This window comes from Glycine max, chromosome 17, assembly GCF_000004515.6.
Source record: "Glycine max cultivar Williams 82 chromosome 17, Glycine_max_v4.0, whole genome shotgun sequence".
Taxonomy (NCBI): Eukaryota; Viridiplantae; Streptophyta; class Magnoliopsida; order Fabales; family Fabaceae; genus Glycine; species Glycine max.
The window spans coordinates 24,971,034-25,115,212 of NC_038253.2; the positions used below are offsets into that span (position 1 = coordinate 24,971,034).

At 40.3% G+C, this 144,179-nt stretch overlaps 1 protein-coding gene, 1 non-coding gene and 3 pseudogenes across 2 annotated transcripts; 2 read left to right on the forward strand and 3 right to left on the reverse strand.

Annotated features, from left to right (window-relative positions):
* Nucleotides 1-46,493: 46,493 nt before the first annotated feature.
* LOC121173876 (uncharacterized) lies at nucleotides 46,494-47,648 on the forward strand. The gene is made up of 3 exons (XM_041011409.1): nucleotides 46,494-46,848; nucleotides 46,957-47,051; nucleotides 47,148-47,648. Exons 1-3 carry the CDS (start codon nucleotides 46,494-46,496, stop codon nucleotides 47,646-47,648), a joined length of 951 nt encoding a protein of 316 aa, XP_040867343.1.
* Nucleotides 47,649-48,097: 449 nt separating this feature from the next.
* Nucleotides 48,098-62,286, forward strand: LOC121173793 (pre-mRNA-splicing factor SLU7-A-like; annotated as a pseudogene).
* A 7,017-nt stretch (nucleotides 62,287-69,303) lies between these two features.
* LOC100778614 (probable WRKY transcription factor 33) lies at nucleotides 69,304-101,613 on the reverse strand (annotated as a pseudogene).
* Nucleotides 72,005-72,111, reverse strand: LOC112999994 (small nucleolar RNA R71). The gene has a single exon (XR_003265267.1). It is a non-coding gene; the product is annotated as a small nucleolar RNA R71 (small nucleolar RNA).
* Nucleotides 101,614-111,445: 9,832 nt separating the features above from the next.
* On the reverse strand, nucleotides 111,446-113,187 carry LOC100779150 (putative pectinesterase/pectinesterase inhibitor 24; annotated as a pseudogene).
* Between the last annotated feature and the right edge of the window lie 30,992 nt (nucleotides 113,188-144,179).

Below are 144,179 nucleotides of genomic sequence, written 5' to 3' on the forward strand. Positions count from 1 at the left end.
GAAAAGTTCAATATCTCAGTTTTTCTTACCAAGTAAATGGATCATTTTTAAGGTCCAACGCCTTAAAATGACCACCTACTAAGTAAAAAGAGTCGCTCGATTCACCCTTAAAAAAGAACTACGTAGGTCTGATTTCCTCTTCGATGGAGTGTACGTAGGAGCAAGAGCCCCGCTTTGTCGACCTCAAAAATAAAAAAGGAAATAAAAGTTAAGATAACACAATTTCACAATTCTAAAAAATAGGTTGTTGTCCTTTGAGACAAACGTGAGAGGTGCTAATACCTTCCTCAAACGTAAATACAACTCCCGAACTTAGAATTTTCGTTTTGACCGGTTTCCTTCGGTTTTTCCGACGTTTTCCACAAATAAACGTTGGTGGTGACTCCGCGCATCTTTCCTCCTTTGGAAAGCGCACCCGTGAGCCTCGCCTTGCTCGCCCACAAAAGGGCATGTTGCGACAGTTGGCGACTCCACTGGGGACTATTTTTAGTGAGTTAGGCCTATTTTAAGGAATTGTGGAATTGTGAAACTTTGTGTGTGCATTTATTGAACTGTGTAAAATGTAATAATTGTTGTCTATTTCGCCTTGTTTACATTGCATTCTAAGCACCCACGGGTTTGAGTAAAAAAGGGACCCTATACCCGGGTTGATGGGAATCTAAGGAGTGGAGGTGAATCTATGATCATGCTAGGTCTCCGACTTGCTTGATAATAGTGAAACCTCGTCTAGAGCTTTCTCTCTTTATAATATGTTGTCGCTGGTATTCCATACCGCCACAATATTATTATCTTGAGTGATGATACCTCTAGAAAACGGCCATGTGAGTTATGAATTGTTGGGAGTAGTTATTAGAGACCCCTAAATATTGTCCTATAGGTTCCCAAATAGGGGCATAGAGCAAACACGCTCCGTGCAATTTGTTCTCATGCATTTTTTTTTTGCGAATAGCACGTAAATTATAGTTTTGCTAGTGATATTTTGTTTCTTTAGAGTAATACATCACTTTTTAATACTTACGTTGAGGCGCCATAATGCCTAAAAACGTAGTATTAAAAAGATGGATCTCTTTGGTCTTGTATATGTAAATTACCCCTTTGTTTTGTTTTCTTTCCGTTTCATGCATATGCATTGCATCATTCATATCGGAGTCTTGGTCCACCCCTTTTTTAGGTAAATGATGGGGACAAATCAAAACGGAAAAAGATTTTATCAAGTCAAGATTAAGGGTCTAGATGTCACCAGCCTCAAGGAGTTGGGACGATTGATGGGACCTTTCCAAAGGCAAGCCTTCCGCAAAGTGTATGGAAAGATTTTAGATTTGACCGCAGCGGAGGTATTTACGGAAGCTGTTGTATCCCTCGCCCAATACTATGACCAGCCGTTGAGATGCTTCACGTTTGGGGACTTCCAAATGGTACCGACTGTCAAAGAGTTTGAGGAGATATTAGGATGCCCTCTTGGGGGAAGAAAACCGTATCTTTTCTCCGGGTTTCTTCCCTCCTTGAGTAAGATTGCAGTTGTGGTCGGAGATTTGGCAAAAGAGTTGGATCGCATGAAGCAAACTCGGAACGGCGTAGTGGGCCTGCCACGGAAATACTTGGAAGGCAAGGCAAGGGATATGGCAAGCCAAGAGAAGTGGGTCCCGTTTATGGATGTACTAGCTTTGCTGATCTTTGGGGTTGTCCTCTTTCTGAACGTGGATGGTTTGGTGGACCTAGCCGCAATTGATGCTTTCCTTGCATATCACCATAGCAAGAAGAGTCCAGTGGTGGCTATCTTAGCGGACTTATTTGATACCTTTGACCGAAGGTGCGAGAAGAACAGTGCACGGATTGTCTGTTGCTTACCCGCTCTCTGTGTGTGGTTGGTTTCGCACCTATTCCAACAAGACATAAGACACCCGTGTCCGCTTCAAAGTTATCGCTCGTGCGTCGAAAAAAGAAGAGTCGATTGGGACCAACACTTGGCTGGGATAGGAGGCAGCACATTTAATTGGTTTCCTCGATGGAAGGAAGGAAAGGAGGGAGTTCTCTTCTCATGTGGGGACTACCCTAATGTTCCGTTGATAGGGACGAGGGGTTGTATTAACTATAATCCCGCACTTTCCATAAGACAGCTAGGGTACCCCATGAGGGGAGCGCCAGTGGAAGAGAGCCTCTCGTCTTTCCTTGTGAGAGATTTCGGCGCGCAAAGTCTCAAGGTTGTACAAAGAGTCCACAAGGTGTGGAGAAGTCCGTTGAGGAAAGATAAAGAACTTAGGGGCATCCGTAATGGCATCATCGGTGGCTATCACGAATGGCTAAGAGTTCACACGCGAGGATTAGATTGGCTCTCCAAGTTGAAAGTTGTCAATGAAGAGAATTTTGAAGCTCCGGAAGAGGATGAAGAAATCCAAGCTCTAAAATTAGAGCTAGGGAAGGCAAGACTCGCCAAAGAAAAATTCAAGTCAGCCGCTACAAACATCCGGAAAGAGTGCACCGAGTTACGAGAAGAAAACGCGGCCACTGCAAGAGCCCTTGAACAAGAAACCAAGAGGGCCCGCAAGGAAGAACATGGTCGAGATAAATTCCGAGGAGCTTTGTGGGGTAGCAACAATGAGCTCAAGCTCCAGAGAGAGGAAAGAGACCAGTCACGGGTACATGGCATGATCTTAAAGGAAGAATTAGTTGCTTGTGCAAGATCCAAGAGGAGTTTGGCTCAACACTTGGAAGCCACGGAGCAAAGCATGCTAGCTATCATAGGGCAGTACAAGGAAGAGTTAAACCAGTCTGTGACCTATGAACAAAAGCTAGTAGAGGATTTCACACAAGTGTACGCCGAAAAGGAAGCAAGAGGGAGGGTGATTGATGCATTGCATCAAGAAGCGACTATGTGGATGGATAGGTTCGCCTTGACCTTGAATGGAAGTCAAGACCTCCCACGACTACTAGCCAAAGCAAAGGCCATCGCTGAAGTGTGTACAGCCCCTGAGGAAATTCACGGGCTAATCAATTACTGTCAACACATGATAGATTTGATGGCCCATATAATTAGAAACCGTTAGGTTCTGTTGTAACACTTTTGTATGATCTTTGCTAGATAAAAGCTTTGTTCTTTTTTATAAAACGAGAAGTTCTGAACTCATCACGTTATCTAAAAAACCTTGAGGTGGATCCAAGTGCTCCGATCATTCATTTGCATATTCATGTGTTGGTGGCATACTCACCGTTGTTTGTTTCTTTAGGGAACTCACCATAACTAAGAAAGCGCAAAGGCACCCCTATAACACTCGATCCAGAAAAATGGATAATGAAGAGGGCGTGCAAGAACAGATGAAGGCCGACCTATCGACCTTAAAAGATCAAATGGCTTCTATCATGGAGGCCATGCAAAAACTTCAGAAAACTATAGAAGATAATGCCACGGCGGCCGCCTCCAATACAGCAAGGGAAGCGGAACCGGTGCTACAGCCCGCAATAAACTTGGGCCGAGACAGAAACACGACGGTGTTAGGTCGGAGGTATAGTCCTCAAGCCTACCCTTATGGTTTGCCTCCGGACTTCACTCCCCGTACCGCTCCAGATGATTTGAGCCAAGCCCCTACCTTCGAGGGGCAATTCCCTCCTTATGCCGACTATCCCCTGCAAGAAGATGATGAAGGAGATGCCCATCTAGGCCCTCTGCTTCCCCTCAAAGATCCGGCCCCTCATGAATTGCCCCAACCAAACAGTCCGCCATGTCCTGTCTTCACCCACACCCGTAAAAGAATCCGTTCCCTTTGCAAAAGATAAGGGAAAGATTGATTCACTTGAAGAGAGGCTAAGAGCGGTAGAGGGCCTCGGCAACTACCCGTTCTCAGATTTAGCGGATCTGTGTCTAGTACCTGACATCGTCATCCCTCCCAAGTTCAAAGTACCAGATTTTGATAAATACAAAGGGACGACATGTCCAAAAGGGCATCTTCGGATGTATTGCCGAAAGATTGGGGCGTATTCTGCGGACGGAAAGCTGTTGGTGCATTTCTTTCAAGACAGCTTAGCCGGAGTAGTAGTGGCATGGCATACCAATCTGGAAGCTTCTCAGATCCGGTCATGGAAAGACTTGGCGACTGTCTTCATTAGGCAGTACCAATATAATATGGATATGGCTCCCGATCGGAACCAGCTTCATAGTATGACCAAGTGAGAACATGAGTCCATTAAAGAATGTGCCCAAAGGTGGAGAGATCTCGCAGCCCAAGTCATCCCGCCCATGACGGAAAGGGAGATGATCACAATTATGGTAGATACGTTGCCTACGTTCTACTATGAAAAGCTGATAGGATACATGCCAGCTAACTTTGCGGATCTCGTCTTCACCGGAGAAAGAATTGAGTCCGGACTGAGAAAAGGCAAGTTTGAATATGCCTCCAATGTGGCCCCCAACAACAACAGAAGAGCCCCAGTGGTGGGCGCGAGGAAAAAGGAAGGAGATACCCACGCGGTCACCACCGCCCCAACATGGATGAAAGCGCCCCAAAATATCCAAAGCTCATACCAGCCCAACCCCCCGAACTTTTCAATCCGAGCCGGGAGCTCCCTCCCAACTCAAGTGAAAGGACCACTCGCAGCAGAAAGAACGCCTGCCCAACACACAGCTCCAACCACTCCCCGGCCAGTCAATAATACAACTCCTGGCGCGAGCTATAATAATGCACGGCGCATACCCCCGAAAGATGATTTCTCTCCTATTCCCATGGCATACTCCGAGTTGTGGCCTTCATTATTGGAAAATCATTTGGTGGTGGCCATACCCGGGAAGGTCTTCCAGCCACCATACCCCAAGTGGTACAACTCGGATGCCAAGTGTGCATACCATAGTGGAGCTCCCGGACACAACATTGACTCCTGCCTGCCGTTCAAGTATAAGGTGCAGCACCTAATTAATGCCGGCTGGCTATCATTCCAAGAGGAGGGCCCCAATGTTAAAACCAACCCACTAGCCAGTCATGGAGGGGCTAGCGTAAACGCCATTGAAGAGCATCGGCCGTCGGGGGCAAAGAGATTAGAAGATGTGGCTACATCTAGACGCTTCATCTACCAGTCGCTGCAAGCGGCATGCATGGTCTCCCGTGGCGGAGATGAAAGGGACGAATGTTTGTTTCAACTCGGGGAGTCACACGACATGGAAACCTGTCCCACGGTGGAAGAATTGCTTCAGAGGCTCATGGACTGGGGGCAGCTTGAAGTGTCCAAATGAGGGAGGGAAGAACCACAGATTTGCATGCAGTCGGAAGAAAAGAAGGTTCCCCCAACCCCCAAAGCCCTAGTAATATGTTTCACTAGAAAAGGGACCGGCTACACGCCCATATACCCCCAGACAGCACCCAAGCCGACGCTGTTTCCATATCAAAGCAATAAGGCCGTTCCGTGGAAGTATACCATTCCCGCTTTTGGAGAAAGAGTTGCAACCGAAGTTGACTCCCAGTCAGCCAAGGTGACCAACATCACTGGCCTCAGTGGCGTAACCCGCAATGGCCGGGTGTTCGCTCCCCCTCACTCGGTAGAATTTCCCTCCATGGGGAAAGCACCCATGGTCCAAGAGCCCACAGACGTAGCCACCCCCTCAAAAGAAGTGGATCCTCCGGTGGTAAAAGGGGCTGAAAAGAAAGAAGGTCTTCAAGGAAAAACGGTGACTTTGGAAGAGGCTCATGAGTTCCTTTGCCTCATCCAACAAAGCGAGTTTAAGGTAGTTGAGCAACTGAATAAAACTCCAACAAGGATCTCTTTGCTTGAACTGCTCATAAACTCCGAGCCTCATCGTGCGCTGTTGATAAAGGTCCTCAACGATGCCCACGTAGCACATGATATCTCAGTTGAGGGTTTTGAAGGCATCGTTACTCATATAACCACCAATAACTATATCGCGTTTGCGGAAGAAGAGATTCCCGTTGAGGGGAGAGGACACAACAAGGCTCTACATGTGTCTGTGAGATGTATGGACCATGTCGTCGCAAAGGTACTTATCAACAATGGTTCAAGTTTAAATGTGATGCCGAAGACCACCTTGGAAAAGCTTCCTTTTAGTGCGTCACGTTTAAAACCAAGTTCGATGGTGGTACGAGCCTTTGATGGTACTCAGTGGGAAGTGATGGGAGAAATCGACATCCCCATTCAGATAGGCCCCCACACTTGCAATGTGGTGTTTCAAGTGATGGACATAAATCCCGCCTACAGCTGCCTCTTGGGGAGACCTTGGATTCATGCGCTGGGAGTGGTCCCTTCGACGCTTCACCAGAAATTGAAGTTCGCGGTGGGTGGACTTTTAGTGATAGTGTCAGGCGAAGAGGATATGTTGGTGAGCTGCCCCTCCTCCGCACCATATGTAGAAGCGGCGGAAGAATCATTGGAAACAGCTTTCCAATCCTTCGAGGTGGTGAGTTGTGCCTCTGTGGAAACAAGTTTGTTGCTACCTTCTCTCTCCAATGCGGCCATAATGGTAGCACGGGTTATGCTCAAGCACGGTTATGAGCCCGGAATGGGTCTAGGCAAGGACGACCTTGGGAATGCCGACGTGGTCGATATTAGGGGAAACCCATACAAATATGGGTTGGGGTATGAACCCGGGATGCCGGGAAGGAGGAATGCGCCGTCAAGATTCTGGGCGGATAGGGCATGGCCCGGCCATGTTAGCCAGTGTTTCACCAGTGCTGGAATAATGTTTGAGGAAGAGGTGGCAGCAATAGGAGAGGAGTTCCCTCAAGACCCGCCAAATTTCGTGCGGCCATGCCATCCCGATTCCCAAGTGGGGAACTGGCGCGTGATAAGCCAGTCAGAGGTCTATACTGCTGATTCAATGTAATTAGAGGCTATAGTTTCCTTTCTCTCTTGTTTTGTGAAACCTACCTTATTAAATAAATAAAGAGATCTTGTTTCAACTGTTCTTGCAGTCCCACCTTTTCTCATATCATTTTGCATGTTTTTGTTTCTTTTGTCTTGATTGGTATAGATATGAGGGTCGATTCTTTAAGGATCCTAACGACGAGGGTTTGACAATCGATTTTGACCGAGATGTAAGCCAAACGATGAACGAAGAAGAGGAAGAGGACGTCCTTTCACCAGAGTTGGAGGGGTTGATCACTCTGGAAGAACGCAAAATGAAGCCTCACCAAGAAGAAACCGAACTAGTGAACTTAGGGACCGAAGAGGGAAAGAAAGAAGTAAAAGTAGGAACCGGTATTACCACACCTATCCGCCAAGGCTTGATAACCCTTCTTGAAGAATATCAAGACGTCTTTGCTGGTCATACCAAGACATGCCCGGTCTGGACTCCGACATTGTGCAGCATAAGTTTCTATTGAATCCTGGGTCTTCCTCAGTTAAGCAAAAGCTACGAAGGATGAGACCCGAGATGTCTTTAAAAATCAAAGAAGAAGTAAGAAAGCAGTTCAATGCGGGTTTCTTAGCTGTAGCTCAATACCCGGAGTGGGTGGCCAACATTGTCCCGGTCCCGAAAAAGGACGGCAAGGTGCGAATGTGTGTAGACTACCGGGACTTAAATCAAGCCAGTCCTTAGGACAATTTTCCCCTACCACACATTGATATACTGGTAGATAATACAACCAAGTTCGCCCTTTTCTCGTTTATGGATGGTTTCTCGGGGTATAATCAGATAAAGATGGCACCCAAAGATGTGGAGAAGACTACTTTCATCACCTTATGGGGAATGTTCTGCTACAAAGTGATGGCCTTCGGGCTGAAAAATGCTGGGGCAACCTATCAGCGTGCCATTGTAGCGTTGTTCCATGACATGATGCATAAGGAGATAGAGGTCTACGTTGATGACATGATTGCCAAGTCTCGAACTGAGGACGAACACCTCGTCAATCTGCGTAAGCTGTTTGGAAGGTTGCGGAAATACCAGCTGAAACTAAACCCCGCCAAGTGCACCTTCGGGGTAAAGTCGGGGAAGTTGCTGGGATTCATTGTAAGTCAGAAAGGGATAGAGATAGATCCCAAGAAAGTGAAGGCCATTCTTGAAATGCCAGAACCACGCACGGAGAAGCAGGTTCGAGGTTTCTTGGGCAGGTTGAATTACATCGTGAGATTTATCTCGCAACTCACCCCTACATGTGAGCCCATTTTCAAGCTATTACATAAGAACCAGACGGTCCTATGGAACAGCGACTACGAAGAGGCCTTCGAGAAGATCAAACAGAGCCTCGCAAACCCCCAGGTGCTCATGCCACCTGTAACAGGAAGACCTCTTTTCCTGTACATGACTGTGTTAGACGAGTCTATGGGGTGCGTGTTGGGTCAGCACGATCACTCTGGGAAAAAGGAACAAGCCATTTACTACCTAAGCAAGAAGTTTACCGCATGCGAGATGAATTACTCAATGCTGGAAAGGACGTGCTGCGCCCTGGTATGGGCGTCACATCGGCTTAGGCAGTACATGCTCAGTCATACCACGTGGCTTATTTCCAAAATGGATCCCATGAAATACATCTTCGAGAAACCGACCCTCACGGGACGAATCGCTAGGTGGCAGGTACTACTATCTGAATTCAATATTGTGTACGTCACCCAAAAGGCGGTAAAGGGAAGCGCCTTGGCAGATTATTTGGCCCAGCAACCCCTCCAGGATTATCGGCCGATGCACCCTGAGTTCCCGGATGAAGACATCATGACCCTGTTCGAAGAGAAGCGGATGCACGAGGACATAGACAAATGGATTGTCTGCTTCGATGGGGCATCTAATGCTTTGGGCCATGGAGTAGGGGCAGTCCTTGTATCCCCGGATGATCAGTGTATTCCTTTCACGCCCAGGCTAGGTTTCGATTGTACCAACAATATGGTCGAATATGAAGCGTGCGCCCTTGGGATTCAAGCGGCCATTGATTTTGATGTAAAGCTACTCAAAGTGTATGGAGACTCGGCCTTGGTAATACGCCAGTTGAGAGGAGAATGGGAAACTAGGGATCCGAAGTTGATACTCTATCAAACTCACATCTTGAAGTTAGCCGAATTCTTTGACGACATTTCTTTCCACCACATACCTCGGGAAAAGAACCAAATGGCCGATGCATTGGCCATCCTGGCATCCATGTGTCAACTTTCCCCACACGGGGATCTGCCGTACATCAAATTCAGATCTCAGGGCAAGCCAGCACATTGTTGTACGATAGAGGAGGAGCGAGATGGGAAACCGTGGTACTTCAACATCAAACAATATGTTGAGAACAAGGAGTATCCACCAGGGATTTCTGACAATGACAAGAGAACGTTAAGGAGATTGGCTACTGGTTTCTTTGTGAGTGGTACCATCCTGTACAAACGAAACCACGACATGACCCTCCTACGATGTGTAGATGCCAAAGAGGCGAACTTCATGATTGAGGAAATCCACGAGGGTTCATTTGGGACACATGCCAATGGGCATGCTATGGCCAGGAAGATCCTTAGGGCCGGTTATTACTAGCTCACTTTGGAGAGCGATTGCTGCACCTATGTAAGGAAGTGTCATAAATGTCAAGCATACGCAGACAATGTTAATGTTTCGCCACATCCTCTGAATGTTATGTTCGCCCCTTGGCCTTTTTCCATGTGGGGGATAGATGTCATTGGGGCCATCGAACCCAAAGCTTCGAATGGTCACCGCTTCATTCTTGTGGCGATAGATTACTTCACCAAATGGGTCGAAGCGGCTTCTTATACTAATGTCACGAGAAGTGTGGTGGTCAGATTCATAAAGAGGGAGCTGATTTGTCAATACGGACTCCCTAGGAAGATCATTACTGACAATGGCACCAATCTGAACAACAAAATGATGCAGGAAATGTGCGAGGATTTCAAGATCCAACATCATAACTCCACCCCTTATCGGCCAAAGATGAATGGGGCTGTAGAGGCTGCAAATAAAAATATTAAGAAAATTGTTTAGAAGATGACGGTGTCATACAAAGACTGGCATGAGATGTTGCCTTTCGCCCTGCACGGATATAGAACCTCGGTACGAACTTCTACTGGGGCAACGCCGTATTCCTTGGTTTATGGGATGGAAGCGGTACTCCCATTTGAGGTAGAGGTCCCTTCCCAGAAGATAATAGCGGAATCAGGCCTAGAAGAGTCAGAATGGGCTCAAGCACGCTACGACCAGCTCAACCTTATTGAAGGTAAGCGTTTGACAACCATGAGCCATGGGCGCCTATATCAACAAAGGATAAAGAACGCGTTCGACAAGAAGGTACGCCCGCGCAAGTTCAACGAGGGGGACGTTGTGCTGAAAAAGATATCCCACGCCGTTAAGGATAACTGAGGGAAGTGGGCCCCGAATTACAAAGGACCTTTCGTTGTGAAAAGGGCTTTTTCTGGGGGTGCTCTGATACTCACCAACATGGATGGCGAGGAGCTACCCTCGCCCGTGAACTCCGATGTCGTTAAGCGATATTACGCTTGAAGTCTGGGGCAATTGAGAGGATCGTTGCATGTTCTTTTATTTCTTAGTTTTTTGTTCTTCTTGGTTTCCTCCAGGGATTCCCATTCGCTGTAATTGTCTCGTTTCTTTAAAAGAAAAGAAGATGGGTTGAGGCTTCAGTCCTCACTTTGGTTTTAAACCTTGTGTTAGTTTGTAATCACCTGACCCATTTTCACTTAGTTCATGGGGTGCCCCAAACGCTTAATTAAAACTGAACCTAACCAGCTTTCAATAAGAAGATCATTGCATTGAAAACATTCATGCATGCACATACACATGCATATTTTGTGATAATAGGGGCAGAATTGTTTTAGGCCACGGTCAGAAGTCGAGACAAGTTGACGGCAGAAATCAACCAAGGTAAGACGACGACCCGATCACGATTTGCCACGCATTGTTTGTTTCCTACTTTCAGGTACTTAGGGACAGATGCAAATGGAGGATAGGGTCACGACCGACAGATCGTCGTCCCTTCCCGGCGCTGGACAAGCAGAAAACGTTGCTGCAAGGCAGCCCAGTATCCTTTGAATTCACAGTAATTATTATTATTGTTTGTTTAAAATAAGTAATGGATGCCTGATCTAACTTAAGTTGGTTCGAGTAGGCGAACGCTAACCTGTAGGGGGGCCATGGTTATGTTTCCCCTAAAAAAAATGGCAGGTTAGCTCGCCTGGGCGAGCAACCCCTGCACCAGATTATAAAAAATGAGGGAGGGGGACGTTTTCTGCACCCAAAAACTCCCCCCCCCCCCCCTCATTCAAAAGAGAGACCTCACGAAGCTTGCGGTTTTTGCTCCCCCAAGCCACTTTTGGTCGCATTTTTCTTTCATTTTGGTATTCCTACTCACTCCAGCAAGTAAGTATTCAATCCTTGAGTTTTTAGCTTTCCATTGGTGCCTTTTGTTCATCTTTTGGTGCTCTAAATTGTGAGAATGTGCTCATATTTGTGGGGCAGTTTTGGGGCTTTTTATGCTTGATTTGTTAGAATTGAGGGATTGTAGGGGATGGCCTTAGGCCTATGTTGTATTCTGAAGCAATGGGGCATGCCACATTGCCCCCATTCTCTTGCAATTTATGCCTAAACATGCGCCCACCAAGTGCTCGGTGAAATGCCCCAATGACATATGAATATGATTTTGTAAGATTGGGATTGTGGCACTGTTTTATATACATAGGGACAACATAGAGGATTCGAAATAGGTGCCCAAATGCAATTCTAAGCTTAGAAACCCAAGCTCTTGGCTTCAATGGGAAACATACTTATGGCTAAGAATCTAAATTTCGTTTTTGAAAGTGGAAAGGCATGAAAATTAGGACATGCTTGTGAGGGTTTTTACTCGAATTTGGCTGCCCCATGAGGGGTACTTTGCACCTAGGTAGCATGAAAAATACCTTTCAATGGTATGTATATATGTGTGTGAATATAGGTAGCATGGAAAACACCTTTCAATGGTGTGTATATATGTGAATATATGGCATAAAATTTCTTGCAAAGTGTGAATGAGTAGCTTCCTAAATGAATATATGATGGCATGAAATTTCCCTTTCAAATGCAAGGATGTGCATGACGTAATTAGCTTTCCAATGTGCATATGAATAGGTGCGAGTGAAATAACAAAGATTTGTATGTTAAGTACTTCAAATATGTGTAGGTAGTTTGTGATAACAAATATTTAGGATGTGAATAGGTGTAATTTTTGACACAATGCCTTGAGCACGAAAATGTGTATTCTTTTCAAAGATGTATATATGTGTGGTAACTAGAATGTGTTGAATGTCCTTGTATGTTGACATAAATAGTAGGATATTTTACACATACGCATGTTCATAAATGTGCTACATTAATGTGTGCATGAGTTCGTTCTAAATCGGGAAGATTTGCATATCATTTTTGTGTTAAAATAAGCATTATCCTATAGACTAACTTTCCAAATGTTTGTATTCGCAGGAAATGGCTCCGAGAAAGCTTCCTGCAAAGAGATCCAGGAAGGACAAAGCAGCTGAAGGGACCAGTGCCGCTCCTGAGTATGACAGCCATCGCTTCCGTAGTGTTGAGCACCAGCAGCGTTTCGAGGCCATCAAAGGATGGTCATTCCACCGAGAGAGACGCGTCCAGCTTAGGGACGATGAGTACACCGACTTCCAGGAAGAGATAGTTCGCCGGCAGTGGACATCGCTGGTTACCCCCATGGCCAAGTTCGACCCAGACATAGTCCTGGAATTTTATGCCAATGCTTGGCCTACCTCAGCCAGTTCCTGGGATACCCTTTAGTGCTGGAGGAGGGCCAGGAGTGCGAGTATGGCCAGAGGAGGAACCGGGCCGATGGGTTTGATGAGGAGGCCATCGCCCAGTTGCTGTGTATACCGGGACAGGATTTTGCCCGGACCGCTGCCGGGAGACAGGTGCGGATCATGCGCACCAACATGACTACCCTGACTCCGACATGGATGACATTGCTGCTTAGCAACATCCTGCCCAACGATCATAATTCCGACCTCCCTCTGCCGAAGTGTCAACTGGTGTATGCCATCCTGACACGGATGAGCGTTCATGTGGCTCAGTTGATCGCTGATGCCATTTATCTATTTGCAGGTATGCCACCTACCAGGCACCCTCTAGAACCAGATAAGTCTAACAGGGCCCTGGGTTTTCCGGCATTGATCACGGGTCTCTGCCAGTCGTTCGGGGTTCCTGTCACACCTAGTAAGATGATTCGATCGCCGATCACCCGGGCTTTCATAGAGAAGTACTGCACAACTAGACAGGCACAGGGTGGCGACCCGCAGGCCCCAGACGCACCGTCGCCACCTCCTCAGGCTGACCCAGCTGGGTCATTTGACACGGAGCGGTATTTACGGCATTTGGTTCGCCAGCAGGCGGCCAACCACAGGGCACACGTGCAGACCCATGACTGCCTCTACCAGCTCAGCCTTAGCCTGCAGAGCCAGGGTTTCCCTCTGTTTCCATGCCCTACTCCGGATCAGTTCAGGGCAAAGGTCGCATGACCCGGGGATTGGCCTGAGGCCCAGGCAGGGGAGGCACCCGCAAAGGCAACCGCAGAGGCTCCTGACGATGCAGATGAGGCCCGCATGGACGAGGAGATGACCGATTTGCTTGATTTCTTGGGAGGGAGCGGAGCCACATGATTGGGAGATCCCTAGATCCATATTCTCTTTTAATGTTTCCTCTTTTATCTGTTACGTATCATTTAATTTTTGTTTAACTGAGGGACTAACGTTTGTTTCGTTTTGATTGACTTTTGTTTTGTGCATACATGTCGTTTGAACTGTTACGTTAGTACTTACTTCGTTGTTGTCAATAGTGTTTGTTGAAATTCCGGAATCGTGTAGAGTTTTTCATTTAGGAACGTCGTCCTAAAAATAAAAATAAAATGAACCAAAATCATGATAAAAAGAAAGAAGTGTTGTGAATAAAATGTCTACGTATATAAAGAAAAGAAAAAGGTTTTTATATATGTATGTAAAAGGAAAATGTGTATAGAAGGATTTTTGTGTGTGTAAATAATGTGTGAAAAGAAATTCTTGTGTGTGTGAGCGACGAGTGTATATAAAGAAACTTTTGTATAAACCACAGGTGTGTGCTGGGAAAAACGAAAAAAAGAAATCTTTGAACATGAGTAGGGTTTGTATATGGACCGTGTTGACGTAAAGAGAAAGAGTTCTAATGCGTATACAGAAAAAGTTCGTCATGTATATGAATGTAGGTGTACAAAGAAAAGTTTCTGGTAAATGGCAATGTATGTATAGTTTTTGTGAACATAAAAATGAAACAAAAAGGAAAAAGAAAGAAAGACCTCGAAGGTCGGCATGTTATGGTTAGGAAGCATAAATCATTCGTAGAGAGCAAACATATCTTCTAGAAACAAGGGACTGACGCTAAGAGTTTATTTTCCTGAATAACCGAGATAAGAATGGATGAATTCATTAAACTAATGAAAGAACATAATTTGGAAATGTTGGGTCTGTTTGTGTAAATTCCCAACCGTAGTATCACAATGCCATAAACGGGATGCTTGAGTGCCCACCTGGCTGTGGCCATGACTAATTTTGCACGTTGTTTCCAAATCATCATTGTTACGCGTGCCTCGTGGAATAATATGGAAGTTCAGCCCGAGACCGACTCCTTGACCCACGAATTTGTTTTGCCCCAGATACCAAGATCGGCCTCCCACGATAAAAGACCCCGTTGAAACGCAACCTTAGACTACTTTGAACCTTGGCCTATAAAAAGAATCCTCATCCTTTCCTTCGAAGCAAAGGACGGCGGAATCTACTCAAGGGAGAGCAAATGACGAATGCTGAAACCTGATTTCCCAAAGAAAGAAATGGAGAGGGAGAAGGAAAAGGAAGAAATGAAAAGAAAGAAAAGAACAATGAAAAAGAAAGAAAAAGAAGGATTCTCGATCAAAGATTGGAGGAAAGTAAAAAGGAAAAGATCGGAGGAAAAAGAATAATTCCCGATCAATGAAAGAAAGAGGACAGGAGGTCTTCAGACCAGATAAATTTTCGGCAAGGTAAATGATTGTCGGCAAAGGAAAACCCATTTTTGGTGGTTCTTCCTTTGGGATTGTCATTCAAAGTCATTCTCGACTGGCGATATCCCGTCCCACTTAAACAAAGAGGAAAAGACCGAAACACCCAGTTTCCCCTCCAAAAAACACTACCCTCGAGAAAATCCTATTGATCCGTGATCGTACGTGTGATCTTTGATTCAATATGAAATCGTGTGCAAAATAAAGTCATGGTGCAGTTATGGTTTGGGATTAGGGTAAAACACTTGCCTATGTCAATTTTTATACACTATGAGTGATTTATTCCCAGTTTTAGCTTAACCCGATATTTCCCCTGAATGTTCATTTAGAAGCTAAATGTTGACATCCTGCCCTTCATTTTCGGTTACAAGGAAGATTACCCTTGGCATGAGTATATTGTTTCTCTAAGATATGGTGCTCTCGCGTGTCGCAACGTGCCCTTCGCGGGCGAGCGAGGGCGAGGCTCACGGGTGCACTTTCCAAAGGAGGAAAGATGCACGGAGTCGCCACCAACGTTTATTTGTGGAAAACGTCGGAAAAACCGAAGGAAACTGGTCAAAATGAAAATTCTAAGTTCGGGAGTTATATTTACGCTTGAGGAAGGTATTAGCACCTTTCACGTTTGTCTCGAAGGACAACAGCCTATTTTTTAGAATTCTGGAATTGTGTTATCTTAACTTTTATTTCTTTTTATTTTTTTGAGGTCGACAAAAGCGGGGCTTTTGCTCCTACGTACCCTCCATCGAAGAGGAAATCAAACCTACGTAGTTCTTCCTTATGCGTGAATCAAGTGATTCTTTTTACTTGAAAGGTGATTATTTTAAGGCGTTGGACCTTAAAAATGATCCATTTTACTTGGTAAGAAACTGAAATGATAAACTTTCGAAACCCTATTTTTGTGGACGAGCTTGACTAGGCGAGTTGATTTTAGCCTTAGTTTCACTTTAGTTATTAGTCAATTCAATTAAGAATGAGAAATCCCAAAGAGAAAACGTCCGATTTATTTTATTTTTAGATTAGGCGCGAAATGAATTAAATAAATGACTGAAACACGTCAAAAGGGGGTACGGAAAGTAAATGAAACGAGAATAAAAGTACACAAAACAAATGGGGACCACCACGGGTACATAGAATGAATTGAAAAGCTCGATTTGGAAACTTACCCGTTGAAGAACGAAGAACGGATGAAGAACGGTGAATAACGGAGGAAAACTTTCACGGATTTGCTTACGGAAACCTCTCGGAAGCGTTACGGAAGCACCTCGGCTTAAATTTTCTTCACGGAAACAATTTTTTTTCACCCAAAACAGCTGAAATACCCTACTAGGGGCATCCGGGATCCTTAGAACAACCCCCTTCAGACTATTTATAGGAAAAAAGGGGAGGAGGTTGCCGCCCAGGGTTGCTTCCTCTAGAAGCAATCCAGCTTCAAAAAACATTCTGGAAGCATATAGGACTTGATTTCTATTTGCACCCCCAATTTTGTTAAGTTCACCCCCCTTCTTTTGTAATTTACGAAAAAGTTACGGAAGCATATAAGACTTGATTTTCTTCTTTTTTTCTCTTTCGTCTCACCCGTATTAAGTTAATTATGCTTATTTAGGGTTATGGGAATTTTACGGAAGCATTACGGGTGTCCCGGAAGCCTCGGAATCCCATTTTTCAACAAAACGGGGGGTGTGGTGGCCTCCTAGCTCGCCCAGGCGAGCTAGGTTGCTTCAACCTTAAGCAAGAAATTGCCCAGAAACCTCTAGAAGGGCCCAGATTCGAAAATTACTGTTTGCACCCCCTATTTTACTAAATACACCCCCTTTACCTTTTTTTGGTAATTCTTTTTCCGTAACGTTACGAAACTTTACGAATTTTGTAACGATACTTATTTTCCTTCCGCAAGGTTACGAATCCTTACGGATTATGTATTTACTCTTTTTTTAGCTTTCGAAGAAGTTACGGAAACTCACGGATTACGCAAAAACACTTCTTTTCGATTTCCGCCACATTACGGAATTTCACGGATCGCGTAAGCCTGCTTCCTTTTGATTTCTGACACGTCTCGGGACTTCATTTTTTATGCAACAAAGGACGCCAAGTAATCTTAAAGCGGCTAACCAAAGGTTGCATGTCATCAAGTAATAATCCCCGGACGAAATTAGGGTATGACATCGCGAATGATTTATTTTTCTTTGCAAAAAGCATGTTTGCCCTTTTTAGGTGGAAAAAACCCGGTGGACCATTCGGTCCTGCCAACAAATCTTGTTCGGAGACCCATGAATTGATTACCTAGCACTGTTCATGTGTCCTCCACCAACGAGTCTGGAGCCCCGCGAATTGATTGCCTAGCGTTGTTCGCCAATTCTCCATTCTCCACTTTTATTCGGAGCCCCGTGAATTGATTGTCGTTCATGCATCCTCCACCAACGAGTCTGGAGCCCCGCGAATTGACTGCCTAGCGCTGTTCGCCAATTCTCCATTCTCCACTTTTATTCGGAGCCCCATGAATTGATTGTCGTTCATGCATCCTCCACCAACGAGTCTGGAGCCCTGCGAATTGACTGCCTAGCGCTGTTCGCCAATTCTCCATTCTCCACTTTTATTCGGAGCCCCATGAATTGATTGTCGTTCATGCATCCTCCACCAACGAGTCTGGAGCCCCGCGAATTGATTACCTAGCGCTGTTCGCCAATTCTCCATTCTCCACTTTTATTAGGAGCCCCATGAATTGATTGTCGTTCATGCATCCTCCACCAACGAGTTTGGAGCCCCACGAATTGATTGCCTAGTGCTGTTCGCCAATTCTCCATTCTCCACTTTTATTCAGAGCCCCATGAATTGATTGTCATTCATGCATCCTCCACCAACGAGTCTGGAGCCCCGTGAATTGATTGCCTAGCGCTGTTCGCCAATTCTCCATTCTCCACTTTTATTCGGAGCCCCATGAATTGATTGTCATTCATGCATCCTCCACCAACGAGTCTAAAGCCCCGCGAATTGATTGCCTAGCGATGTTCGCCAATTCTCCATTCTCCACTTTTATTCGGAGCCCCATGAATTGATTGTCATTCATGCACCCTCCACCAATGAGTCTGGAGCCTCGCGAATTGATTGCCTAGCACTGTTCGCTTATCCTCCACCCTCGAAATCATGTTCGGAGACCCATGAATTGATTGCCTAGCGCTGTTCATGCGTCCTCCACCATCAGGTGCGGAGCCTCCGGTGACTGGGAAATGTGGTTTTTGTTATTTTCCCGATCGGTTCCTTCGCCAAACATGTGTATATATGTATATTATGTTATTGGTGTTTTTGTTTGTGTTTTGTTTTGTGTTGTGCAGAAAAAAGAAGAAGGAGAGACGGGAGTCATCATAGACTAATCACGGAAATGGCAAAGACGAATGAAATTAGTGTTTTATCTTTGCTTTCCTCTTATCTCCGATAAAAGGTAAGTAAAGAGGGGCAATTGTCATAGCCTAATTTCGTCCGGGGACTATTGCTTGATGGCATGCAACCTTTGATTGACCGCTTCGAAGTACTTGGCACCCTTTGTTGCACAATATGTGAAGTCCCGAGACGTGCCGGAAATCAAAAGGAAGCGTGGTTACACCATCCGTGAAATTCCATAATGTGATGGAAACCAAAAGGAAGTATTGTTACGCAATCCGTGAGTTTCCGTAACCTTTTCGAAAGCTAAAAAAGAGTAAATACATGATTCGTAAGGTTCCGTAACCTTACGGAAAGAAAATAAGTGTCGTTACGAAATTCGTAAAGTTTCGTAACGTTACAGAAAAAGAATCACCAAAAAAAGTAAAGGGGTGTATTTAGTAAAAAGAGGGTGTAAATAGCAACCAGGCCCACTTAGGCCTTCTAGATTCTTCCTCCAGAAGGCAGTTGCTTCTGGAGGAAGCAACCTGGCTCGCCTGGGCGAGCTGGGTGGCAAGCTCCTCCCCTATTTTGCTATAAATAGGGGGAGGAATGAAGAAGGAAGGGGTGCAGCCTTCTTGGCACTTCGTATTCTCTTGAAATTGCTGAGGAAAATTGTTTCCGTGAAGAAAATCCAAGCCGAGGCGCTTCCGTAACGTTTCCGTGGGTAATTACGCGAAGATTTTCAACCGTTCTTCGACATTCATCGTTCGTTCTTCGTTTTTCTTCGGTCTTCAACCAGTAAGTACCCCAAATCGAGCTTTTCAATTCATTCTATGTACCCGTGGTGGTCCCCATTTTTTTCGTGTACTTTTATTCTCGTTTTCATTTACTTTCCGTACCCCCTTTTGATGTGCTTCAGTCATTTGTTTAAGTTATTTCTCGCTTAATCAAAAAATAAAATAAATTTCCACCGATCATTTGATTTGTAATATCCGTTAATTTATGTTAAAATGAATTTCGACTGTTCGGTCGTGCCGTAACTACGTTGGAAATCAAAAGAGAGGTAAAATAATAATATAATAATCAAAAAATACCTTTTAGTAAAATAAAGCAGAAAAATCAATCGGACGTTTCTCTTTGGGATTTCTCGTTCTTAATTGAATTGACTAATAATTAAAGTGAAATTAAGGCTAAAATCAACCCACAAAGTCAAGCTCATCCACAAAAAAGTCACTAAAAAAGGATTTGAAAAGTTCAATATCTCAGTTTTTCTTACCAAGTAAATGGATCATTTTTAAGGTCCAACGCCTTAAAATGACCACCTTCTAAGTAAAAAGAGTCGCTCGATTCATCCTTAAAAAAGAACTACGTAGGTATAATTTCCTCTTCGATGGAGGGTACGTAGGAGCAAGAGCCCCGCTTTTGTCGACCTCAAAAATAAAAAAGGAAATAAAAGTTAAGATAACACAATTTCACAATTCTAAAAAATAGGTTGTTGTCCTTTGAGACAAACGTGAGAGGTGCTAATACCTTCCTCAAACGTAAATACAACTCCCGAACTTAGAATTTTCGTTTTGATCGGTTTCCTTCGGTTTTTCTGACGTTTTCCACAAATAAACATTGGTGGCGACTCCGCGCATCTTTCCTCCTTTGGAAAGCGCACCCGTGAGCCGAGCCGAGCCTCGCTCGCCCGCAAAAGGACATGTTGCGACACACTCTCTCAAAGATATTTGCAATAATATGGCTGTTAGTGCTTAGCTTTACTGAGTTTTAAAAGATTGGCTAAAATTTGGTTAAAACATAAGCACTTAGACAATGAAGGAAAGCTGGAGTTGCTGCACATGATGTCCAACGTTATGTCAAGGAATCAGATTGGGCTGCACAATGCACAAGGCAAGATAAAATGTCAAATGAAGAATTGAAGCTGCAGGATCCACGATGTCGGATACGATGTCCAGGACATCCTGCCCGAAAATACTGGACACATAAATCTGTTATATCTTTAACAGATTAATGTGCAGTTAGCAACAGATTTGGCGATCTATCTTTAGGAACGAATTAAAAGATAATTAAAGTTCGAATTACAAACTTGAATAGTTCGTTCAGGGATTAAAGATTAAAGATAAAAACTAAAAGATCAAACTTTATCTTTTAGATCTTTAAGTGCAGATTTTCAGGAGAATGATAGATCTTATCCAGCGCAAGTTGTTGCAGCCCAGATACGCACACTGCTATATAAACATGAAGGCTGCACGAGTTTTCTACCAAGTCCGAGATTGAAGAGTTATTTTGTGAGTTTTGGGACTTGAGTGTTTTGTGAGCCACCTTGATGTTACCCTAACATCAAGTGTTGGACCTGAGTGTGTAGAGTTGATCTCTATTGTTCAGAGAGCAATCTCTGGTTTGTCTTTGATTTATTTGTAAACACGGGAGAGTGATTGAGAGGGAGTGAGAGGGGTTCTCATATCTAAGAGTGGCTCTTAGGTAGAGGTTGCATGGGTAGTGGTTAGGTGAGAAGGTTGTAAACAGTGGCTGTTAGATCTTCGAACTAACACTATTTTAGTGGATTTCCTCCCTGGCTTGGTAGCCCCAAGATGTAGGTGACGTTGCACCGAACTGGGTTAACAATTCTCTTGTGTTATTTACTTGTTTAATCTGTTCATACTGTCAAATATAATCTGCATGTTCTGAAGTGTGATGTCGTGACATCCGGTACGACATCTGTCATCGGTATCAGAATTTCAATTGGTATCAGAGCGGGCACTCTAAATCACTGAGTGAGATCTAGGGAGATAAATTCTGATGAACATGGAGAAAGAAGGAGGACCAGTGAACAGACCACCAATTCTGGATGGAACCAACTATGAATACTGGAAAGCAAGGATGGTGGCCTTCCTCAAATCACTGGATAGCAGAACCTGGAAAGCTGTCATCAAAGGCTGGGAACATCCCAAGATGCTGGACACAGAAGGAAAGCCCACTAATGAATTGAAGCCAGAAGAAGACTGGACAAAAGAAGAAGACGAATTGGCACTTGGAAACTCCAAAGCCTTGAATGCCCTATTCAATGGAGTTGACAAGAATATCTTCAGACTGATCAACACATGCACAGTGGCCAAGGATGCATGGGAGATCCTGAAAACCACTCATGAAGGAACCTCCAAAGTGAAGATGTCCAGATTGCAACTATTGGCTACAAAATTCGAAAATCTGAAGATGAAGGAGGAAGAGTGTATTCATGACTTCCACATGAACATTCTTGAAATTGCCAATGCTTGCACTGCCTTGGGAGAAAGGATGACAGATGAAAAGCTGGTGAGAAAGATCCTCAGATCTTTGCCTAAGAGATTTGACATGAAAGTCACTGCAATAGAGGAGGCCCAAGACATTTGCAACATGAGAGTAGATGAACTCATTGGTTCCCTTCAAACCTTTGAGCTAGGACTCTCAGATAGGACTGAAAAGAAGAGCAAGAACCTGGCGTTTGTATCCAATGATGAAGGAGAAGAAGATGAGTATGACCTGGATACTGATGAAGGTCTGACTAACGTAGTTGTGCTTCTTGGAAAACAGTTCAACAAAGTGCTGAACAGAATGGACAGGAGGCAGAAACCACATGTCCGGAACATCCCTTTCGACATCAGGAAAGGTAGTGAACACCACAAAAAGTCAGATGAAAAGCCCAGCCACAGCAAAGAAATTCAATGCCATGGGTGTGAAGGCTATGGGCACATCAAAGCTGAATGTCCCACCCATCTCAAGAAGCAGAGGAAAGGACTTTCTGTATGTCGGTCTGATGATACAGAGAGTGAACAAGAAAGTGATTCTGACAGAGATGTGAATGCACTCACTGGGAGATTTGAATCTGATGAAGATTCAAGTGATATTGAAATCACTTTTGATGAGCTTGCTATATCCTATAGAAAACTATGCATCAAAAGTGAGAAGATTCTTCAGCAAGAAGCACAACTGAAGAAGGTCATTGCAAATCTGGAGGCTGAGAAGGAGGCACATGAAGAGGAGATCTCTGAGCTTAAAGGAGAAGTTGGTTTTCTGAACTCTAAACTGGAAAACATGACAAAATCAATAAAGATGCTGAATAAAGGCTCAGATATGCTTGATGAGGTGCTACAGCTTGGGAAGAATGTTGGAAACCAGAGAGGACTTGGGTTTAATCATAAATCTGCTGGCAGAATAACCATGACAGAATTTGTTCCTGCCAAAAACAGCACTGGAGCCACGATGTCACAACATCGGTCTCGACATCATGGAACGCAGCAGAAAAAGAGTTAAAGAAAGAAGTGGAGGTGTCACTACTGTGGCAAGTATGGTCACATAAAGCCCTTTTGCTATCATCTACATGGCCATCCACATCATGGAACTCAAAGTAGCAGCAGCAGAAGGAAGATGATGTGGGTTCCAAAACACAAGATTGTCAGTCTTGTTGTTCATACTTCACTTAGAGCATCAGCTAAGGAAGATTGGTACCTAGATAGCGGCTGTTCCAGACACATGACAGGAGTTAAAGAATTCCTGGTGAACATTGAACCCTGCTCCACTAGCTATGTGACATTTGGAGATGGCTCTAAAGGAAAGATCACTGGAATGGGAAAGCTAGTCCATGATGGACTTCCTAGTCTGAACAAAGTACTGCTGGTGAAGGGACTGACTGCAAACTTGATCAGCATCAGTCAGTTGTGTGATGAAGGATTCAATGTAAACTTCACAAAGTCAGAATGCTTGGTGACAAATGAGAAGAGTGAAGTTCTAATGAAGGGCAGCAGATCAAAGGACAACTGTTACCTATGGACACCTCAAGAAACCAGTTACTCCTCCACATGTCTATCCTCCAAAGAAGATGAAGTCAAAATATGGCATCAAAGATTTGGACATCTGCACTTAAGAGGCATGAAGAAAATCATTGACAAAGGTGTTGTTAGAGGCATTCCCAATCTGAAAATAGAAGAAGGCAGAATCTGTGGTGAATGTCAGATTGGAAAGCAAGTCAAGATGTCCCACCAGAAGCTTCAACATCAGACCACTTCCAGGGTGCTGGAACTACTTCACATGGACTTGATGGGGCCCATGCAAGTTGAAAGCCTTGGAGGAAAGAGGTATGCCTATGTTGTTGTGGATGATTTCTCCAGATTTACCTGGGTCAACTTTATCAGAGAGAAATCAGACACCTTTGAAGTATTCAAAGAGTTGAGTCTAAGACTTCAAAGAGAAAAAGACTGTGTCATCAAGAGAATTAGGAGTGACCATGGCAGAGAGTTTGAAAACAGCAAGTTTACTGAATTCTGCACATCTGAAGGCATCACTCATGAGTTCTCTGCAGCCATTACACCACAACAAAATGGCATAGTTGAAAGGAAAAACAGGACTTTGCAGGAAGCTGCTAGGGTCATGCTTCATGCCAAAGAACTTCCCTATAATCTCTGGGCTGAAGCCATGAACACAGCATGCTATATCCACAACAGAGTCACACTTAGAAGAGGGACTCCGACCACACTGTATGAAATCTGGAAAGGGAGGAAGCCAACTGTCAAGCACTTCCACATCTTTGGAAGTCCATGTTACATTTTGGCAGATAGAGAGCAAAGGAGAAAGATGGATCCCAAGAGTGATGCAGGAATATTCTTGGGATACTCCACAAACAACAGAGCATATAGAGTACTCAATTCCAGAACCAGAACTGTGATGGAATCCATCAATGTGGTTGTTGATGATCTAACTCCAGTAAGAAAGAAGGATGTCGAAGAAGATGTCAGAACATCGGGAGACAATGTAGCAGATACAGCTAAAAGTGCAGAAAATGCAGAAAACTCTGATTCTGCTACAGATGAACCAAACATCAATCAACCTGACAAGAGTCCCTCCATTAGAATCCAGAAGATGCACCCCAAGGAGCTGATTATAGGAGATCCAAACAGAGGAGTCACTACAAGATCAAGGGAGATTGAGATTGTCTCCAATTCATGTTTTGTCTCCAAAATTGAGCCCAAGAATGTGAAAGAGGCACTGACTGATGAGTTCTGGATCAATGCTATGCAAGAAGAATTGGAGCAATTCAAAAGGAATGAAGTTTGGGAGCTAGTTCCTAGACCCGAGGGAACTAATGTGATTGGCACCAAGTGGATCTTCAAGAACAAAACCAATGAAGAAGGTGTTATAACCAGAAACAAGGCCAGACTTGTTGCTCAAGGCTACACTCAGATTGAAGGTGTAGACTTTGATGAAACTTTCGCCCCTGTTGCTAGACTTGAGTCCATCAGATTGTTACTTGGTGTAGCTTGCATCCTCAAATTCAAGCTGTACCAGATGGATGTGAAGAGCGCGTTTCTGAATGGATACCTGAATGAAGAAGCCTATGTGGAGCAGCCAAAGGGATTTGTAGATCCAACTCATCCAGATCATGTATACAGGCTCAAGAAGGCTCTCTATGGATTGAAGCAAGCTCCAAGAGCTTGGTATGAAAGGCTAACAGAGTTCCTTACTCAGCAAGGGTATAGGAAGGGAGGAATTGACAAGACTCTCTTTGTCAAACAAGATGCTGAAAACTTGATGATAGCACAGATATATGTTGATGACATTGTGTTTGGAGGGATGTCGAATGAGATGCTTCGACATTTTGTCCAACAGATGCAATCTGAATTTGAGATGAGTCTTGTTGGAGAGCTGACTTATTTTCTGGGACTCCAAGTGAAGCAGATGGAAGACTCCATATTCCTCTCACAAAGCAAGTATGCAAAGAACATTGTCAAGAAGTTTGGGATGGAAAATGCCAGCCATAAAAGAACACCTGCACCTACTCACTTGAAGCTGTCAAAAGATGAAGCTGGCACTAGTGTTGATCAAAGTCTGTATAGAAGCATGATTGGGAGCTTACTATATTTAACAGCAAGCAGACCTGACATCACCTTTGCAGTAGGTGTTTGTGCAAGATATCAAGCCAACCCTAAGATAAGTCACTTGAATCAAGTAAAGAGAATTCTGAAATATGTAAATGGCACCAGTGACTATGGGATTATGTACTGTCATTGTTCAGATTCAATGCTGGTTGGGTATTGTGATGCTGATTGGGCTGGAAGTGCAGATGACAGAAAAAGCACTTCTGGTGGATGTTTCTATTTGGGCAACAATCTTATTTCATGGTTCAGCAAGAAGCAGAACTGTGTGTCCCTATCTACTGCAGAAGCAGAGTATATTGCAGCAGGAAGCAATTGTTCACAACTAGTTTGGATGAAGCAGATGCTTAAGGAGTACAATGTCGAACAAGATGTCATGACATTGTACTGTGACAACTTGAGTGCTATTAATATTTCTAAAAATCCTGTTCAACACAGCAGAACCAAGCACATTGACATTAGACATCACTATATTAGAGATCTTGTTGATGATAAAGTTATCACACTGAAGCATGTTGACACTGAGGAACAAATAGCAGATATTTTCACAAAGGCATTGGATGCAAATCAGTTTGAAAAACTGAGGGGCAAGCTGGGCATTTGTCTGCTAGAGGATTTATAGCAATTACTTTTATCTGAACGTGCTCAAACGTTAATAGCGCGTTCACTACTGGGCCAAAACAAATTCGACCGTTGCTTCACACGACCCTCTACATTCCTCATTCAAACTCATATTTTCGTGGTAATCTCGTTTTCATCAGCATTCCCCAACACCTCTCAGAGATTCACGAAACCACTCCAAAGGCTCTGCTTCTCCATGGCTACCTCACCAAAAGAAACTTCATCTCCTGGTTCACCCTCTGTACCATCATCTCCATCATCCACCAAAGCACCTTCAAACCAGGAACAACCTGAATTCAATATCCAACCCATACAAATGATTCCTGGTCAAGCCCCTATTCCTGAGAAACTGGTCCCCAAAAGACAACAGGGAGTGAAGATTTCTGAAAACCCTAGCCTTGCAACAAGTCCTAGGGAAGTAGACACGGAGATGGATAAGAAGATCTGCAGTATTGTGAGTAGCATTCTGAAAAATGCTTCTGTCCCTGATGCTGATAAAGATGTTCCAACATCTTCCACCCCAAATGCTGAAGTCCTCTCTTCATCCAGTAAAGAGGAATCAACAGAGGAAGAGGATCAAGCCACAGAGGAGACCCCTGCACCAAGGGCACCAGAACCTGCTCCAAGTGACCTCATTGACCTAGAAGAAGTAGAATCTGATGAGGAACCCATTGCCAACAAGTTGGCACCTGGCATTGCAGAAAGATTACAAAGCAGAAAGGGAAAAACCCCCATTACTAGGTCTGGACGAATCAAAACTATGGCACAGAAGAAGAGCACTCCAATCACTCCTACCACATCCAGATGGAGCAAAGTTGCAATCCCTTCCAAGAAGAGGAAAGAAATTTCCTCATCTGATTCTGATGATGATGTCGAACTAGATGTTCCCGACATCAAGAGGGCCAAGAAATCAGGGAAAAAGGTGCCTGGAAATGTCCCTGATGCACCATTGGACAACATTTCATTCCACTCCATTGGCAATGTTGAAAGGTGGAAATTTGTATATCAACGCAGACTTGCCTTAGAAAGAGAACTGGGAATAGATGCCTTGGATTGCAAGGAGATCATGGACCTCATCAAGGCTGCTGGACTGCTGAAAACTGTCACCAAGTTGGGAGATTGCTATGAAAGTCTAGTCAGGGAATTCATTGTCAACATTCCCTCTGACATAACAAACAGAAAGAGTGATGAGTATCAGAAAGTGTTTGTCAGAGGAAAATGTGTTAGATTCTCCCCTGCTGTAATCAACAAATACCTGGGCAGACCAACTGAAGGAGAGGTGGATATTGCTGTTTCTGAGCATCAAATTGCCAAGGAAATCACTGCCAAACAAGTCCAGCATTGGCCAAAGAAAGGGAAGCTTTCTGCAGGGAAGCTAAGTGTGAAGTATGCAATCCTGCATAGGATTGGCACTGCAAACTGGGTACCCACCAATCATACTTCCACTGTTGCCACAGGTTTGGGTAAATTTCTGTATGCTGTTGGAACCAAGTCCAAATTTAATTTTGGAAACTATATTTTTGATCAAACTGTTAAGCATTCAGAATCTTTTGCTGTCAAATTACCCATTGCCTTCCCAACTGTATTGTGTGGCATTATGTTGAGTCAACATCCCAATATTTTAAACAACATTGACTCTGTGAAGAAGAGAGAATCTGCTCTGTCCCTGCATTACAAACTGTTTGAGGGGACACATGTCCCAGACATTGTCTCGACATCAGGGAAAGCTGCTGCTTCAGGTGCTGTGTCCAAGGATGCTTTGATTGCTGAACTCAAGGACACATGCAAGGTGCTGGAAGCAACCATCAAAGCCACCACAGAGAAGAAAATGGAGCTGGAACGCCTGATCAAAAGACTCTCAGACAGTGGCATTGATGATGGAGAAGCAGCTGAGGAAGAAGAAGAAGCAGCTGAGGAAGAAGAAGATGCAGCAGAGGATACAGAGTCAGATGATGATGATTCTGATACCACCCCATGACCTTTTACTAGTTATTGGTCTGTAATATGTGCACATTAATTTCATGCATTCTACTTTTGCCAAATTCTGTCTAAAAAGGGTGCCAAATTCTGTCTAAAAAGGGGGAGTAGTAGGATATTATATTATGCATGATTTATATGATTTGAGGGGGAGTAGTATTTATACTACTGCTGCTGATGATGATTGATGTAAGCTACTAAAACTAGTAGCTGATAGAAGATGCCGCAGTGAACTGCTTCACAGCAGTAGGAGCATGGAGACAGGGGGAGCAGAAAGCTGATGTCACGTGAGATGTCTTGACATCCTGGAAACGACTTGCAACTTGCAGAATTTTGCTGTCGCCACTACAGATACCGCTGTGCTTGATTACTCTGATAATGAAAGTTGCTGATCCCACTTGCATAACTGCTCGTACCTGCTCAGGAAGTGTCTAAGTATGTTTTAGACAAAATTTGCCAAAGGGGGAGATTGTTAGTGCTTAGCTTTACTGAGTTTTAAAAGATTGGCTAAAATTTTGTTAAAACATAAGCACTTAGACAATGAAGGAAAGCTGGAGTTGCTGCACATGATGTCCAACGTTATGTCAAGGAATCAGATTGGGCTGCACAATGCACAAGGCAAGATAAAATGTCAAATGAAGAATTGAAGCTGCAGGATCCACGATGTCGGATACGATGTCCAGGACATCCTGCCCGAAAATACTGGACACATAAATTTGTTATATCTTTAACAGATTAATGTGCAGTTAGCAACAGATTTGGCGATCTATCTTTAGGAACGAATTAAAAGATAATTAAAGTTCGAATTACAAACTTGAATAGTTCGTTCAGGGATTAAAGATTAAAGATAAAAACTAAAAGATCAAACTTTATCTTTTAGATCTTTAAGTGCAGATTTTCAGGAGAATGATAGATCTTATCCAGCGCAAGTTGTTGCAGCCCAGATACGCACACTGCTATATAAACATGAAGGCTGCACGAGTTTTCTACCAAGTCCGAGATTGAAGAGTTATTTTGTGAGTTTTGGGACTTGAGTGTTTTGTGAGCCACCTTGATGTTACCCTAACATCAAGTGTTGGACCTGAGTGTGTAGAGTTGATCTCTATTGTTCAGAGAGCAATCTCTGGTGTGTCTTTGATTTATTTGTAAACACGGGAGAGTGATTGAGAGGGAGTGAGAGGGGTTCTCATATCTAAGAGTGGCTCTTAGGTAGAGGTTGCATGGGTAGTGGTTAGGTGAGAAGGTTGTAAACAGTGGCTGTTAGATCTTCGAACTAACACTATTTTAGTGGATTTCCTCCCTGGCTTGGTAGCCCCCAGATGTAGGTGACGTTGCACCGAACTGGGTTAACAATTCTCTTGTGTTATTTACTTGTTTAATCTGTTCATACTGTCAAATATAATCTGCATGTTCTGAAGTGTGATGTCGTGACATCCGGTACGACATCTGTCATCGGTATCAGAATTTCAATGGCTTTTGTTTCTATGATTGAACCTAAAAATTTGAAAGAAGTCATAATTGATGAACATTGGATAATAGCTATGCAGGAAGAGTTGAACCAATTTGAAAGAAATAACGTTTGGGAATTACTTGAGAAGCCTGATAATTACCCAGTTATAGGAACAAAATGAGTATTTAGAAACAAGTTAGATGAAAATGGCATAGTCATTAGAAATAAGGCTAGGTTAGTAGCAAAGGGATACAATCAGGAAGAGGGGATTAGATTATGAGGAAACATATGCTCCAGTTGCTAGATTAGAAGCCATAAGAATGTTATTAGACTTTGCATCCATAATGGATTATAAACTTTATCAAATGGATATGAAGAGCGCCTTTTTGAATGGCTTTATCCAAGAGGAAGTATATGTAGATCAACCCCTTGGTTTTGAAAACTCAAATAAGCCTAGTCATGTTTTTAAATTGAAAAAGGCTTTATATGGCTTAAAACAAGCCCCTAGGGCTTGGTATGAACGTCTGAGTAAGTTCCTTTTAGAAAATGATTTTTCTAGAGGTAAACTAGATACTACTCTTTTTATTAAAAATAAGTTAAATGATATATTATTAGTTCAAATCTATGTTGGGTGAACTATATTTCTTTCTATGCAAAGAATTCTCTCAAGACATGCAAAGTGAATTTGAAATGTCAATGATGGGTGAACTAAATTTCTTTCTTGGGCTGCAAATCAAGCAAACCAAGAATGGAATATTTGTTAATCAATCAAAATATTGCAAAGACTTGATTCATAGATTTGGGATGGAAAATGCTAAGCGTATGGCTACACCAATGAGTACTGATTGCTATTTGGATAAAGATGAAACCGGTCAGTCAATAGACATTAAGAAATATCGAGGTATGATCAGATCTCTTCTTTATTTATCTGCTAGCAGACCTGATATAATATGTATGTGTGCTAGATTTCAATCAAATCCCAAAGAATCACATTTTAGTGCAGTTAAGAGAATTATAAGATATTTGTTAGGCACTATTAATATAGGATTATGGTATCCTAAAAATGCCACATGCAATTTAATAGGATATTCTGATTCTGATTTTGCCGTTTCTAAAACTGATAGAAAGAGCACAAGTGGAACTTGTCATTTCATTGGATCTGCTCTAGTGTCATGGCATAGTAAGAAACAAAATAGTGTTGTTTTATCCACTGCTAAGGCAGAATATATTTCTGCTGGCAGTTGTTGTGCTCAAATACTCTGGATGAAACAACAACTTTCTGATTATGGAATATTTCTTGATCATATTCCTATAAGATGTGATAACACGAGTGCTATAAATCTATCCTAGAATCCTGTTCAGCACTCAAGAACCAAGCATATAAAAATAAGACATCATTTCTTGAGAGATTATGTTCAAAAGGGAGATTGTGTACTATAATTCATTGATACAAAGAATTAGTTAGCTGACATCTTTACAAAACCTATCCCTAAAGACATATTCTTTGCAATTAGGAGAGAATTAGGTCTTTTAGATATCAATGATCTAGACAACTAGGTAACTCAAAATTGAGTATTATCTTCCATATTCATAAGTAAGTTTGTTTCTTATGTTCAAATGATTGTCTTTGATTGTAGTTGTTTGTGTTTTTGATAGTCATATTAATTGTTGTTTGTCATTTAATAATTGTCTTTGGTTACCTTTGTTTGATTTTTTTAATAGTAATATAATTTATTGTGCGTAGTTCATTGATTGTTGATTGATTGTATTAGTTTGTGCTTGATGATTGTCAATTGATTAGATTTGTTTGTGCTTGATGCTTGTTGATTAACTATATTTGCTTGTGCTTGATTATTATAGTTAAGTATGTATATGACCTAAGAATAGTTAGTTTTTGGTTGAAAAAGCCTTGTTTAAGGGTCTGGTAATCGATTACCATTCCCTGTAATCGATTACCTTAGAGCAGCAAGGTTGTAATCGATCACACAAGCCTGTAATCGATTACCAGTAGGCTCAAATGGTTACAGGATACTCCTGTAATCGATTACAAGGGTCTATAATCAATTACAAAGCGTCCCTAACTATGAATATCTGTGTTTTTTGCAGAACCCTCATTCCTTACCTTCGTGTGATGGCACCCCACTCTCCCAAAACTTCAAATCCTCATATCTTCCTCATTTCTTAACCAAATCGCTTCAAAAAAAGCCCAGTCTTCATCTTTTTCAATTCTATTCAAAACCCACTGATTAAAATCAGTTGAAACAACTTCCAATGGCCGACTCATCAAAGAAACGAAAGGGATCTTCCTCCACCACCATCGCTGCCATGGAACCTCGCGAGACCCACCAACACCAGTTCCTCCCTCTCTTTCATCTCCCCGGTCATCCACCTTATTTTCCTCCAATGATCAGTGTCAGAGGTACTACTCTCAATTTTGTAATAGATTTATTCTAGACCTTAAGTACCTTGACCTTGATTTTTTTGATGGAGAAACATTTGATTGGTACCAAGTGTTTCGAAACTCTACTTTGGTTGATTTCATGTCTCTTAAACTGCCCTATTTTCCTTAATTAGTTAAGTAGTTAAGGTTTTCTATAATAATTTGAAAATTCAAGATGGTGTTCTTTATTCTGAGGTGCATAACATTCCTATTATTGTTGATCAGTCTTTGTTTTATTCATTGACTAAACTGCCCAGTCAAGGTGTTCCTTTTGAGGGCACTCTTGTTGATGACTGGAAATTTGATTATTCAAGTCATGATGCTCGTAGAATGGTTTGCAATGACCAGGCTGACATGACTGGCAGATTACTTGCTAGGTCATTTACTTTCGATTGTCGCATCAAGCACTACATTATTGTTCACATTTTGCTTCCTCGGTCTACAAATCTTGCCCAAGCCTCTAAGGAGGATTTGATTCTGTTGTGGGCCCTTCAAACTGGTCGTCAGATCGACTGGGCCCATCTTTTCAATACTGAATGCATAAGGCATTACGGGCCAATGCACCTCTACCATATCCTCACCTTGTTACCCTCTTTCTTCATCATTTCAAAGTTCCCTTGGATGATGAACCATTTGTCAAGGTTAAAAGGTCTTTTTCCATTGGTGACGGTGTTGTTACCTACTTTGGTTATCGTAAGGACGTGGATGGTCAGTGGGTCCACAAGCAAGATTTGCCACCGCCTATTCCCGACGAGTGTACACCATCTCCTCCACCACAAAGGGACACTTCCTCTTCTCTGCTGACTGAAGTCCTCACAGAGCTCCGCGACCATCGAGCATTTGTGGGTGAATGCTTTGATGCCATGGATACCCGGATCACTCGACTTGAAGATGATATGAGCTTCATCAGGCATTGCTTCGATCCCCCGGCCGACTCTTAGTTATCTTTCTTATGTTGTATTTCCTTCAGCTTTATGGTTATTTCTTTAGCCTTGTATTTTGGCTTTTAATGCTTAGTACTTTGGTTACTTTTTTAGTTATGGTTGTCTTGGCTATTTTTCAGTTATGTTTGCTTTGTGTTTGGTGATTTTAGCCTTTGTTTGGCTCTTGTCTTGGTTTGAATAGACTTGCTTGAATTATGTTATGGATTATGTTGTGGTTTGTCATTTTCTGGATATGTTTAATGTAACGACCTGCCTCGTCGCTACGATATCACCATTCTAAACCGCGAGAAATTTCAAATTTTAAATGAAAACTGCGTTAATTTGCTTATGAAAAATGAAAGTAATTTTTTTCTCTCGATATACATTCACCAAACAACGCACCATTACTTAAGTGAATATATATATATATATATATATATATATATATATATATATATATATATATATATATATATATAGGTATAGTAACTCAGTACACATCATTCACATAATAGGAAATAAATTTGTTCATGCATATAATTAAATTTGTGATTTACATCCTCAATTCAACAAAAAAATTATGTAACCAGCTATGGAGGAGTTGATTAACAAAACACAACTCTCTCCCAAAATAATTCCAACGTCATCACATTGGCTCGGCGGCTCCACAGAAGAATCTCACTTCTTGTACTCTATTGCTGTCATTCTGCTCCCACGAACAAAGGTTCGCGATCATCATAGGTACCAACCACACGGTAAAAAAATTGCAAGGGGTGAGTTTATTATAAAAGAAATTAATACAAAAATCAAATAACCACAATTAGTAAGAAAACATTAACAAGTATCATAAGCTTGCACCAACATTCATTAGTCCAATACACACTCAACAAATAGTCATCATCCATCCATAATTCCAATCATTCATGCTCAATATGATGCATGCACCTGACCTCAACTCTCATATGCAATGTGGTATCATCCCCAAGGAAATAGCCTAAGCGTGTCCACACGACACTCTCACTTAAGAAAACTAGGCAGTAAGTGTCGAGGTCACCATGTCATGCACAGGCAACTCCCCCCCCCCCCCCCGTGATCAGCCTGAGTCTTAAGGGAGTTCCAAACCGAGTGGCATGCCCCCAGGTACAAGTATTCCTCCTCACGAGAAACTACAAGTACTTATAGACAAAGTTTATACTATTTCCATGTCATATGAAGTATGAAACATGGACACCATCAAATGCACTGACCGTTGATAATTAAAGATTCTAAGCCATCCCCCTCCGGAGATGCTTAAAACTCTTTAACCACTCTTTTTCCCCCACCAGGGATATCCAACAAGGTCACTGCACCCCCCATGTACATACACATCACACAAGTATGAAACATGGGCACCATCAATGCACTGACTGTGGATAAGTAAAGATTCTAAGCCATCCCCCTCCATAGATGCTTAAAACTCTTTAACTACTCTATTTCCCCCATTAGGGACATCCAACAAGGTCAATGCACCCCCCATGTACATACACAACATACATCATCACAGTGTATTTTTAATATCATCAACATTTCATCTCAATATGCTCAACATCAACATCATCATCTCATCTCAATGACATTATCAGCAACAATAACATCTCATATTAACATAATCATCAATAACAACATCATTTCATATCAATATCATCATAAACATCAACCTCACCTCATATCAATTAATGTCATCAATAGCAACATCAACAATAAGTCACATTCCGCATATACATACATTTGTAGTTCATGCTTGAGATTCACACTTCCCAAGTTTTTAGACCACATAAGTCTAACAGTAATGTTATTAATCAATAATAGATATATCGCATCCCATTAGTCAAAAACATTATTTTCTTTTAAAACCAGCATGCAATAGGGACAGGCATACATCCCCATAGTTAGGTTCCCTGACCCCAACTATGGCATTAAAAGTTGTAAACTATAATAAACTCCCCTCACCTATTGTGAGTTCTACGTCAGTTTCTCTTTGCGTCGCTCAGAGACCCCTCTCGTTCACGTTCATCAATCCAAAAGCAAGGTTCTATATACCAAATTGAAGGAAATTTAGTATAGATTTCAGAAACAAAGTTAATGACAACATTCAAAGTCAAATACCCCTGTCAAAACATAAAGGGCTGAGGGGTGTTTCATATTCTACTAAAAGGAGACATCATTTTGAAATTCCTTTCTCGCCAATGTGACCGGGGTTTAGTGAAGGTCACGAAAATAACATCAATGTCATAAAAAGATAACTTTTATAATGTCTCATTCTCAAGGGTTTTTCAAAGGAAGTGTAAAAACACCCTATTACAGTACCCAACACACAAGAGACACTAAGAGGAACTCAAACTAACTAGGAGAAGGGCTTAGAAATCAAGATTACCTCAGAGAAGCTTTGAAATGGAGGATTGGGAGAATTTTCTCCACCGATTCCTTGAGGAGGATTCTGAGGATTCCGCTCTGATTAAAGTGTTCCTCTTGGTGTGGGGGTTCGGAGGCAAGCAACGACGGCTCGTGGTGGCCACCGATGGTCGTGGGTGGTGGAGAAGGAGGTGTTAGGTTTTGGGTGGCATTTTGGAGAATAGGAGAGTGAAAAATCGTGTTTTTCACGCTGAGGAACGTATTTATAATCTTTAAATCTCGCTTGGTAAGCTCGTCTCACTAAGCCGAAGTCCACTTTTTACACTTAGTGCAACAATTCTCGCTTACCCCAACTTCCTATGCACTATGGCTCGCTCATCGGGCCAATTCTCGCTCAGCGCAATTCCCTCTCGGGTTGGAATTGCGCTTAACGAGCCCTTCGCGCTTAGAGAGACATCAAAAGTTGTTACTTTTAAAATCCCAACGGTCACACTATGTATAAATGTCTTTGGAAGCTTCAAACAAAATTTGAAGATGATCCAACGGTTAACGAATCCGAGATTGCGATTTTACTGGAATAGGTTTAGGTAAATTTTAAAATCTCATAATTTCAACTTATCTCAACAAAACCCCACATAACTCAACATCTACATCAAGAAATTCACACATGACTAATTCAAGCCATACCTCCACTCATTCAAGTCAACCATATAGTCAAATAACACAATAAATACAATTAAACATAGATTTATAAATAGTAATATTTCAGGGTGTTACAACTCTCCCACCCTTTTAGAAATTTCGTCCTCGAAATTTACCTGACTCAAATAAGGATGGATAGGCTACTCGCATCTGACTCTCTAATTCCCACGTGGCATCTTCACCTGATGCACCTCCTCAGATCACCTTGACCAATGGAATCTCCTTCCCTCTTAGGTGCTTTGTTCGTCTATCCTCGATCCTCAAAGGCAATGTTTCATATGTCAAGTTCTCCTTCACTTGTACGTCATCCAATTCGATCACATGAGATGGGTCATGGGTATACTTATGGAGTTGAGACACATGAAAGACATTATGAAGATTAGAAAGTGACGGGGGTAATGCAATTTGTTATGCCACGGGACCGACTCTTTTAAGAATTTGGAAAGGACTGATAAAGTGAGGTGTGAGTTTTTGGGATTTCAATGCTCGACCAACCCCAGTCCACGGAGTGACTCTCAAGAATACATGATCACCAACCTTGAATTCCAAGTCTTTCCTCCTCTTGTCCTGATAACTTTTTTGTCTACTCTGAGCAGTCCTCATCCTTTCTTGGATCAACTTTACCTTCTCGGTGGTTTGTTGTACCACTTCAGGTCCTAAGGTGAGGTCTTCTCCGGGCTCTAACCAACATAAGGGTGTCCTACACCTTCTACCATACAAAGCTTTATAGGGAGCCATGCCAATGGTAAAGTGAAAACTATTGTTATAAGTGAACTCTATCAACGGCAGAAAACTCTCCTAACTCTATTCAAGCTCTCCCAAAATCTAGAGGTAAACCTAGGATCTCTATCAGACACTATACTAGATGGCACACCATGTAGTCTGACAATCTCACTAATATACAGGGAGGTCAACTTTTCCAAGGAAAATCTGATATTAATGAGAATAAAGTGAGCAAACTTGGTCAGCCTGTCAACAATAACCCAGATAGAATCAAAACCTCTGGGGGTTCTAGGTAGTCTTACAACAAAATCCATTGAAATATTGTCCCACTTCCACTGGGGTATCTCCAAGGGTTGTAACTTCCCTGAAGGTCTCTGATGTTCTATCTTAGCCTTCTGACAGACTAAACATGCATACACAAACTCACTAACCTTTCTCTTCATGTTGGGCCACCAAAACATCATCTTCAAATCCTGATACATCTTGGTAGCACTAGGATGGATGCTCAAGTTACTCCTATGTCCTTCCTCTAGGATCATCTTCCTAAGTTCAGGCACATTGGGAACACAAATCCTATCTTGAAGTCTCAAGACTCCATCCAATCCAACATTGAAACTACTATTTCTTCCTGACTCTATAGCTTCTAACTGAGACCTTAGAAAAGGATCAATCTTCTGGCCCTCCCTAATATCTCCTAGTAACTCACTAGTGATCCTCAAAGTTCCTAATCTCACACTATTAGGGGTAACCTCACATGCAAGGCTAAGGTCTCTAAATTGTTCTAGGAGATCCATCTCTCTAACCATCAAGGCAAATATATGTAGGGATTTCCTACTCAAGGCGTCTACCACTACATTGACTTTGTCAAGATGGTAGCTAAGCTCAAAATCATAATCTTTAAGAAACTCTAACCATCTCCTTTGACGCATGTTCAGCTCTTTCTGATTAAACAAGTACTTAAGGCTCTTATGATCACTAAACACCTCAAACTTGGAGCCAAACAGGTAATGCCTCCACATCTTAAGGGCAAAAACCACAGCAGCCCAACTCTAGATCATGGGTGGGATAATTCCTCTCATGAGTCTTGAGTTGTCTAGAAGCATAGGCCACTACTTGGCTATTTTGCATCAACACTCCTCCTAAACCCATCTTTGATGCATCACAATACACCTCAAAGGGTTCTCTCAGGTTAGACAAAACTAGCACTGGAGCGATTGTCAATTTTTCCTTAAGGGTCTGGAAATTATGCTCACATTGGGCATCCCACACAAAAGCTTGACCCTTACGAGTCAGTTTAGTCAAAGGTAAAGCTAACTTGGAGAAACCTTCTATGAATCTCCGGTAGTATCCTGTTAAGCCCAGAAAACTCCTAATCTCAAAAACAGATTTAGGACTCTCCCACTCAAGAACGACTTCTATCTTAGAGGGATGTACAGCTATACCCCCTTGAGATATCACATTCCCTAAGAAACTAACTTTCTCTAACCAAAACTCACACTTTGACAACTTAGCATAAAGTTATCGGTTCCTAAGGGTATGCAGCATAATCCTCAAGTGTTCTTCATGTTCCTCTCTAGTCTTGGAGTATACCAAAATATCATCTATGGATACTACCACAAAACTATCAAGGTAAGGGTGAAAGACTCTATTCATGTAGTCCATAAACACACCTGGAGCATTAGTCACACCAAAGGGCATGACTAGATACTCATAGTGACCATAGCGGGTCCTAAAAGCAGTCTTTGGTATATCTTCAGACTTCACTTGAATCTGATAGTAACCTGACCTAAGCTTTATCTTGCCAAAAACACAAGCTCCTACCAACTGGTCCATAAGGTCATCTATTCTAGGCAAAGGGTACTTATTCTTAATCATCACCTTATTCAACTGACGGTAGTCTACACACAACCTTATGGTCCCATCTTTCTTCTTTACTAACAACACTGGTGCTCCCTATGGAGACACATTGGGTCTCACAAACTGCTTCTCCAACAACTCCTCTAACTGTTTCTTAAGCTCGGCTAACTCTATAGGAGACATCCTATAAGGGGCTGTGGATATGGGTCTAGCACCAGGCACCAGGTCTATGGAAAACTCTATCTCTCTCTTGGGTGGTAGACCAGATATATCCTCAGGGAACACTTCAGGAAACTCTCTAACAACAGGAAGGTCACACATGGAAACCTTGGTCTTTATTTCTAGGTTAGACAAGATCATGTACACTTGAGAATCTTCTTTTAAAGATGTCACAACTTGGTTGGTAGAGATAAATATCATATCCTTACTTACTCCAGAACCATCAAACACCACAGTTTTATTAAAACAGTTTAACAAGACATGGTTGGAAGATAACCAGTTCATACCTAGAATAACATCAATTTGGCTAAAGGGCAAACAAATTAGATCAATCACAAATGTTCTGCCAGAAATTTCCACAGGACAATTCAAACACACATTAGAAGTTAACATAGAACCACTAGTTGGGGTCTCTACCACCATATCTTTATTTAAAAAAGACACAGAAAGCTTAAGTTTCCCTACACACAAATAGGATATAAAAGAATGGGTTGCACCGGAATCAAATAGTACAAGTAAGGGAATCCTATTTATGAAACATTTACCTTGGATTAGATCTTTGGATTTCGAAGCTTTGGCACCGTTAAGGGTAAAGACTCTTCCCGTGGCCTTCAGATGTCCAGTTTGGTCATTCAGGCCCCCACCATTATGCTCCTTCTTGGGATATGGACAATCTCTCTGAATATGCCCCATTTGTCTACAATTAAAATAGATCATGCCTTTATCAGGATAATTTGAGGAGATGTGCCCTGGCTTACCACATTTGTAACAAGTGATCTGAGTGGGGAAAGTATTAGGTTTGCTACCACTACCACTCAAAAAACCCATAGCAACAACCCTCTAATTGTTGGGGCAGTTACCATATTGTTATAGATGTTGGTTGGTTGTTTTTTTAGCCATTACATTGTCTGTGAATCTACATGTTACGTGTTCTTTTTATTACTCTAGAGGTTGAGATTGGTTTCCTTATAATAGTATGTATACTTGATCCTCATCTCTATTTCTTGTTGTGTGAATGTTTGAATATGTTTCTCATACGTGGCACAAGGGCTACTCGCACAACGCGATGATAAGAGCGAAATGACCAAAGGAAGAGCAAGGAACCGAAGGTTCTATGCCATCTATGAATGGTGAGGTTGCATTGATGAAGTGGTTGATGGACAGAGATACACTGGGGTGTAGTGGGCAGAGAGGTTCACGGGACCTAGGCGAATTAGCAAGTGGTGACTACCCGACATTTTAGGCACTTATTTGGCGCGGGGAGTTCACAATCCTCACTTTGCTATTCTTGATTGGCTCTAAGACTATGTTTTTTCAGTTGGGAGCTGGGGATTGATGTACATTGCATCTGTATGTGGCGATCACTCCCGACTATCATCCACATAAAAGTGTAAGACCATCATGACCTTGTAGTCTTAGTGGTAGTGGTTGGGTCCTATTGTGAAACAAGTGGAATAACTATGCACTTAGGATTCAAGAGTGTTGTTTCCTTAGACAACCACACACGGTGATTATGTAGATTGTATACTATGGTTTTGTTTGTTGTTGGTCACGTTTGAGGAGTGGAAGACTCACCCCTACAACCAAAAACTTTAAGGTTTAGGAGATGTCAAGGGGGTCACACCCTCTACGAGCTTGGCATAGTAGGCTAACAGAAAGAGACTGTGGTCATGTCAAGGTACACACATGTTACTTTACATGTGTCACACTCTAGTGCACATGGTGCCGATAGATAGACCAGATGCCACGCCCATCTCAATCGATCACTTTTGGTATTGCTACATTCCTTGGGGATTTACGTCTCGTCGGCAACTAGAGTGGTTTGAAGACATTAGTTTTTATCTGGGCATGGAAGTGTCTCACAATGCTCAAGAATTCATAGTGACCCTAGTGAGGTTTGATGCAAGAGGTAATGTCCTAAGTTATAGATTTGAGTTAGTAAATCTCATGCAGGTAACTGAGGACTGGGGAGATCACACTGATAAGACGCTTGAGGAGGAGGAAGAGTATCGCGAGTTTCTACAAGACTTAGAGTCTTCATATGAGGAGGATTATTGATTACCTTATTGTGTTTATACGTTAGGCATAGTTCAATTCTGTCAGACCCTAATTTACTTTGGGGACTATCATTCGCTATTGTTTTGATTCTCGCTAGCCGAATCGAGCTGTTCGACACCGGTCGCCGTGCAAGAAGAAAGATTATTCAATGTTTCGGTAAAGAACATGGAAAATACCTAAAAGAGAGGGCAAAAGGGTCATTTTAAAGCTTTTTCTGACCCCTGGCTCGCCCAGGCTAGCCTCTGGCTCGACTAAGCCCCCAAATAGCTTAAGGGTGAAGTAACCAGCTGGGCAAACAAGGTTACTTTAGGTTGAAGCAACAGCTCGCTTGGGCGAGCTGCAGATCAACCAAGTCTCCTCATTTCCTATAAATAGGCGTGAGGGGGGCTGAAGAAAGGGTTTAGCTTTCAAACATTGAGATTTTTTAGTGAAATTTGAAGAGAAGAAGAAGAAAAAAGAGAAAAACGAGGCCTAGGCCTAGGCACTATCGAATTGCAACCATAATTGACTTCTACATCGTTCATTCTACATCGTTCATTGTTCAGTGTTCTTCGTTCATCGTCTGGTTAGTATTTATTTTAAGGTTTTGAATTCGATCTATGCATCCTTAGGGGTCCTCTTTGTTGCTTTGCACATCTCCATCTCATTCTTCTACCATCAGTAGTTTATTTTCTTCTTGTAAAGTGAGTTTTGACCGATCATTTACATCACAGATCATCTTTTAATGAGATTGAAAGTTAATAAGTGAAACCAAGATAAAATCAACACGTAATTGAGTTTTTGTCCATAAAATTCGCTTGAATCCATTCAAGGTCCAATGCCTTAACGGTCTTTTTTTTATCGGTTAAAAGAAACCTTTCAAATGTTTAAAATCAACTCAACGCATAACTTTCTTGCTTTTAAATAACTACGTAGATCTGAGTTCCTCATCGCACTTGAGGATACGTAGGAATAAGGGCAACACTCTTGTCGACCCCAAAAAATAAAGAAACATAAAAAGGGAAAATAAATAATATTGAAGTCACGTTTTTGCACACACGATTAAAGGTTGTCGTCCCTTATGACGGACGCGTGGGGTGCTAATACCTTCCCCGCGCGTAAACAACTCCCGAACCCTTATTCTTAAAATTTGCAGACTCCCTTTTGGTTTTTCTAACGTTTTCCTCTAATAAACGTTGGTGGCGACTCCCGTGTGTTTTCATTTTTGGAAGACGCACTCATGAATCTCGCCTCGCCCTCCCGCTGAAGGGTAGGTTGTGACAAGTTCTTTTAGTCAGGTAGTGATTTGCTTTGATCCTTGATCCCTTTTTATATTTTGAGGGACAAGATCTTCACTGTAAATGTATTTTTTATGTAGTAGATGTATATTGACTGTTTCACTATTTTTACACTTTGAGTTGTATCCAAGTTTCTTCTACCGTGACACCATTTATTTGCTTGATTTATGTACAAAGGCTTTGTATTATAAATATGCGTTCATTTATTTACAGATTTAATTGCAACGTGAAAACTTAATGGTTTTCAAGCAACACACTTATTTTACTTTATTTTATTTTATGTTATTTATAAAAATAAAAAAATTGATGAGATATTTTGTTAACTTAGAAATAGAAATTAAAAGTTGATGACATATGTATTTTGCAATATTTATTATTTAAATAGTTTTTGAAGCAAATTTTTGAAGAAAAAAAAATTAAGGTGTTACAAGAGACTTCTTACACAACAGAGGATAATTGAGGTTAATAGAATTTAGACATACGAGAATGAAGGTTCATCCAATGCAGTTGGTGAAGAACCTTAACCCGTGGAAGAAGTTGAAGAAGAAGAGTTGAAGCAATTATTTTCTTTTGAAAGAAACATGCAGCTCAAGATGGATACTCTCATTTCCCTATAAATAAACACCATGAAAAACATTCTAATGCTTTAAAAGGAATCCATGAAAGGAATGTGGACATTAAAGTTAAGCTTAGTGGTCAAGTGCTTAAAAGTGACTCTGAGTGGTTCTTTAGAAGACTTATGATGCTTATTTTGAGTAGTGATTGTTTGTTATTTTAGTTGTTTTTTTTTTGTTTTGACGTTTGGTTAGTTACTATGTGACTTTTTCTTTAATCTTCTCATTTGATTAATTATGTTTGCCTTTGTTTCATGGACTTGTAATGCTTTTTATGAGTTAATGAAATGCATTTTCTTTGTTGTTGGTTTATTTTGGCTATTTTTGAAAATGGGGAGAGAGGTGTATGATATTTGTTGTATTTCAAGTTAAATCTAACAAGCAATATGAAGAAGCAAACAACATTGCAGATTCATATTAGATAGACTCAACTTAAAATTCATGATCAAACACAATATATGTTAGTCATAATAAATAAATAAAAGGAGAGAATGAAGAATTCTTGTGATGAAGAAACAAGATAAGCAAGATGAAGAAGTGTTTGTTTGTGACTAGTCTCTAGTTAAGCAGTTTAATTATTTTGATCATGCCTCGCATTTGTGTGATGTCTTTTGTTGTAATAAGTTAACTTAGGTTTGTTTTCTCATGTGAAGCTCTTGAATCCCAACACCTAAATTGATAAGAAAAAAAATATAATTAATAAGACTTAAATATGGACAGTGAAAAGAAGATTTTGAGTGTTGAAAGTAACTTAAGCTCATAATTGTAAAATGAATTGTTAGACTCAGAAATAAAAATTTTGAGCTTAATCAATTAAATTGCTTTAACATTGGTCATTTACTTAGCTTAACTTGTTCAATTTGCCTGAATGGCCTTCATAAATGAAATGTGCCTATTCACAATTAATCATTTAAAATTCATTTACTTTTTTTTTTCTCAAAGATGCTTTGCTTCATATTTAATAGATTATGGGCGAATATGTTTAAACTTAAATAAAACAATTTTAAGAGCAACATTTTTTTAATAAAAATAGAATTCATCTTTTTACTAAAATAAAATCATATGAAATTCAATAAAATTCATCTTAAAAAATAATATAATGAAATTTGTATATTTTTAAATATCTAATATAAAAACTTTTTTAATTTATAAAAAATCTTAATGAAATATTATTGAATTTTGTTAATTTTTTAAAAAAATCTTAATTGAATCAAAATTTTATCCAAATTATACTCATCTTATCCAAATTTTATTAATGAAATATATAATTTTTAAAAGTCTCAATTGAATATCATAAAAAAAAACTTTAAAATCCATTAAAATCCTAATTCAATATTCTCTCTTAGGCGATAATCTAAAATTTATTTTCTTAATTGTTTGATTTTATATTTCCGTATTTATTTTTTAAAAACTAAATGAGAAATTCAAAATTTTAAGGGATACAATTCAGCTTAGAAGAATCAGTACTACTTAGTTGTGATTTTTTAAAATTTATCAAAAACGATGCCAAAAAAACATAAAAATATTTGGAACGTCCAAAAAAGACAATATTAAGAAAAAAATAATAAAAATAATAAAAAGAATGTGAAAAATAAAATTTTAAACTTAGGATAATGATTAAAATAAAAAATACTCTTTCTAAAAGTTTATAATAACTTATTGAATTCTTAAGTTAAGTAATCAAGAATACCTTTAGTTTATTCACTACTAAAAATATGTTTTAACCTATGTTGTCAATCGCGGGAGTCACGGCCGCTGTCGCGGCGGAGCGGAGCAGCACGGCCTCCATCTGCGACGGGGATGGACGTAGCGGCGCGATTCAACATCACGGTTGGAGTGACCGCTATCGTGGCAGAGCGACGCGAGATCTGGACCGGATTTTCACGCCGCTACACTGAAGCCGTGGAAATTCCAAAAATGCCCTCACTTAATGCGGGAAAGTGAGGGTATTTTTGGTATTTTTGTTTTTGTATTACCTGCTCAGGGCTCCATAGCTGGAAGTCGAAAACCCTAGCGCGTTGCTGCTCTGCACACCTGCAAGGCTGCGACACCGGCGAGGCTGCGACCCCATTGACGCTGCGACACCGACGAGTGCCGCCACCTCCTCCACGCCTAGGAGCACGCTGCAAGTCTGCGACGCTATTCATACCTTTCTTTCCCAATACGCTGGGAGTGTGGGACACCATTTCCTTGCTTGAGGTTTTCTATTTATTGTTTCTTTGTTTTCCTAATTATTTAATTGCCCTTTTTTTAGTGTGGGTGCCATGTGCTGGGATATGTATGCATATAATCAGATTTTAATTCATTAGATTTAGATATTAATTAATATTGCCCTCTCATGTTTTATTATTTTTTTATTTAGTATTATTTTGATGCTACCCAATTGTTTTAATTTCCACGGTCAATCAATAGTTCATAATAATCAATGTTTTTTGGACTCCATCAATATATTTTAATTTTGTAAGACATTAAGTGTAGATTTTGTATTGTAGTATGAAATTGGCTTAAGGTAGATGTCTTTAGAGGGATCTTCAACTGGAATGTTCAAGCCTGTGGATGATAAGGTAGATGTCTTTTGGAAATGGAACAGCTTAAAGGATAAAAATAACAGGAAGAGTGTAACCTGTGATTTTTGTCACAAAACGTCTACTGGAGGAATTTCTAGAGCAAAAAGACATCAACTTCAAATAAAAGGAGATGTGGATTCTTGTAAGAAAGTACCAGAGAATGTTAAATTAGAAATGATTGCTAATTATGAGAAGAAAATAGTTGAAATTGCAGTATACATGGAGGCAACGCAAGAAGAAGACGAGGAAGAGGAAGATGGGATCCTAGAGATTTCAAGACTTAAAAGTGGAAAAAGGCGTCCAACAACATCAAATGAAGCCTCCTCAACTGCTTCCAAGAAGAGGATCACAAATAAAAAAGGCCCTCTTGATTTTTTGTTCTCCAAAGAACCTGAAGAAAGTATCAAATTGGGAAAAACCATGAGACAAAAAAGTGTAAATGAATCTTATAACAAGGCATCAAGAGACAGGGCAGTTCAGTACATTTCTCGTTTCTTTTTTAGGAATGGAATAGCATTCAATGTTGCTAAATCAAAAAGTTTCAAGTTGATGATTGAGGCAATTGGAACCTATGGTTCTCATTTAAAGCCTCCAAGCTATCATGAATTGAGAGTTCCAGTCCTTAAAAAAGAGTTGGAATACACAAAGGGCTTATGTCAGATGGTTGGACAGATAGGAAGTATAAAACTTTGATTAACTTTTTGGTAAATTGTTCATTGGGAACACAGTTTGTGAGGAGTGTGGATGCTTTTGAATACATGAAGACTGGTCGGAAGATCTTTGAGCTTATGGATAGCTTTGTTGAGGAGATTGGAGAAAAGAATGTTATTCAAGTGGTGACGGACAATGGAAGTAATTATGTGTTGGCGGATGAGAATTCAATCATGCTTAATGAAGTTTTTTTTTTATAGTTATAACTTTTAATTGTTACACTACTCATACAAGTTTATTGATTTTGATCTTTTTAGGTAAAATTTTACAAGTCACGAGACCAAAAATATTTTGGACTCCATGTGCTGCACATTGTCTTGACTTGATGCTAGAAGATATTGGAAAGATCCCAAAAGTAAAAAGGGTTATACAAAGAGGCATAAAGCTTGTAGGCTACATTTACAACCATACATTGGCTTTGAACACCATGAGGAAATTCGCACAAAAAACTGAATTGGTGAGACACAAAGTTACAAGATTTGCTACCACTTTCTTAACTTTGCAAAGATTGCATAAGCAAAAGGCCAATCTTAGAAGGATGTTTACTTCGGATGAATGGTTGAAGTCTAAGGAAGCTAAAGAGTCTAAGGGGAAGCAAGCAACAAATGTTGTTCTTATGCCATCATTTTGGAATGATGTTGTCTACATTTTAAAGGCTATAGGGCCTCTTGTAAGTGTGTTGAGGTTGGTGGATAATGAAAAAAACCTGCAATGGGTTTCATTTATGAAGCAATGGATAGGGCCAAAGAGGCAATTCAGAGAGCTTTCAATAACAATGAAGGGAAGTATAAGGATATCCTTGCAATCATTGATAAAAGATGGGATTGCCAACTTCACCACCCTTTGCATGCAGCGGGTTGTTATCTAAATCCGAAGTTCTTTTACACCAATCCAAACATTGACAATGATAATGAAGTGGTGGATGACCTTTACAAATGTATTGATAGACTTAGTGAAGATGATAATTTTGTAGTTAAAGTTCACAAACAATTTCTAGTGTATAAAAGGGCTGGAGAGAGGTTTGGTATGACTGTAGCAATGAAAGCAAGGATTGAAATATCTCCTGGTAAGTGGGAAAATTCACTTGTAAATTTGAATGATTAACTAATAATCTGTGTAAATGCTAATGCATGTGAATTGCATTTTACAGCTGAGTGGTGAAAATTGTATGGAGGAAAAACACCACACTTGCAAACCATTGCCATTAAAGTTCTAAGTTTGACTTGTAGCTCATTGGGATGTGAGCATAATTGGAGTACCTTTGAGCATGTAGGTAACTAACATTCATGTTTTTTAAATTATGAAACATTAGAAGCTGAAATTGAAACTAAGTAACTAACATTCATGTTTTTTGAATTATTATAGATTCACTCAAAGAAGAGAAGTAGGCTTGAGCACGAAAAGCTTCAAGACTTGGTTTATGTTAAGTATAACCAAGCTCTTCTAGATCACTTTGAGTGTCATGATGTGATTGATCCTATTGCTTTAAATGATATTGATGATAACAATGAGTGGTTATTGGGAGAATTGGAAGGAGAAGAAGATGGTAATGATTTGGTTTTTGATGATGATGATGATGATTTGAATTGGTTACATGTTGTTGAGGCAACTTGGGCTGGTGAACCTTTACAAAACACAAGGAGCCAAACAAAGATAAACAAGGCAGCAGTTGCACCTGCACCTACAAATGAAAAAGTAAAAAAAGTGGTGGAAGTGAAAGAAGAGAATGAAGATGAGGGGGGAGAAGAGTACAATTCTAATGCTAGTGAGAGTGATGGATTTCAAGAACATAATGACTTGATCTTGAAAAGGATGAAGATTCTGATTAGTAATTTAGTATTAAGGAACTTATATTTGTCTATTTAAATTTTAATGTCTACTTGTCTATTATTATAATTACTTTAGGCTTTAGCTTAGAGGAATTAAGGCTAAGTCCTTTATTTGCTTGATTTTCTATTTTATGTTTTGTAATTTTTGTTTAAGTAATTATGTTTTCAATTATTTTCTGTTTTTGAACTTTATATATATATATATATATATAAAGAACATCATAATAACCATCATTCTAATGTTACGCCGATATTGATAACTATGATTTGAGGTTGACCGATCTGTTTTGTTACGCTGGTATTGATAACTATGGTTTTAACCTAATTGAATCTAAGTCGATTTTCAAAAAATCAGAATAGAAAAATAAGCTGCAACATTTTTTTAAAATTAAGTTCAAGACGGTTTTATAAAAACATCTTTAAAAGTAAGTGTTTAAAAAGGATTTTAAAAACCCGTCTTTTAAAAGCTGGGTTATGCTTTAAACTTCATTTCTCTTTTGCTTGTCCTCTCAGTGTCTCGCAGCGCAGTAGCTCTCAGTGTCTCGCGGCACAGGTCTCTCACCCTTCCCTTTGTCTCTCGCGGTGGAGCCCCAAAGCTTTCCCAACCTCAAGGAGGCAGTGAACTCCAAGCCCAAGAAGAAGAAGGGAACTTACGGCGACGGCAGTTTCGACCAAGGCTTTATGCGAGACGATTTGAAGGGCGCAACCCAAATTGTGATATGAAACCCGCCATCAACGGAAACTCGAAAAGAAGCCCTTGTTCTTTCTGCACTCTTCACTCCTTCCTAAGCTCGTTTCGTTGGAAATTGGAATTCAAACTCACTCATTCTCTCCCCGAGTTAGAGTCATGTATGCCGGTGGTGAGTGTTTTGTTCACTATGTCTATGTATGCCCTCTACTTTCTGATTATTTTTATTTAATTTGTGCAGATTGTTTCATTGCTTTTGTGCAGTTCCATGGATGCTCTTTCGAAAACCTTTTATACTAAAGAAGCTTCATACTGAGGTGCCAGTTTCACCTGTCTTGTGTATCGTTTTCTTGCTTGAAAGTTTATAATTTTATTCAGTCAGACCACTTTAATGGACGTATGTGTACATGTGCTTGTGGTTTGAGTTTCCTCTTTTTGGCTGCGAATACTGCATAAGGTTTTTAAAAATCAACTCTTCTTGAGAACCATGGTTAAGTTTACCTTGGTTAAATTTTATTTTAATATAAGAGTATTGGAAAACAAAACATTTGGGCAAGGTTTTAACTGTTGCGGTTTCCTTGTAATTCTTGACATTGGAGGAGAATGTGGACAGAATGCGGCCACAATTGTGGTCACAGAGTGCCCAAAACGTTGATGTTGCGGCTGAAATCATGATTTGTGATTTGCTTTTTAAAACCTTGCATCTGGGATCAAGTCCTTTTGAGGTGGGGATTAAGTCTTTTTGAAGTGGCTTGAGATGCACAAATTGTTCAATTGAAGGTTATCGAGGTTCCTAGTTAAATGGGTTTGGTGCTTTATGTTGAAAGGGAAATGTGATTGCTGGTGTTTATGATTTTTATTCATTATGCTTCAGCTCTGTTTGTTCCTTAACTCTTTCGAACGTATGTGATCTTCAATGGGTTGTTGCAGCTGATCATATACACTAAGGAGAAAAATGTCATTCTGTTCACTTACCCTCCTGTTGTATGTTTCTTTTAACTTAGCTGAGGCTCTTCACTTTAATGCTCGAGTTTTTTCTATTTGTTTAGAGTCTAAAACATCAACGGAAATGGAAATCGGATCCAAATTATACAAAATCTTGGTATGATAGAGGTGCAAAAATATTTCAGGCTGACAAGTACAGGAAGGGAGCATGTGAAAAGTAAGTGGACTTTCTTTGTTTTTATCCAAATTTTCTAATTCTGGTATGTCTCTTCAGTTATTTGGAAAATGGTCTCTTGCTGCATGAAGAATTTTAACTGAAAACCAAATACAGGTTTGTTTTCTTTAGTTGCAATGAGGTGCAGTGATTATCATTCTAGTAAACTCATGTATTGTTGTTGTTCAGTGATAGAACTTATCCTTTTCATTTTGTCCCTTGATACCTTGTTTTGTGATAATATTCCAATTTGATCAAAATGTTGGCCTGACTTGATGTAGCTCTGTTTATTCAATTATGGATTTAATATGTAAAAGATAATTGAGGTTTCATTTCATGGATGGAATTAAAGCTTACTTTGGATGTAGCCGTAGACTTTCATGTTTCGGTGTCTAGTGTAAATTAAAACATGTAAGATATGTTTCTAATGATTGTCTTTTCCAACAAGGCATTGGTGATATATTATAACAACGAACAAATAAAGTCAATGTTGTAAATTTTGGTTATAGTTACAAAATGGATAAATCAAAGAGATGGTTCTTAAAGGGAAGCAAGCTTGCCCTTGTTCATGATTTCTTTCTTCTCTTTTTCCTCTTTCCTTTTCTTTTTTCACTAGGTGAGGATGCTTTTCTGACTAGGTCTTGTAGTCACCCATATTCATTGATAAAAAATAAATGTGATGATTTCAATATATGTGATGTTAGTATCACCCTTTTTTCAATGTTTTTTTGTTAAACTTGTGTTCTTAGGATTTGTTGTTTGACTTATTATCATTACTAGTTGTGGGTAATATTATTTTCAATCGACTTATGGCTTATATTTTTCTCTAAGCTGTGGAGCAATGACACATAATGTAAAGTCATGCACGGAGAGGCCTCGAAAGATAGGAGCAAAATAGACAAACATGCATATTGCTCCTAATGAGAAGATTGAAACATTTGAACTTGATTATGATGACAAGCGAGATCGATGGAATGGTTATGATATGGAAACCTCTGCTCGTGTCATAGAAAGATGAGGCAAGGGATGAGGCTCGAAGGAAGTACTTAAAAGAACAGAAATTAAAGAAATTGGAGGAGAAAAACAATAAGCAAAAAGGGGAAAATGAATTAAGTGATGATCAAGATGAAGAAGCTCTGAAGGTTGATGAGGCTAAAGTTGACGAGAGCAAACAGGTGGACTTTGCCAAAGTTGAGAAGCGTGTTACAACTACAGGTGGTGGAAGTACAGGAACTGCAAGGTGTGTTTCCTTACTGTGTTTCAATTTGTCTTCCTATTTGTTTTTTATACTTAGCAGAGTAGTATCAAAGTCTCAACCTTAATTCCTCACCCAAAAACAATGTCATATTTTGTGATTGTTATTCTGATTCTATTTGTTTGCTTCAGAAACTTCCATATCCGAGAGGACATTGCAAAATACCTTTTGAATCTTGATGTTAATTCTGCTTATTATGATCCAAAAATCCATTCTATGCGAGAGGATCCCCTTCCCAATGCTGATCCTAGTGAGAAATTTTATGGAGTGAGTATCATGGGAGTTGGGAGATTTTATTTGGTTTATAAATACATATAACTTTGAAAGTTCTTTGTTTAATATAGTTTGTTTACTCTTTTTGACAGTGAGATAACCAATATAGAATGAGTGGACAGGCTTTGGTGTTCAAGCAACTTAACATTCATGCTTGGGAAGCATTTGAGAAAGACCAGGATATCCACATGCAAGCTGCACCTTTCCTAGCTGAATTTGCTATATAAGAATTTTTGAAATTCTGATACTGAGGACAGATGTCGTACAGGATGTCACGACATCGCGCTTCAGAACATGCAGATTATATATGACAGTATGAACAGATTAAACAAGTAAATAACACAAGAGAATTGTTAACCCAGTTCGGTGTAACGTCACCTACATCTGGGGGCTACCAAGCCAGGGAGGAAATCCACTAAAATAGTATTAGTTCGAAGATCTAACAGCCACTGTATACAACCTTCTCACCTAACCACTACCCATGCAACTTCTACCTAAGAGCCACTCTTAGATATGAGAACCCCTCTCACTCCCTTTCAATCACTCACCCGTGTTTACAAACAAATCAAAGACACACCAGAGATTGCTCTCTGAACAATAGAGATCAACTCTACACACTCAGGTCCAACACTTGATGTTAGGGTAATATCAAGGTGGCTCACAAAACACTCAAGTCACAAAACTCACAAAATAACTCTTCAATCTCTGACTTGGTAAAAAACCCGTGCAACCTTCATGTTTATATAGCAGTGTGCGTATCTGGGCTGCAACACCTTGCGCTGGATAAGCTCTATCATTCTCCTGAAAAATCTGCACTTAAAGATCTAAAAGATAAATTTTTATCTTTTAGTTTTTATCTTCAATCTCTAATCCCTGAACGAAACTATTCAAAGTTTGTAATTTGATCTTTAATTATCTTTTAATTCGTTCCTAAAGATAGAGCTCCTAATCTGTTGCTGACTGCACATTAATCTGTTAAAGATATAACAGATTTATGTGTCCAGTATTTTCGGGCAGGATGTCCTGGACATTGTATCCGACATCGTGGATCCTGCAGCTTCAATTCTTCATTTGACATTTTATCTTGCCTTGTGCATTGTGCAGCCCGATCTGATTCCATGACATAATGTTAGACATCATGTGCAGCAACTCCAGCTTTCCTTCATTGTCTAAGTGCTTATGTTTTAACAAAATTTTAGCCAATCTTTTAAAACTAAGTAAAGCTAAGCACTAACAATCTCCCCCTTTGGCAAATTTTGTCTAAAACATACTTAGACACTTCCTGAGCAGGTACGAGCAGTCATGCAAGTGGGATCAGCAACTTTCATTATCAGAGTAATCAAGCACAGCAGTATCTGTAGTGGTGACAACAAAATTCTGCAAGTTGCAAATCTACAAGTCTTTTCCAGGATGTCAAGACATCTCACGTGACATCAGCTTTCTGCTCCCCCTGTCTCCATGCTCTTGCTGCTGTGAAGTGAATATTTTGCTAGGCAGCAGTTCACTGCAGCATCTTCTATCAGCTACTAGTTTCAGTAGCTTACATCAATCATCATCAGCAGCAGCAGTATAAATACTACTCCCCCTCAAAATCATAAATCATGCATAATATCCTCCTACTCCCCCTTTTTAGACAGAATTTGGCAAAAGTAGAATGCATGAAATTAATGTGCAAATATTACAGACCAATAACAATCAATTGTTAAGAGTAAAAAAATAAAGGTCTGATGGTCATGGGGTGGCATCAGAATCATCATCATCTGATTCTGTATCCTCTGCTGCATCTTCTTCTTCCTCAGCTGCTTCTCCATCATCAACGCCATTGTCTGAGAGTCTTTTGATCAGGCGTTCCAGCTCCATTTTCTTCTCTGTGTTGGCTTTGATGGTTGCCTCCAGCACCTTGCATGTGTCCTTGAGTTCAGCAATCAAAGCATCCTTGGACACAGCACCTGAAGCAGCAGCTTTCCCTGATGTCGAGACAATGTCTGGGACATGTGTCCCCTCAAACAGTTTGTAATGCAGGGACAGAGCAGATTCTCTCTTCTTCACAGAGTCAATGTTGTTTAAAATATTGGGATGTTGACTCAACATAATGCCACACAATACAGTTGGGAAGGCAATGGGTAATTTGACAGCAAAAGATTCTGAATGCTTAACAGTTTGATCAAAAATATAGTTTCCAAAATTAAATTTGGACTTGGTTCCAACAGCATACAGAAATTTACCCAAACCTGTGGCAACAGTGGAAGTATGATTGGTGGGTACCCAGTTTGCAGTGCCAATCCTATGCAGGATTGCATACTTCACACTTAGCTTCCCTGCAGAAAGCTTCCCTTTCTTTGGCCAATGCTGGACTTGTTTGGCAGTGATTTCCTTGGCAATTTGATGCTCAGAAACAGCAATATCCACCACTCCTTCAGTTGGTCTGCCCAGGTACTTGTTGATTACAGCAGGGGAGAATCTAATACATTTTCCTCTGACAAACACTTTCTGATACTCATCACTCTTTCTGTTTGTTATGTCAGAGGGAATGTTGACAATGAATTCCCTGACTAGACTTTCATAACAATCTCCCAACTTGGTGACAGTTTTCAGCAGTCCAGCAGCCTTGATGAGGTCCATGATCTCCTTGCAATCCAAGGCATCTCTTCCCAGTTCTCTTTCTAAAGCAAGTCTGCGTTGATATACAAATTTCCACCTTTCAACATTGCCAATGGAGTGGAATGAAATGTTGTCCAATGGGGCATCAGGGACATTTCCAGGCACCTTTTTCCTTGATTTCTTGGCTCTCTTGATGTCGGGAACATCTAGTTCGACATCATCATCAGAATCAGATAAGGAAATTTATTTCCTCTTCTTGGAAGGGATTGCAACTTTGCTCCATCTGGATGTGGTAGGAGTGATTGGTGTGCTCTTCTTCTGTGCAATAGTTTTGATTCGTCCAGACCTAGTAATGGGGGTTTTTCCCTTTCTGCTTTGTAATCTTTCTGCAATGCCAGGTGCCAACTTTTTGGCAATGGGTTCCTCATCAGATTCTACTTCTTCTAGGTCAATGAGGTCACCTGGAGCAGGTTCTGGTGCCCTTGGTGCAGGGGTCTCCTCTGTGGTTTGATCCTCTTCCTCTGTTGATTCCTCTTCACTGGATGAAGAGAGGACTTCAGCATTTGGGGTGGAAGATGTTGGGACAACTTTATCAGCATCAGGGACAGAAGCATTTTTCAAAATGCTATTCACAAGACTGCGGATCTTCTTATCCATCTCAGTGTCTTCTTCCCTAGGGCTTGTTGCAAAGCTAGGGTTTTCAGAAATCTTCACTCTCTGTTGTCTTTTAGGGACCAGTTTCTCAGGAACAGGGCCTGGACCAGGAATCATTTGTATGGGTTGGATATTGAATTCAGGTTGTTCCTGGTTTGATGGAGTTTTGGTGGATGATGGAGATGATGGTACAGAGGGTGAAACAGGGGATGAGGTTTCTTTTGGTGAGGTAGCCATGGAGAAGCAGAGCTTTTGGAGTGGCTTCGTGAATATCTGAGAAGTGTTGGGGAATGCTGATGAAAACGAGATTGCCACGAAAATGTAAGTTTGAATGAGGAATGTAGGGGGACGTGTGAAACGAAGGTTGAATTTGTTTTGGCCCAGTAGTGAACGTGCTATTAACGTTTGAGCACGTTCAGATAGAAGTAATTGCTATAACTCCTCTAGCAGACAAATGCCCAGCTTGCCCCTCAGTTTTTCAAACTGATTTGCATCCAATGCCTTTGTGAAAATATCTGCTACTTGTTCCTCAGTGGCAACATGCTCCAGTGTGATAACTTTATCATCAACAAGATCTCTAATATAGTGATGTCTAATGTCAATGTGCTTGGTTCTGCTGTGTTGAACAGGATTTTTAGAAATATTAATAGCACTCATGTTGTCACAGTACAATGTCATGACATCTTGTTCGACATTGTACTCCTTCAGCATCTGCTTCATCCAAACTAGTTGTGAACAGCTGCTTCCTGCTGCAATATACTCTGCTTCTGCAGTAGATAGGGACACACAGTTCTGCTTCTTGCTGAACCATGAAATAAGATTGTTTCCCAAATAGAAACATCCACCAGAAGTGCTTTTTCTGTCATCTGCACTTCCAGCCCAATCAGCATCACAATATCCAACCAGCATTGAATCTGACCAATGACAATACATAATCCCATAGTCACTGGTGCCATTTACATATTTCAGAATTCTCTTTACTTGATTCAAGTGACTTATCTTAGGATTGGCTTGATATCTTGCACAAACACCTACTGCAAAGGTGATGTCAGGTCTGCTTGCTGTTAAATATAGTAAGCTCCCAATCATGCTTCTGTACAGACTTTGATCAACACTGGTGCCAGCTTCATCCTTTGACAGCTTCAAGTGAGTAGGTGCAGGTGTTCTTTTATGGCTGGCATTTTCCATCCCAAACTTCTTGACAATGTTCTTTGCATACTTGCTTTGTGAGAGGAATATGGAGTCTTCCATCTGCTTCACTTGGAGTCCCAGAAAATAAGTCAGCTCTCCAACAAGACTCATCTCAAATTCAGATTGCATCTGTTGGACAAAATGTCGAAGCATCTCATTCGACATCCCTCCAAACACAATGTCATCAACATATATCTGTGCTATCATCAAGTTTTCAGCATCTTGTTTGACAAAGAGAGTCTTGTCAATTCCTCCCTTCCTATACCCTTGCTGAGTAAGGAACTCTGTTAGCCTTTCATACCAAGCTCTTGGAGCTTGCTTTAATCCATAGAGAGCCTTCTTGAGCCTGTATACATGATCTGGATGAGTTGGATCTACAAATCCCTTTGGCTGCTCCACATAGACTTCTTCATTCAGGTATCCATTCAGAAACGCGCTCTTCACATCCATCTGGTACAGCTTGAATTTGAGGATGCAAGCTACACCAAGTAACAATCTGATGGACTCAAGTCTAGCAACAGGGGCGAAAGTTTCATCAAAGTCTACACCTTCAATCTGAGTGTAGCCTTGAGCAACAAGTCTGGCCTTGTTTCTGGTTATAACACCTTCTTCATTGGTTTTGTTCTTGAAGATCCACTTGGTGCCAATCACATTAGTTCCCTCGGGTCTAGGAACTAGCTCCCAAACTTCATTCCTTTTGAATTGCTCCAATTCTTCTTGCATAGCATTGATCCAGAACTCATCAGTCAGTGCCTCTTTCACATTCTTTGGCTCAGTTTTGGAGACAAAGCATGAATTGGAGACAATCTCAATCTCCCTTGATCTTGTAGTGACTCCTCTGTTTGGATCTCCTATAATCAGCTCCTTGGGGTGCATCTTCTGGATTCTAATGGAGGGACTCTTGTCAGGTTGATTGATGTTTGGTTCATCTGTAGCAGACTCAGAGTTTTCTGCATTTTCTGCACTTTTAGCTGTATCTGCTACATTGTCTCCCGATGTTCTGACATCGTCTTCGACATCCTTCTTTCTTGCTGGAGTTAGATCATCAACAACCACATTGATGGATTCCATCACAGTTCTGGTTCTGGAATTGAATACTCTATATGCTCTGCTGCTTGTAGAGTATCCCAAGAATATTCCTGCATCACTCTTGGGATCCATCTTTCTCCTTTGCTCTCTATCTGCCAAAATGTAACATGGACTTCCAAAGATGTGGAAGTGCTTGACAGTTGGCTTCCTCCCTTTCCAGATTTCATACAGTGTGGTTGGAGTCCCTCTTCTAAGTGTGACTCTGTTGTGGATATAGCATGCTGTGTTCATGGCTTCAGCCCAGAGATTATAGGGAAGTTCTTTGGCATGAAGCATGACCCTAGCAGCTTCTTGCAAAGTCCTGTTTTTCCTTTCAACTATGCCATTTTGTTGTGGTGTGATGGCTGCAGAGAACTCATGTGTGATGCCTTCAGATGTGCAGAATTCAGTAAACTTGCTGTTTTCAAACTCTCTGCCATGGTCACTCCTAATTCTCTTGATGACACAATCTTTTTCTCTTTGAAGTCTTAGACTCAACTCTTTGAATACTTCAAAGGTGTCTGATTTCTCTCTGATAAAGTTGACCCAGGTAAATCTGGAGAAATCATCCACAACAACATAGGCATACCTCTTTCCTCCAAGGCTTTCAACTTGCATAGGCCCCATCAAGTCCATGTGAAGTAGTTCCAGCACCCTGGAAGTGGTCTGATGTTGAAGCTTCTGGTGGGACATCTTGACTTGCTTTCCAATCTGACATTCACCACAGATTCTGCCTTCTTCTATTTTCAGATTGGGAATGCCTCTAACAGCACCTTTGTCAATGATTTTCTTCATGCCTCTTAAGTGCAGATGTCCAAATCTTTGATGCCATATTTTGACTTCATCTTCTTTGGAGGATAGACATGTGGAGGAGTAACTGGTTTCTTGAGGTGTCCATAGGTAACAGTTGTCCTTTGATCTGCTGCCCTTCATTAGAACTTCACTCTTCTCATTTGTCACCAAGCATTCTGACTTTGTGAAGTTTACATTGAATCCTTCATCACACAACTGACTGATGCTGATCAAGTTTGCAGTCAGTCCCTTCACCAGCAGTACTTTGTTCAGACTAGGAAGTCCATCATGGACTAGCTTTCCCATTCCAGTGATCTTTCCTTTAGAGCCATCTCCAAATGTCACATAGCTAGTGGAGCAAGGTTCAATGTTCACCAGGAATTCTTTAACTCCTGTCATGTGTCTGGAACAGCCGCTATCTAGGTACCAATCTTCCTTAGCTGATGCTCTAAGTGAAGTATGAACAACAAGACTAACAATCTTGTGTTTTGGAACCCACATCATCTTCCTTCCGCTGCTGCTACTTTGAGTTCCATGATGTGGATGGCCATGTAGATGATAGCAAAAGGGCTTTATGTGACCATACTTGCCACAGTAGTGACACCTCCACTTCTTTCTTTTGCTCTTTTTCTGCTGCGTTCCATGATGTCGAGACCGATGTTGTGACATCGTGGCTCCAGTGCTGTTTTTGGCAGGAACAAATTCTGTCATGGTTGTTCTGCCAGCAGATTTATGATTAAATCCAAGTCCTCTCTGGTTTCCAACATTCTTCCCAAGCTGTAGCACCTCATCAAGCATATCTGAGCCTTTATTCAGCATCTTTATTGATTTTGTCATGTTTTCCAGTTTAGAGTTCAGAAAACCAATTTCTCCTTTTAGCTCAGAGATCTCCTCTTCATGTGCCTCCTTCTCAGCCTCCAGATTTGCAATGATCTTCTTCAGTTGAGCTTCTTGCTGAAGAATCTTCTCACTTTTGATGCATAGTTCTCTATAGGATATAGCAAGCTCATCAAAAGTGATTTCAATATCAATATCACTTGAATCTTCATCAGATTCAAATCTCCCAGTGAGTGCATTCACATCTCTGTCAGAATCACTTTCTTGTTCACTCTCTGTATCATCAGACCTACATACAGAAAGTCCTTTCCTCTGCTTCTTGAGATGGGTGGGACATTCAGCTTTGATGTGTCCATAGCCTTCACACCCATGGCATTGAATTCCTTTGCTATGACTGGGCTTTTCATCTGACTTCTTCTGGTATTCACTACCTTTCCTGATGTCGAAAGGGATGTTCCGGACATGTGGTTTCTGCCTCCTGTCCATTCTTTTCAGCACTTTGTTGAACTGTTTTCCAAGGAGCACAACTGCGTTAGTCAGACCTTCATCAGTATCCAGGTCATACTCATCTTCTTCTCCTTCATCATTGGACACGAACGCCAGGTTCTTGCTCTTCTTTTCAGTCCTATCCGAGAGTCCTAGCTCAAAGGTTTGAAGGGAACCAATGAGTTCATCTACTCTCATGTTGCAAATGTCTTGGGCCTCCTCTATTGCAGTGACTTTCATGTCAAATCTCTTAGGCAAAGATCTGAGGATCTTTCTCACGAGCTTTTCATCTGTCATCCTTTCTCCCAAGGCAGTGCAAGCATTGGCAATTTCAAGAATGTTCATGTGGAAGTCATGAATGCATTCTTCCTCCTTCATCTTCAGATTTTCGAATTTTGTAGCCAATAGTTGCAATCTGGACATCTTCACTTTGGAGGTTCCTTCATGAGTGGTTTTCAGAATCTCCCATGCATCCTTGGCAACTGTGCATGTGTTGATCAATCTGAAGATATTCTTGTCAACTCCATTGAATAGGGCATTCAAGGCTTTGGAGTTTCCAAGTGCCAATTCGTCTTCTTCTTTTGTCCAGTCTTCTTCTGGCTTCAATTCATCAGTGGGCTTTCCTTCTGTGTCCAGCATCTTGGGATGTTCCCAGCCTTTGATGACAGCTTTCCAGGTTCTGCTATCCAGTGATTTGAGGAAGGCCACCATCCTTGCTTTCCAGTATTCATAGTTGGTTCCATCCAGAATTGGTGGTCTGTTCACTGGTCCTCCTTCTTTCTCCATGTTCATCAGAATTTATCTCCCTAGATCTCACTCAGTGATTTAGAGTGCCCGCTCTGATACCAATTGAAATTCTGATACTGAGGACAGATGTCGTACAGGATGTCACGACATCGCGCTTCAGAACATGCAGATTATATATGACAGTATGAACAGATTAAACAAGTAAATAACACAAGAGAATTGTTAACCCAGTTCGGTGTAACGTCACCTACATCTGGGGGCTACCAAGCCAGGGAGGAAATCCACTAAAATAGTATTAGTTCGAAGATCTAACAGCCACTGTATACAACCTTCTCACCTAACCACTACCCATGCAACTTCTACCTAAGAGCCACTCTTAGATATGAGAACCCCTCTCACTCCCTTTCAATCACTCACCCGTGTTTACAAACAAATCAAAGACACACCAGAGATTGCTCTCTGAACAATAGAGATCAACTCTACACACTCAGGTCCAACACTTGATGTTAGGGTAACATCAAGGTGGCTCACAAAACACTCAAGTCACAAAACTCACAAAATAACTCTTCAATCTCTGACTTGGTAAAAAACCCGTGCAACCTTCATGTTTATATAGCAGTGTGCGTATCTGGGCTGCAACACCTTGCGCTGGATAAGCTCTATCATTCTCCTGAAAAATCTGCACTTAAAGATCTAAAAGATAAATTTTTATCTTTTAGTTTTTATCTTCAATCTCTAATCCCTGAACGAAACTATTCAAAGTTTGTAATTTGATCTTTAATTATCTTTTAATTCGTTCCTAAAGATAGAGCTCCTAATCTGTTGCTGACTGCACATTAATCTGTTAAAGATATAACAGATTTATGTGTCCAGTATTTTCGGGCAGGATGTCCTGAACATTGTATCCGACATCGTGGATCCTGCAGCTTCAATTCTTCATTTGACATTTTATCTTGCCTTGTGCATTGTGCAGCCCGATCTGATTCCATGACATAATGTTAGACATCATGTGCAGCAACTCCAGCTTTCCTTCATTGTCTAAGTGCTTATGTTTTAACAAAATTTTAGCCAATCTTTTAAAACTAAGTAAAGCTAAGCACTAACAATTTTAAGATAATAAAAGAGAAGCTGAAGTCACAAACAAAAAATGCCATAATGGAGAAGTATGGAAATGCTGCAGCCTACGAAGAGCTTCCAAAGGAGCTTCTTTTGGGGCAGAGAGACAAGTAAAGTATGATAGGGCTGACAGAATTATAGAAGGCCTGGTATTATTCAATCTGAAATTCATGTTGATTTTCTTTTTATGAATTAAACATTTATTTTCCTTTTTGGTGGTATTGCATGATCAATTGACTTCTTTGTACAGGAACAAAATGTAATTAATCTGTACAAGTCTTAGGCTTAAGCTTAATTTTAAAAGGTTGGGTTATGTCTTAAGTTCAAATTCTAATAATTAAGTAATTTTATTTCTCTGGTTTGGGAGGAATTATTTGATAGTCTTAGATTATCATAATTACGACTAATTTTTATGACACATAATTGTTAGTAATTATTTTTTATAAATTATAAAATTTGAATATAGCTTATATAAACATTAATATTGGTTGACACTATAAACAGGTAGTAATTTAAGACCACCTAATAATTTATCTTGGTTTTTTTGCATTATATTTGTTTGTTTTGGTTAAGCTGTCTGCCACGGTGTTGTTTTTATATCTACATAACCGTGATAGAGCTGTTTTTCTATTTCCTTAATTAGACTGCTTCTTTATTTAACTTTCAACCATAGAGAGCAGTCCACGTATGCATAAAGTTCCGTATGGTATAGTAGCGGCCACTTGCTCTGTATACATGCAACGTTTTCTGAACCTTTACGAGTTAAAGCCAGACACAAAAGATTAAAACTAGTTTAATTTCCAACTTCCAAATGTCTTTGTAAACAGGGAATAGCTAGCTAGCTACAAGTGTGTGATGAAATGCATTAGATTTATTATTACTCAACATGTAGATGTAACATATTTCTTTTATTACATCTTAGCTAAACCATATCAATATAGCAAGCTTGTTGCAGGGCTAGTGGACCAATTAATAAGTATTGATAGAGGACTTTGCATGTACAAATACAGTTACTCTGTAAAGGCATTCGAGTTGTCACTTGTCAATCAAATGCATCGCTACTTAAAAAATCTTATCTGACTTCACTTTATATTGTCCATTTGGCATCAAAGACAAATTATTAAGAGCAAGCTAGTAGTTAATTTTTCTTACATGGTACGCGCTCTAGCAAATACTTTCTTAGCTACTTTACATTTATTTCTTCTTGTCTTCTTCTCAATTAACATACATATAGTTTGACACTTTCTATGTGTTAATTTGTTTCCTAAACAGGAACAGAATCAGAAAAAGCTTCGAAAGGCTGTCTCGGAGGTGTCGAAGGAAATTGAATGATACTACAATGAGTTGAAGTTGGAGAAGAAACTTGGTGCTATTGAAGAGGTGGAGCAAGCTGAATGCCAATCTTTATTTAGGTTGGAAAAATTCTTACATTGAATATGGTACATCTTTATTTAGGTTGGAAATTTAATCCAGATAGTACCTATATCTTTGTTATTTTAACTTTGATACATTATCATCTGGAATTTGAATTGACCCTAACATGCTAAAATTTTTTAGGGTTCTAGTTGCTTTAGTTTTAAGTTGGATTATCCTTCCTTTTTCACAAATGATTTAAAGGGGTTAAGTCATGATATCTGACTAGAAGTCTTACAAGTAGTGATGCAAACTAGTTGCTTGCTTGGTGATTATTATATTTATAGGTTTTTCATGAACTAAGGGTGTTGATATTTATTTATTTATTCATCTTTGTATTGCCTATAATGGAATATTTGATATTTCATTCATCTTGTATTTAGTGCATTAGTCTGTTTTTGTTTGGATTGGAGGTTCACTAAGGACCTGTTCTGGAAGGATGTTGAAGCTTTGATAGTTCAATATACTAAAGAACCAAAGAAGAGCAAGTAATATTGAGACATGAACTTTGGTTATGCGAAAAACTTTTTGGATGAGAAAACATATATCTGGATATGGTTTATAATTCTATACTTAAGACATTTAAAATAGAACTGAGGGAATCAAACTTAGGTCAATTTAATTCTAGTTTACGATATGTACTCATGGTTAAATTTTATTTTAGTGATTTTAATTTAATCTTTATAAATTATTTAGATATGTTATGTGATATGTCACTTAAATAGTTATTAAAGTAACATATATGATTTGTTATATATTACATCATTTCATGAATAAATCTTTTTTATTATGCAGAAAAAGCAATGGATTTTTTAATTATTTTTAGAAAAAGACATTCTTAGACGGTTTTTGAGTAAACCGTCTTCAAATTCTTAATTTTTTTTAATAAAAGATATTCTAAGATAATTTTTTGAAAAATCATTTTAGATTATAGATATTTTGAGATGATTTTTGGAATAATCTTCTTAGAATAATAGTTTTTCTAATACGATTTTTTTTTAATAACGGTCGTGAAACAAAGTTTTTTCGGTCATGATTGTGTAGGTTCAACTAGAAGTTTTATATAAAATAATTAATTAAATAACTGTATGATAAATAAATATCAATAAATATTAATAAAAATTTTAATTTCTGATTTAGGAATGGGTCTTGATGTGACTCCTATCTAAAATCCATCATTTTGTAACATAAAAGTGAAAGTATAATGAATATAAGAATTTAGATAAAATAATTATAATTAACAAATATAAAATTAAAAACACATATTTATCTAAATTTGACACTATCATACGCTACACACTTAGTTGTCAAATAATGTCAAACAAATTTTCATTTAAATAAATTTAAGTAATGTCTTTTCAAAAAAAAAATTGAATGCGACAACGGTAACGTAACCATATCACTCACTCATAACATCCTCAAAAATGGAATAATAACAAGTTGTTTATGATAGATTTAATTAGTTAATACCTTTATCACATATAAAAATTATAACGTAAATAATTTCTCACTCTCTTCTCTGTTCCTAATCTGAAATTAATAATAGTACGTGCTTCTTTTCATTTATCTACTAAAAATCATATAAAAACAAATTTGAGACAACCAATTGTTGAACAACTTTCGCACTTGCTCTCACGTTTCTAAAGTAAAGGGGAGAGTGTAGTCTTAATTTAGTGATCACTTGCATGTGCGCAAGAATTTGATTGGTCTTTCAAATTTATTAATTGCAATTTTTATTGATGGTATATTGTTTTTTTTTGTTATATTGTTTGAATTATTTTATGGTGTTGTTCTGTTATGATTGTTACATGTTGTGCTTGTTATTTTAATAGGTTACTCAAATTTGTTGATCGATTTTTTTTTTCCTAAATCAAATACATATATATACACACATCATCAAAGATACACACCAAAGAGGATATAAAATAAGATGCTAATGAAGAAATTTGACCGACAAAAATGGAGGGAGTTTTTTTTTTTCTTTCTAATGCAAGTAGGGAGTAAAACAAATAATTGATTTGAAATTGATACATTGACCGACTTGTAATTCACACAAATATCCTGAAATGAAAATACTTTCCTTCTTGAATTGAAACAACTAACTTGAAACGGGAAAGAGAGAGAGAGAAATAAATGATTACATGTATGAGATCTCAAAACAATTGATCAATGAATATGTTTTTTTAAAAATAAAAAATTAGAAAGCACTCGCACAACATTAACATTATTAAATTGACATCTTCAATAATTTAGAATCACATATAATTATTGTAAGCATAGGTATTCTTCAACAAACAACAACAACAACAACAACAACAACGCCTTATCCCACTAGGTGGGGTCGGCTACATGGATCAACTTCCGCCATAATGTTCTATCAAGTACCATACTTCTATCCAAACCATTAATTTCGAGATCCTTTTTTATAACCTCTCTTATAGTCTTTTTGGGTCTTCCTCTGCCTCGAATTGTTTGTCTTCTCTCCATCTGGTCTACTCTCCTCACTACAGAGTCTACCGGTCTTCTCTCTACATGCCCAAACCACCTAAGTCTATTTTCCACCATCTTCTCTACAATAGGCGCTACTCCAACCCTCTCTCTAATAGCTTCGTTTCTAATTTTATCCTGTCGAGTCTTACCACACATCCACCGCAACATCCTCATCTCCGCTACACCTACTTTATTCTCATGTTGGCTCTTGACCGCCCAACATTCTGTTCCGTACAAAATCGCCGGTCTTACCGCAGTCCGATAAAACTTTCCCTTTAGCTTGATCGGTACCTTTGCATCACATAACACCCCCGATGCTTTTCTCCATTTCATCCATCCTGCTTGAATGCGATGATTCACATCCCCTTCAATTTCCCCATCATCCTGTATTACAGACCCAAGATATTTAAACCGTGTGACTTGAGGAATAATATGGTCTCCTATTTTCACCTCTGAGTTAGAAACCCTCCTTCTTTTGTTGAACTTACATTCCATATACTCCGATTTGCTTCTGCTTAGGCGAAAGCCATGTGTTTCTAGAGCTCGTCTCCAAGTTTCCAACCTCTCATTCAACTCCTCCCTCGACTCTCCAAGGAGGACTATGTCATCTGCAAAAAGCATGCATCTCGGCGCTATCTCTTGGATTTGTTCCGTGAGGACATCCAGAATTAAGGTAAAAAGGTAGGGGCTAAGGGTTGACCCTTGATGTAAACCAATTGTGATGGGAAAATCGTCTGACTCTCCACCCTGTGTCCTAACACTAGTCGATACCCTATCATACATATCTTGGATAGCTCGAATATATGCAACCCTAACCCCTTTCTTCTCTAGATCTTTCCACAAAATCTCTCTAGGCACTCTATCATACGCTTTCTCCAAGTCAATAAAAATCAAGTGCAAGTCTTGTTGGGCCATGCGATATTGCTCCATCACCCGCCGTAATAAATAAATCGCTTCCATGGTCGACCTTCCCGGCATGAAACCAAATTGATTCTCAGTAACTTGAGTCTCCTTTCTTAATCTCCGTTCGATCACTCTTTCCCATAATTTCATGGTATGACTCATGAGCTTGATTCCCCTATAATTTGCACAATTTTGTATATCCCCCTTGTTCTTATAGATTGGCACTAACGTGCTTCTCCTCCATTCCTCCGGCATGCGTTTTGACCTCATAATTTCGTTAAAGAGTTCGGTGAGCCACTCAAGACCTCTATCTCCAAGAGTTTTCCACACTTCAATAGGTATGTTGTCTGGCCCCACCGCCTTACCATTACTCATTCTTTTCAACGCTTCCTTTACTTCCTGTTTCTGAATCCGACGATAGTACTTATAGTTCCGGTCCTCTTCTCTTGTGTCTAGACTGCTAGAGTCATATCCATATCCATCATTAAATAAGTTGTGGAAATACGCCTTCCACCTTTCCTTGATATCTTTTTCATGCACTAAGACTTTGCCTTCTTCATCCTTAACACACTTTACTTGATCCAAATCTCTAGTCTTCCTCTCTCTACCCTTAGCAAGCCTATATATAGATCTTTCTCCGTCCCTGGTTCCTAGAGCTTGGTATAGTCTATCAAAAGCTTGGGCTCTTGCCTCACTCACCGCCTTTTTGGTTTCATTTCTAGCTATCTTATACTTATCCCAAGTTTCAGAATTTCTACACCTAGACCACTCCTTGAAACACTCCTTTTTTACTCTAACTTTGCTCTGAACATTTTCATTCCACCACCACGATTCTTTACCCCTAGGTCCAAAACCTCTAGATTCACCCAACGTCTCTTTAGCCACTTTAATAATCTCTTGGGACATCTTGTTCCACATATCATTTGCACTTCCTTGTGATTGTCCACACCAACCCTCCCATATCTTTTGTTGGAAGATTCCTTGTTTCTCACCCTTCAAGTGCCACCATTTGATCCTTGGTGCTACCAGAGGACTTCTTCTCTTTGCCCTATCTCTAATTCTTACATCCATAACCAAAACTCTATGTTGGGTAGTCAAGCTCTCTCCCGGGATAACTTTACAGTTCAAGCAATACTTCCTATCAGACTTCCTGATAAGGAAGAAATCTATCTGAGAACATGTCCCTCCACTTTTGTAAGTGATAAGATGTTCCTCTCTTTTCTTAAACCATGTATTGGCTATAGAAAGATCCAAAGCCTCCGAAAACTCCAAGATGGATTTACCCTCCCCATTCATCTCCCCTAGGCCAAAACCCCCATGCACCCCCTCAAAACCTCTAGCCACGCTACCTACATGTCCATTGAGATCCCCTCCTAGGAAAACTTTCTCTCCTTGGGGTATATCCTGAAGTACCCCTTCTAGATCCTCCCAAAATTTTACCTTAAAGTGTTCTGCTAACCCAACCTGAGGTGCGTACCCACTAATAACATTAAAGGTGTCCTGTCCCACAACCAATTTTAAGACTATGATACGATCTCCTACTCTTCTTACATCCACGACATCCTTCTTCCACTCCTTGTCCACAATAATCCCTACCCTATTTCTTGATCTGATTTTTCCCATATACCACAGCTTAAATCCCGAGTTGTCTAATTCTTTCGCTTTTTCACCTGTCCACTTAGTTTCTTGTAGGCACATAAAATTGATCTTCCTCCTCACCATAGGTATTCTTCAACAAATTAAAAATAATTTTCTTTAATGAGTTAAATTTTAACACAATCTTCATTTTCTTTACTTTCTGCAAACAAAACCAAAGTTCACAAATAAACTACAAAATACAGAAACCATCAAATAAATAAACCAAAGTTCATGGAGTAATAATCAATAATGGCGTGCATGTGATTCAAAACATTTATACGATAATGGTTATTATAATGAATTCTTTTTTACAACAGTTATTATAATGATTTCTAGCAAGCTAAAAGAAATAACAAAAATAAAATATATAGAGAAGGTAAAATAAATAAAAAAATATTATGCAATAAATTTTTTAAAACCAAGGATACTTTTGAAAATTTGTTAGAAATTAGAGAGATAAAGAGAGAAATTAACATGAGTTAGTGATTAAAAATTAGTTACTTGCAAATCTGATTTAGTAAGCAAAAATCAAATCATCTATTACATATTAAATTATATTAAAACTGATTTGCATGTGAGCAATTGTAGAAAAGATCGACAATTATGTTACTGTGATGATAACACGTGATCCAATATTTAAAATGGGTAGTAAAACATCATTGCATCTTTGTCGATTATTGAAAAACTGATGTAGTAAAACATGCGGTGACATTTTTGAAATTAATACCAACTACTTTAAGGCGTTAACGATGGTTTTTATAAAATCGCCTTTGATGTGAATGTTACGAAGGCGGTTTTATAAAAACTGTCTTTGTTTCTAACCCGACTACTACGATTTTTCGAAAAATGTCTTTGAAGTCATCAGATTTTTAATTACTTTAATTTTCACTTTTCACTCTTTGAATACAAATGTGCCTTTAATTTCTGCAGTCTGGCCCTTTACTCCGCGATGACCTCCGAAGTCTACCGCAAGCTATGTCGTGCCCGCACTACTCTATCTCACTCTTGTGTGTCTCACCGTGACAGCTAGCGCATTCTGTCTATTGCTTCCAACTTCCTCCGGCCGTCATGTAGTAAGTACCAATGTCTTCATTTGTTATAGCTTTCATTCATATGTGGCTGGTGTTTGCAACATGCTTATGAATTTGTTGACATTGTGAATTTGTTGGCTGCTTGAAGTTTACCCATGCTTGTTTCACTTTTTTTATATGATTACATTTGTTTGCATTGATTTTACAAAAAATTAGTATGTGTATGCAAAATAGCAATGTAAATTGGTAATGCGTTTGGGTCTCATTGTACTTTGTGTTGTTTCAACTGTTGATTATCACGATCAATAATAAATTATAAACTAATCAATCATTCAGGAATCACAATTTATAAATATATGAATATGTACAAATTATCTAAGATGTAAAAATTCACTTTATCTTCAAAGATTTATCCATCATATGATGTGAAAGTTCTCTAGGATACAACAAGTTCATCCTAAGAATAATTTAGGACAACTATTTCTCTAAGTTTAGAATTTAAAGCGAAATAGTCGAAGATTAAATATTCACCTCTTTGATCATTAGACCAACTTCCTTGATCATGCTACCTATTTTTTTAAGCACACAATTAATCAATCTAAGTATTTGTCAGTTATTATAATTGCTTAATAACAAAGCATCTTTTTCCCCCAACTCAATTATAATAAGTGCTCAATAAAGGATTAGGTGGGCTCTGGATGACTGAGCCTCTGTAAAATAAAATTAAAGACTATCATGAAAAACCAAGAAACGTAAGGAGACACCTTAATGATGTACTATTATTAAAGAAATGGGTAAAAGTTTTACCAAAACCAGTGATAAACTGGATAATTGTTTTCATTTATTGTTTAGTAGGACTTATGTGAGGTCCATCTAATAGTAGAAAGATTTGTTAATAAAATAATGTGAGAAAGTATAAGTTTACCATTTGTTCTAGAGTTAGACAAAATTCTCAGCAGCATGAACATTTTGCTGACTAAATCAGAAGCCACTAACTATTTCATAATTTGAACAAACAAGGACTTTGATTGAAAAATTTATAGTCAACAACACAACCCAAAGTAACCATAACTAGTAAGAGTAGACATTTGTATACCAAAGTAGAAATTTCCAACAACTAGTATTAATCTTAGAAAGCAATTGAACAAAAGCAACAAAAGAATAATAGAATTCAAGGTCAACACATTTTCTGTCTCTCCTATGACTAAATTGAAAGTTTAAACAAGGCCTAACTCTTGTCAAGCTTTAGAAAGTTGTAGCAGTAGTCTCTAATCTTAGTACACCAAAATTAGTAGATGCTCATGAATTTCTTATTCCTATACTCTATACATAAACATATAAGTGATATTTTTATGTGTAACGTTCTAGTGTTCTTCTGCTTCCAAATTTAAAAGTTCTTTGACAAAAAGACTGAAGAAACGGGTCATTAGCCAAAAATCCGATGCTTTCGGGGCTCAACACCAAGTCCATTGGAAAAGGTTCTTGGCTTGCAGATGTTGGTGGCTTTGTGTCATGAAGTGAGTTTGTGAAACTTGCTGAGTTAGAATAATTAGTCACTGCGGAGGGCCTAATAGGGGCAGGATCTATTACAATATTGGTGTTGGTGTTGTTGTTTAGAGAAGTTCTATTCATGCTATAGCTTGAGTTTCCTCGTCCTAAAGGTACATCATGGATATGTTTCCCTTCATAAGTTGTAATCACAGCTTTCATATCATGTGCAACTCTCTCAACATGTTTTCTCACTGGACAACCCAGGGCTACACATGTGTAGTAACTCCTACAGAAAGAATTTGCTTAATTCATGGCCTTAACTGGTAGGTAATAATAGAAATTGTAACAGTTAAAACCATACGACTAATCAATTCTATTAAGAGTTTAATTGAAAAAAACAAATAGTATAAATGCTTTTTTACACTATCATCCAATTACAAATCGTGTTGAGTTCGTTGATTTTTGTAATAACTAACTTAAAAGTCCACAGAGATGATTTTTGATTGATTGACAATCAATTTTTTTTTTACACTAGTCCAATAGTACATCATAGTTAAACTCTTCTATTAAAATCTAAAAGATGGAAATACCTAGGGTTTGGGTTTCCTTTAACTAGTTTCTGTCCATATTTCCTCCACCTATATCCATCATCAAGTATGTCAATTTCACTTGTGGTTTGAACTACAACTCTAGGTTCCTTAACAGTTCTACTCCCAGTAGAAGAATAGGAATGACCATCATTTTCATCCTCTCTGATGTGCCATTATTTTCTCTGCGCTTAATTTACGTTCATGCTTAATGATCATTTATGATTAATTGGTGTATGTGTTGCTTAATCACATAATGAATGCCTTATGTTAAATTTCGCTTAGTAATTTAATTTAGGGTTGGATTAAGTGGTTGAACTGATAAAGGATAAACACTCGTAACCTAGGATAAGAGACTTGCTTGTGAATCAAGGGGAAGCAACGTGTTTTAATTTTGATATTGTCTAATTCACATCTATTCGCTGTTTAATTTACAAAAGCAACCAACCCCCCCCCCCCCCCAATTCGTTACTATTTTCCTACTATCTGTTATGAACATTTGGTTTATCATTGCTCATTGGAAAACGACTTAGGATCACTTCCTAGTTACTGCATTTTAATGTTTATTTGATTCGGGTACAGCCTCGATCAAATTTGGCGCCGTTGCCGGGGAGCAATGTCCAAAGGTTCATAATAGCTAGTGATTTGTGTTTTATGTTTAGTTGTTTTATGCTTTCGTGTGGTATTAGTATGTTGTGTTAGTGCGTTGTTCTGTTTTATTTGATGTCCTGTTTTGCAATTTAGTAGTACCCCTTGTTCAACGTTTCCCCTGTTTCAGTTTTATGTTTTGCTGTGAATAGTGCATATCGACGAAATTAGAGACTGATTATGTGTTACTGTTGACACAACATTACATTAGCGACGACTGTTTACAATTTAATTGGCGATTTTTGTTTTGATGGTTAGGGTTGTTATTTTTGGCTGAATTTTTGTGTGGTAGGTTCTTTTGATTCATATTTTGTGTGAAAAATACCAGGAACACTTGGTGTGGCTGGATTTGAGAGATTCAAAAAAATTTGAGAACTTGTGTTTAACAAAACTTCAAACGACCATAACTTTTGCTCTGGGTATCAGAATAACTATTATCATATTTGCATTTGGGATAGAAAAAATATTCCTATACTGTGGTAACCTGCTGAAGTAGGTTGAGGACTCCCAAACTCCAAAAATCAGCCGTTTACTAAGTTTTTTTTAAGTATTATTGTCCTATTTTTCTAAACTTTGCTTAGGTAGTTTTCATAGTTAGACTTTGAATTTTTGTCTGAAAATTTTTGTGCTATCTTTTCATGATTTTAGGGTGTTCCTCACAAAATCTCAGCTCATTTTGATATCATTTGAGTATAGTTGTAGTTTTACCCCCTTGTTAGGTGCTTGTTGAGAAACACATTATTTGCTGCATATAGTGCATGACTAGGGGCAATCCAGGCGATTTAAAACCCTTTGATCCTGAAATAGATAAAACCTTTCATAGATTAGTTAGGCATAGTGTGCATCCTGATCATTTTGTGCATTTTGAGCATTCTGAGTATTCTGTTGCTAGTGATTCTAAATATTCTGATTTTGAGCATTCCACTACTAATTTTTATATTGAGAACATGGCTCAACCTCCACCTCATGAGAGGACTCTTAGGGAGATGGCTGCACCTGATTTCACTTATGAAAGCTTGTGCATTCAATATCCTGATGAGGGTGTTCCATATGTTCTCAAGACTGGACTAATACGTTTGCTGCCCAAGTTTCATGGTCTTGCAAGTGAAGATCCTTATAAGCATCTTAAGGAGTTCCATATTGTTTGTTTCACCATGAAGCCCCCTGATGTCCAAGAAGATCATATCTTTCTAAAGGCTTTTCCTTATTCTCTGGAGGGAGTGGCAAAAGATTGGCTATACTACCTTGCTCCCAGGTCTATTTTCAGTTGGGATGACCTTAAGAGGGTGTTCTTGGAGAAATTCTTCCCTGCATCTAGGACCACTGCCATCAGAAAAGACATTTCAGGCATCATGCAACTTGGTGGAGAAAGCTTGTATAAGTACTGGGAAAGATTCAAGAAATTGTGTGCAAGCTGCCCTCACCACCAGATTTCTGAGCAACTTCTTCAATATTTCTATGAGGGACTTAGCAACATGGAGAGGAGTATGATTGATGCTGCTAGTGGTGGAGCTCTTGGTGGTATGACCCCTGCTGAGGCTAGGAATTTAATTGAGAAGATGGCTTCCAACTCCTAACAGTTTAGTGCCAGAAATGATGCTATTGTCATTAGAGGAGTGCATGAAGTAGCCACGAATTCATCTTCATAAGCTGAAACTAAGAAGCTAGAGGGTAAACTAGATGCCTTGGTTAACCTGGTAACCCAGCTGGCCTTGAATCAGAAGTCTGTACTTGTCACAAGACTCTGTGGTTTATGCTCCTTTGCCGACCACCACACAGACCTTTTCCCTTCTGTGCAGCAATTGAACAGCCTGAAGCTTATGCTGCAAACATCTACAATAGACCTCCTCAACCTCAGCAGCAAAATCAGCCACAACAGAACAATTATGACCTCTCTAGTAACAGGTACAATCCCGGGTGGAGGAATCATCCCAACCTTAGATGGTCGAGTCCTTCACAACAGCAACAACAACAGCCTTATTTTCAGAATGCTGCTGGCCCAAGCAGACCATACGTTCCTCCACCAATCCAGCAGCAACAACAACAACAGCAACAACCCTAGAAACAACAAACAGTTGAGGCTCCTCCGCAACCTTCCCTTGAAGAACTTGTGAGGCAAATGACTATGCAAAACATGCAGTTTCAACAAGAGACCAGAGCCTCCATTCAGAGCTTAACTAATCAGATGGGACAATTGGCTACACAATTAAATCAACAACAGTCCTAGAATTCTGACAGATTACCTTCTCAATCTGTCCAGAATCCCAAAAATGTGAGTGCCATTGCATTGAGGTCGGGAAAGCAATGTCAAGGACCTCAACCAGCAACATCTTCCTCATCCGCAAATGAACCTGCCCAACTTCACTCTACTCCAAAAAAAGATGATGACAAAAATTTAAAGAGTAAGTTACCTAACAATTTCTGTGTAGGTGAATCTTCGACTGGTAATTCTGATTTACAGAAGCAGCATATCCCTCTTCCATTCCCTCCAAGAGCAATTTCCAACAAATAAATGGAAGAGGCAGAGAAGGAGATCTTGGAAACATTTAGAAAAGTAGAGGTAAGCATACCTCTGCTGGATGCAATAAAGCAAATTCCAAGATATGCTAAATTCTTGAAGGAGCTGTGCACTAATAAGCGAAAGCTTAAAGGAAGTGAAAGAATTAGTATGGGCAGAAATGTCTTCGCATTGATTGGTAAATCTGTTCCCCAAATCCCTGAAAAATGTAAAGATCCAGGTACATTCAGTATACCTTGTATTATAGGGAACAATAAGTTTGACAATGCCATGCTAGATTTAGGAGCTTCTGTTAGTGTTATGCCTCTGTCTATTTTTAATTCTCTACCTCTAGGTCCTTTGCAGTCAACTGATGTGGTAATTCATTTAGCTAATAGAAGTGTTGCCTATCCTGCTGGTTTCATAGAGGATGTCTTAGTTAGAGTTGGTGAACTGATTTTCCCTGTTGATTTTTATATTATGAATATGGAGGAGGGATTTTCTAAAGGATCAGTTCCCATCATTCTAGGCAGACCTTTTATGAAAACTGCTAGAACTAAGATAGATGTATATGTAGGCACACTATCTATGGAGTTTGGTGATAAAAATATTCATTTTAATATTCTTGATGCTATGAAACACCCATCAGAAGATCTTTCTATATTTCATGTTGAAATAATTGACCATATTGTTGATGAATACATGACTGATCTTCATTCTATTCTGCATGCCTGTCACTCTTCATGCATTGAATCTGAATTTGTACTTGATCATATGTCTGAATTTGATGTTGAGAGTGAATCTGAAATTTATATTGATTATATGTCTGGTGATTTTTTACCTCTTGAGATTGATTTTGTAGAGTCAGATAGAACTAACCATGTTTCAGGAAGTACACATACCTCTGACTTTCTTTATGAGGTACAGGCTGAGAAACCATCTCTTTCTACCATTATCCAGCCTCCCACACCAGAATTGAAGCCTCTGCCATCAAATTTAAAATATGCTTACTTGGATGATAGCAAAAGTTTTCCAGTAATTATATCTGCCTCCCTTGCTGATGAGCAAGAGGAGAAGCTGTTAGCAGTTCTCAAGAAGCATAAGAAGGCTATAGGCTGGACCCTGGGGGACATTCCTGGTATTAGCCCCTCCACATGTATGCATCGGATAAATTTAGAGGATGGGGCTAAACCAGTAAGACAGCCACAGAGAAGACTCAACCCGATGATTCTTGATGTAGTGAAGAAGGAGGTAACCAAGCTTTTGCAAGATGGAATCATTTATCCTATCTTCGACAGCCAATGGGTGAGTCCCGTCCAGGTAGTCCCGAAGAAAACCGGCCTCACCGTGATAAAAAATGTGAAGGAGGAGTTGATTCCTACTCGGGTGCAGAACAGTTGGAGAGTCTGCATTGACTATAGGAGGTTGAACCAGGTTACCAAAAAGGACCATTTTCCACTGCCATTCATTGACCAAATGCTTGAACGCCTGGCAGGTAAATCTCACTACTATTTCCTTGATGGTTTTTCTGGTTATATGCAAATCACTATTGCTCCTGGGGATCAGGAAAAGACCACATTCACTTGCCCCTTCGGCACTTTTGCCTATAGGAGGATGCCTTTCGGCCTGTGCAATGCCCCTGGTACCTTCCAGCGGTGCATGATTAGTATTTTAGTGATTTTTTAAAAAATTGCATAGAGGTGTTTATGGATGATTTCACTGTATATGGATCCTCTTTTGATATTTGTTTGGATAGTCTGGAAAAGGTTTTGAATAGATGCATTGAAACTAACCTTGTTCTAAATTTTGAAAAATGTCATTTTATGGTTGAGCAAGGTATAGTTTTAGGCCACATTATTTCCAATAAGGGCATTGAAGTAGATCCTGCAAAAATTTCTGTTATTTCACAATTGCCTTACCCCTCTTGCGTGCGAGAGGTGCGATCTTTTCTTGGTCATGCAGGATTCTACAAGCGCTTTATAAGAGATTTTAGCAAAGTAGCCCTTCCACTATCCAACTTGTTGCAAAAGGAGGTGGAGTTTGACTTTAATGATAAATGCAAAGAGGCTTTTGATTGCCTCAAAAGAGCACTGACTACCACCCCCATCATCCAAGCACCCGACTGGACACCCCTTTTTGAGCTTATGTGTGATGCATCAAATTATGCATTGGGGGCTGTCCTTGCTCAGAAAATTGATAAATTGCCTAGGGTGATATATTATGCTTCTAGGACTTTAGATGCTGCCCAAGCGAATTATACTACTACTGAGAAAGAGCTATTAGCCATAGTTTTTGCTCTTGAAAAAATTCGTTCTTATTTGCTTGGTACTCGCATTATTGTTTATACTGACCATGTAGCTTTAAAGTACTTGTTGAAGAAGGCTGATTCAAAGCCTAGATTGATCCGATGGATGCTCTGGCTCCTAGAGTTTGACTTGGAGATCCGTGATAGGAACGAAGCACAAAATTTAGTTGTTGATCATTTGAGTCGGATCGAACGTGTGTCTGATGAGGATTCACCCATTCAGGATGATTTCCCGGATGATCATTTGTATATATTGTATAGTATTTCTGATTCTCTTTCTACTCCCTGGTTTGCTAACATTGTCAATTATTTAGTTGCCTCTATTTTTCCTCCCTTAGCATGTAAGGCTCAAAAAGATAAAATTAAAAGTGATGCTAAAAATTTTATTTGGGATGACCCCTACTTGTGGAAATTGTGCAGTGATCAGGTCATTAGACGATGCATTCCAGATCATGAGACTGACTCAGTCCTGCAGTTTTGTCATTCTTCCGCACCGGGAGGTCATCTGGGTGTTCAAAGGACAGCTCGCAAAGTGCTTGACTGTGGCTTTTATTGGCCCACCATCTTTAAAGATGCGTGGAAGATTTGTAGCACTTGTGAGCAGTGTCAGAGAGCAGGAAGTGCATTTACATGGCGACAACAAATGCCTCAGCAACCCATGCTATTATGTGAGGTGTTTGATGTCTGGGGCATAGATTTCATGGGCCCTTTTCCTGTCTCTTTTGGTTATGTTTACATTCTCCTTGTAGTTGATTATGTTTCAAAATGGGTGGAAGCCAAGCCCACTAGAACTAATGATGCTAAGGTTGTTGCAGATTTTGTCAGATCTAATCTGTTTGTAGGTTTGGAGTACCTAAGGCAATCGTTAGTGATCAAGGAACCCATTTTTGCAACAAATCAATGCATGCCTTGCTTTAAAAGTACGGGGTTGTACACAGGGTATCCACACCATACCACCCCCAAACCAATGGACAGGCATAAATTTCTAACAGGGAGATCAAGAGAATTTTAGAGAAGATTGTGCAGCCAAGCAGGAAAGATTGGAGTACCAGGCTTGATGATGCTCTTTGGGCACATAGGACTGCCTACAAAGCACCCATAGGAATGTCTCCTTATCGAGTTGTCTTTGGAAAGGCATGTCATCTTCCAATTGAGATTGAGCACAAAGCATACTGGGTAGTGAAGACCTGCAACTTCTCTATGGATCAAGCTGGTGAGGAAAGAAAGTTGCAACTGAGTGAGTTAGATGAGATCTGCCTAGAAGTGTATGAGAATGCCAAGTTCTACAAAGAAAAGACTAAGAAGTTCCATGATAGCATGATAATTAAGAAGGACTTCATGGTTGGGCAAAAAGTGTTATTGTATAATTCTAAGCTTGGACTCATGAGTGGTAAGTTGAGGTCTAAGTGGATTGGTCCTTTTGTTGTTACTAATGTTTTTTCCTTATGGTACAGTTGAGATCAAAAGCGACTCCACAAACAAGAGCTTCAAGGTCAATGGACACCGACTTAAGCCATTCCTCACAAACCCTTCTTTAGTGGACATAGTGGTGGAAGAGACTTCCTTACTCCACCCTACTCTTCCTCCACCATGACTTAGGGAGTTTTTCTTTTCCTATCTCCTTCTTTACTTTTATTACATTTTTCCGATTCTATTTGATGGTTTAATTGCTTTTAATCTTTTACTTGTGCTACATTGAGGACAATGTGTTGTTTAAGTATGGGGGGAGTGTTCTTTGGTTTTGCTAGTTTTGTTAGCTTTGTTAATTTTGTTAGTTGTGTTAAATTTGTTAATTTTGTTAGTTTTGTTGGTGTCGCAACCTACCCTTCGGCGGGAGGGCGACGCGAGACTCGCAGGATGCGAGTTCCACGAAAGGAATACGCGCGGAGTCGCCACCAACGTTTATTTGAGGAAAACGTCGGAAAAACCGGAAAAGACGCGATCTACGAACTTTTAAGTGAAAGGTTCGGGAGTTGTATTTACGCACGGGGAAGGTATTAGCACCCCGCACGTCCGTCCCAAGGGACGGCAGCCTTTAATCGAATGTGCAAACGTGACTTTGATTTTTATGTTCCCTTTTTATGTCTTTATATCCTTTATACCCTTTTGATATTTTTCTCTTTTTGTGGTCGACAAGGGTGTTTCCCTTTGCTCCTACGTATTCCTCAATTTGAGATGAGAAAATCAGACCTACGTAGTTCTTTCGGAACAAAGTGTTTGGTTAAGTTGTTTTTTATCTTTTTGCAAGATATATTTTGATTTGAACAAAAAGGTCATTTGAGGTGTTTGGACCATTAAATGATCTTTTGATTTTGAAAGGAGAGAAACGTTAAGGCGTTGGACCATTAACGATCTCTTGTTTTTGAAAGGAGAGAAACGTTAAGGCATTGGACCATTAACGATCTCTTGGGGTGGTCGACAAAAGCGGGGCTTTTGCTCCTACGTATCCTCAATGAGGAACTCAGACCTACGTAGTTCTTTCTTATCAAATGATTCTTTTTTACTTAAGTGGTGATCTTTTTAAGGCGTTTGGACCTTAAAAACGATCCATTTTACTTAGTGAGAAATTGAAATGACAAACTTCAAAAGCCTATTTTTTATAGACGAGCTTGACTAGGCGAGTTGATTTTAGCCTTAGTTTCACTTTAGTTTTTAATCAATTCGATTAAGAATGAGAAATCCCAAAGAGAAAACGTCCGATTGATTTTCCGCTTTATTTTGCTAAAAGATGTTTTTTTGATTATTATATTATTTTTTACCTCTTTTTGATTTCCAACGTGGTTACGGCACGACCGAACGGTCGGAATTTATTTTAACCGAAGTTAACGGATAATACAATTCAAACGTTCGGTGGAAATTTATTTTATTTTTAAGTTAAGCGAGAAATGACTTAAGTAAAATGGCTTAAGCACGTCAAGAGGGGGTATAAAAAGTAAACAAAATGAGAATAAAAATGCACGAAACACAATGTGGACCACTACGGGTACATAGAATGAATCGAAAAGCTTGGTTCGAGGTACTTACCCGTTGAAGATCGAAGAACGATGAAGAACGAATGAAGAACGTCGAAGAACGGTTGAAACCTTTGCGAGATTCCTCACGGAAAACGTTACGGAAACATTTCGGAAGCGCCTCGGCTTAGATTTTCTTCACGGAAACAATTTTTCCAAGCAAATTCGAAAGAGAGAGAAGTGCCTAAGGGGCTGAACCCCTTCCTTCTTCACTTCCTCCCCTATTTATAGCAAAATAGGGGAGGTGGTTGCCGCCCAGCTCGCCCAGGCGAGCCAGGTTGCTTCCTCCAGAAGCAACAGCCTTCTGGAGGAATATTCTGGAGGGCCCAAGTGGGCCTGGGTGCTATTTGCACCCCCATTTTTACTAAGTACACCCCCTCTGCTTTTTTTGGTGATTCTTTTTTCGTAAAGTTACGGAAACTTACGAATTTCGTAACGATACTTGTTTTCTTTCCGTAATGTTACGGAACCTTGCGGATTACATAATCATCCCCTTTTTGACTTACGGAATGTTACGGAACCTCACTTAATTATGCAACGATGCTTCCATTTGATTTCCGGCGTGTCACGGAAACTTACGGATTGTGCATCAATATTTTTTTGGTTTTTCGGCATGTCCTGGAATTTCACAAATTGCCTAATGATGGGTACCAAGCACCTCACAAGGACCAAAGAAAGGTCGCATGTCATCAAGCAAAAGTCCCCGGACGAAATTAGGGTATGACAGTTGCCCCTCTTTACTTGTCTTTTATTGGAGATAAAAGGAAAGTAAAGATAAGACACTAATTTCGTCCCTCTCGATTCGACGAGAGTCGCGGGTGACCATAAAATCTCCACATGCAAAATGACTTGTTGTTCCCGGATTTCCACAAATTGCCTAATGATGGGTGCCAAGCACCTCACAAGGACCAAAGAAAGGTCGCATGTCATCAAGCAAAGGTCCCCGGACGAAAATTAGTGTATGACGCTAATTTCGCTCCTCTCGGTTGACGAGAGCCGCGGGTGACCATGACTTGTCGTTCCCGGAATTTCACAAATTGCCTAATGATGGGTGCCAAGCACCTCACAAGGACCAAAGAAAGGTCGCATGTCATCAAGCAAAGGTCCCCGGACGAAGATTAGTGTATGACACTAATTTCGCTCCTCTCGGTTGACGAGAGTCGCGGGTGACCATGAAATTTCCACATGTAAATGACTTGTTGTTCCCGGAGGAACAAAAGGTGCAGAAGACTATGTCAGCCTCTGCATGCTATCAAGCGTTCTGTCTTACAGATAGCAAAAGAATGTTTATACGGATGACCACTCGGGTATTTCCGCGTATCATCGGGCCCGCCGCCTCTGGATGATACAAGGGTGCAGAATGACCAAATTTGGTCTCTGCTTGTCATCGGGCCCGCCGCCTCTGGATGATAAAAGGGTGCAGAATGACCAAACTTGGTCTCTGCTTGTCATCGGGCCCGCCGCCTCTGGATGACACAAGGGTGCAGAATGACCAAACTTGGTCTCTGCTTGTCATCGGGCCCGCCGCCTCTGGATGACAAAAGGGTGCGGATAACCGTAAGGTATCTCCGCGTATCATCGGGCCCGCCGCCTCTGGATGATACAAGGGTGCAGAATGACCAAACTTGGTCTCTGCTTGTCATCGGGCCCGCCGCCTCTGGATGACAAAAGGGTGCGGATAACCGTAAGGTATCTCCGCGTATCATCGGGCCCGCCGCCTCTGGATGATACAAGGGTGCACGTCACATGACCTCAGGGTCAGTATGACAAAGATTATGGGGCGGCCGACAAAAGCAAGGCTCTTGCTCCTACGTATCCTCCAATGAGGAACTCAGACCTACGTAGTTCTGGATAACTTGTGAGACTTGAAAAGTCTCCATCGGAAAATGCTGACATCTCCGGAAAAGGCGCAGATGACCACATTGGCCTCTGCTCATCAATCACACTTGGGGTCACTAAATGACGAGGTGCGGATAACCGTAAGGTGTCTCCGCGGGCTACCAGCTCTTGGGTCATGGTAACAGAAAGCGGCGCGGTCGACAAAAGCGAGGCTTTTGCTCCTACGTATCCTCCAATGAGGAACTCAGACCTACGTAGTTCTGGATAACTTGTGAGACTTGAAAAAGTCTCGGTGTTTTCTCCACTAAAATGCAAACAAGCTTTAGCAAAGAGACAAATATTCCAACTGTTTAGAGCAGCATATGCTTTTTTGAGTGACAAACAATGCGTCTACCAGGGAAGGAGAGTCTGCTGATGGGATCCCCCATAACCATAAATGAGATTTTGGATGTTAGCATTTCGTTTCTAAATGACCATTTAGAGGAAACACTGGGTTCGACAAAAATAGAAGAAATCCACTCAAAGTGTATCAATCTCGCACAGGTAAGTGTTTCATCCTAATTCCGAACCATAGATATGTCATGACTTGACTTTGCAAATTATTTCCTATCAAATCAAAAATTACATGCGTGATCATGGATCAATAGGACTTCCCTTGGGAATGGGTTCTTTTGGTGGGTTTTTTTTTCGGCTTTTGTGTGTTTTTGGCTTTTGATTTTTCTGGCTTTTTCTTTTTCTGTTTTTTTTATTTAGTGCGGGGCGAGAAAAAAAAGTCGCTAGCGCACGGGATATTGGTTGGTAATCAAAGGGAGAAGACCATTTTAGGTCGTGGTTTCCTTTCCTTTTTTTGTTCATTTGGTGACAATTCTGTATTGTTCAGATATTGTCCGGTCCAAAGACCTCTCTACACATTTCTTCTGTTTTTCCTTCGATCCCTGATCAGGAGCTTTCTTTCCTTCTTCTTCTTCCTTTTTTACTTTCTCCCATTCTTTGATTTGGAATTTCCTTTCTTTTCTTTTTGCTTTCTCCCACTCTTTGATTGGGGAATTTTCCTTCTTTTCTCTTCTTCTTCTTCTTCTTTTTTTTTCGCTTTCATTGGAAATTTTCCTTCTCTTTTTCTTTGATTGGAAATTTCCCTTCTATTCTTTTTTGCTTCCGAGGGTAAGGATTGACATTCTCACCCTGGGTCAAGGTTTATGGTGAGTCGGGATTTTGGCTCAAAGCTCGTAGAATGGCTAGACATGATACATGTCAGGGCTTGGTTTGGTTCAAGGATAAAAAGGGATGCCCCACATTATTTCCATGACACAAATGCAAAAATGATGATTTGGAAATTTTATGCAAAACTGGTTATGCATGCACCTATGCGGACACTCAAATGTCAAATTTTTATGGTCATGTGATGCTAGGGCTCAGGATTCATTTCCTCTATTTTAGTCAACCCAACGTTTCCAAAATATGTTCTTTTATCAATTTGTGCATTCATCCGAGTCCATTTTGGGCGTCTGGGAAAATCTTCACAGCATTCACCCTTCAGGTGTATACACATTTTTTCAAAAACTAGTTATGATCAGTGAATTTTTCCAAAGAAAAGTTGGAAGTCATCTCTTTTCAAAAGCATGTTGGTTTTTCAGCTTGACAACTTATTTTTCTTTTCCTTTTTTATCATTTGTTTATTTCTTTTTCTTGTTTGTTTTTTTGTTTTTTTTTTCATGAGGTATTTTGCTACCTAAACATGTGTATATTTTTGTGAGGTATTTTTGCTATATACACGCATATCCAAGGTATCTTGCTACCTAAACATACATATATATGTTTTGTGAGGTATTTTTTTGTTTACATACACGCACATCTAAGGTATCTCTCTACCTAAACATACATATATATATTTTGTGAAGTATTTTTTTGTTTACATACATGCATATCTAAGGTATCTTTCTACCTAAACATACATATATATTTTGTAAAGTGTTTTTTTTTGTTTACATACATGCATATCTAAGGTATTTTCACTACCTAAACATACATATATATATTTTGTGAGGTATGACTACCTTCCGAGCTTGCGCTTGTTTTATTTAAATCCCCAGGATCATGAGCAACTAGGTGCATCCTACTATAAAAAGTGATCAAATAACAAGCATAGATTCAAAAGGTACTAGGTTGCCTCCTAGTAGCGCTTCTTTAACGTCTTTAGCTGGACGCCTTATGACTTGTCGGTCACTGACCTAGTACTTTTCTTACATTTGGCTTTGGACTTGGTCGCCTATTGGTCGGCCATGTTGTGTAGGCAATACTCAAACCTTTTTGTGGATGAGCAGAGGTGAACTCTAGAGGTGATGGCGGTGCGTCTGTTTCCCGCTGCCGACCATCCCAATGCTGCTGTGGTGTTTCGCCCTGCGCCTGTCTGGGGCGCAGTACTTCTTGATGAAAGCTCGATTAGTAGGGGGCCTGATGCCCTTGCTGGAGGTGACAGGTACTCCGTAGAACTGACAGAGACCCGTAATTAGAGCTTGACAATTCCAAGACCCTGTTGGACTTCTTTGGGTCCACTAGGTGTCTTGCAGTCGCGATCCCTGCAAACAATAGATGAAATCAGAAATCAGTTGAGCGATGTGCATACTTACCTATGATGACGTGACCTTGCCGGGGGGGTACGGGCACCCCGTAGGATTGATAGAGGCCCGTAACCAGAGCTGGAAACCCCAGGGCCCTGTTGGACTTCTTCAGGTTCACTGGGTGTCTTTGTGGGTGCGATCCCTGCAAACAAATAAATGGTATCAGAAATCAGTTGAACCATATGCATACTTACCCATGTCGGGACGGCACAGACCAACTGATACTTCCGCAGGGGGAGATTGGCATTGCGGTCGCTGGGCAGAATGTTGCTAAGTAGCAATGTCATCTATATCTGTGTAAGAGTGGTCATGTTGGTGCGCATGGTCCGCACTCTTCTCTTTGCAGCGGCACGGGTGAAATCTTGCCCCAGTATGCATAGTAGCTGTGTGATAGCCTCCCTCTCTGGTTGTGCTCGCACAGTTGACCCTCCTCCAATATCAGGGGGTGGCCCAGGAACCGTTAAAAGGAAACTACTGGTCCCTTAACCGGGAGTGCAAGTCTCGGTTAAGCATTTAAGGACAGAGGACCTTAAATTATCTTAAGGTGTGGATATGGAGCCCACTGAAAGTGAGGACGCGTAGTCCTCTAAAGGCGAGGGCGTGTAGCCCTCTGAAGTTCAGGACGTGTCGCCTTTCGAAGGCGAGGGAGTGTAGTCCTATGATGGCAAGGACGTGCAATCCTCTAAAGGTGAGGGCATGCCCCCCTTTGAAAATGGGGAACATGTAGTCCTCTGATGGCGAGGACGTGTAGTCCTCTAAAGGTGAGGACGTGTAGTCCTCTAAAGGTGAGGGCGTGTAGCCCTACAAAGGTGAAGGCACATGACCCTTTGACGGCGAGGACGTGTAGTCCTCTGAAGTTGAAGGTACATGACCCTTTGAAGGCGAGGACGTGTAGTCCTCTGAAGGTGAAGGTAACTAGTACCCAAGGTGAGGGCGTGTAGCCCTCTCAAGGCGAGGACTTATAGTCCTCTGGAGGTGAGGGCGTGCAGCCCTCTGGTGGTGAGGACGTGTAGTCCTCTCAAGGCGAGGACGTGTAGTCCTCTGACGGTGAGGGTAACTAGTACCCAAAGTGAGGGCGTGTAGCCCTCTCAAGGCGAGGACATGTAGTCCTCTGGAGTAAGGGCGTGCAGCCTCTGATGGTGAGGACTGTAGTCCTCTCAAGGCGAGGACGTTGTAAGTCCTCTCAAGGCAGGACGTGTAGTCTTCTGACGGTGAAGGGTAACCCTCTCAAGGCGAGGACATGTAGTCCTCTGAAGGTGAGGGCGTGCAGCCCTCTGATGGTGAGGACGTGTAGTCCTCTCAAGGCGAGGACGTTTAGTCCTCTCAACGGTGAGGGTAACTAGTACCCAAGATGAGGGCGTGTAGCCCTCTCAAGGCGAGGACATGTAGTCCTCTGGAGGTGAGGGCGTGCAGCCCGCTGATGGTGAGGACGTGTAGTCCTCTCAAGGCGAGGACGTGTAGTCCTCTCAACGGTGAGGGTAACTAGTACCCAAGGTGAGGGCGTGTAGCCCTCTCAAGGCGAGGACATGTAGTCCTCTGGAGGTGAGGGCGTGCAGCCCTCTGATGGTGAGGACGTGTAGTCCTCTCAAGGCGAGGACGTGTAGTCCTCTCAACGGTGAGGGTAACTAGTACCCAAGGTGAGGGCGTGTAGCCCTCTCAAGGCGAGGATATGTGGTCCTCTGAAGGTGAGGGCGTGCAGCCCTCTGTTGGCGAGGATGTGTAGTCCTCTAAAGGCGAGGACGTGTAGTCCTCTCAACGGTGAGGGTAACTAGTACCCAAGGTGAGGGCGTGTAGCCCTCTCAAGGCGAGGACATGTAGTCCTCTGGAGGTGAGGGCGTGCAGCCCTCTGATGGTGAGGACGTGTAGTCCTCTCAAGGCGAGGACGTGTAGTCCTCTGACGGTGAGGGTAATAGTACCAATGTGAGGGCGTGTAGCCCTCTCAAGGCGAGGACATGTAGTCCTCTGGAGGTGAGGGCGTGCAGCCCTCTGATGGTGAGGACGTGTAGTCCTCTCAAGTCGAGGACGTGTAGTCCTCTCAACGGTGAGGGTAACTAGTACCCAAGGTGAGGGCGTGTAGCCCTCTCAAGGCGAGGACATGTAGTCCTCTGGAGGTGAGGGCGTGCAGCCCTCTGATGGTGAGGACGTGTAGTCCTCTCAAGGCGAGGACGTGTAGTCCTCTCAACGGTTAGGGTAACTAGTACCCAAGGTGAGGGCGTGTAGCCCTCTCAAGGCGAGGACATGTAGTCCTCTGGAGGTGAGGGCGTGCAGCCCTCTGATGGTGAGGACGTGTAGTCCTCTCAAGGCGAGGACGTGTAGTCCTCTCAACGGTGAGGGTAACTAGTACCCAAGGTGAGGGCGTGTAGCCCTCTCAAGGCGAGGACATGTAGTCCTCTGAAGGTGAGGGCGTGCAACCCTCTGTTGGCAAGGACGTGTAGTCCTCTAAAAGTGATAGGTACAAGTACCCAAGGGTCCACCCTTATGAGAAAGCAAGATATCGACTCATCGAGAGGGCCGGTCATCCCAAATCCACAAGATTTGGACATTAGATGTAGGAAATCTATGCAGTTAACTTGATTTTTAGGGATGCAGATGCATGCAACCTTTGTCGTGAAATTTGGTAAATGCGGACTTCATATGAAACAATGCAATGTAATGGAAAGTTGTACAATGTTCATGACATTCTTTCCCTATTTTGTGATTTTGATTTTGATTTGATTTTTTTTGGAAAACATAGATTGACTGTCCTTTTGAAAGAGGTGATAATTCATGCGACCTTATCCTATCTTTTTGCAAATCTCTCTGGGAACTCCCTCAGAGTGTATGTTCTGTTTGATTTAGTCACTTGACCGTTTTGGAGTGACGGGAATGGAGTCGTTTGATAATTAATCAATCTATTGAAATTCCAGGGCTTGTCTCCCTTTTTTTTTCTTGTTTAAAAACATCGACAGGTGTGAACTTTTGATCGGCCCCTATGTTCACTTGAGGCTCATGCACGGTGCCCCTCATTGCCCCAGTGTAAGGCTTTGAGGTACCAATCGTTGCCTTTCGTCATGACCTTGTAGGAGGGAACCTATTGGGTGAGAACTTCTAATCTGCCCCTAGGTTCGCTTGAGGTTTTTGCATGGTGCCTTTCGTTGCCCCAGTGTAGGGCTTAGAGGTACCAAGTGTTGTCTTGTTTTCACGACCTCGTAGTGAGGAAGAATGAAAGAAGCAGTTGATTCTTGCAAAAAGAATTTTCCAAGGACGAGAAATAGTTGAAGGATTTTTTTTAGTTGATGGATTAAGTCAAATGACTCCTATGTAGAAGCAAGATGTTTTGATGTTTTGATGATGCCAAAGGATCAAGTGCTTCCAAGTTTTATTCAAGACAAGAATCCAAGAAAATCAAGATATATGATCAAGTTGATCTCTAGAATCTTAGGAAGAAGTTTCCAAATTGAAGAAGCAAAAGGTTTGACCAAGGAATTCTATCCTTTCAAATTGAGATTTGCTCTCTGGTAATCGATTACTAGCAGTTTGAAAATGTTTTAATTCAAATTTTTAAAACCTGTAATCGATTACATAAGTCTTGTAATTGATTACCAGAGGGGATTTTCAGAAAATAATTTCCAAGAGACATATCTATTCAAATGTTTTATGAATGGTCATTCAAATGTTTTAAAGAGAGTTTTCATTGCCCAAACAGTTTTATCCTCTCGAAAGATCAAGAGTTTTTCTGAACTGAAATGTCTTATCCTCTCAAAAAGATTCCTTGGTCAACCACTTGCTTATTCAATAAGGAATTTTTGATTGATCTTCATTTTACAATCTACCTCTTTTACGAGAGACCTCTTCTTCTCTTCTTCTTATTTCTGAAAAGGGATTAAGAGACCGTGGGTCTCTTGTTGTAGAGGATTCCTGAACACAAGGGAAGGGTTATCCCTGTGTGCATTGTTAATCCGAAAAGAGAGATTGATAGTTCAATTGGGGAATAGTCTTTGCATCTTAATTCAACCCCCCTTTTTCTTAAGGTAACTGAGGCCATTTGTCCAACATCCTATTCTTGATAACTCACTTCTCTCTAAAAAGACAAAATGAGGTCACATGAACGTCTATATTTTTACTTGAAAACACAGTCAATCAAATGCCTTTTTATTTTTTTTATTTTGAAACTTATTCTTTATTTTGAAACTTATTTGTTTTGAACTTTGCTCGTTGTTTTACGGCACCCCCACCAACGTGCAAGATGAGTAATCTCTGATTGAACGGTCTTGGAAGTCAACACTCAGGAGCGCAGGTTGCTTGAGCAAACAGACGAATGGCTTACACCCACATTCCGGTGAAAGTTGAATAAGCAAACATGCGTTTGTGAGAGGATGAGGGACAAAGATATCAACTTTATCCATTTCATTTAACATTGTAGCTGTGGTTTACAATAATGGCATAAACTTGGAAACCCTGATGAGTCATTAGGGACACCTAACAACAGCTTTCAAAATTGCCCCATGTGTGGCATCTCTCGTCAATGTCAGGATTTACACGCAATTCTCCTCAAATTTCAGCCAGCCCGCATCAATTAGACCTTGCACCTTACGCTTCAGAGCCCTACAATGCTCAATGGAACGCCCCGGGGCTTCTCCGTGACAAGCACACGTTGCGTTCGAGTCGTATTCTCGGAGAAATGGAGGTTGATGAACCATTGAATTATCAAGTAGATATGGGATCAAGTTTAGCATATGACAACGGAATTTGGGGTGAACCCTACAGGCTTTTTGCTGCAAAATTCCTTTTTGTTGGTGTTTTTTTTTTGGTTTGTGCTAAAGGTGGTCTTCGTCATTGGAAGTGCGGTAGACAGACTTTGTGGTTGATTTAGGGATGGCCTTTGTGGATAACTGGGTGGTGGGGTAAGGAGGAGGTTTGTTATTGGCTGAGTAATGACATTGTTGGGTTGGTGGGAAACTTGGCCGTATAGGAATGGCAGTCACAGCATGGGTTTCTCCCTCTTTCTCACCCTCTTCATTTGCCCCAGTTTTCTCAGTCGTCCTAGTAGGATGATCAAATTTGCCTCTTTTCGGATCCACTTCGATCTTTTTGCTGGCGAAGACCAAATCTGTAAAACTTGAAGGTGTGTAACCCACCATTTTTTTCATAGTAGAACACCGGTCACGTGTCTACTATCATTGTGATAATCTCTTTCTCTGTTTTTTCGGGGTGCTACTTGAGTTGCCAAGTCTCTCCATCTTTGGGCGTATTCTTTGAAAGATTCGTGCCCCCTTTTTGCACACATTTTGTAGTTGCATCCTATCCGGAGCCATATCAGAATTGTACTGACACTACTTAATGAAGGCAACCATTAGGTCCTTCCAAGAATGGACTCAAGAAGGTTCCTAAGTTAGTATACCAGGCGACAGTTGTCCTAGTAAGACTTTCTCAGGAAAAATGTATCAGCAGTTTCTCATCTTTTGCGTATGCCCCCATCTTCCGACAGTACATCTTTAGATGGTTCTTGGAGCGAGTAGTCCCCTTGTACTTGCCAAAGTCCGGCACCTTGAACCTGGGAATGACCATGTTTGGGTATTAGGAACAACTCTTCTAGGTTAGCAAAGGCATAATCTTCACCTCCTTCAATGGCCCTGAGCCTTTCCTCTAGATGATCCAACTTTCCCATTCCTGCCATAGTCATGAGGGTTTTTAACCGCTGTGGAATGCAAGAGGTGCAGTTGTGGGTGATACCGAGGGCCCTCCAAAGGGTTTTGTAGGGGTATACCACCAACTGCTTGCCCTTCAGTGGTATATCCGAGCCAAGGCTCGAAGTCGGCTAGATTGTGATAGGGAATTTCATGGGTCTCTTCCACGGTTTAAGAGACATGTGCATGATCAGTTTGGGGTTGCTGGCTTTCAATGGGTATAGGAGTGGAGTTATTGACATTCTTATTGGGAGTGTACGCCACATTGGGTGGCGTATAGTTGAGAGGCAAGCCATATGACGGGAAGGCGTGCTCGTTTTGAATTTGCACATCATGGGGGCCGCCCGTACTTCCTAAATCTTTGCCTACCATATTTGAGGTTGGATGATTCATTTGCTTGAGGCCGGATGGGGACGTCGGGTTCACCTTAGCAACAACGCTGGTAGCGGCAATTGCAACCGCATTGGCTTCCATTATCTTCTTCACGCTCATCATGGCCTCCATCATTGTGGCCATTTTCTCTTTAATGGCCTCCATGTCGGCCTTCATCTTCTCTTGTATCTCCTCTACTTCACCCATTACTCTAGCTCTAGCACGAGTTCGGTAAGGGCGTCGTAAAGCGTGTCCCTTTCTTTTTTATAACAATGATTAAGTTCATTTTATTTTATTTTTCAAGGAAAGAATGCAACGAGCAATGCAACCAATGAAAAGCATGGATGCATGCGAATGATGTACAATTGAAGTATTGCGAATTTTTACGCAAGGTATGGGGTTGAATCAATTTAGATTTTCAACATGGTCCATGACATCTTTGTCAAGGTGAAACTGGAAGTAACAAGGACATCAATAATCCTAAATATGTTTGGCAGTAGATGAAGCAGTGATGTGACTCGATTCATCTTTTGCCCCAATTTTGCAAGACGGTTACTTCCATATTTCAACTTGACTTGATGAACCTTTTTGTAAAAGCATGAGCTTGGTTCAACCCTATAATCCAAGGAATGGCAATTCTGATCGCCAATACTTCAACAACATCTCATAGGGATGAATGACTCGGGCATACTTTAAGCTTATGCACGGAAAATGTAATTATGAAATTGAGATGCCCGAAGAAACACCATTTCCTAGTTAACCATGCATTAGGTACCATGTTCAATTATTTTGTTTTTAAGTGAAACGGGTTTATGATCCCAACATGGTTGGCTCGTGGTGCCTAACACATGAAACTAAGAATGTAGTGTGAAGTCTCACGCTTCCCCCTTTTTTGTTTTTGTTTTGTAGAGGAAAACGCAGGGATGAGCAAACATGAAAACAAATGGTATGCAATTTTGCAGATCAAAAGGTTTGTTGAACGCATATGCATGATGATGCCATGACTCATGCAAAATGTGAGGCTGGAATATGATAACGGACAAATGCAGGATATGTCCATTATGATGTTATGAAGAGATGCTTATGCGATGCATGATATGAATGCATTTTACGGACACGAGAGCCCGGAAAATTATCTCTTCTTACTTGCGCATTTGGGGGCGCAGTGCCCCATGTGTACAATTAAGAAGGTGATATGGACCTTCCGGCTTCCCGTGACAAAGGACGAGACCAACATACAATGCATGCTAGAGATAAAATGCGGGAGTGACTTGATTCGCACTGATTTTTGGAGTAAAAACGTGGGATAAACTAATTTTATTCAAAAAGTTATAACTAGTCAAGATCTGAGCGACAACACAAACTTCCTAGCGGTTTCTAATCATATGGTCCATTAAGTCTATCATATGTTGACAATAGCTGAGAAGTCCGTGGATCTTCTTGGGGGCGGAGTAGGTGTCCGCCATTGCTTTGGCCTTGGCTAGCAATCGGGGAAGTTCTTGACTCCTGTTCAAAGTAAGAGCAAATCGGTCCGTCCACATTGTTGCCTCTTGGTGCCATGAATCAATTACCCTCTCCCTTGCTTCGCTTTCTGCTGATATCTTGGCGTACTCATCCTCTAGCCTTTGCTCGTGAGTCGCCGCTAGATTTAGCTTCTCTTTGCACTCATCGATGACGGCCCACATATTCCCTTCAGTCTCGCTTAACTGTTGGGACAAATTTCTTTTCGACCTAAGGTAAGCCTTTAGCTCGTCCTTCAAGATCATGCCTTTGACCCGTGATGATTCCTTTCACCTCTTCGGAGCTTGAGCTTACTATTGCTGCCCTATAAAGCCCCTCAAAACTTTGCTGGCACGTGTTCTTCCTTTTGGGCCTTCTTGGTTTCTCGTTCCAAGGCATCAGCGGTGGCCATATTGACGTCCCTTAGTTCATCATACTCTTTTCAGACTTTGATGGCTATGGACTTGAACTTCTCTTCGACTACTCGGGCTCTTTCAAGCTCTGCCTTTAGGGCTTGTACCTCATCACTTTCTTCCGAAGCTTTAACCTCATCGTCCCTCACAGTCTTTAGATTTGGGAGCCAATCCAATCCTTGTGTTCGGACTCTCAGCCACTTATGATAGCCGCCGATGATCCCATTACTGCTTCCCCTAAGCTCTCTGTCCTTTCTTCACGCCGCATCCCATGCCTTGCGAACTCCTTGGAGTACCCTCGCGTTGTGGTCACTAAAACCCCGTGCGATGAAAGGCGTGATGCTTTCGTCTAATGGCGCTCCTCTCATGGGGTAGCCAAACTGTCTTATGGTGAGAACGGGATTATAATTAATACAACCCTTTGTTCCCATCAAGGGAACATTTGGACATCCTTCGCATGAAGATAGAATCTTGATTCTTCCTTCCTTCTAGCGAGGGAACCAATTAACAGATGCCCCCCCATGCTAGCCAAGAGTTGGTCCCAATTCGCCTTTCCTTTTTCGACGCACGAGCGGTAACCTTGTAGCGGATAGACGGGCCTACCTTCTTGGAGAAAAAGGTGTGAAACCAGCCCCACATAGAGAGCTGGAGTACAACAAACAATCCTTGCATTGCTTTCTTCACATCTTCGGTCGAAGGTGTCATATAGGTCGGCTAGCATAGCGACAACCGGACTTTCCTTGTGGTTATGATAGGCGAGAAAAACGTCGATCGCTGCTAGGTCCACCAACCCATCCACATTTGGAAAGAGGACTCCCTCGAAAATCAACAGTGTGAGAATATCTATGAATGGGGTCCACTCGCCTTTATCTGCCTAGATTCTTGCTTTTACCTCCAAATATTTTCTCGGTATTCCGACCACCCCATTTTCAACTTGCCTTTGGCGGTCTAATTCCTGCGCCGAGATTTGGACTTTTTTAGAAATTCTGGCCAATGAGGGGTAGAACCCTGAGAAGAGGTATGGTTTCCTTCCCCCTAGAGGACATCCTAGGATCTCTTCAAATTCTTCCACCATTGGTGATAGCTGGAAGTCCCCAAAGATGAAGCACCTCAACGGCTGATCATAATACTGGGCGAGGGAGGCAATTGGTTCCATGGAGACTTCTACCCTAGCTAGGTCCCAAATGCTTACCATAGGCTTTGCGGAAGGCTTGCCGTTGAAGTTGACCCATTAATTGCCCCAACTCTCGTAAACTGGTGACCTCTAAGCTCTTGATTTTGACTTGATAAAACCTCTTTTTAAGCGAAGGCTTTTGACTTGATCCCATGTTTTACTAAAGTGAAATAAAATCTAGTGCGAATCAAAACTCCGACATCTATCATGGGTGGAATGGATGAATGCATGAAGGAATGCATATGACACGGATGCAATTTATGAATACGGGAGCTCGGGAAATTGTCTCCTTCTTAGATACAACGTCTTGGGGTAGCAAAGTGCCCAACGTATGTATTTAAGAAGGTGACACGGACCCTCCGTTGGTTTGCCCAAGAGAGGGGATTAAGACGGAACCCACACATGATGCACATGCGAAAGGTACAATACGGGGATGTACATAGTATGATAATATTCACTGAACATAAGCAAACGGGTATATGATACTTATGCATGGCAGTGTGAAAAATGGCACGCAGCGTGTTTGCTCCGTGCCCCTATTTAAGGGACCTATAAGGGAGAGAACTAACTAGGCTTTTAGCAATAATCCCCAAGGTAGTCATATCTCTCTTGATGGTTTCTAGAGGTATCATCCCCTTCGAAGAACATATTGCAGCAGTAGGGACTACTAGCAACAATAAGTTTTCAAAGAGAAAAGCTCTAGATGAGGGTTCACTGTAATCAAGCAAGTCAGAGACCTAGCATGATCACAGATTCACCTCCACTCCTTATGTTCCCATGAACCCGGGTATAGGGCCCTTTTTCACTCACAGTGTGTGCAAATAGTGTTAGTGTTTGTGTGCATCAAATGAATAAATATTTACCTCATGCATACATTCTAAAACACACTAAAAGCAACAAATAGTTTATATACACAAGAACATAAAACAAATAAAGGGAAACCAACAAAGGAGAAAGTCATGATAAAACATTGCACAAGATTAAATGGCCTAACTCTCTAAAAAACAGTCCCCAGTGGAGTCGCCAACTGTCGCAACCTACCCTTCGGCGGGAGGGCGACGCGAGACTCGCAGGATGCGAGTTCCACGAAAGGAATACGCGCGGAGTCGCCACCAACGTTTATTTGAGGAAAACGTCGGAAAAACCGGAAAAGACGCGATCTACGAACTTTTAAGTGAAAGGTTCGGGAGTTGTATTTACGCACGGGGAAGGTATTAGCACCCCGCACGTCCGTCCCAAGGGACGGCAGCCTTTAATCGAATGTGCAAACGTGACTTTGATTTTTATGTTCCCTTTTTATGTCTTTATATCCTTTATACCCTTTTGATATTTTTCTCTTTTTGTGGTCGACAAGGGTGTTTCCCTTTGCTCCTACGTATTCCTCAATTTGAGATGAGAAAATCAGACCTACGTAGTTCTTTCGGAACAAAGTGTTTGGTTAAGTTGTTTTTTTATCTTTTTGCAAGATATATTTTGATTTGAACAAAAAGGTCATTTGAGGTGTTTGGACCATTAAATGATCTTTTGATTTTGAAAGGAGAGAAACGTTAAGGCGTTGGACCATTAACGATCTCTTGTTTTTGAAAGGAGAGAAACGTTAAGGCATTGGACCATTAACGATCTCTTGGGGTGGTCGACAAAAGCGGGGCTTTTGCTCCTACGTATCCTCAATGAGGAACTCAGACCTACGTAGTTCTTTCTTATCAAATGATTCTTTTTTACTTAAGTGGTGATCTTTTTAAGGCGTTTGGACCTTAAAAACGATCCATTTTACTTAGTGAGAAATTGAAATGACAAACTTCAAAAGCCTATTTTTTATAGACGAGCTTGACTAGGCGAGTTGATTTTAGCCTTAGTTTCACTTTAGTTTTTAATCAATTCGATTAAGAATGAGAAATCCCAAAGAGAAAACGTCCGATTGATTTTCCGCTTTATTTTGCTAAAAGATGTTTTTTTGATTATTATATTATTTTTTACCTCTTTTTGATTTCCAACGTGGTTACGGCACGACCGAACGGTCGGAATTTATTTTAACCGAAGTTAACGGATAATACAATTCAAACGTTCGGTGGAAATTTATTTTATTTTTAAGTTAAGCGAGAAATGACTTAAGTAAAATGGCTTAAGCACGTCAAGAGGGGGTATAAAAAGTAAACAAAATGAGAATAAAAATGCACGAAACACAATGTGGACCACTACGGGTACATAGAATGAATCGAAAAGCTTGGTTCGAGGTACTTACCCGTTGAAGATCGAAGAACGATGAAGAACGAATGAAGAACGTCGAAGAACGGTTGAAACCTTTGCGAGATTCCTCACGGAAAACGTTACGGAAACGTTTCGGAAGCGCCTCGGCTTAGATTTTCTTCACGGAAACAATTTTTCCAAGCAAATTCGAAAGAGAGAGAAGTGCCTAAGGGGCTGAACCCCTTCCTTCTTCACTTCCTCCCCTATTTATAGCAAAATAGGGGAGGTGGTTGCCGCCCAGCTCGCCCAGGCGAGCCAGGTTGCTTCCTCCAGAAGCAACAGCCTTCTGGAGGAATATTCTGGAGGGCCCAAGTGGGCCTGGGTGCTATTTGCACCCCCATTTTTACTAAGTACACCCCCTCTGCTTTTTTTGGTGATTCTTTTTTCGTAAAGTTACGGAAACTTACGAATTTCGTAACGATACTTGTTTTCTTTCCGTAATGTTACGGAACCTTGCGGATTACATAATCATCCCCTTTTTGACTTACGGAATGTTACGGAACCTCACTTAATTATGCAACGATGCTTCCATTTGATTTCCGGCGTGTCACGGAAACTTACGGATTGTGCATCAATATTTTTTTGGTTTTTCGGCATGTCCTGGAATTTCACAAATTGCCTAATGATGGGTACCAAGCACCTCACAAGGACCAAAGAAAGGTCGCATGTCATCAAGCAAAAGTCCCCGGACGAAATTAGGGTATGACAGTTGGGTTTCTAGTTTAATATTTTAGATCAATTCTATTTGCATGTACAACTTTGCATATTTTTCTTTGAATTATAGGATATGTTCAAGTAATGGGTAATTGTTTTGAAAATAAAAGTCGCTTGACATTTTGTGATTTGAAGTCCTTGTTTTTCCTCTACATGTCATGATAGTTTTTGAAAGCTCAATTTGGAAGTGATAAGTTTACCTTTGTGAGAATTTGAGCCATCATCATAATCATTTGGTGTGTTTTGCCCCATTGATTGCTTGCACAATAGCCTTGGCTTGATTCTTGTTGATGCTTCCTAATTCACATGCATATTTGGAAATGATTTAGGCAATTTTGTTCTTATAAGCCTCTAGCCAAATGGACCTACCTTGAATTAATTCCTTTGATAGCCCTTTTGAGCCTTGTTTCCCTTTCTTTGTTTTGAAGCTCACTACAAGCCTTAAGTGAAAAACCATAATATCACTTTACCCTTAAGGAATTTTGGAGCTTTAGAATTGTTTTGGGAATAAGTGTGGGGGGGGGGGGGGGGAGGGGGGGTTGTTGGATAACATGTTTTGTTGGCTATGCTTCATGATGTATTTTTGGGCCATACTGATGTACATTGTATATGGGTTAAACGTTGGACATGCTGCTGAATGATATGCTACTTCTCAAATGTTACTGTTTAAAAAAAATGAAAAAAAAATTGCAGAAAAAAAGAAAAAGAAAAGCAATAAAGTTGTTGAGTGAATAAGATCTTAAATAGAAAAAGAATGATGAGACTTTTGGTTCTACTCTTTATGTTTAAATTTTATCTTTAGGTCTTCTTATTTTTTCTTAATATGCACTTATTCCCCATTGCTCCTCTATTCCTTTGGGATTTAGCTACTTATTCCATATTTTCCCTACCTTGTCCTTGGCCCCATTACAACCTTAAAAGACCTTTTGATCCTCATGTGCTTGTATTTATGGGTTGATTGTCAATTTTAGAAACTTGCCAAGTTTATGTGGTGTTGGTTTTCATGGGTGCTTTGAGGGTAAATAGTAGCCTAGACACTTGAGAGATAGAGTGTATATCTTGTGAGGCTTTATCACTTTTCATTCTTGAGCTGATTAACTATTTTGCCATGATTGTGTTGCTTGGATGATTTTCACGAATGTCTTGACTCTTTGGATCTCTTCATGTTAGATGTTACCCATTCCTTTCATTCCTTGATGTTCATTGAGAAATATGTAAATTTTTTTGTTTGTCTCTCTTTGATATCCTTGGATTTTGTTCTTTGTTTCATTTTGCCCAGGAGTGCAAAAGGCTAAGTGTGGGGGGGTTTTGATGTGCCATTATTTTCTCCTATTTCTTAACCCTTTTTGCACCATTTTAATTACTGATTAGTCTTAATTGTCAAATTAATTAGGCAGTTTTATTATTTGGGCCCATTCAGCTAATTTGATGTTTTTAATCTAATTTCAGGAATTAATGAAGCATTGGGCTTGTATCCAGAATTGGGCTTGGACTTGAAGAGGGCAGACTATTTTATTCTACAAAATTTTATCTTATCTAGACTTTATCTTATCTAGATATTGTCGCAACCTACCCTTTTGCGGGCGAGCGAGGCGAGGCTCACGGGTGCGTCTTCCATAGGAGGAAAATGCGCGAAGTTGCCACCAACATTTATTGAAAGGAAAATGTTAGAAAAACCAAAGGAAACCGGTCATGAAGAATATTCCAGATTCGGGAGTTATCTTTATGTTTGAGGAAAGTATTAGCACCTCTCACGTTTGTCCCAAAGGACAACAGCCTTAGATTAGAATTGTGTGAAATTATGTATCTAAACTTTTATTTCTTTTTATTTTTGAGGTTGACAAAAGCGGGACTCTTGCTCCTACGTACCCTCCATCAAAGAGGAAATCAGACCTACGTAGTTCTTTCAAAAGGCAGTGATGTGTTGATTTTACTCTTTCGAACGGTCTATGTTAACTGATAAAAAGCAAAGAGGACCGTTTAAGGCGTTGGACCTTAAAATGTCTTTTTTAGTGATTTTTGTGGACAAAGCTTGATTTTGTGAGTTGATTTTAGCCTTAGTTTCACTTTAGTTATTAGTCAATTGAATTAAGAAAGAAAAATCCCAAAGAGAAACGTCCGATTGATTTTTTTGTTTTGTTTTACTAAAAGATATTTTTTGATTATTATATTATTATTTTACCTCTTTTTTGGTTTCCAACGTGGTTACGACATGACCGAACGGTCGGATTTCATTTTAACAGAAATTAACAGATGTTACAATTCAAATAATCGGTGGAAATTTATTTTATTTTTTGATTAGGCGAGAAAATGACTTGAATAAATGACTAAAGCACGTCAAAAGGGGGTACGGAAAGTAAATGAAATGAAAATAAAAGCACGCGAAACAAGTGGGGACCACCAATGGTACATAGAATGAATTGAAAAGTTCGATTTCAGGAACTTACCGGTTGAAGACCGAAGACCGACGAAGAACGAATGAAAGACGGCCGAAAATCTTCACGAAATCAACCACAAAAACGTTTCGGACGCGTTACGGAAGCGCCTCAGCTTGGATTTTCTTCACGGAAACAATTTTTTTCACTAATTTCAAGTGATCCTCAAATAACAGGAGGATTGAACGTTTTTGTTCTTCCCTCCTCTCACTATTTATAGGGAAAAGAGGGAGAAGCTTGCCACCTTGCTCGCCCAGGCGAGCTAGGTTGCTTCCTCCAGAAGGTGGTGCCTTCTGGAAGAACTTCCTGGAAGGCCCGAGTGGGCCTGGTTGCTATTTGCACCCCCTGTTTTCTAAATACACCCCTGCCTTTTTTTGCTGATTCTTTTTCCGTAACGTTACAGAACTTTACGAATTCCGTAACGATACTTGTTTCCCTTCCGTAATGTTATGGAACCTTATGGATTACGTAATCATCCCTTTTTTGGCTTTCGGAATGTTACGGAACCTCACGGATTGTGTAACAATGCTTCCTTTTGATTTCCGACATGTTACAGAACTTCACGGATCGTGCAACAATGCTCTCTTTTGACTTCTGGCATGTTATGGAACTTCACGTATTGTGCAACAATGGGTGCCAAGTACCTCGAAGTGGTCAAGCAAAGGTTGCATGCCATCAAAAAATGGTCCCCGGACGAAATTAGGGTATGGTAGATATTATTTAGATTTGATCTCATCTAGATCTTATCTTATCTTATCTAGATTTTATTTTATTTTATTTGTGAGCTCGGATTTAAAACAGATTTGTAAGCTTTGGGGCTGGAAAAACTATATAACAGCACCAAGGCTCTAGTTTTAGTCTCTTTCCTCTTTTTCGTTTTTTAGTGGGAGGCTTCTTTGAGACATTTTTTCGTTTTGCAATTCTAGTTTTGACTTTTCGTTTTAGCAATAAAATTTCATTCTTCAATCTATAATTTCATTCTCTATTGATTAATGGAAGGCTAAGTCTCCAACGTTATTTTCTCTTGAGGATCAAGCACAATTCTCTTTGAGGTTCTATTATTACTGTTAAATTCTGTTCAGTTTTTCCTCTTCACTAATTACTCTGAATTTGTTGCTATTAATTCATGCATGCTTAGTGCTTGATTAATTGTCTCTGCGCTTAATTTATGTTCATGCTTAATGATCGTTTATGATTAATTGGTGTATGTGTTGCTTAATCACATAATGAATGCCTTATGTTAAATTTCGCTTAGTAATTTAATTTAGGGTTGGATTAAGTGGTTGAACTGATAAAGGATAAACTCTCGTAACCTAGGATAAGAGACTTGCTTGCGAATCAAGGGGAAGCAACATGTTTTAATTTTGATATTGTCTAATTCACATCTATTCGCTGTTTAATTTACAAAGGCAACCACCCCCCCCCAATTCGTTACTATTTTCCTACTATCTGTTATGAACATTTGGTTTATCATTGCTCGTTGGGAAACGACCTAGGATCACTTCCTAGTTACTGCATTTTAATGTTTATTTGATTCGGGTACAGCCTCGATCACTCTCCCTTCCGACAATAATGAGAATCATAATTATAATTAGTCACACTAAAATCAAGTTCACCAAGTGGTTTCATTTTAACAATACAAATCAAGTCATTAGAGTGATATAGTGTCATTTGCTGATCATACCATGTTTTGGCCTCATTTCCAAGGTCATCATCACCCCCTCCAGAATAACTAGTCTGTGATGTTTGCTAAAGATCTTCCTCTCCCACAGATTGATCAGAAATCCCTGAATTGGTGCAGGACGAAAAAGTTTGATGAATTGATTGAGAACCATTTTTTACCATGTGGCTTGGGATGATTGTGGCTTCCCTTGTATACTATTTCACTGATATGTCCCTCCAAAGACCTCTCAACTTTCTTCTTTGTTGGATAACTCGGGTGTGTGCACTTGTAATTACTACATGGATTTTCGCTTCCTTTCACTTGTTATTTTTTTAGTGATTTTTGTAAATAAATTTTGTTTTATGGATAAAGTTGTCTCTAGAATATGTCCATTGGATTTAATGATGAAATATGTGCAATTTCAGGTGAAAAAGAGGCTAATTCATGAAGTGCCAAAAGTGACAGTTGAGCTTAGCTCATCAGTGAGCTTAGCGCGATAGAAGAATCTGGCAGGGCATCAGCATCAAGGCCTCGCGCTAAGCGTGGGATCAGTGCGCTAAGCACAACAGGTGTCTTCAGCCAGGCTCAGCGCACGACTGGCGCTAAGCCCAAATCCACTTACCCGCGGTAAGCACGAGGGTGACGCTAAGCACAACGTCACGAATTCAGAGCCTATTAAAAGCCTGTCTTGGGCAGAATTAGGGTACAAACTTTAAGCAGATGATTGACACAGATTCCAGAGCACACCACAGTGCCTACTTCGGGGAAAGAGCTCTGGAGGCAGCAAGAAGAGCAGCTTTTGCAGAGATACCTAGGTTTTGTAAGCTTATTATTGTTGGGGATATCTAATGAACAACTGATGTAAATACCTAATATCTAATTGATTATGTTTTCTATGTTCAATGCTTCCTTCAATGCTTAATGTTTGTATGCCTTTGGTCTGATCATCCATTTGTGTGCATAGTTAGGTGACTTTAGCATTGGGAAATGTACTGTTGCCTTAGAACTTGATTGAAGCAGGATCAAAACTTAGTCTTACAAGAGGGATCTGCGGATTAAGTTTTGGTTTTAATTATGTTGTTACAATAATGCTATTTAGTCTAGGCCTAGTCTTACAAGAGGGATTTATAGATGAAGCTTAGGCTAAACTTTCGTAAGCTGCTTAAGCTGAGTCTAGTCTTACAAGAGGGATCTGCAGACCAAACTTAGTTTAAGTTTGTCTAAACCTAAGAGGACTGTCTCAATTGGGCCTAGTCCAACAAGAGGGATCTGAGGACGAAGCTTGGATTGATTCGATCTGACTAGGGATCGAGGTTTAGTAATTTAGGCTACATCATAGAACACAAGAGCTGATTGATTAGAGAAATATATTTATATGCATTAGCTTGTTTGTTAGAAAAACCCAACATTTCTACCTACTGCTGTCACTTTTACTTACTTTGCATTTTATAGTTTTTAGCATAAAAGTTAGTTTAAATTTTGTTTGAAATTATCAATCATACATGTTCTCTCAACAATGCTTCGTTTCTGAACTTAATTCAGGCTAACATTAGTTCCCTGTGTTCGATACTCGGATTCATCCATTTTAATTTTTAAATACTTGACGATTCAGTGCGCTTTCCAGAAAACTGGATTTCCCTTGAATATATTTGAACGAAGAAAAAGTGGAATAAAAAGAAACCACAGGGGAAATCCAACAAAGTATTTATGGCGCCGTTGCCAGGGAACTAAGCTGTTAGTAGAATTTAGTTTAGTTGTGCAACATTGCTTTATTTTTGCTTTCTTTGATTTATTGATTCTTTTGACTAACATAGTAGTTATAGCACATTCATTGTTCTTTTGAACTAAATAATTGCTGTTCTATTTTCTTGTATGCAAAGAAGATCTACTGTAGGTGATTTGATCCCCATTGATTTGGAGATTAACGCCACTTGTAGAAGGTGTAATCAATAGAGAATTAGAAATTTTTTGTAGGATTAAGAAGCAACAGCAATTCCAGAGGAAGAACCTCAATCTTCTGAGGCATCTTCTAGTTTTCCTATTGCAGGACATTCTCATTTAGATCATATCAAAGACAACAATTTTTCACCAGCATTGCTCAACCAGAAGTTCTAGCACAAACCATTACATATCCACCATCATTGATTCAGCTAATTTAGAATAATCTATTTCATGGTTTACCAAATGAAGACCCATATGCACACTTAGCCACCTACATAGAAATATGTAATACTATCAGGTTGGTTGGAGTGCCTGAAGATGCAATCCGATTGAGCTTGTTTCCATTTTCTTTATCAGGAAAAGCTAAGAGGTGGCTTCATTCATTTAAAGGCAATAGTCTTAAGACATGGGATGAGGTTGTGGAGAAATTTCTCAAGAAATATTTTCCTGAGTCTAAGACTGCAGAAGGCAAAGCCACCATCTCTTATTTTCGCCAATTTCCCGATGAATCTTTGAGTGAAGCCTTGGAAAGATTTCATGGTTTATTGAGAAAGACTCCCACTCATGGATTCTCAGAACCGATACAGCTCAACATTTTTATAGATGGGTTAAGACCGCAATCCAAGCAACTATTGGACGCTTCTGCAGGTGGGAAAATCAAATTGAAGACCCCTAAAGAAGCCATGGATCTCATTGAAAATATGGCTGCAAGTGACATTGCTATTTTGAGAGATAGAGCTCACATTCCTACTAAAAAGAGTTTATTGTAGCTAACCTCCCAAGATGCATTGTTGGCACAAAATAAGTTGCTGTCTAAGCAACTTGAGGCATTGACTGAAACAATAAGTAAGTTGCCCACTCAAATTCATTCTGCACATACTTCACATGCTTCTATTTTGCAGGTTGCAGGATGTACTATCTATGGGGGAGCTCATGAATCTGGATGTTGTATCCCTATTGAAGAACAACCCACTCATGAAGTCAATTACATGGGAAATCAACCCAGAAACAATTTTAATGCAGGAGGATTTTCTGGATTCCAACATGGCTAGCAATACAATCAACAACAAGGACAATGGAGGAACCACCCTGGAAATCAATTCAATAGAGATCAAGGTGGACCATCCACAAGGCCACAACAACAAGGGCCTAGCCTCTATGATCGCACAATGAAGCTGGAAGAGACTCTAGCTCAGTTCATGCAGGTTTCTATGTCCAACCAGAAGAGCACAGAGTCTGCCATAAAGAATCTATAGGTCTAAGTGGGATAGCTTGCAAAGCAATTAGCGGATAAATCATCAAGCAGTTTTACAGCTAATATAGAGAAAAATCCCAAGGAGGAGTGTAAAGTTGTGATGACTAGAAGCAGAAGGGCAATCCTTGTGGATGAGAGTGAAGCTGAGAAGAAGATGGAGGAACATAAACAATAGTTGGCACCTAAGCCAACATTTGAACCCATTTCTGGTTTTGTAGAACTTGAAGAGATTAATGAGGAGGCTGAAGATGATAAGGAAGAAGAGACACCAATAAAAGAGAAAGAAAAGAAAGAATAAAAGAAGAAGAAAAAGAAAAAGAAAAAAAGTTGAAAAATGAAAAACAAAAAGAGAAAGTTGTTGATGATGAGATGAGGAGAGGCAAGAGTGAGGCAAACACTGAAAAGAAGAAGGATACTACTCCAATTGAAGGCAAGGAAGTACCTTATCCTTTGGTAACTTCCCGAAAAGAGAAAGAAAGACATTTGGCCAGATTTCTTGATATCTTCAAGAAACTGGAAATTACTTTACCCTTTGGAGAAGCACTTCAAAAAATGCCCCTCTATGCCAAATTTTTAAAAGATATGCTGGCAAAGAAGAACCGGTACATCCATAGTGACAAAATTGTGGTGGAAGGCAATTGTAGTGCTGTGATTCAACGCATTCTTCCACCTAAGCACAAAGATCCTGGAGTTGTCAGGATACCGTGTTCCATTGGTAAGGTTGTTGTAGGAAAAGCTCTCGTAGACTTGGGAGCTAGTATCAACTTAATGCCTCTCTCCATGTGTCGGCAACTTGGAGAGATAGAGATAATGCCTACATGCATGACCCTCCAGTTAGCTGATCGCTCCATCACAAGACCATATGGAGTGATTGAAGATGTTTTGGTTAAGGTGAAGCACCTTATATTTCTAGCTGATTTTGTGATGATAGACATAGAAGACGATGCTGATATTCCTCTCATTCTTGGCCGCCCATTCATGTCTACTACAAGTTGTGTAGTAGATATGGGAAAGAAGATGTTGCAAATGGGCATAGAAGATCAGAAAATCAGCTTTGATCTATTTCATGAAGATAAAGAGCTATCGGACCGGAAGGTCTGTTTTAAAGTTCATATGATGGAGGAAAGAAGACTTGAGAAGAAGGTCCTTGAAGTGGGAACTTTATTGGATCCTGGATAATAGGATGATGCGTTAAGCTAGTGACGTCAAAGAAACGCTTACTGGGAGGCAACTCAGCTTTTCTTTCCCTTCTCTATCTTCATTTTTATTTCTTGCATGTAGTTAGGACATCTTGCTTGTGATTGTGATTTATTTTAGCTTGTTTAGTAATGAACAAAAAGGGTTTTTCAATTATGTGTGAAGAGATAAGAAGAAAATAACTTAGAAAAATTTTTAGATTGCTTATCCGCTAAGCGTAAACCTTGCGCTAAGCGCCATCTCTTCACGCACTAAGCCGAGCTTGCTCGCGCTAATCGCAAAGACCCTTGATTGATTGGCTGAATGGTTCAGTTAAGTGCACATCGCTGCGCTAAGCCCAACATCTTCACTATAAGTTGCACCTTAAGCAGTGGGCTTAGCGTGGATGATGTGCTAAGCACCACTTCCTCTTTGTGAAAATTTATTATAGCTGCGCTAAGTGCGCCATTCTGCGCTAAGCCCTAGATTCATTCTATAAGTTGAGCTTTCAAGCTGGGCTTAGCGGGAAAGGATGCGCTAAGCGCCAACATCGTTCTGTTTTGAAATCATTGGAAGTGCGCTTAGCACAAGTAATGGCGCTAAGCCTGAATCACTCACTATAAGTTGAAGCTTGATGTTACGTTAAGCCTCGCATCTCAGGCTAAGCGCATATTGCAGTAAGATTTTTGGTGTTGCAGAAAGCGCTAAGCGCCGCCTGTCGCGCTAAGCCCCAAATGCTTACGAGATTTTACAACTTCAAGTTGGGCTTAGCGCAAGGCTAGGCTAAGTGCTAGTGTTTTAAACTCAAACGTCACGTTGTCACACTAAGTGCAGCTACACGCTAAGCGTGCCAAACAAAATTCAGTTTTTAAAAAGCAAAGACAGAGGCACTTGGGTTGCTACCTTTGAACCCAAACCTCTGCACCCAAACCTGTGCACCTTCTCATCTTTGAGCATTCTTTTGCTTTTTGCTGCGTGTGTACTGCTTCTCTACATCATTTTTGCTTCATTTCAAAGACAATCTAAGTAAGTTAGCATACTTCTATTTTTACTTTTCATGCTTCAAACCTTAGGATAGTTGATTTATGGTTTTCGTAGTTAGCTGCTGTTAGGTAAGTTACTTAGTTTTAGAGTTAGGTATTTTAGGACTTTAGGTAGTTTAGAAGCCCATTAGGGGTAATGTGGCTGAAAGGGGTGAAAACCCCTGCGTGTATTTCTGGGAATTGCGATGAACGCGCTTAGCAAGCCTGCTGCACTTAGCCTGTTCATCGCAACTGTTAAATTTTTTTAGGATTTCCGATGATCGCGCTAGGCGGACCATGTCGCGCTAAGTGCGTTTATTGTGGCTGTTGAACCAAAATGATGCAGACGCTAAGCGCGCCTGTGCGCTAATGTCAATAATATACTGAGATACTCAGAGTAGTTTAGGCGCTAAGTCCAACTTGCTGAGCTAAACGCCACTTAGGTTCTGTTTCTTTACCTTTGTAATATGGCTAAACGCCACTTAGGTTCTGTTTCTTTACCTTTGTAATATGGCTAAGCGCGCCTGTGCGCTAAGCCTGAGTGTCTTTTTGTTGAGGCTTAGCTAAGCGCCAGCATGCTGCGCTAAGCTCCAGTCCTCTACTGTTTCTAAAATTGTAGACTTAGGCTAAGCATAGTTGTGCGCTAAGCCTATTCTACAGAAAAAAAATGTTTTTTGTGTCTTCGAGCTAAGCGCCAGCTTGCTGCGCTTAGCGCTTAAGTTAATTTCATAAGGCGTGCTAAGCTCGGCATGCTGCGCTAAGCACCCAGCTTTGTTTTCAGTTTAAATTTTTCTATTTTCTTGAGAATAAACCTGTGCTAATCTCTTGTGTTTTGTCTTATATTTTGCAGATGACTTATAGGAAAAGAAAGGCACCCTCTACACCTACCCAAGCCAGATTTGATAGATCCAGATTCACTTCCCAAGAGGCTTTGGAGAGATACACTGACATTGTGGTGCCTCATAAGCTTTTAACAGAGAGGAATGTGGTAGTTTACTATACAGAGTTTGATGAGTTCAAGGTGGAACTCAAGAGACGCCATTGGGATGAGGAGTTGAATGACTTTGTGGACGGCAATATTGATGTTGCCATTGTAAAATAATTCTATGCAAACCTCTATGACCCCGAGGACAAATCACCTAAGCAGGTGAGGGTGAGAGGTCATCTGATTAAGTTTGATGAGGATACTCTTAGCACATTGTGCATATTCTAGATTTGCACTCCTGAGGCCTGATCCTTAGGAGTTGGCTGCTAAGCTTTGTATCCCAGGCCTTTGAAGATTCTGAGGAAGAACATGACCACGCTTACTCAGACTTGGAGCGTTCTTTCCTTTTCTACCCTCATCCCCACTTACCACACTTCTGATGTCACTCTTGACAGAGCCAAACTCATTTATGGCATCATCATGAAGATGAACATGAATGTGGGGTACCTCATCTCCCACCAGATCTCCCTCATAGCACCGCATGACACATCCAGACTAGGATTCCCTGCCTTGATCACAACTTTATGTAAGGCTAGGGGAGTTCAGTCAAATTCGAGGTCCTTGGAGAGCCTGAGTCCTACCATTAATTTGGCATATATTAAGAAGAACTATTGGAATCTTGATGATCCAACAATAACTTTCAGGGGACCCAGGAAGGCCAGGGATAAGAGATCTGAGACCCCTTCCACTTCAGCACCAGAGACACCAACTCCTTCTTTTTCCATAGCTCTATTACCTCCCACTCAGATTCCATTTATTCCTCCTACACCCACACAAATACCACTTCTAGCTCCTTTATCTGCAGGTCCATCAGATTTTATTTTTACACCACAGATGCTGCACTCTATGCTCAAGAGCATCCACAGGGGGTAATCCATCATCATGCAGATCCTTCAAGGCTTGGGCTTGCCCTCTATTATGAGCATGGAGGAGTTTGATGCTCAGGTGGCCTGGCCAGGAAACCAGCCCTCTTCTTCTAGAGGGGGAGGAGCCTCTACAGCCCAAGAGCCTGTGATTGAGGAGCCATCAGCAGCAGCAGCAGAGGAGGAGACTACTCCTGAGGAGACCCAACTATCTACACCAGTTGCGGAGCCAGAGCAGCCTATCCAGAATTCATCAGCAGCTCCAGCATTGGATTTGAATAAAGACTAGCCACAGGAGGAGCAGGACGTTTAAATTTTTTCACTCTGAACACTTTAGTTTATTTTCAGTTATTTTATGATTTATGTCATTTAAATTTCAGCTTTTATGTTTCAGTTCTTTAAATTTCAGCATTTAAATTTCGGTAGTGTAGTTGTTTGTTTGCTTGTACAAAAAGCTTGATTGAATAGTGAATTGGTTGAACTTTGTATGCAGTGGCTTGTTTGGTATGAAATGAGTGTTTGAAAGTGATTTGGTTTAGCAAATTTTGGTTGTCAGATTGATTGTGAAGGAATGCCTTAACCGTATCCCGGTGAGAGTGTGATCCTTAAATTTTGAGAGAAACGACTATCATTTAGTACTGATTTTTGCGTGAATCTCTGAAGTATGGACTGGATGCATGAATTTGAGGATGATGAAGGCCATGTTTGATTATGAATAGCCACTTAGCCAAAAAGCTGACCATATGTTTAAACGAATTATCCCTTGCACCCAGTTTGAGCTGAATGAATTGATTGATTGATTGAACCAGGAGCCTATTCAGTTGTATCTTCTGCTACCTTATCTTAGGTTGTAGGATAGCATCATCCACAGAAGCTGGGTTCAAAGAAAATTTGTTCCAAATTTGGGGGAGTTATTATCAAGGTAAATTTGTCCCAAATTTGGGGGAGGCACTGGGTAAGAATTGAAATGGTCAAAGAAAATAGTATACACACACTGTCTATGTATATAATGTTTTCTGTGTTAAAAAAAACTGTAAGTACAAATAAAATGAATAAGTGCGTATGCTACAAAATAATGAAAGCTAAGTGCCTAAATAAAGGGCGAGTATGGGTTAGGAATGAATGAAAAAGGTGAAGGTTTATCTATGGATGAATGCTCTCCTAGAACCTAAGCTTTTGAGTCCTAGAAAAGCCATGATTTGTTGGCAACCTAACCCCATTACAAGCCTAGAAAGTCCTTCGGATTCAATTTTGTGTGTTCATTGTTGTATGATATGAGATGAAATGCAAAGGTTGGAACTTGTGTTGGTTGTTTATGATGGAATAAGCCTAAACACTTGAGCTTGAGTGAAACAATGACTATGAGGTTTTGGTTGATGATCCTTCCTTGATTTTTGTCATGCTTACTAGCTTATTTCAGCTGTGACTCTAATGCGTATGCTCCTATCTTTGAAAAGCAGCATGCTTGTGAGAAGTGATTGATTTAAGCATTCCATGATATTCAACTCATATGGTTGAATTCCTTTATGAATCAGACACCATTTTCTTTTGATTGACCACTGTCTTTGTCACTTGAGGACAAGTGAGTTGTTCTTTCTTTGCTTGAGGACAAGAAAAACTGTAAATTTGGGGGAGTTTGTTAGTCTCCTTATACGACTAACTTTTGTATAGAAATCATTTTCCACAACTTGTATAGTTCCCCAATTTATGGTTAGTTTTTAGTGATTTTTGTAAATAAATTTTGTTTTATGGATAAAGTTGTCTCTAGAATATGTCCATTGGATTTAATGATGAAATATGTGCAATTTCAGGTGAAAAAGAAGCTAAGTCATGAAGTGCCAAAAGTGACAGTTGAGCTTAGCTCATTAGTGGGCTAAGCACGCATCCACCGCTTAGTGCAGCTTCAGCGCGACAGAAGAATCTAGCAGGGCATCAACATCAAGGCCGCGCGCTAAGCGTGAGATTAGTGCGCTAAGCGTAGCAGGTGTCTTCAGCTAGGCTCAACGCACGACTGGCGCTAAGCCTAAATCCACTTACCCGCGCTAAGCGCGAGGGTGGCACTAAGTGCAACATTGCGAATTCAGAGCCTATTTAAAGCCTATCTTGTGCAGAATTAGGGTACAAACTTTAAGCAGATGATTGGCACAGATTCCAGAGCACACCATGTTGGATCAAATGGCCTCAGAATAATTAAGAAGGGGGGTTGAATTAATTATTAGTGTGTCTTGACTAATTAAAATTTATCCTTCTTAATATTTCTTGATTCAATTAGGCTTTACTACTAAGTTATGAGAAAGTAAAGAACAGAAACAATAACTTAGACAAAAGTAAAGCGGAAATAAAAAGTGCACAGCGGAAAAGTAAAGAGTGTAGGGAAGAAGAAAGCAAACACAAGATTTATACTAGTTCGGCCACAACCCGTGCCTATGTCCAGTCCCCAAGCAACCCACGGTTCTTGAGATTTCCAATAACCTTGTAAAATCCTTTACAAGCAAAGATCCACAAGGGATGTACCCTCCCTTGTTCTCTTTGAACAACCAAGTAGATGTACCCTCTACTTGAAGCCAACCACAAAGGATGTACCCTCCCTTGTGTTCACTATTACAACCAAGAAGCTACCCGCTTCTTACACAAAATTCTCAGATGGTTAGTTCTTTTAATTCTTTGTTTGGGGAATCAAAAGAATTCTCAGAGGGTTAGTTCTTTGAATTCTTTTGGCAAGAGGGAGAAGGAATTAAGAAGAAGAATAGCACAAGTTTTTTGGCCAATGAACTTTTCTTGAATAAAGAAAGTATTGAACAAAAAACTCTTAGAAGAATGCTTTGAATGAATGAAAGAAATCTCTTTTTGAATGAAAGGAACCTGCCTTTTAAAATTCGTGCCATGGTCACATATTTATAGTCATTTGATGACTCAAGTTAAAGTTTGTGACTCTTGGCAATTTCTTTAAAACTAGTTGCTTTAAAAGTTGTGACTCTTTTGAAAACTAGTCACTTTAAAAGTTGTGAATCTTTAAAAAATCTTCAGAAACTAGTCACTTTAAGAATTGTGACTTTTGGTAATTTAATTTTCAAAATAAGTCACTGGTAATCGATTACCATTATAGTGTAATCTATTACACATCAAAAGATGTGACTCTTCATGTTTAGATTTGAAAACCAATGTTTAGAAACATTGGTAATCGATTACATATATTGTGTAATCGATTACACAAGTTTGAAAATGTTTTATCACATGTTGTGACTCTTAAAATTTGAAATCTCAACGTTCAAAAACATTGGTAATCGATTACATGCTCATGGTAATCGATTATTGCTTTGTAAATCAGTTTGAAAAGAATGTTGGCTACTGGTAATCGATTACTGCCTTCTGGTAATCGACTACCAGAGAGTAAAACTCTTGGTAAAAGATTTTTCTTTGAAAAATTCTCTTGAACAAAATTGTGCTATTCAATATTTTAAAAAACTCTTTTAATACTTATCTTAATGGTTCTTGCATATCTTGAGTCTTCTCTTGATTCTTTACTTGAATCTTGATTCTTGATTGAACAAATCTTTGATTCTTGATACTTGCTTGACTCTTGATTCTTAACTTGAGTCTTTGACATCATCAAAATAAACTTGGAAAGCATTGCTTCCACACACCACAGTGCCTACTTCAGGAAAAAAGCTCTGGAGGCAGCAAGAAGAGCAGCTTTTGTAGAGATACCTAGGTTTTGTAAGCTTATTATTGTTAGGGTTTCTTCTGTAATGGCTGGCCAAACACCATAGTTGGGGATTTCTAATGAACAACTGATGTAAATACCTAATATCTAATTGATTATGTTTTCTATGTTCAATGCTTCCTTCAATGCTTAATGTTTGTATGCTTTTGGTCTGATCATCCATTTGTGTGCATAGTTAGGTGACTTTAGCATTGGGAAATGTACTATTGCCTTAGAACTTGATTGAAGCAGGATCGAAACTTAGTCTTACAAGAGGGATCTGCGGATTAAGTTTTGGTTTTAATTATGTTGTTACAATAATGCTGTTTAGTCTAGGCCCAGTCTTACAAGAGGGATTTGTAGACGAAGCTTAGGCTAAATTAGGCTAAACTTTCGTAAGTTGCTTGAGCTGAGTCTAGTCTTACAAGAGGGATTTGTGGACCAAACTCAGTTTAAGTTGGTCTAAACCTAAGAGGGCTGTCTCAATTGGGCCTAGTCCAACAAGAGGGATCTGAGGACGAAGCTTGGATTGATTCGGTCTGACTAGGGATCGAGGTTTAGTAATTTAGGCTACATCATAGAACACAAGAGCATGATTGATTAGAGAAATATATTTATATGCATCAGCTTGTTTGTTAGAAAGACCCAATATGTCTACTTCAAAAATGTTTTATTAAGCACACAACAATGACCTTGAGGTGCTTAATCAAATTTTCAAAAATGTTTTATTAAGCACACCGTATAATTTGTTTGATTAGAACTACTCCATACTAAGATAGACAGCTGAAAGCTTAAATTGAAAAAAATAAATTTGATTCATTATTTGTTAGATGTAATGTAACTACATGATTTTCCTTTTAAAGGAATAGCATCCAAAAGGGATGAGAGGCATTAATGTTCTTATGAAAATTCAAGTCTTAATAAGAATATGTACAAGTTTGCAGAAATAATATGCTTTAAAGCAATTAGGAAAGTTGGTCCAAAATGATTCTAATATCCCAATGTAATTTGCATGCTTGTCTCCAACAAGTAACAACAACAAGAGTAGTAGTCTTATTCCACTAAGTGAAGTTGGCTACATGAATTACACGATTATGACATCATTGGACTCGGTTAAAAATTAGACTAAGATCCCTTTTATTCAAAATGCTAGTCTCCAAGTGAAACAAAATTATGAGAAAGAGACAAAGATTGGTGCAAACTATGTATGAAGAAAAAATAATAGTCAAATCAAAAGAATCATTATACAATGTCAAATTAATAATACAAATCAAGAAGATCATGGGAAAGAAAGAAAAAATAACAAAAGTACAAAAAATTTTCACTAAGGGAGCTTTGCAAATTGCATTAGCATATTATGGCTATTGTCATAGATCAGACTTAAATGGGGAACTTGGTGTAAAAATCCATTTATATCCTTGTAGAAAAGCCTTAATAGTAAACTTGCTGGCTTGTTTACTAGTAATGGTTCTCAAACCCTTCCACTTCACCCTATTCTTTGTTGAAGCACCTGGTCCAACATTATGAAATTCAACATAGAAAATGGTGTCTAGTGCTGAGTTCCCAGTCCACGGTAACTAGCCTCTGGGGCTCACAAGGCCATCCATCCTTGATCTCATGTACAGTGTGGTTGAGTAGTTCTTCCAGGGTCTTCCAAGGTATGTCTCGACAGAACTCAAGTTTCCAAAGGGTGAAATGTTGCAATGTTGAATGGAGATTCCAGTGTTCATGTTAGGGTCAGTTTTTTCCTGAGCTGTGATTGTGTTGATCTGGTCATGCATAGGTAGCTTTGGCCTAATGTTGCAGTTTTGGATGACAACCGCAAAATTCCCGAAAATGAAATCAATAGTGCCATAGATGTTGCATTCTCTATAGAATTGGCAGTTGGAATGAGCATAGAGAGTGTTCTGATATGCATCAATGTGACATCTATAGTAAACTACTTGATCTGAGCTTGTCATTAGTGCCACTGCTTGATGCTTCTGTGGACCGATTGTGTTGCGAAAACCCATATCTCCAGCTATGAAATTCCTTCCAAATACAACTTGTTTCACCCCCAACAAATCTAGATGAAAATATGTCCAAGTTATCTAAATAGTATTTATGAAAAACATACACTAAATTTTATGTCTAATTAGTTTAAGAGTTTAGTTTTCATGCACGGTTGTCAACCAATCAGAAATCTTCTTATTTATGACTATTGAAGTAGTTATTATGAAAGTCAACAAATATACCATACATAACAATCTAGGATTTAATGACAACGTATAACGTCTTTACGCAGTCCTTGCATTTGAAGTAAAAAATTTAGTTTAAATAAATTTAGTCTCTATTGTTTTTCTCAATTTTGATTTTGGTCTCTTTATAAGCTTGGTTTTTAGTCCCTATATTTTGTTGGTCACCGCCATCATGTATACATTTTCGATTTGGTTCCAAAACAAGGGGTCAATTTTGTAGAAGAAATAAACTATATGGACTCAATACCAAAACTGAGAAAATTATAAGGAAAAACATTGTATTCAAACCTAAAATTAATGAATATAGTTACATACCAAATGTTGCTATTGAAAATGTTGGTGTTCCATCCAAAGTTACGGCTTCCAGATACAATAGTAGAAGTCATACCATCACCAATGATCATCACATTCCATCTGGTCTTCTCTACCCTCACATTTTCATAGTAAACCCCTTTCTTCACATAGATCATAGTCCTCTTATTACTCTTATTAAGGACATGTTTAAGTGCATCAAATTTTTTTTTATATTTCCCACTTCCATCTTTGGCCACAACAATGTGATCTTTTTTCCTCAAATCCTTTGTTAGAAGTAGCTTCCTATCTTTTTAATGAAGCCATTCTAGTGCCTCATTCTGATGAGGTAAACTCAGTAAGTGCTGCAAGTTCAGCGTGGTTGTAGCCTTGTTGATCCAGGTTATGATGGCAAGACTGTTACTAGTGAACTGTGTAGAATTTCTAAGTGGAGGCTTGATTTCTAGCTTTGTCTTGCCTTAATTTCTAGCTTGCATTTTAAGTGGTGTGGTGTGCTTCAGTGAACCTATACCTTTCTAAAATTGGTCTAAATGTAATGAGTTGATACCAATATTGGCCATTAGGGATTTATAGGAACCCTAATTAACCATATAGAAGAAACTAATTGGTTATGGTCCATGATATATTCAATAACAACATATTTTTTCTTCTTTCCATTGGGAAGAGAGATGACAATAGTCTTATTAAGGAACTAAGGCAATTAGGGAGCCAATGCAATGTAGTTAAGGAAGAACACGTACCATTCCTTTTTCTTTATTTTGAGTGATTGTCAAAGATTCCACAATAGTGTACAGCCACATGTTATTGGTCCATGAATTTATATAAGTTTACAGATTTATAAATATTTGATAATGTTGGACAATGGCACACTACAGGTATTTATTAATGTTTTGTTATTCATAATATGGAAAATTGATCTATGCTTTTCATAGCCTAAAGTCACAATTGCATGTGTTCAAGTGCACATGTACATAACAAACCAAAGACTGCAAACATGGACAATACAACAGGGAGAGGTCCACTTTTTTACTTTCATTTGGTTTCACACCTGAAAGCAGAAAAAAGAGTTCACAACATGAAATGATTCACACATTCCATTCCATGATTTCTAATTAATTGAGTTACACAAATGTGGACAATGATGAATAATATAATCTGTTAGTGCTTAGCACTACTGAGTTTAAAAAGGTTGGCTAAGATTTTGTTAAAACATAAGCACTTAGACAATGAAGGAAAGCTGGAGTTGCTGCACATGATGTCCAACGTTATGTCAAGGAATAAGATCGGGCTGCATAATGCACAAGGCAAGATAAAGTGTCAAGTGATGAATTGAAGTTGAAGGATCCACGATGTCGGATACAATGTCCTGACATCCTGCTCGAGAATACTGGAAGTGCTGTACAATGCAAGATAAAAGTCAAGTGAAGCATTGAAGCTGCAGGATCCAAGATGTCGGATACGATGTCCTGACATCTGGCCCGATAATACTGGACATATAAATCTGTTATATCTTTAACAGATTATTGTGCAGTTAGCAAGAGATTAGAAGATCTATCTTTAGGAACGAATTAAAAGATCATTAAAGTTCGAATTTCAAAGTAGAAGAGTTCGTTCAGGGATTAAAGATTAAAGATTAAAGATTCAAACTAAAAGATCAAAAGTTATCTTTTAGTTCTTTAACTGCAGATTTTTCAGAAGAAGATAGATCTCCTCCAGCATCAAGAACTTGCAGCCCAGAATCGTACACGGCTATATAATCATGGAGGCTGCACGAGTTCTGGACCAAGTCCGGGATTGAAGAGTTAGTTTGTGAGTTTTTGGGACTTGAGTCTTTTGTGAGCCACCTTGATGGTACCCTAACATCAAGTGTTGGACCTATGTGTGTAGAGTTGATCTCTTGTGTCTAGAGTTGATCTCTAGTGTGTAGAGTTGATCTCTTTTGTTCAGAGTTGATCTCTGGTGTGTCTTTGACTTAATTGTAAACACGGGAGTGTGAGTGAGAGGGAGTGAGCGGAGGTTCTCATATCTAAGATTGGGTCTTAGGTAGAGATCGCACGGGTAGTGGTTAGGTGAGAAGGTTGTAAACAGGGGCTGTTAGACCTTGAACTAACACTATTGAGAGTGGATTTCCTCCCTGGCTTGGTAGCCCCCAGATGTAGGTGAGGTTGCACCGAACTGGGTAAACAATTCTCTTGTGTTATTTACTTGTTTAATCTGTTCATACGGACACATATAATCTGCATGTTCTGAAGCGTGATGTCGTGACATCCGGTACGACATCTGTCCCCTGGTATCAGAATTTCATAATCAACTATACTAAAGCTGATATCACAGAGTGAGATCTAGGGTGATAAATTCTGATGAACATGGAGAAAGAAGGCGGACCAGTGAACAGACCACCAATTCTTGATTTTAGCACCAAAAAAATGCAAGGATTATGTGTCTTAGACCTTATAGTGTTATCCTTTATAGTTCTATTTTAGTAGAGTCATCACTCAACATGTTGTAGAATGTTCTTATCGTGCATTTTGTTAGTGAGGTAGGCGTTAGTGGAAATTATGTTAGGATTCAGATCTGGTGACTAAATTATTTTTTCTATTTTGTGAATAATACATGGAGCGATGTTGAGGGAAATGGATAGATGACACTACCTTGTCCGCTTAGTTGATTTGCAAACAATGTAAACTAGTCCATGCCCTACTTTGCCTTTCAAGGGTCTATTTATTGTTCATCTTTATAGCTATCCTAACAGTTGTAACTAGCTTAACAATATTATGTTAACACTATGTCCTAACTACAATTAGTGACCCATGTTCCTCATTGCATACACTAATACAGCTTGTGGTTCAACCTGAGGCTGACCTCGACCCTCTTTGGTAACAAAATTTCAACATTTTGCCATAGCAAGTTCAACTATGGATCTTTTAAAAATCCATGGTTTAATTGCCTAAACTGTAAGAAAAATGCAAATAGCTGGTCCTTGATGTATTTTCTCAAGTTCATTTAATAATATATGAACCCGTAGGTATTGTTTCTTTGAAGAAGTTGGATGCAAGTTTCTATTGTAATTACAAATGATTCATTTTCCATTTGGTGCATATATCAAATTTTTAAGTGTGTTCAAAGTAGAGGCGTGGTACAATTTTTATTCACAAGTCTGGTCGGTCTACTGTGACTTTATTTCATAAGGACTTAATATTTGACATTGTGCCTAAGTGTGTATTGTTTTACTGCATGCTCTAATTATTTCCCCCATTGACCTTACAGATTATATATGCTTTTCAGAAGCAGTTAACTCTTATCACGTTACCAATGTAATCAAGTCGATATTTTTACTAGTCTATAGCACTGCATCACCGCACTCCTTCTGATTGTTAGTCATCATCTTCTGAGGTATGTATTTATTCGTGACACTACTGTTCTTATTACATGCTTGTTGATACGTGAGTATTGTTTTATATTAGTATTTATGTCCATTGTGAGTGAATCTTAGTTTCCCGTTTGAGATTCAATACATTGATTAATACGAACAATTTGGATTAATCGATGTATTGAGTCTTGAAGAAATTTCGGTATAGTGCATTTCACTTTGTTTTTCGGGTGCATACTTGACTGCAGTGGATGTGTCACATGTCATCGCTTTCATGTTGTGTTTCGGGAGATCAATGCGAAATACTGCCGAAATTTCATCAAATCTCATAAGAGTAAACCTTTACGTATGAATCTACTATAAAAATGTTTTCTTGAATGGGATAGGGCCATACCTTTAAAGAAAACAAGTGAGGTTATCATGCATGATAGATAACTTAATGAAGTGTGACAGCAAAGGGGAAACATGGAGCGAAGTTGGATGAAAGCATCATGCTTCAGTGATGAATATCAACATGGGGTTGAACAATTCCTACAATTTACTAAACAAAATGCACAAAGTTTAGGGGGAAAATTTTTCTGTCCATGTGTTAAATGTGTGAATGGGAGACACCACTCAGTAAACGAAATAAGATCACATCTTATATGTGATGGGATCATTCCAAATTACACAAAATGGATATGGCATGGGGAATTGCCAGACATGCTAACAGTTTGTCACACTGAGCCGGTTAATGAAGACATCAGAGATCGTATAGAAGACAGGATTCGCAATCTTGGACAAGATTGTTTTCAGCAAGCACATGCACCTTTGTATGAGAAGATAGAAAGTGATTCGAGGAAGCCATTGTATGAGGGATGCACAAGTTTTACAAGGTTGTCAGCGGTGTTAGCTTTCGTGAACTTGAAGGCAAGATTTAGGTGGAGTGATAAAAGTTTCACTAAATTGCTTGTATTATTGAAGAAGATGCTTCCTGAAAACAACACATTATTGAAGAATCAGTACGAGGCGAAGAAGATTTTATGTCCTGTGGGAATGGAGTACCAAAAAATCCATGCATGCCCTAATGATTGCATATTGTACAAAAATCTGTTTGCAGAAATGCATAAGTGCCCCACATGTGGGGTATCATGGTACAAAGTCAAGGATGACAAATGCATTGATGATTCGACCACAAACAATAGTTGTCCAGCAAAGGTGTGCTGGTATCTTCCAATAATACCAAGGTTTAAGGGATTGTTTGCTAATCAACATGATGCAACAAACCTTACATGGCATGCAGATGGCAGAAAAAGTGATGGATTGCTCTGACATCCGACCAATTTTCCGCAATGGAAAACAATTGATCATTTGTATCCACATTTTGGGGAGGAACCAAGAAACCTAAGGCTTGGTTTTGCTTTAGACGAAATGAATCCTTTTGGTATTTTACTAGTCTACTAGTATAATCACATGGCAACAACAAAGATCAGATAATGTTGTTTGGTTAGACATGGCCAAATTGAAGAACCTTCTGCCTGGAATTTTCAAAAACCAAAAGTATTTGTAGTTCTCCCTATAACGACCCGCCTCGTCGCTACGACATCACCATCCTAAACCGCGATAAATTCAATTTTTAAATAAAAACTCCCTTAATTTTTGCTTATGAAAATAATTTTTGTCTTGACATACGTTCATCAAACCATACACATTTACTTATGAGAATATATATATATATATAGGAATAGTAACTCAGTACACTTCATACTAATAATGGAAATTAAGTCTGTTCATACATATAATTAAAATCTAAGATTTACATCTTTAGTTCAACAAAAGGAATCATGAACCAACTATGGAGGAGTTGATTAACAAAACACAACTCTCTCCCAAATCTAATCCCAACTTCATCACGTCGGCTCAGCGGCTCCACAACAGAATCTCACTTCCTGCACCCTACTGCTGTCATTCTGCTCCCATGAACATTGTTCGCGATCATCACAGGTATCAACCACACGATACAAAATTGCAAGGGTGAGTTCATTATAAAAAGAACCAATACTAAAATCCAAATAACCACAATTAGTAAGAAAACATAGGCAAACACCATGAGCTTACACAACATTCGTTAATCAACACACACATTCAACAATTATTCATCATCCATCCATGGATCCAATCAACTATGCTCAGAATGATGCATGCACTTGACCTCAACTCTCAGATGCAATGCGGTACGTACCGTATCCAATACCAAGGAAATAGCCTAAGTGTGTCCACATGACACCTTAATTAGGAAATCATGCACTATTTTTCGAGGCCACCCAATCGTGCATCGTAACTCCCCCCCCCCCTCAGTGATCAGCCTGGGCCACAAGGGAGTTCCCTACCAGGTGACACACCCCCTAGTACAAAGTACATACTGCCACAGTTTATACTATTTCCCGTGTCATATAAGGCATGAACCATAGGCGTCATCAAGTACTTGACCATGGATGAATTAAAGCTTCTAAGCATCCCCTTAGAAATGCTTAAATTCTTTAACCACTCTAGTTTCCCACACAAGGGACATCTGACAAGGTCAGCGCACCCCCCTATGAACATACACAACATACAACGTATGAATGTGGGCGTCATCAACTACATGACCATGGATGAGTTAAAGATCCTAAGCATCCCCTCAGAAATGCTTAAATTCTTTAACCACTCTATTTTCCCACACAAGGGACATCCAACAAGGTCATTGCACCCCCCATGAACATACACAACATGCACATCTCAATGCATTTCCAACATCATCAACATTCCATTTCAATGTCATTCTCAACATAAACATCATCTCATTTCCATGACATCACCAATAACCATAACAATCTCATTCCATATTAACATAACCATCAATAATAACATCAATTCATGTTGACATGATCACCATTAGCAACATCATCTCAAATCAATATCATCATAAATATCAACATCACCACATATCAATTAAAGTCATCAATAACATCAACAGTAAGTCACATTCCGCATATACATATTTCTTTCATGCCTGAGATTCACACTCCCCAGGTCTTCAAACAACACAAGTCAAATAAAGACAATAATTTAATTCATCAACAATAAATATATCGCATCCCATTCGTCAAAAACATAGTTTTTCTTAAAAACTAGCATGCACATCAATAACAATTATATCACATCCCATTAGTTAAAAATGTTGTTTTCTATAAAGGAAAATCAGCATGCAACAGGGACAGGCATATATTCTCATATCTAGCTTCCCTGACCCTAACTACGATGTCAAAACGGTAAATTTTATAATAAACTCCCCTCACCTATCGTGAGCTCCCTGTCGGTTCCTCTTTGCGTCACTTAGAGGCCTCTCTTTCGTTCACGCTTGTCGGTCTAATGCAAGTCTCTATTACGCCAAAATGAAGGAAATTACTATGGATTTCAGAAATAAGGTTAACAACAATATTTTGAGGCAAATACTCATGTCACTACCTGAAAAGGCTAAGGGTGTTTCGGATTCTACAAAAGGAACATCATTTTAAAATTCCAATCATGCCAATGTAATCAGGGTTCAGTGAAGGTCACGAAAATAACACCCATTTCATAAAAAGATAACTTTTACAAAGTCTCTTTCTCTAGGGTTTTTCAAAGGAAGCGTAAAAACATATAATGGTGATTCCAAAGTATGAAAAGATGCAAAGACAAGTTGAATCTAACAAGGAACAAGAATAGAATCACGGTTACCTCGAAGAAAACCGTGAAGGTTAGATTGGGCTTCGTTTTCTACTGAAATCGCGAGACAAGTTTAGAAGATTCTGCTCTGATTGAAGGGTTCCTCTCGGTGTGGGGTTTCAACGGAGAGCTATGTCGATTCGTGGTGGCTACTGGTGGTTGTGGGTGGTAAAGAAGAAGCTTGGGATGTTGGGGAAGGGTTTTGGAAGAAAGAAGGAGAAAGGAAGGGCTGTTTTCCTAGGCTACACGAAAAATAAGACTTGAAGCACTCAAGTGTGTCTGCTCTTGGGAAAAGAAGCATTTCTCACACACCAGAAGATATATCGCAGATCGCAGCGGTCAGATCGTGGAAATCTGTCTTATGAAACATCAGACCAAATTTCGAGAAGATCCAACGGTTAAAGAATGCAAGAGGGCGCTTTTACCAATACAGCTTCAGGTAGCTTCCTTGAGAAGCTTCCTCGTGAGGCTTCTTTGAGAAACTTCCTTGAGAGGCTTCTTGGAGAAGCTAGAGTTTTAACTACTCACACCCTTCTAATAACTAAACTCACCTCCTTGAAATAAAACATGGATAAAACAACACAATAAATAAAATTAAACATCAATTACAATTACTAATAATATTTCAGGGTGTTACAACTCTTCCACCCTTTTTGAAATTTCGTCCCCGAAATTTGCCTGACTCAAACAAGGATGGATGAGCTTCTCACATCTGACTCTCTAATTCCCATGTGGCATCTTCTCCTGATGCACCTCCCCGGATCACCTTGACCAACGGAATCTCCTTCCCTCTTAGGTGCTTTGTTCGTCTATCCTCATTCTTTGATTCATCTGATACAGGGGAACCTATTTCATGGATTACCAAACAAGGACCCCTATGCACACTTAACAACATACATAGAGATTTGTAACACTGTAAAGATTGTAGGAGTGCCAGACAATGCCATCAGGCTCAGTTTATTTTCATTTTCTTTGGCAGGAGAAGCCAAGAAGTGGCTCCATTCATTCAAAGGTAACAGTTTGAAGACATGGGAGGAAGTTGTTGAGAAATTTCTAAAGAAATACTTCCCCGAGTCAAAGACTGTAAAAGGGAAAGTCACTATTTCATCATTTCACCAGTTCCTTGATGAGTCCTTGAGTGAAGCATTGGAGAGGTTTCAGGGTTTGTTAAGAAAGATTCCCACACATGGATTCTCTAAGCCAATTCAATTGAACATGTTTATAGATGGGCTGAGACCGCAAACCAAGCAATTGTCAGATGCTTCAGCAGGAGGTAAGATAAAGTTGAAAACCCCTGAAGAGGCAATTGAATTGATTGAGAATATGTCTGCCAGTGATCATGCCATTCTGCAAGATAGAGTACATTAACCCACCAAGAAAAGCTTGTTGGAGTTATCATCACAAGATGCTTTGTTGGCACAAAATAAGTTGCTTTCTAAGCAACTTGAGATCTTAACAGAAACACTTGGTAAGTAGCCAACTAAACTGTCTACTGGTCAACCTTCACATTCTTCTATTTTATAGGTTATAGGTTGTACCATTTGTGGTCAACCTTCATTGCATTCCCATTGAAGAACACACTCAGGAAGTTCATTACATGGGAAATCAACAGAGACAAGGATACAACCAAGAAGGATTTTCGGGGTTCCAGCAAGGTCCCTATAATTAGCAAGGGCAATGGAGATCACACCCTGACAATCAATTCAATAAGGACTAGGGTGGACCTTCCAACAAGCCACCTCAATAAGGGCCAAATATTTTTCAGAGGACCACCAAACTGGAGGAGACACTAGCTCAGTTTATGCAAATGACCATGTCCAACCATAAGAGTACTGAGTCAGCCCTGAAAAACCTTGTGATCCAGGTGGGTCAATTGGCCAAGCAGTTAGCTGAGAAGTCATCCAGTAGCTTTGGGAGCAAATACCGAGAAGAATCCCAAAGAAAAGTGCAAAGCTGTTATGACAAGAAGCAGGAAGCTTATGGCGGCTGAGGATGAGGATGTTGTTGCTTTGAAGGAGCAAGTTGCTTTGAAGGACACTACTGATAAAAAGAAGAATAAGGTAAGAGATGAGAGGAGTCAGTGGAGAGAAAAACCAATAATTGTTGGAAGGGAAGAAATAAAAGATAATGAAAAAGAAATAGAGGGAGAAAAACAAAAAGAAAAAGAAGACAAACAAAAAGGTTGAAGAAAATAAAGAAGAAGAAAAGAGTAAGAGTGAAAAAGCAAGAGAAAAGAGTAAAGAAATAGCTTTAGATGAGGGAAAGGAGGTGCCATACCCTTTGGTACCTTCCAAGAAAGATAAGGAATGCCACCTAGCGAGATTCCTAGATATTTTCAGGAAACTGGAAATAACTATGCCATTTGGAGAAGCTTTGCAACAAATGCCACTCTACTCAAAGTTTTTAAAAGACATGTTGACAAGGAAGCACAAGTACATTCACCAGGAAAATATAGTTGTGGAGGGTAATTGCAGTACTGTGATTCAGAAAATTCTTCCACCAAAACACGAAGACCCTGGGAGTGTGACCATTCCTTGCTCAATAGGTGAAGTCAAAATGGGAAAATCTCTCATTGACTTGGGAGCCAGTATCAATCTGATGCCACTCTCCATGTGCAGAAGACTGGGAGAGTTGGAAATCATGCCTACTAGAATGACTTTACAGTTTGCTGACCGCTCAATTACCAGACCATATGGAGTAATTGAAGATGTTTTGGTTAGAGTAAAACATTTTATCTTCCCAGCAGACTTTGTTGTAATGGATATCTGTGAAGATAATGACATTCCCTTAATCTTGGGAAGGCCATTTATGTTAACTACAAGTTGTGTAGTTGACATGGGAAGAAAGAAACTGGAAATGGGCTTTGAAATAAAATAATTGATTTTGATTTATTTGTAGAAGACAAGCCTGTGCCAGAACAAAATGTTTGCTTGCAAGTAAGGGAGGTTGAACAGGAGGTCCTAAAGGTGAGGGCCAAATTTGATATCACCCGTTGAGGTATATGCATCAAGCTAATGACGTTAAAAGAGTGCTTCCTGGGAGGCAACCCAGTTTTGATTCCTTTCATTTTTTTTTCATGCATTGCATAAGTTGGAATTTGATTTATGATCATTGAAAAAATGGATATCAGCTTATACTGAGTCATAGATATTGGGGGGTTGTTCTACATGTTTTTAGGAAGTGGATGAAAAATCACTTAAAAACATTTTCATGAAAGTAGTCCACTCGCTAAGCGCATACCACCTCGCCGAGCGCATCTCCTCCATGCGCTAAGCAAGGATAGCCTGCGCTAAGCGCTCAAACCCCTGCATTTCAAGCTGATTGGGCTTGCTAAGCTGGCCATGGGCGAGCTTAGCCCAATTCAATTCGATCTGAATTGGGCTAAGCGAGAGTACACTTGCTAAGCGCATCGTGTTTGTTGGCTAAGCACGGTGTACCTGCACTAAGCCCTATTCCTTGCGGTCAAATTACTGGTTTAATTGAGCTAAGCACGACCCATTCGTGCTAAGCCCAATTCCTTGTGTCCTGAATAGCGCTAAGCAGACACTCATTTGCTAAGCACGTGCCCTTCCTGTATATAGGATTCAGTATATTCGCTAAGCTGGCATTGAGCTAGGCTTAGCGAGAGTTGCAAGCTTCCTTATCTGCACAATTTGCTTAGCGCACTGCGTTGTGCTAAGCGACGTTAAAAAACAATAATAATAATAATTTGAATTTTAAGTGGGCCCTGTGTCGGCCCGCCAAGAGAGGAGGCGGAAAGCCAAACATCTTTCTCGCTTAGCGGGTTGACACGCTAAGCGAGTTGGTCGAAAAATGGATAAGTAAAGTGTAACAGCAGTTACACTTACACTTACCCCATATATTTCAAAAGCTTTCCTGCAACCTCTCCCTTCTAAAATTCTTGCATTGCATTTGTGAGTTCATCTTGCATCCTTCACTTAATCTTCACGAAGCATCTTCAATCCAAGTAAAATAAACAAAAATTAGGACATTATTAGGAGTTCAATGTGTAGATAGTGTAGACAATGTTGCATGTCTGATAGGGGCTTAGTAGAGGCCTAAAAGAGGAAGTCGAAAGACTTCTTCATCTGTGTTTTTTCTGGAAAACGCAACGAACTCGGTAAGCTTGTCTGATGCGCTAAGCGAGTTCATTAATTAAGCGATGAATGTATACATTTCCAGACGGACTTGCTTAGCGAGTTCATCCATTTTGTTGCATGTGCTAAGTGAGTTCATCCATTTTGTTGAATGTTCATCTTCCTTATGAACATCGCGGCTGAGCGACCGTCGTGTGTGCTAAGCCGCTGTAAACGTCATTAATGACAAACCTATGGCTAAGCGAGTGCTATCTCGCTAAGCCTAGGTACCTTAGACAAATATTTTTTGTTGACTGCCTCGCGCTAAGTCGCGTCTGTCCCAGCTAAGCGCTATTCGTTATGGCAGTGGTTGGGCTAAGCGAGCCTAGTCGTTAAGCCCACATAACTTAGTCAAATTTTGGAAGTGTTGCTCGTGCTAAGCGCTGCCTCCTGTATGCCTAGTGCTATTCGTTGCGGCATGCTTAAGGCTAAGCGAGTGCTTATCTCGCTAAGCCAATTATGCAGAGAAAAAGTTTTTGTGATGACTGGCTTAGAGCACCCCTATTGCGCTAAGCCAGTGTGTTGTTTTTCCTAAGGCGTGCTAAGCGAGATGCGACTTGCTAAGTGCACGTTGCCAATTTCAGTTTTTATTTTCTGTTTCAATTTTGATAACTTCTGGTCTAATAAATTGATGGGTTCTTTTTATTGTAGATGGCATCTAAGAAGAGGAAGAGCACTGCTTCTAGGCCCACAACTCAGTATGATACCAGGCAATTCCAATCTTTGGAAGCTTGGAATAGATACACTGACAACATTCTAGGCCGGAATATCCTTCCGGAGAGAAATGTGAAGCTTTATTATATAGAGTTCGACGAGTTCAAGGTGGAGTTGGAGAGGCATAATCTACACAAATGCCTCACCAACCTCTAGGATGGAAGCATAGACATGGCTCTAGTTAAGGAATTCTATGCTAATTTATACACCACAGAGGACCAAGCTCCTAAGCAAGCCAGAGTAAGAGGACACCTGATCAAAATAGATGCAGACAAGCTGAATGAATTTCTTCAGACTCCGGTGGTGTTAAAGGAGGGGGAATCTTTACCCACCTACTTTAGATTTTGCAGGTTGAGGACTAAACACCAGGAGATTGATGCCAGGCTTTGTATTCCCCGCAAGGGGTTTGTTTTGAATGCTGAGGGCTAGCTATGGAAACTTCTCAGAAAAGATCTAACAGCACTGGCCCAGACCTGGAGTGTCTTCTCTTACTCCAACCTAGCTCCCACATCCTACACCTCAGATTTGAATATGGATAGAGCTAGGTTGGTCTATGGCTTGGTGACTAACATAGACATGAACATCGGAGCCCTTATCTCAGGTCATATTTCTTCTATTGCTCAGAGTAACTCCTCTAGGCTCAGATTTCCAGCCTTGATCACTGCCGTATGCAGAGCTAGAGGAGTTACTTCTGACAATCTGACTTAGGAGAGCCTAAGCCCGACCATAAACTTGGCCTACATTAAGAAAAACTGTTGGAATGTGGATGATCTAACAGTTAACTTCAGAGGGGCAAGGAAGGCAAGGGTTCGACCAACTGATGTTCCTTCTTCTTCTACTCCACCAGCTCCTTCCACTTCTACTACTCATATACCAACTCCTCCAGGCCTATCTGCTCAGGACTCTCAACGCTTTAAGTCCATGCTTCAGAGTCTTCATCAAGGACAGATTTTGTTAATGCAGAGTTTGCAGGTTGTAGCTCCTCTAGGATCTATTCTGACAGTGGAACAATTCATAGAGAAGGTATCCTGGCCAGGAACCCTACCTTCTCTCGAGAGAGAAGGTGGGGGTCCAAGTGCTCAGGTACCTCGGCAGGTACAAGATGCATCTTCTGAGGCCACCATCCCTGAGCCATTCATTTTTGAAGCAGATGAGACACAGGTAAGGCAGGAGGCTGCTACTCCAGAGAGATCACCACATATTTCACTAGATCCACCCTCTCCAGTGGTGGATCAATCTTCTCTTTAGTAGCCAGCAGACCCTCCTACACCAGTGCATGAGATGCCAGCAGACCTGTCTACACCATTACTTGATGTTCCAGAGGACCCTTTTAAACCAGTCCTGGGATTGACTACCACTCCTCTGCCCACTCTTGTGCTACATCTTACAAATAAGGAGGACACTCAGGATGAGGATACTCAGTCATGGGACCTGTCACAGGTGTCGCAACCTACCCTTCGACGGGAAGGCGACGCGGGGCTCACGGGTGCGTCTTCCAAGGAAGGAAGGCGCGCAGAGTCGCTACCAACGTTTATTCGAGGAAAACGTCAAAAAAACAAGAACATGTGGTCTATGAACTTTAATCGTGAAAGGTTCGGGAGTTTTTTTTATGCACAGGGAAGGTATTAGCACCCCACGCGTCTGTCACAAGGGACGACAGCCTTCAATCAAAGTGTGCATATATGACTTCTAAACTACGTATTTTCCCTTTTTATGTTTTTACGTATTTTTCCTTTTTTATGTTTTTTTAGCCTTTTATGGGTCTTTTGTATTTTTTATGTTTTTGTGGTCGACAAGGGTGTTTCCCTCGCTCCTACGTATTCCTCAATTGCGATGAGGAAATCAGACCTACGTAGTTCTTTTAGAACTAAACATTGGTTAAGTTGTTTTTATCTTTTCTCGCATGATATATTTTAACCAAACAAAAATCGTTTAAGACATTGGACCTTTAAACGATCTTTTGATTCTTTTGAAAGGAGAGAAATGTTAAGGAATTGGGCCATTAACAATATCTTGGTTGTGAAAGAAGAGAAACGTTAAGGCATTGGACCATTAACGATCTCTTGTTTTTTTTTAAAAGGGATGGTCGACAAAAGCGGGGCTTTTGCTCCTACGTATCCTCGATTTATGATGAGGAACTCAGACCTACGTAGTTCTTGCAAAAGTGGTAATGTTATGTGTTGATTTTATGCTTTTGAACGGTCCATGTTAACTTATAAAAGCAAAGAGGACCGTTTTAAGGCGTTGGACCTTAAAATGGTTTTAAGTGACTTTTGCGGACAAAGCTTGATTTGTGAGTTGATTTTAGCCTTAGTTTCACTTTGGTTATTAGTCAATTCATTCAAGGAAACTTACCGGTTGAAAACCGAAGAACACACAAAGAATGGACGAAGAACGGCGAAGAACGACGGAAAATCTTCATGAAATTGCTCAGGAAACGTCTCGAAAGCATTACGGAAGCACTTCGGCTTGGATTTTCTTCACGGAAACACGTTTTTTCATTCAAAATCCCTGAAATGCATAGGGTAAAAGGTCAGGACTTTGGAATAGCCCCCTTCCCCTATTTATAGGAGAAAAGGGGAGGAGGTTGTCGCCCAGCTCGCCCAGGCGAGCTCAGCTCACCCCGGCGAGCAGGTGGCTTCCTCTGGAAGTTTCCTGATGCACTCCCCAAATTGATAAGTTCCCCCCCTTTTTCGTATTTTAGGAAAAAGTTATAGAAGTATTATGGAAGCCTATAGGACTTGATTTTCTTCTTTTTTTTCCTTCCTATCACCAATATTAAGTGGAAAAGGCTTACCCAGGGTTAAAGGAATTTTACGAAAGCATTCTGGAAGCTCCGAAGGCCCGTTTTCAAAAAATGGAGGGAGGTGCTTGCCACCTAGCTCCCCAGGCAAGCTCAGCTAGCCCAGCAAGGAAGAAAAAAAATCCAGAAACCTCTAGATGCACCCAGATTAAAAAATTGCTATTTACACCCCCATCTTGATAAGTTCACCCCCATTTTTGTGTGTTTTCCTTCTGAAACCTCACGGAACTTTACGGATTCCACAGAGATGGGTTTTAAGCCTTCCAAAGCGATCAACAATGGTCCCCGGATGAAATTAGGGTGTAACAGTCTATTTACACACCCCCCACTTTGCTAAATACACTCCCGTTTTCGTGTTTTTAGCTGGTTTCTCTCCGAAACATCCCAGAACTTTACAGATTCCACGGCGATGGGTGTTAAACATTTTGAAGTGGTCAAATGAAAGTCACATACCGACAAACAATGGTCCCCAGACGAAATTAGGGTATGACAGTTGCCTCTCTTTACTTATCTTTTATTGGAGATAAAAGGGAAGTATAGTTAAGACACTAATTTCTTTTGAGCCAAACTCCAACAGCAACCATGACGCCTCTCACACTATCGGGCTCGATCGTTTCTGGATAGTAGAATGGGTTCTTTGTGCATCATCCACTTGATCGTCCCTGGATGACAAAAAGTATCTGTAGGAAAATCTCAAAAAACGATTAGAATCAGACAACTTTCATCATCCAAGATATCGCCGGACTAGCTTGTCTTCGGATGATAAAATGAACTTTGATAGCCTCGAAAAAAAGAAAGCATGTGTGCGGATAAGCAAAAGGTATCTCTGCATGCTACCGGACCTCTCATAGGTTGGGGTAACAGAATTGTGTTTGTACAGATAACCACTTGGGGTATTTCCGTCTGCCACCTGACGCATGGGTCAAGATTAACAGATGTTGTCTTTGTACGAAAAATCACATGGGTATATCCGCCTACCACCTGACGCATGGGTCAGGATCAACAAATGTTGTCTTTGTACTGATAATCACATGGGTATATCCGCCTGTCACCTGACGCATGGGTCAGAATTAGCAGATGTTGTCTTTGTACGGATAATCACTTGGGTATATCCGCCTGCCACCTGACGCATGTGTCAGGATCAGCAGATGTTGTCTTTGTACGAATAATCACTTGGGTATATGCGCCTGCCACTTGATGCATGGGTCAAGATCAATAGATGTTGTCTTTGTACGGATAATCACTTGGGTATATCCGCTTGCCACCTGACACATGGGTCAGGATCAACAGATGTTGTCTTTGTACGGATAATCACTTGGGTATATCCGCCTACCACCTGACGCATGGGTCAGGATTAGTAGGTGTTGTCTTTGTATGGATAACCACTTGGGTATTTCTGCCTACCACCTGACTCATGGGTCACGATCAACATATGTTGTCTTTGTACGGATAACCACTTAGGTATTTCCGCCGGCCACCTGACTCATGGGTCAGGATCAACAGATGTTGTCTTTGTACAGATAACCACTTGGGTATTTCCGCCTGCCACCTGACTCTTGGGTCAGGATTAACAGATGTTGTCTTTGTACGGATAACCACTTGGGTATTTCCGCCTGCCACTTGACTCTTGGGTCAGGATCAACAGATGTTTTGAGACTAAAATAGTCTTGGCTGGAAGATTCTGACATCTCTAGAAAGGGTGCAAATGACCACATTGGTCTCTGCTTGTCAATCGGACTTGGGGTCTCCGAATGACGAGGTACAGATAACTGTAAGGTGTCTCCGCATGCTACCGGACTCTCGGGTCGGGGTAGCAAAAGTGTGTGGGCGGATAACCATCGGGTGTCTCTGCATGCCACCAGACTCACGGGTCGGGATAGCACAAGTGTGTGTGCAGATTACCGTATAGGGCATCTCCGCATGCCATTGGACTCACAGGTCACAATAACGAAAGGTGGGGTGGTCGACAAAAGCAGGGCTTTTGCTCCTATGCATCCTCAATTTGTGATGAAGAACTCAGACCTACGTAGTTCTTGTGAAAGCAGTGTGAGACTAAAATAGTCTTGATGTTCTTTCACTAAAATGCGAACATGTTTTAGTAAAGAAACAAAACCTCCAACTGATTATAACAACATATATTTTTGGAGAAAAACAATGTGTCTATCGGGGAAGGAGAGTATGATGATAAAATTTTCTCATAACCACAAATGTGATTTTGGATGTTAGCATTTCATTTCTAAACGACCATTCAGAGGAAACATTGGGTCCAACTGAAAATAGAAGAAAACCACTCAATGTGTATCAATCTCACACAAGCAAGTGTTTTATCCTAATTCCAAACCATAGATATGTCATGACTTGATTTTGCAAATCATTTCCTATCAAATCAAAGATTACATGCGTGATCATGGATCAATAGGACTTTTTTGGGAATAGTGTTTTTGGTGGGGAATTTGGCTCTAAGTGTTTTGTCCTTTTCCTTTTCTGTTATTGTTTAATGCGGGGCGAAAAAGTCGCCAGCGCACAAGATTTTGGTTGGTAGTCAAAGGGAGAGGACCACTTCAAGTCGTGGTTTCCTTTCTTTTCTTATTTGCTTGTGACAATTCTCTATTGTTCACATACTGTCTGATCTGAAGACCTTTCTGTATAATTCCTTTTTGTTTTCTTCTGATCTTTGATCGGAAACTTTCTTTTTCTTTTGTTTTCTTCCGATCTTTGATCGAGAACTTTCTTTTTTCTTTTGTTTTCTTCTGATTTTTGATCGGGAACTTTCTTTTTTCTTTTATTTTTGAAGCGTGTTAGCAGCTCAATAGTGAGTGACACTTCTTTCTTGGGAGACCCCATTGTTCCTTCTTCCGAGGGCAAGGATAGAAATTCTCATCTTGGGTCAAGGTTTATGTTGAATTGTGATTTTGGCTCAAGGCTTGTAGAACGGCCAGTCATGATGTATGTCAGGGTGTTGGTTTGGCCAACGGTTCAGGGATAAAGGAATGTCCCACATTATTTTCATGACACACGTGCAACAATGATGATTTAGAAATTTTATGCAAAACTAGTCATGATGCACCCATGTGGACACTCAAGCATCAAGTTTTGTGGTCATGTGAAACTAGGGCTCAGGATTCATTTTTCCTATTTAAGTCAACCCAGTGTTTCCAAAACATGCTCTTTTATCAATTCATGCCTTTATCTGAGTCCATTTTGGGCGTTTAGGAAAAATTTTCACAGCATTCACCCTTCATGTGTACACACATTTTTTCAAATAAACCTTGTGTTTTGATCAGTGAATTTTTCCAAAGGAAAAATGGAATTTATTTCTTTTCAAAAGTGTCTTGGCTTTTTAGTAAAAAATACATATATTTTTTGTTTTTTTTTTTGTTTTTTCCATGAGGTATTTTGCTACCTAAACACATATATATTTTTGTGAGGCATTTTGCTACCTAAACATATATATATATATATATATATATATATATATATATATATATATATATTTGTGAGGTATTGGCTACCTTCCCAATTTGTGCTTGTTTATTTAAATTCCTAGGATTATGAACAACTAGGTGTATCCAACTATGACTTAAGAAACAAAGGCGAACAAATAACAAGCAAAAATTTAAAAGGTACTAGGCTGCCTCCTAGTAGTGCTTCTTTAATGTCTTGAGCCGGACGTGTGATGACGACTTGTCGATCACGGGCCTAGTACTTTTGCTTACCTTTAGCTTTGGACTTGTTCGCCTGCTGGTCGACCACGGGTCGTAGGCAACACTCCAGCCTTTGTAGATGAGCTGAGGTGGACCCTTGAGGTGGTGCCAGTGCGTCTATTGCCCACTGCTGGCCGTCCCCAGGCTGCTGTGGTGCCTCGCCCTGCGCCTGCCTAGGGGTGTAGTACTTTTCGATGAAAGCCCTGTTAATAGGGGGCCTAATGACCTTACTGGGGGCGACGGGCACTCCGTAGAACTGATAGAGGCCCGTAATCAGAGCTGGAAACCCTAGGTCCCTATTGGAGTTCTTCGGGTCCACTGGGTGTTTTGTGGGCACGATCCCTACAAACAGTAGATGGCATTATAAATCAGTTGAGCCACGTTCTTTCCTATGTCATGATGGCATAAACCAATTGACACTTTGGCAGGGGGAGATCGGAGTTGTGGTCGCTGGGCAGAATGTTGCTAAGTAGCAACATCATCCATATGTTGGTGCGCATGATCCGCACTCGTCTCCCTGCAGCGGTCTGGGCAAAATCTTGTCCCAGTATGCATAGTAGCTGTGCGATAGCCTCTTCATCAAAGTCGGAGATTTGCCTCCTCCTCTGGCTATGCTTGCACAGTTGCCCCCCCCCCCCAAGATCAAGGGGGGCGGCCTAGGAACCGATAAAAGGAAATCACTGACCCCTCACCCTGGAGCCCAAGTCTCGATTAAGCATTAATGGTAGTGGACTTGAGTTCTCTGAAGGTGAGGACATGTAACCCTCTGAAGGCAAGGACGTCTAGCCCTCTGAAGGCGAGGATGCGTAGCCCTATGAAGGTGAGGATATATAGCCCTCTGATGGCAAGGACGTGTAGCCCTCTGAAGGCGAGGACGTGCAGCCTTCTGAAGGCGAGGACGTGTAGCCCTCTGGAGGCGAGGACGCACAGCCCTCTGAAGGCGAGGACGTGTAACCCTCTGAAGTCGAGGATGTGTAGCCCTCTAAAGGCGAGGACGTACAACCCTTTGGAGGAGAGGATGTGCAGCCCTCTGGAGGTGAGGACGTACAACCCTCTACAGGCGAGGACGTTCAGCCCTTTGAAGTCGAGGACGTGTAGCCCTCTAAAGGTGAGGACGTACAGCTCTCTGGAGGCAAGAACGTGCAACCCTTTGGAGGCGAGGACGTACAGCCCTCTAAAGGTAAGGACGTGCAACCCTCTGGAGGCGAGGACGTGTAGCCCTCTGAAGGCGAGGACGTGCAGCCCTTTGAAGGCGAGGACGTGTAGCCCTCTGGAGGTGAGGACGCACAGCCCTCTGAAGGCGAGGACGTGTAACCCTCTGAAGTCGAGGATGTGTAGCCCTCTAAAGGTGAGGACGTACAACCCTTTGGAGGAGAGGATGTGCAGCCCTCTGGAGGTGAGGACGTACAGCCCTCTACAGGCGAGGACGTGCAGCCCTTTAAAGTCGAGGACGTGTAGCCCTCTAAAGGTGAGGACGTACAGCTCTCTGGAGGCAAGAACATGCAACCCTTTGGAGGCGAGGACGTACAGCCCTCTAAAGGTAAGGACGTGCAACCCTCTGGAGGCGAGGACGTGTAGCCCTCTTAAGTCAAGGACGTGTAGTTTGTTAGTCGATGAATACGACTAACTTTTGTGTAAGAAATCTGTGAAAATTGTATCTAACTCCTCCCATTTATGGTTATTTTGTAGTGTTGTAATTACTTTTTATTAAAGATAGGTAATAAATACTTAGTACTCCCATTTTGTGTATTTAATAATCATTTCCTCTCAATTTCAGGTTAATTAGGCAAGTTTGTGAAGTGCTGATTTTCATCTGCTCGCTAAGCCAATCTGCTGGCTTAGCGAGCCATCTGCTGAGCGCACCACTCTTGAGGCCGAGCATAAGGAAGAATCTGGAAGAATGATGAGATGGACACATGCGCTAAGGGAGGGTTCTTCCCACTAAGCGCACAACTTGCATGCATCTGCTAAGCGAGAGTAGGAGCGCTAAGCCAAAATTCACTTATGTTCGCTAAGCTGCCCAGATTCGCGCTAAGCGCGCAAGCACCAACAAGGCCACCTATTTAAGCTTGAAATCATAAATGAAAAGGGAGTTTAGGAAATTCTTGAAGCTGTTGCATGTTTAGAGATTTCTAGAGAGAGAAAGGTTCAAGTTCCAGAGAGTTTTGAGAGCTTTTGCTATGTGAAGACTGGTAGAGAACTGAGCATGAAGAGGAAGCCATCCTGAGAGCATGAGATGAGTCTGTGAGTGATTGTGAGGTTCTAGAGGTGGAGGAGACATCCCCAATACTTGTATTTCTTCAATCCTTCATTTTTCTCTTCTCTTTGTTATAAAGGAAGCTTCCCAGATATGGAGAGCTAAATCCTCTGTTGGTTCTTCCTTGTAGGTACTTGATGTAAATACCTGTATATCTATTTAATGATGTTTTATATGTTCTCTGTGTTTTCAGTGTGCCTTTGCCTTGATCACGTAGATGCATGCTTTGTTAGGATCATTCAACAGTGGAAACTGGCTGATTCTTAGAACTTGATAGGACAGGGCTAGTTTATCGTATTATCATGAGGGATCAGGGTATGATAACCTAGTTGTTTGTCTTAATGCAGTTCTAGTCGAGTTTAGTCCAACAAGAGGAATCTGAGGATGATGCTTGATCAAGATTAGGCTAGACTATCATGAGGAATCGGGGTTTATCATTTTAGGAGACACCATAGAACAACATTATTTAGTAGAGAACATCCTTATAACATCAGGCACCTAATAGGGAGACCAACATGTTGTCTACTTGTCTTTACCCATCATTACTCACGTGATTTTCATTTTAATAGTTAGTTTACATACCTATTCATAGTCCACACATATCTTTTCATACTAGACACCTATTCACTGAATATAGCTTTACCAAGTAACACAAGTTCCCCAAGAGTTCGATACTCGGTTATTACCGTTTTATACTACTTGCGTGATCCGGTGCACTTGCCGGCTTCAAACAAGTTTTTGGTGCTGTTGTCGGGGAACTTCTTTCTATTTTGAAAGTTAGTTCAATCCTAGGTGTCTATTCTTTATTCTTTGATTAACTGTGAATATTTGCTTTAAATTCATACTTGTTTTCCTCTTGAACTGGATAACCGCTGTTTCTGTTAGTGTTTTATATGCATAGATCTCCCACAAGCAATTTAGTTCCTCTGGACTTGGAGATTGAAGCTACGTTAAGAAGGAATAGAGCCGAAAGGAGAAGAAAATTACTGCAAGATAGGACATTTGTAGGATCAAGTGGTCTCAGAATAATTAAGAAGGGGGGGTTGAATTAATTACTAATGTGTCTTGACTAATTAAAAAATTATCCTTCTTAATGTTACTGGATTCAACTAGACTTTTACTACAAAGTTAAGAAAGTAAAGAACAGAAACAAAAACTTAACCAAAAGTAAAAGTGGCAATTAAAAGTACACAGCGGAAATTAAATTAAAGAGTGTAGGGAAGAAGAAGACAAACACAAGATTTATACTGGTTCGGCCACAATCCGTGCCTTCATCCAGTCCCCAAGCAACCAACGGTTCTTGAGATTTCTTTCAACCTTGTAAAATCCTTTACAAGCCAAAGATCCACAAGGGATGTACCCTCCCTTGTTATCTTTGAACAACCAAGTGGATGTACCCTCCACTTGAACTGATCCACAAGAGATGTACCCTCTTTTGTTCTCAGTATAACAACCCAAGTAGATGTACCCTCTACTTGTACCACAAAGGATGTACCCTCCAATGTGTTAGGACAAAGAATTCTCAGGCGGTTAGTCCTTAGAATCTTTGTAAGGGGAAACAAAAGATATCTCAGGCGGTTAGTCCTTTGAAATCTTTTGTTTAAGGGGAAGGGAAGAATCAAAAGAATTCTCAGGCGGTTAGTCCTTTGAATTCTCTCGGAAAGAGAGAAGGGAGACACAAAAGAATTCCCGCGGTTAGTCCTTCTATTCTTTTGGCAATGGGAGAAGAGAGACACAAAAGAATTCAGGTGGTTAGTCCTTCTATTCTTTTGGCAAAGGGAGAACAAGAAGAAAGATGAGTAGAAACAAATTCTTAGAAGTTTCTCAAAAATTGTTAAAGAGTTGTAAAAGTTCTATTGAATGCAAGTCAAGGTCTTACTTTTATAGACTCTTCATGTCTGGTCAAGAAAACCATTGGAAGAGTTATATCATTGAGAAAATCATGTCAAGAGTTACAACTTTTGACCTTTTATTCAAAAGTTATCACTGGTAATCGATTACCATAATTATGTAATCAATTACACAATGCATTTTATGAAAAGTTGTGACTCTTCACAATTGGATTTGAATTCCAACCTTCAGATACACTGGTAATCGATTACTAATATAGTGTAATTGATTACACCATTTTAAAAATATTTTGGAACGTTGCAAATCAGTTAAAATCATTTTGAAATCAAATTTGGTCACTGGTAATGGATTACATGAAACTGGTAATTGATTACCAGAGAGTAAATACTCTGGTAACTTAGAAAATTTTGAGAAAACTCTTTTGTAAAACAAAATTGTGCTATGTTTGGATTTTTTGAAGAAAAAAAACTTCCCTTGTGAAGTCTTGACTGCTGCTTCTCGATTTCTTCTCTTGAATCTTGAAATCAACTTCTCTTGAATCTTGATCTTGATTGTTCTTGAATCTTGAATCTTGAAACTTAATTGTTCTTGAATCTTGATTCTTTGAGACTTGATTCTTGAAGCCTGATTCTTTGGAACTTGCTTAACTCTTGATTATTTGACATCATCAAAATAATCTTGGAAGTCATTGCTTCCACAACAGTAGCGTCTATTCTTGAGGAAGAAACTCATTTTAATGATTCTTCATCATCTGACTCACCATCATCAAGGGAATCCGCTTCAAACTTACTAGAGGCCGTTACCATGGCTGATGAACATCAGCAAAGGGTTACCCTTGAGGACTACTCAAGCAATTCAGTGATGCAATTCTTTACAAGCATTGCACGTCTTGAAGTGCAAGCTCACAACATAAATTACCCTAATTCTTTGATTCATTTAATACAGGGGAAATTATTCCAAGGATTACCAAATGAGGACCCTTATGCACATTCGGTGACATTCATTGAAATCTGTAACACTGTAAAGATTGTAGGCATGCCAGATGAAGCCATTAGTCATTTTATTTTCATTTTCCTTAGCAGTAGAAGCCATGAGGTGGCTCCACTCATTTAAGGGTAACAATTTGAAAACCTGGGAAGAAGTTGTTGAAAAGTTTCTCAAGAAATATTTCCAGAGTCAAAGACCGCAGAAGGGAAAAATGCAATCTTTTCATTTTATCAGTTCCTTGACGAGTCCTTGAGTGAAGCGTTGGAGAGGTTTAGAGGTTTATTGAGAAAGACTCCCACCCATGGGTTCTCTAAGCCAATTCAATTGAATATGTTTATAGATGGGCTGAGACCACAAACCAAGCAACTGCTAGATGCTTTAGCAGGGGGAAAATAAAAGCTAAAAACCCCTAAAGAGGCAACTGAGCTAATTGAGAATATGTCAGTTAGCAATCATGCCATTCTGCGAGATAGAGTTCATCAACCCCCAAAGAAAAGCTTGTTAGAGCTATCATCACATGACGCTTTATTGGCACAGAATAAGTTGCTTTCTAGACAACTTGAGATTTTAACAGAAACACTTGGTAAGTTGCCAACTAAACTGTTTATTGGTCAACCTACACATTCTTTGTTTTTGCAGGTTACAAGTTGTACCATCTGTGGTGAGGCTCATGAAACACGTCAATGTATTCCCATCAAAGAAAACACTCAAGAAGTTCACTATATGGGAAATCAACAGAGACAAGGATATACTCGAGGAGGATTCTCAGGCTTCCAGCAGGGCCCTTATAACCAACAAGGACAGTGGAGATCACACCCTGGCAATCAATTCAACAAGGACCAGGGTGGACCTTCCAACAGGCCAATTCAACAAGGGCCTAACATCTTTCATAGGACTACTAAGCTGGAGGAGACTTTGACTCAGTTTATGCAGGTAACAATGTCAAATTATAAAAACACTGAGTCAGCACTGAAAAACCTTGAGGTCCAGGTGGGGGAACTGGCCAAGCAGATAGCTGACAAGTCATCCAACAGTTTTATGGCGAATACAAAAAATAATCCCAAGGAGGAATGCAAAGTTGTGATGACAAGGAGTATGAGGTTTGTGGAGGCGGAGGATGAGGATAGTGTTGTATCTAAGAAGAATGTTGTTGAAAAGAAAGGTACTGATGAAAAGAAAGATGATGTGAGAGGTGAAAGCAATCAGGAAAAAGGAAAACAAATAATGGTCAAGAAAAAAGAATTAAATGACCAAGAAAAAGAAAAAGAAGTAGAAAAAGAAAAAAATGAAAAAGATGAAAAGAATAAGAATGAAGAGAGGAGTAGAAGTGAACAAGCTAGAGAGAAGAAAAGAGAAAAAGCTGTGAATGAAGGTGCGAAAATACCATATCCTGTGGTACCTTCCAAGAAAGAGAAGGACCGCCATTTGGCGAGATTCTTAGATATTTTCAGGAAACTGGAAATAACCATGCCCTTCGAAGAAGCTTTACAGCAAATGTCACTCTACTCAAAGTTTTTAAATGATATGTTCACAAGGAAACACCAGTATATTCACCAGGAAAACATTGTTGTGAAGGAAATTGTAGTGCTATGATTCAAAAGATCCTTCCACCCAAGCATAAAGACCTTGGGAGGTTAACCATTCCTTGTTCAATTGGAGAAGTCATTGTGGGAAAGGCACTTATTGATTTGGGAGCCAATATTAATTTAATGCCACTCTCCATGTGCAGAAGGTTGGGAGAGTTGGAGATCATGCCCACTAAGATGACTTTACAACTTGCTAACTGCTCCATTACCAGACCATATGGAGTAATTAAAGATGTGCTGGTCAGAGTAAAACATTTTATCTTCCTGGCAGACTTTGTGGTAATGGATATCTGTGAAGATAATGACATTCCTGTAATATTGGGAAGGCCATTCATGTTAAGTGCGAGTTGCATAGTTGATATGGGGAGAAAAAAGCTGGAGTTGGGCTTTGAAGATCAGAAAATTGATTTTGATTTATTTGTCGAAGACAAGCCTGCTCTAGAACAAAATGTTTGCTTACAGGTAATGGAACTGGGTAAGGAGGTTCTGGAAGTAAGAACCAAAACATGATCACCCATTGAGGTAAAAGCGTCAAGCTAATGACGTTAAAGAAGCGCTTCTTGGGAGGCAACCCAGTTCTAATTTCTGCTATTCTTTTCTTTTATGTATGGCATAATGGGGAACTTGCTTCATAATCATTACATTGAGGTATATCAGCTTGTTTCTGAATGATAGATATAAGGGTTTCAATTTCTTGAGGAAGGGACTGAAAAATAACTTAGAATTTTTTTTTTTTGAAAATTAGTCCTCTCGCTAAGTGCAAGCCTCGCGCTAAGCGCATCTTTTGTCATGCGCTAAGCGGAGAGCCTCTAGCGCTTAGCACTCAACCCTTGCACCTCAAGTTGATTTGGTCCGCTAAGCTAGCCAAGGCTGAGCTAAGCCCATTCCAATTTGATCTGAATCCGGCTAAGCGAGGACCTGCTAGCTAAGCGCATCGTATGCATTGGCTAAGCGCAACATGTCGTTGCTAAGCCCATTTCGATGCGGCCTAAACTAGGTTTCATTGAGCTAAGCGCCACTCATGCTAGCTAAGCCTAAATCCTTGCGGCCATGGCAGCGCTAAGCGCATGCCCCTCTGTATTCAAGATGCACTATTTTAGCTAAGCTGGCCCAGAGCCCGGCTCTGCGAGAGTTGTAGGTTTTATGACCTGCAAAATTCACTAAGTGCCCCTTCTGTGTGCTAAGCCCATCTTTAGACAAAAAAAAAATTCAGATTTTGAATTTCAAACTGGGGCTAAGTGCGTAGTTCCGCCAAGCGAGCCTCTTTGAGAAACCAAATGTCTCTCTGGCTCGCTTAGTGCTGTGGTTCGCTAAGCGAGAGGGTCGAAAATTGATTAAGTGAGTGTAACATCAGTTACACTCACATTTGCCAAAAATTTTCAGAACATTGCTTGCATCCTCTCTCTCACCAAATTCGTGCATTCTTGCATTCATTCTTTCCGCATCTTTTGCGCATCTTCAGCACACAACAATCCAAGTAAGTTCCTCATTCCTTTTTCTTTCTCTTTTATTTTGTTGAACCTTAGGTTAGCTTTTGATTGCTAGGGTTTGAATGATTTTAGATTAGTGAAAAATTGGGATTTTGTGAATGATTGTGCTGTGTAGATAGTTTTGACTGGTTTGCATGTTTGATATGCCTTTTAGAGGCTCAAAAATAGAGGAGAAAACGAAATGCATTTTTTGCATTTTTCTGGAAAACGCAATGCACTTGCTAAGTGCGCCTGCTATGCTAAGCAAGTTCATCAAAATTGCTTGAATATATGCATTTTTAGACGAACACGCTAAGCGCGCCTACCACGCTAAGCGAGTTCATCTTTTGGAGAAGAACATTCATCTCCCTGATGAGTTGCCTGTGGCTAAGCGGGGCTAATTCGCTAAGCCCAGGTAACTTAGTCAATTTTTTTTGTTGAAATCCGCGCGCTAAGCCGAGCCTATCTGGGCTAAGCTCATTTCTTTGTGGCAGCCATTGGGCTAAGCGAGCCTGGCTCGCTAAGCCCCCATACTTAGTGAATTTTTTGAAATTATTGGTCCGCTATGCTGAGCTTAGCGCATATCTTTTGCGACGTTGATTAGGCTAAAGCGCACGCTGTTTCGCTAAGCCGATGTGTTATATTTCTGAGGACGCCCTGAGCGAGCAGTATCCCGCTAAGTGCCCATCGTTAATTTCAACTCTTTATTTCAGCAATTTGAATAAATGTAGTCTAAGGAACTTTGAGTTCTTTTTAGTTACAGATGGCATCGAGAAAAAGGGCCAAAGTAGATGACATCCCTTCACCATCTACTCCAGCTCCTTCGTCAGCAACAATAGGATCGGATGTCCAGAGCTCCCAAACCTTAGTCCCTATGCTACAGAGCTTATTCCAAGGACATGTTATTATCATGCACAGCTTGCAAGAATTGGCTCACCAAAGGCCAATTATAACTATGGAGCAGTTCCTTAAGCAAGTAGCATGGCCTGAAGCTCTACCTTTAGTGGTGAGACCCAACGAGGCTGCTCCTCCTGAGCCCACACCTGCAGGGGTTGAACCAGTGCTAGCTGATCCACAATCTCCAGTAGTGAATCCACCTTCTCCTGAGCTTGAAGTTGTTCCCCCATCTCCACCTATTATTATCGTCTCTGATTCCCCATCTAGAGAAGCTGCTACTCCCCTGATTCCCCAGCTAGATAAGTAGCTGATCTCTTTGATTCCCTATTTAGAGAAGCCGTTGCTCTCTTTGATTCCCCTGTTTTCCATCTGATAGATAAGGAGGAGGCTTAGACTCAGAATACACAGGATCTATCTCGGGACACTTAAATTCTTGATTATTTTGCTTTTTGGATAATAATTATAACTATATTAGTTTCAGTACATTATTTTGAGTAATTTTGGTTTTCGTTTATAATTATATACTTATACTTTTTGTGAATAGTTGGTATGCTTTTTTTGAAGCATATGGAACAGTTTAACTTGACTTTGATGATTATGCAGTGAAACACTTTTATCTTTTTGTGAAATTGGTGTTATAAACTGATTTTGGATTGAATGCATGATTGTGATGGAATTTGTGTTTCTTTTCATAAGTCTGAGCTAGTGTGTATGTTAGAAAAAGAAAGAACAAGAATGTGAACTTCCAATTAGAATTGTTAGTCAGTAGACAGGTTGATTGAGAAAGAAAAGCTTGAACCATAACCAGTGAGAGTGTGATCTTAAACTATGAGTGAGCGACTAGCATTGAGTAATAATCTTTGCATCAATCTCTGAATTTTAGAATGAAATGTATGAATGAGGACATGATGAAGGCCATGATTGTATATACAAGCCAATTGACCAAAAAGCTTACCTTGAATTATAATTGTATCCTTTGCACCCTTTGTGAGCTAAATTACATTTTCAAAATTGAACCCTGAACTTGAATGAATATCTCCTGATACCTTGCTTAGATTCTAGGAGAGTAGATGGTTCAAGGAAATTTGCCCCAAATTTTGGGGATTTAACTGGGATGTAAAGTGGAAGGTAAAGCACATCAGCACACATAACAAATAAGTTGTGTTAAAAAAAAAGCAATCAAAGAAAGTGTGTGCTGTTGTAATAAGGTCAAATTAAAGTGAAAGGCTAGTGAGTAAGCTAATTGTATTGAAAAGATTACTTGGATAAGTCTAGGATTTGTTCTCTCTTAGAATCTAAGCCTTTGAATCCTAGAAAAACCAATTATTTTTGTAGTCAAGCCTCACTACAAGCCTGTGAAAGTCCTTCTGATTCTATTTGTGCATTTCTGACTTGATGACATTAGATGAAGTTCAAAGATTGGACCTCTTGCTAGTTGTTATTGACAAATAGCTTAAACACTTATGCTTGAGTGAAGCAGTAGCCGTGAGACTGTGGTTTAAGCTACTTTCCTTGATATCTATCTTATACCTAACTTCATCTAATTATACAGGTTACATTATGTTCTTCTCTTTGAATAACTGCATGCTTTGTGAAAGACAAGTGATGAGGGCATTCTGCTACATTCTTTTATCATGCAACCAATAATTTTTGAAACATACACCTTTGTAAATAGTCACTACATATTCTTCTCACTTGGGGAGCAGTGAGTTGTCCTGTAGTTGCTTAAGGACAAGCAAAACTATAAATTTGGGGAAGTTGTTAGTCGATGAATACGACTAACTTTTGTTTAAGAAATTTGTGAAAATTGTATCTAACTCCACCCATTTATGGTTATTTTGTAGTGTTGTAATTATTTTTTGTTAAAGATAGGTAATAAATACTTAGTCCTCCCATTTTGTGTATTTAATAATCATTTCCACTCAATTTCAGGTTAATTAGGCAAGTTTATGAAGCACTGATTTTCATCTGCTCGCTAAGCCAATCTGCTGAGCGAGCCATTCGCTGAGCGCACCACTCTTGAGGCTGAGTGCAAGGAAAAATCTGGAAGAAGGATGAGCTGGACACACACGCTAAGCAAGTGCTCATCCCGCTAAGCGCACTGCTTGCATGCATCTGTTAAGCGAGAGTAGGAGCGCTAAGCCGAAATTCACTTATGTGCACTAAGCGGCCCAGATTCGCGCTATGCGCGCAAGCACCAACAAGGCCACCTATTTAAGCCTGAAATCATAAATGAAGAGGGAGTTTAGGCAATTCTCGAAGCTGTTGCATGTTTAGAGATTTCTAGAGAGAGAAAGGTTCAAGTTCCAGAGAGTTTTGTGAGCTTTTGCTGTGCGAAGACTGGCAGAGAACTGAGCATGAAGAGGAAGCCATCCTGAGAGCATGAGATGAGTCTGTGAGTGATTGTGAGGTTCTAGAGGTGGAGGAGACATCCCCACTACTTGTATTTCTTCAATCTTTCATTTTTCTCTTCTCTTTGTTGTAAAGGAAGCTTCCCAGATATGGAGAGCTAAATCCTCTGTTGGTTCTTCCTTGTAGGTACTTGATGTAAATACCTGTATATCTATTTAATGATGTTTTATATGTTCTCTGTGTTTTCAGTGTGCCTTTTCCTTGATCACGTAGATGCATGCTTTGTTAGGATCATTCAACAGTGGAAAATGGCTGATTCTTAGAACTTGATAGGACAGGGCTAGTTTATCGTATTATCATGAGGGATCAGGGTATGATAACCTAGTTGTTTGTCTTAATGCAGTTCTAGTCGAGTTTAGTCCAACAAGAGGAATCTGAGGATGATGCTTGATCAAGATTAGGCTAGACTATCATGAGGAATCGGGGTTTATCATTTTAGGAGACACCATAGAACTCATGAGCATTGTTAAGTAGAGAACATCCTTATAACATCAGACACCTAATAGGGAGACCAACATGTTGTCTACTTGTCTTTACACATCATTACTCACGTGATATTCCTTTTAATAGTTAGTTTACATACCTGTTCATAGTCCACACATATCCTTTCATACTAGACACCTATTCACTGAATATAGCTTTACCAAGTAACACAAGTTCCTCGAGAGTTCGATACTCGGTTCTGGAGGCGAGGACGTGTAGCCCTCAGAAGGCGAGGATGTGTAGCCCTCTGGAGGCGACGACGTGTAGCCCTCAAGGGGTTGAACCTTATGAGAAAGCAAGAGATCGACTCATCGAGAGGGTCGGTCATCCCAAATCCACACGATTGGATATTAGATGTAGGAAATCTATGCAATTAACATGATTTTTAGGGATGCAGATGCATGCAACTTTGTCTTGAAATGCGGTAAATGCAGACTTTGTATGCAACAATACAATGTAATGGAAAGTTGTACAATATTCATGACATTTTTTCCCTATTTTGTGATTTTGATTTTGATTTGATTTTTTTTTTGGAAAACACAGATTAACTGTCCTTTTGAAAGAGGTGATAATTGATGCAACCTCGTCCTATCTTTGCAAATCTCTTCGGGAACTCCCTCAGAGTGTATGTTCTGTTTGATTTAGTCACTTGACAATTTTGGAGTGATGGCAATGGAGCCGTTTAATCAATTCATTGAAATCCCAGGGTTTGTCCCCCCCCCCCCCCCCCGCTTTTTCATTTAAAAACATCGATGGGTGAGAACTTTTGATTTGCCCCTAGGTTCACTTGAGGCTCATGCACGGTGCCCCTCATTGCCCCAGTGTAGGGCTTTGAGGTATCAATCGTTGTCTTTCATCATGACCTTGTATCAGGGAACCTATTGGGTGAGAATTTTTTATCTGCCACTAGGTTCGCTTAAGGTTTATGCATGGTGCCTTTCATTGCCTCAGTGTAGGGCTCTGAGGTATCCATCATTGTCTTGTTTTCACAACCTTATAGCAAGGAAGAATGAAAGAAGCAGTTGATTCTCGAGAAACATTTGAAGGATTTTTTTAGTTTGACAGATTAAGTCAAATGACTCCTATTCTTGATAACTCACTTCTCTCTCAAAAAGACAAACTTTCAAGAATGATAAAATGAGGTCACATGAATGTCT

Excerpts from the sequence above, each read along its gene's own strand:
- LOC121173876 (XM_041011409.1), top strand. The coding sequence starts at position 46,494 with ATGGGTTTCATTTATGAAGCAATGGATAGGGCCAAAGAGGCAATTCAG. Across the intron at positions 46,849-46,956 it reads AAGGATTGAAATATCTCCTG|GAAAAACACCACACTTGCAA; the intron begins GTAAGTGGGAAA and ends AATTGTATGGAG. Across the intron at positions 47,052-47,147 it reads ATTGGAGTACCTTTGAGCAT|ATTCACTCAAAGAAGAGAAG; the intron begins GTAGGTAACTAA and ends GAATTATTATAG.